We start from the raw sequence: 144,179 nt of genomic DNA, 5'->3' as shown, positions 1-144,179 counted from the left end.
AAACTTCAGTGTGGTTCAATTCTTATAGAACCTACCTGCATTTTCATCTTCTATATTCGTCTAGCTAGATAAGTAAGAAGTTTATTCCCTGTTATGAAAAAAAATAATTTCCCATTATTTGCTTTAAAACTACCTATTTGAGACATCAAGTTCTGCCCTCCTGATCTAGTTTAACTTAGAATGAGAACAGTTCCTGAGTGCTCCCCTACCTGCAAGATCTTGTGCTCAGAATTGGACAGGTGATGGGGGAAGGACGAAAAGATGGGAGCTTGCCTCCATGTAACCTCTGAATCACAGGGGATACAGACACAACTTTTTGTAGTAGAAATCTATGACCATCATACAATTAAAAGGCTGTAAGACCTCAAGTGATGATCATTACATTATAGGAATGTGGGGAGGCTTCCTAGCAGAGACAACTCTCAACCTTGAGGATGGAGTAAGATTTCTACAGGAAGTGAAAATTAATCCTCCAAGATTCCTTTTGAAATGGGGTGTGATGTGAATGCAAAAGAAAATAAACATCCAAATTGTCGTATTTGCAGGTGTCTACATAAAGACACCTAGGAGGCAGTTAGCAATTCAGGATTGTAAGTATAGATGTTAAGCCAGGATTGTGCAGTACAGGATTGTAAGCCAAACACCTGTAGAGGCAGGTGTGACCAAGGCAAGTCAGAAAAGAAACCTGAGATCGGGATACCTGAGTCTGAGGCCGAGACCAAAGGGGAGCCGGCAACATGGGCAGAGGAGCAGTGGTCAGAGGAAGAGAAAATTATCAGAATATTGCCAGACAAGGGCTTCTGAAAAAAACAAGACTGAGAAGGCATAAGATTTGACATTTCAAAGCCATTGTTGAGTTCCTAAGGGTAGTTTCAGTAGGGCAATGAGAGGGGAAGTCTGATTGAAATGCACCAAGAAATGAAAGGGAGGTGAGGGAGTGTCGAGTTTGTTTGGTTTCGTTCTGTTTTTGGTAAGTGGGGTGAAGGGGAGATGACATCTCGAATAAAAAACTGGGTCAAGAAAAGGATTTTGCCGATAGCAGTGGTTAGGCACTATGTAAGTTAGTCGAACCAAGGGACTAGGGTTTACAGTCCAAGAGAGAGTGACCACAGAGAGTGTCGGGATGGGCAAGTTATAAAGTCTGTAAGTTACTTATGGACATTGTGTGTGTTGCAGCTTTATCATTTTAGGAGGTATTGCTTTTAGATTCTTTAAAAAGATCTCTTTAATTTCTTGAAGAATTCAACAGTTTTTCCATTTTACAACTCATTAGTGCTATTTTCAACTTTTAAACTTTCTACAATTTGAATACATCTTCAACGGATGTCAAAGACATTTGACAGTTGTCAAGTACAGGAGTAAGTTGAGGCACAGTGTTGTCGGTACATGTGTGTGATCTTAGCCATGCATGGAAGGTGTGTTCATCCAGTTGTCGCAATGGGTGACTTACTTGCCTTGATAGCTCAACAAAGGGTTAAATTTTAGCTTAAAAATGACTTCTGCATTTCACTTAAAATGTAATCTAAAATATCATGCTATGTAGCAGCATTGAAATTAAAATTTCGTGTGTGCAGATGATTTTCTATCTCATACAAGGCAACACATTTAAAGGTAGTAGAAAATGACAAATTTCTCAGACAGATACTAGAACTCCCAAAGCTGGGAACGGGAGTGTGACCAACGCTGAATGACTTTCTAAAGATGCTCATTGTCATCCAGCTATATGCACACCAATTAAGAAAAAAAATCATTTCGACCCCATTAGAAATAGTTTAACCTAGTAGAAAAAGCAAGTGAACCCCTTTCAGTATGCTTTAAGATTAAACGGTCAGCTCAAAGGTGGGGAGCGGTCACATTCAGAAGAACAGAAATGAAAAGCAGTGCGTCACCAGGATGTCAGACTAAACTGACGACTGCAAAAAGCAATGCAGTCGCTCCAGATTTTGAGTGTGAAGAAGGCTCGAACTAAAAATCTGATTGTATGTTGAAAAAGAAGTAAGTAGTATATAAGTGTATTAGTGAGTATATACTATACTGTATTTATTTAGAGATGATATGGTTATACATTAGAAAATTCTAAGAAATCTATCCAAAAACTACTGATACCAATAAGTGAACTTAGCAAGGTCACAGTATACTACATAAATATACAGATTGATTGCACTCCCATATGATGGCAATTGAGAAATTATATTTCATAAAAACAAGATACAAGGTAAACATGCAAAATGGATTATATTTCTATATACTAGCAATTGAAAATGAAGTTAAAGTAGTATCTTCTACAATGGTATCAAAAACATATAATATACATAAGAGCTAAGAGTATGGTAAGATAAATCATGTTTATGGTTTGGAAGGTTCAATATTGTCAAGATGCCAATTCTCTGTGAACTGATAGTTAGGTTTAATGCAATTCCCATCGAAACCCAGCAGGCATTTTATTTCTTTGTTTGTTTTTTTAAAAGAAATTGACAAGCCAATTCTAAAGTTTATATGAAATTGCAATAAACCTAGGAGAGTGAAAATTATTGTGAAAAAGTAAAATAAAGGAAGAGAAATAATAATATCTGATATCAAGATTTACTATAAAACTACCATAAGACTGTGTGTGGCATTGGTACAAAGACAGGCAGAAAGATCAGTGACGGAAAAAAGAAAACCCATTAACAGACCCATGTACATGGAGCCAGTTGATTTCCAGCAAAGGAGCTGAGGCAAGTTACTGGGGAAAGGAAAATCTTTTCAATGAGTGCCAGAACAACTGGGTATCTGTGATGGAAAAAAAAAACAAAACTTCTACCCCTACCTCACACCAACTATTAAAAAAATTATATAAAATAGATAATACACCTAAATGTGAAAGGCAAAATAATAAACTTTCCAGAAGAAAATGTAGAAGAGCATCTTTACCATTTTGACATAGATGAACAGACGGGACACAAAAGCACTAACCATGGATTAATAAGTTGGACTTTATCAAAACAAAATTTCTGCTTATCAAAATATGCCATTAAGTGACATTTTAAGCTATAGACCAGGAGAAAATATTTACAACACATATAGCTGGAAAAGGATTTATATTCAAAATATGATATATAAATATATTTTTAAACTCCTATAACAAACTCCAGTAACAAAATATATAAATAAAAATTGTGACTTAAAGATATATGGATAGCTAATCTGCACATGGAAAGGTGCTCAATATCATTAGTCATCTGGAAAATGCAAATTAAAACCATAATGTGATACCAGGCCACACCCACTAGAATTAACAATGTTTTAAGTAAATAGCAAATGTTGGCAAGGATGGAGGAGCTGAAACTCTCATTTACTGCTGGTGCAATTTAATAACTACTTTTGAAGACTCTGTCCATTTTTTCATAAAGTGAAATGTACACCACAGGTACATGAATTGTCAATATACATCAAATTATACTTAATCCCTGTTTACGTTATTGCATGGGTAGTAAAACTCAATTAAAAAATCAATAAAGTTTGGCTAAATCCTTATAGCTGAATAGGCCTAAGTTTGTAAACCTCAGAAGCTTGTTCTAAACAGTTTGCTATCTGAAGTTACACTCTTAATTTCTTTTTTTTGCCACAAGTATTATTTAGGAGACTATAGTTTTTAATTGTTCTCAAATGGTTGAATTTTTGTTATTTAACTGGAATTGTTCATTTCTATGTTTAGTATATTGTGGTAAAGAATGTAACTTTATAATTTCTACTATTGATATTTCTAAAGGGTTTTCCTTCAGCAAGAACTTATGATAAATTTCTGTAAAAATTGTATTAACAGTTTTAAAAAGGAAGCCTAAAATATCCAAATATGTAGAAGGTCATAAAAGAATAAAAGTTAAAATAGGAAGATTCTCTTTTTCCCAGCTTTAAACATAATCTGTCAACTAATTTTTCTTTATATTTGAACAAATTTTGTACTACATATTTCAAGAACATTATTTGGTCTGCCTAAATATATTTTTATTTGAAATTATACCCTTTACTAAAACACTTTATTTATTTTAAACTTCTTATACCACATAGCTTTAGATATATTTCCTACAAACAGAATTTTTGTTGAATTTCATAGAATTTTTAAAGCAATCTGAGAATTCAAATCTTCTAATAAGTAAATTACCTCAGTTCCTTACAGCTTTGACTGATCTATCCAATTTTTCTTCTTTCATCTTGTTTTCTGGTTTCATTTTTCCTTACTGTTTTATGGGAGTTTCCTTTAAATAGACTACGTTCTGTTTCAAATTATTCTAGTAAATGCTTTATTTTTTCAAAGCCTCTATTTTCTAACTGTTGGAGTCAAAGATAAGATAGTATCTTTTATTTTTCCCTACTCGATACACACAGTCCCAAGTACTCTCAATATACCTGTCAGTTTATAAACTCCTTTACTATTAACTGGATTATTAACAAATTAATTTATCCATTGTAAATCTCTTTTGATAATCATTTATGATATCTGAACTCAGCTATAAAGAGATTTACAGTAACTATTTCTGAGCAGCGTTTTTCAGGCTCTGTTCCATGGAGCCCTCAGGTTCGGCAGCGGTACCGCCCAGGTTCCGTGGGGGTGGGTCCTTCATTCGTCACACCCTCTTCAACCAGAGAATGACAATTGTGCCAGTTTTATATTTTTAGTTTTCAAAAAAGATTTTTTTCTAGATACAGAATTTAGTGACCAAAAGACATTTGATAAACACTGATTTGGACATACCCCTGTTTTAGTTGGTTTTAGACCTAAGACAAAGTTCTCCAATCTTTCAGTATAAATTTTAAGACCTCGCCTATATCTGAGATATCTTTTTGTTATTGCACAAGTTAAAGATGACAAGGCTGAGGATAAAAGTACAATAGCAAGTAACAAACTTCAGGTCTTGAAACTCCATTGTCTTCTAAACTTAAGCTTCCAGAGTCGAAGCCAGAGTTTTGTCATTTTTTAAGGGTAGTCTGTTTCTTCTGCCCACATCCTTATAAATCACCATGGCTGCCGAATGCAGCCCTGGGCGTTGCATTCTCTGTGCATTCACTCGTCCGGAACACGCTGATTTTTTTTCAATATGGGTCTTCTGCTCATGAACTTTTTTCTAGTTCATGAACCTAAGAGGCTTTACCTGTGAGAGATTTTCTACTGAAAACGCGACGTACCTCCCCTAGTCCTCCGACTCAATGAAAGCCGACCTGTTTTCCAAGAATCCAAGTTATTTTCTAAGCATTTACATTTCTCTGGCTATAGAATAATGTGACAATACTCTCAACCTCACCTATCAGTGCACAGGGGTGAAAACCTACCTGCCCACGCTCCCTGATACAGGAGAGACCGTGGAGAGGACACGGGGCCTTCCCTCCTCGTTTTAAAGGGCTCTGTGTCCTGCAGTCAAGCTGACTCGTATGCCATAGAAAAAGACTTCAGTAGGTGTATCTCAGTCTTACTTCATAGTCAGTATAGATTCTTCCCCAATGTCAACCTTATGCTGTCCATTGCTTTTTGGTTTTGTGTTTAAACTATTATATTTTTTTCTTTGTCTTTATAGGAATTTTAGTAGGAACGTTGGGAAAGGCTTCCCCAGGGGTTTCTAGCCAGGTTCCCCTTTTAGCTGGAATTCCTGTAGCTGCTTAGTGAATAATTCAAACATGTCTGGGGAAGGCATGGAGCAGCTAAATCAATGCTAGAGATTATTCACTAAAGATGCAAAATCTGGCTATGGCAATGTGAAAAGAGAGAAAACATTATTTTTCAGGAGCAAAATAACATTCCTCACAACTGACTAAGATTCCTTATAGAAATGATGACAATGAATGGCACTCCCAAAATAAAAGGCTCCTGCTGACAGCGCGAGCGGCCTCCACCCGAGCAGAATTAAGAGTATCATTCTGCAGATTGGGGATTAATGTCACCACATCGAGTCCTAGCTGTAATGCAGGCAATGGTGTGTGGCAAAAAGAACACCATGTGGCGGCCTTGTTAATCTTCTGGACGAGAACCAGGTGGGAGCTGGCAACACATATGGACATGCCTTGGACTACAGGGAGCTCTTCACATGACACTGCAGTTTTTAGGGCTGTTCAGAATTAATAAGAGACGTGTGGTCAAATATAGCGTGGAATGTGCGCAGGTATAAAGCAGGGGAGTACTAAGCACCTAAGTCACGTGAAATTTTTTAAACTTGGGCCAGTTCAAACAAAACCTTAGAGGTGGTTGGAGACCACAGTTAGTAGCCAATATCTGAGTGGGAGGAAAAGGGGGAGGGGTTTTCAGGAACATCTATAAAGGACACGGGGGTGGGGTCAGGGGAGGACATGGCTGGGGTGGGGGGGGGAAATGGAGACAACTGTACTTGAACAACAATAACAAAAATTTATTAAGCAAAAAAAAGCTGCTGCTAGATGGGAATCCACTTAAGGTTGAACCTTGCCATAATTTTTAGAATGAATGAGGTTAAGCTCTTTAGTGAAAAGTTAAAAAAAAAAAACCTTAAATAAAGGAATGGGTAGATGGCTCACTCTGAGAGTTGCAACTGCTTCCACCAAGAATAAAATGTTCCCCCATGAGAAATATGAGCTCCCCCTGTCTAGTGCCCTAAATAAAGGAGGCCCAGTCACTTTTCGGAGGTCTATGTTAATATCTCCAACCTTCCAAGAGTTGAACAGCTCCAAGTTCTTCATCAGCCAAAGGAGCAGAATTTAACCAGGAGGAGCCTGCCTTCGCCATGCTAAAGAGAGGCTAAAACTGCAGCCTGTTTACAGGTGATTCCCCAAGTAAGTCAGAAGTGCTAGAAAGCGAGATGGGAACAGGGATACAGAAAGGGGATGGGAACTGAGCAGCCGAGACTGGGACAGAATCAGAAAGTGGGCAAAACATTTTTAAAAGCAGAACCTCGATATTCTGGCAACACGTGAGAGGGCGGCATCTTGTTTGAACTCGCCTGTCCTGTCCTTTCAGTAGGAGGGGCCCTGCTAATCTGCGGGTAAAATTATTTTAGAGCTGAAAGAGAATTTAGAGATTACCTGGTCCATTCCCCTCCCTGGAGGACACTTAGGCCCCGAGAGATTAAAAGACTTGCTGGGCTCATGTGGTAAATGAGTTACGGGAGCAGAGCTATAACCTAAAACCTCCTGAGCTCATTGTGATGTTCTTTCCACTACAGCACCAGTCTCCTTGTGGCTCTTCTTGTGCAAAGTGATACAGTAGAAAGAGAACTAGGGCAACTGTAAATTCTGAGTTATAGTCTCCACTCTCCTAGTTTGACAGGCTCCTAAAGTCAAGACTTCATTTAGTCCAACTTGCCACCCAGGGGGAGAAACCCACGAGCACCCAGGCTGCTGTGGCCCCTCTCGTGGGTAGATCTCCGGTTATTTTGGAGGAAGCTGATACTACTCCACAACCTGAAAACTGCTTCTCTGAAACTTCTGCTCCCATTGCCAAGAAGGGGCATTCATCTCTTCTACGTGATAACACTGCTCATTTAGCTCAGCAAGCATTCACTCGCAGCCCCACATGCGCTAGATTCTGGAGCTGTAAATTCGAGATTATAAACTTGACATTGAGGAATACATAATCTAGTCAGGGAAGTGATCCTTAATCGCTATTAAATATGATAATGCTTGCCTACAAGTGCCAAGCACAGGTAAACACTCGATAAATATTAGACACTGTTCTTATTAACTATTACATAACTCTTTTATCATCTTCTGTTCAGATGAAGTTTCCACCTGTTCAAGCATGCAGCATAGAATGTGGCCTGGGGATCAGAGGTCAGCAAAGTTTTTCTTTAAAGGGCCAGACATCAAATATTTTAGGTTTCGCAAGCCATACCTCTCTGTCACAACCACTCAACTCTGCGCTTCTCACATGAAAGCAGCCTTAGAGAATGTGTAAGTAAATGGGCGTGGCTGTGTTCCAACAAAACTTGACTTAGCAAAAACAGAGATTTGGCTAGATGTGACTCAGAGGCCACAGTGTGCCAACTTCTGCACTAGATGCTCCACTATTCTTACCACCTCCGTCAGTTTGTCAACGTCCCTTTTCAAATGTGTCACTGAAAGCCAAACATGGCTCTAATGATGGCAGAACCAGTATAAAGTACAATCGGGTCATCAAATGCCATGAATAGGACGCTGTAAGTCCATTGCTGGGGCTCAAGGTGGTCGCTTTTTTAAATAAGCAGAGTACGCACATTCATTTATTTTACAATGTGCTTTCAGACATACTCTCGTTTAATTGTACTTGCTTTATCCCATTGTTGGCTTCTATTAGTTTTGAGATCAACTAGAAATCCTGAGGGTAAGGCTGGCGTGCCTGATGAAAGGAGGAAGTAAGTGAAAGTCATTCCGAATGTTGAGGAACCTCCAGACCCCTCCCCTCCCCAATCAGCTCTCAGACCTCTAAGAGGGAGACTTCAATCTCCTACCCACTCCCCACCAGGGCATGAGATTAAAGGGTTCTGCTCTAGGGGAAAAGGCCTAAAAAAAAAAAAGACACTGGCATTTGAGCATCTCTAACTAATGCCCTGGCTTTTCTCTGAGTGGATATTGAAGTTCACTCCAGCCATTACTGAGATCATCCCATGAATATATAGTCTTCAGTCAGCTTTTCAGTGCTTCACTGTTAAATACGAACAGAAAACAAAGATCACCAGTCATTTCAGAAAAATACCCTATTTGTTTTTAAGACAGAGACTAATATAAACATGTAGAAAGGGTCCAAATAACTATAAATAATACATGGAATTTTAAAAAATCCTCCCCCCTAATTTGTAATTAATATCTTCAGAGAGATTTTTAAAATGCCTATTAGATTCACATGAATAGGATGCCATGAAAAAGAAAAGTATTCAGATATTCAGAGAACAAGAAAAAAAGCTCGTAATATTTAAAAATGTGACAAAAGAAAAAGGTAAATATAAATATTAAAAGATAAAATTGAGCAAACCATCCAGAAACAGAACAAAAAGAAAAAGAGTATCAATAGAGAAGATCTAACATGTAACTAATAGAAATTCCAACAAGAACAAATAGAGATAACAGAGGAGAGGACACTAGGTAAGAAATAACACAGGCAAATTTCCTAGAACTGAAGGAAATTAGGTTCCCAGTGGAAAGGGTCCCTAAGAACTCAGCACAAGGTGCTCAGCACCTTAGCAAGTTACAACCCAAGGGCTAGAAGTTACTCAGACAACTAATCTTTATTGACCTGGGCTGGGCACGGTTGGTTCAGCAGCAAACAGAAAAGACACAGTCCTTGACTTTGGAAGCTTATAGGCTAATACAGGGTTTGTCCCTTTTGTGTATCCCCCAAAATATTCCACTAAAGGAAACATTTTCTCCCGGACTAGAAAGTGTTTGGCTCTTAGTAGGTCATAACCCTGGGCATCAGCCTGCCCAGGTGATCAGCCTGCCCCATCCTGACTAACAGACCCACTCCTTGCCCCAGGTGGCGGGTAAAAACTTAACTTTCCTATCCAAGGGGCTTCCCCCTTCCTGCGGTTCTCTGAAACGGGTTATATGTGAATATTTACACTTTCTTGCTGCAGTCCCTCCTGACAATGGACTTTTCCAGAATTGGCCTAATAGCAGAAACCATGTCAACAACAACAGTGATAGACATAGGCCTTCTCAAATTCTTCTGAAAAAAAAAAGGGGGGGAGGGGTGTTGGAGGGATTTAAATGAGCAAATGAGGATAAATAGATACATAACATTCAGTTGAGCATGTTACTTCGTTGCTTGTCTTTTTCATACCTTAATTCTCTTTACAACCCTATTTGATCCTCTTTACAATTTTGCAAAATAGATATCTTTGACCATTTATATGCAAAGTTCAGAAGGGTTTAAGAAACTGACGCAGGGGCCCACAGCTGGGGAATGGTACTTCTGGGGTCATGTCTGGGTCCTCTGACCCAGGTAGTTCTTTCTAGTGTACAGACTTATTTGTACACTGAATGTCCCTCTTAAACTCTTCTCAAATATATATATGGCAATATCATAAAATCACCTACAAAATTAATCATTTCTAATTATGAGTCACAAATCAATCTGTAAACTGATACAATAGAGCACTTGATATTGCCAGGAAGCGTATATGAGGTGCCAAGACCCCAACGTTGGAGACAGCAAACAAAGCTCAGTGGCCTGGGTGGAGGGCCGGGGCGGGGGAGGTCAGCTACCAGCCATAATTTAACTCTGTTTTACATTTGGTCAATCAAACAAGCTCCCTGGATTTACTGGGTATTGTTATAAAATGAGAAAGCAAGACTAAAAGGGGCTGAATTCCCTTTCAAATGTAAGATATTACTTTTGAAAGAGGAGGGCTTGAATTTAGTCTCTATTAAGCTACACTTTATTAAGGAATTAATAAACATGATATTTTGTTTAAACTTGCTAGTAATCAAAAACATAAATTAAATCAAGAGGCCAATTTGCCTGTCAAAGTAGCAAATATTTTTTAACTTTTAATATTTCTTTAAAATCTAAGTAATACTTATTTATTCGGGGAAACTAGAAATGGAGATATGGTAAAGATCATCACCATAATCTTTCCCGTCAAAAATAACTACTGTTAACATTAATGTATATCTTTCAAAAACAACATCATGCTATTATTTTGGTTTCATAACCAATGTACCTCCTAAAAAACCTATTGTGACTATATTCCCATTTCAACATAAGGATAAAGCTCCATCATCTTTATATGTGGTTGCATCACCATTTATTTAAACAATTCCCTGGCACTAGACATTATTTGTTGCTATTTTGTTATTATAACAAGGAGAAGAACATCCTTGCATCACAGCCTGTCTGATTGTTTTCTCAGGCTAAATTCCGGTAAGTAGAATTTCTAGCATGCACAGAGTTAAAGCCTGTGGCAATTTTGCCAGACTGTCTTCAACAATACACTTTACTGCCCAGCAGTCCCATATGAGGCTGCCTGTTTCCCACAGATTCACCAACACTGGGTGTAATAATCTTAACTTCACCAAACTGATAAATAACCAGTTTAACTGGAGTTCTCTGTTTACCAGTGAGTTAAAACTTTTTATACATGGCTATCCCATATTTTTAATTATTTATTTTTTAGGATGGTTACATCCTTTGCCCAATTTTCTGTGGAAAAGGTCATGGCTGGTGAGGTGGAAAGTATCATGTTCCCTTGGAATTCTTCCCATGGGAAATAATTGAGGGAAAAGAAGTGTGTTTACCCTGAGGAAAGGATGACTCGGGTGAGATATGACTATAGACTACTGGCATTTGAAGAACTGCCCTTGATGCAAGAGTCTGTTTAGGGTAAAGAATGTAGTCTGCCATATATTATGTTTTAAAATAGTACAATTAGAAGTTGTACAAACCAAATAGCTTAAGACAGGTCTTGAGCAAGTCTGGGTGTCATTTGAAGGTGGTCTCCCATCCATCCCCCTTGTGTATGGATAGACATGGAATTCACGCCACCTTAACCCATAGCAGGGGTCCAGGGGTCCAGTGTCCAGGTCATTAATATTCAGCCCTTCACAACTAGTCCCTGAAATCAGGGTTGAGTGGAAGGGAATTCTAGTCTTGAAGGATTACTGCATTCAGGAGATGTTAGTCATGGAAAAATTATGCCCATCCCACTTCTTATCACATAATTCCTGATATAGGACAAAGAAACCTTAACCACAAATTTTTGTCAATGTGTTTTCAGAGGCCTCAGGCTCTAGTTTTAAAAGGAAGTATACCCCCTTAGGTTATAATTCAATTTTAAGTACAAGGGTAATTTCAGACTCTCTGATAATGGTGGGCAACTCCATGCCTGTCTTCTTGTTCTGAGAACTCCCAAAAGTCCACCTCCTTGGAAGGCGGGCTATGTGGTGGCCTTCAACAGCTACTATTAGTTCTGAAGGCAGTATAACCACCCCTAGGCAAGGGTCCTCAAGGTAGCTTGGACACACTCCCCAAGGTAACATGTGAAGTTGGGAATTCAAATATGAACAGCTCCACGTGACCTTCTGCCTGGACATCCAGGAGGAAGGTCGTCTACGTGTCAAACTCCCCCAGCAGTAGCTCCCTAATGATGAATCACTACCTACCGTGGTGGGACTTCAGCCGTGTTAGGAGTTACATTGGTAAAAAGAGAGCATAATCTTTTAAATCTGTCCAGTATCCTACAGTCCATTATAACCATGGCCAGCAGGCCAGCAACAGAGTCTCATCATTCCAAAGCCAACAGAAACACTCTAGAGTAGGTTGACAACCATAAAAGAACAGAGGGCACGAAGCTGGATCTGGTCAGTGCCTCCTTTAGAAGACAGTTAAAAATCACCCCGCATCTGTAGGTAGGTCATCAAGGAGTTTAGGGTTACTGCAGCATAGACAGAGCATCACTCTAGTTGCCCGTCATTAAGCATGCAAGTAGGAGAGGCCCTCACATTGCCTGGATTCTTACTCATACAAGGGCAGAGACTGTGCCAGGGCCCCAGCAGGTCTCAGGAGCTGGTATGGGTAGTGGTCATTCTATCTCTTCACTAATAACCATATACAAGGCGTCAAGCTTGGACATATGAGGTCTGTCCAGAAGGTACCCATCCATGAAAAATAGAGACATTTATTGAAGAAGACACAAGATACAAGAAACATTGTACACAGAACAATGACGCCTCAGTCTCCTTCAAAGTAGGCACGCTGGAACCTCACACAGTTCTCCAAATTGCCATCAGCTGCCTCATCGTATTTTCCTGAATCTCATCAGCAGTCTGATACCTCTTCCCTTTCAAAGGTGATTTTACTTTTGGGAAAAGGTTGAAGTTGCAGGATGCCAAATCTGGGCTGTAGTGGGGCTAAGTCACCTGGGTAATTCGATGTTTCACCAAAAACCTCTGCACAAGAGGTGATGCCTGGGCGGGCACATTGTCGTGATGAAGCTGCCAATCACCAGTTGCCCAGAGCTGCAGCCTTCTGAATCATCCAAGTACTTTCTGCAGAGGAATATTCAAGCTTAACACAAAATTTGACGCAGATTAGATGCTGTATTCACTCAGTTGTTTTGAATGCAACAGTCACGCAGTACACATGCTCACTCAACAGTGTCTACCACCCCCACTGACTAGTACAGTGAAGTCATCATTGTTCACACACGCACATTCCAGTCCGTTCGCCTCGGCTACCAGGTTACACTGATGTCATGCAAACTGTTCTGCTTTATTAACAATGGCTTGCCTTTTTCCAGACAGACCTTGTACATCCATGCCAGCTTATTTAAGAAGGATCTAGCAAAGCCCTTAGAGAACTGGACATCTAAAGTAATTGCATGCAATCCTTTCTGATCCCTTTACTCCTCTCTCCCCAACCAGAGATGGCAGATCACCCATGCCGGGATGCGGTACATTCACTACAGCACACCCCAAACATAAAAAATACCCCTACACAGGAAGTGTCTCTAGCCTGCAGGTCAGCACGACATTCTTCACCTTCTCATTTAAGAAACACTAACAGATCTGACCTCTTGATATTTTTGAATTCTATAAATAAAACCATAGCCAAAATAAAAATGCAAACAACAAACTGGGAAAAATATTTACAGCAAAAATGAAAGATAAACAGTTCATATCTTTGTTGAATGAGAAACTAATTGATAAAAAATAAGTCATAAAAAGACAATTAACTAAAGAGAAATACAACCATTATACACTCTATACACACTGGCCATCAAAAATGTTTATTCATACAAGGCCTAATATTTTATTTACCACTTAAGTCTTTCAAAAAAATGTTTTTAATGTCTCAGAGCTTCAGAACTATAATTTTAATGGTCCCAAACATTACCATGGGAGCTTCTAAAGACGCCCAGAACACCTAGGATTTATTTATATTTTATTAATTTTTTATTAATATTTTATCGTTCTTCAATTACAGTTGTCTCCATTTTTCTCCCATTACTCTCCCCTGCCCTACTCACCCCCCACCTTCCTCTTTCAATAACACCCCCCCATTGTCTTTGTCCATGGGCCCTTTACACATGTCCTTGACTTGATCCTTCCTCTTCTTCCCCTGTTACCCTCCTCTCCCCTCCCCTCTGGTCACTGTCAGTTTATTCTTTATTTCCGTGTCTCTGGTGTATTCCTTTAGAACAGATTGGTGACTGAATGGCAACTGGAGACCCCTGGAAACTCCCTACCACATGCACTACTCTAGACCACAATCTCTTTGGCTTTGTCCTGTTGGGCCACCAGCCCTCCCCACTCTCTAGAAGTGGGCTGACAAGAGCTCCTCAGAGCCCAAAGGTCCCAATGTGGCACATCAGACTTATCAGCTTCATTTCATCACTGAACAGCTCCCATCTCTTTCTCTGGAATTCTTTCCTGATGAGCAGAGCAAGGGAGAAACAAGTCATGAGATCAGGAGCCTCATACCTGAAAACATATCAGCCTTTTTGTAAGGGAAAGTCATTCTAACTCTGTAGCAGAAAGCAAGTGTATAATAGATGGGGGCTGTGTGAACTGGTTTGCTAAGCATACAGCTTGACTTAAATTACTGACCCACACAGAGCGAGGGGCATCACTGAGGAGTGCAGAAAGCACTCCTCGGTGTAGAGAACCAATCTCAGCACAGTGATCAGTGCTGTGACATGGGCGTTTGCAGTCTTTTTCTTTCCTAATCTTTTCTCTTGCGATGACTCTGTTGCCTTCTCCATCTTTCTTGGAACATCTTCCTCAATCAGCTTCTTTGATACCACTCTCCTATAGCTCCTGTCCAACTTCTCTTTCTTCTGCTCCAGAGTTTTCCGTTTCTCTGGCTGAATCAACCTCACGAAAGTGAGAGCAGTGCAGCTGCATGAGACCCAACGTACAGAAGGGCCCCTTCTTGGGGGTTAATCTACTGTAACCACTGTCTTGAATTCTTAATTTTCTCTTTAAATTTTTGTGGGTGGAGTCCAGTGGGACAATAAAATATGCACGAGGCTTGGAGTCTCAGCTTGTGTTTGTCCTCCTTCTGCTGCCGCCCAGAAATGGGCTGTCACTGCCCACTGCCGTGCTTCTTCCTTGGATCCCAGGTTCTGCTTGGCCTCCCTACTCTATCTCCACCCCATGATTGTTGCCACTGTCTGTCCCTGGAAAGGGCCTTGGCCCGGTACTGGAAGGACTGGGGTTGGAGACACACTCCATTCCTGTGCCACACTAGTAGCAGCATGGCCCACCAACCTCTTGTCCACCCCTATCCAGGGACTCAGTGTGTATTGTGGCACAGAGGCTCAAAGATCCTTGGGAGCAAGCCGTCTGTCATGAATTGGCGGCAGTCTGTGGATAGAGAAAATAACTGGCTCAACCCCCCCTTTGACCAGGGCTTGCTGTGGAAATTCCACTTTGATAGAAGGGAAAGCCGTGGGGCTGGGCTTGCACTTGCCCAGAAAGCATCCCTTTGCCAGGAAGTTGGGAAGGCAAGAAAGGGAAGGAGAATCTTCTCTCTTCCTTCTTTTATAAAGATTTTATTTATTTATTTTTAGAGAGATGGGAAGGGAGGGAGAGAAAAAGGGAGGGAGACATTGATGTGCAAGAGATACATCAATCGGTTGCCTCTCACATGCCCCCAGCTGGGGACCTGGCCTGCAACCCAGGCATGTGCCCTGACCAGGAATCAAATGAGCAACCTTTCAATTCCCAGGCCAGCACTCAATCCACTGGGCCAAACCAGCCAAGGCGCCCACTGCTCCTTCTTTCAACCTTCCTGAGTTTGACTTAAACTTGTCTCTTCCATCCAGCTCAAGGCACCATCCACAAAGGAAATGTGTTATTTCAGTAATTCCACGTACAAGTTAGGTGCTCTGATATTTGCATTTAAAATTGGTATTGCTGAAAGAAGCCAGTCCCAAAGAATACCTATTTTATTATCCCATTTATATTAACTTACCAGAATAGATAATACTATAGAGACAGAAAGTAGATTAGTAGGTTACCTAGGGCTAGAGAAGGGGTTAATTGAAACTGACAATGAGTAGGGGGGGTTTCTTTCTGGGATGGTAAAAATGATCTAAAATTAGATTGTGGTGATGGTTGCATAACTCTGTAATGTACTAAAAAACCACTGAACTACGCACTTTAAACGGGTGAATTTATTGTATGCAAACTATACCTCAAAGCAGTTTACAACACTGGCATTGCACAATATAAAGATGAATGATAAAATTCATGTTAATAATTTAAAGTTTTAATTATTCTCTATTGGAATGACCTTAAATAGTATATAAAAGCCACCATAATGTCAAGAGAGAGACGATAGAAAAATGGAAAAAACTTTATAATATAACTTTAATAGCACTTCTTTCCTCATTTTGAACAATAGGCCCTGTATTTTCACTTACATTGGCTCTGTTTCTAAGCTCTTAAATATTAGTGTTTCCCATGGTTTTACCCTAAACCTTTTTTCTCACAACCTCCCCTGGCAGCCTCATTCAAGATCCAAATTTCAGCTACTGCGCATTCCTTCATAACTCCCAAGTCTTTATCTCCAGGCAAGACCACTCCAGTTACAAATATCCAAAGGCCCAGTGGATATCTCCACGGGCACTTAAAACTCAACATACATACACATGTACCCATAATCTGCCCCTTCTTTGTATTTCCCCTGTTGGTGAAGGACATTACTATCCACTAAACTGCTCAGACCAGAACCACTGAAGTCTTCTTGTCATATCTCCCCTGATTCTGGACTCACCTACACTATGCAAACAGCTTTCTTATGAATCTCTTTGTCTTTTAACTCAACCACCTGAAATTCATCCTTTCATTCTTTCTAAAATGAAAATCTGACCATGACATTCAACACAGGCATGTGTGTCATCATAACCTACAGGATAAAATAAAATTCATCATGGCATATAAAACCCATAGATACAAAAGTATTTTAACATTCATCTTAACACTTTATAGTGGAAAAACACTGGAGAGAGGAAAGTGCCCAATGAAAGGGGAGGGGTTCAGTACGTTGTGATACACCGACTTGATGAATGAGTGTATTTGAAATGTTAAAATATTAATTATAAGATAAATGGTGAGATATTTTCATGGGGCTTTATTACATTATGCAGTCATTTAAAATCAGGTTTTTAAAAATCATTTCCAGTAGGATGGTGGACTAAGTACCAAAACTACCTACCAGTTTAAGAAGGAAACTAAAACTGAAAGGTACAAATTTTTATGTCTTCTTACATTAATTTATGATAAGAAAATAAGGTACCCAATCCAAAAACTAAATAAAGACAAAAACTCAGAGAACAAAAGAGACCACTGAAGCTGGCTTTCACCACGAGTGTATTTACCAGACCAATTCAATTCAAGTTCAAATTTTCACAACTTCTTGAGAACTGCTCAGGATGGGAAATCCAATGGACAACTCTTTCCATAAACTTGAGATCTCAAAGGGATATGCCCGCAGAGTTAATGAACCAGAAATAAATGGACTTTGGCCTTTAAAAAGCTAAAGAGAAATTTTCCTGTGTGGGCTCTTCATTATGAGTAGAACAAAATTTAAATCTCCCCTGAGGACAATGAACAACAACTAGCACTTATTTGGGTTTGTATCCAAAACTTACATTAGGTTACATAGGTTTCAAAGAAATACATTTTTAAAACCTCAACCTGAGAATTTAGCTTAAAATGTCCCCGTCACACACTGATGTTACCCAGACAGCACCTGAGAGAAACAAATGAAAATTCTCTCTGAAAGAAACCACTTTCATCTAGTCTCATAGAATTTACCCAAAGTTCCAAGACATAAATCACAATTGAAATTCACAAAATGCCCAATAACATAAGATGAAAAACAGACAGCAGAATTAGACATACAAATAACTTAACTATCAGAATTAACAGGCCCAAATCAAGAACTAGGAACACCTATTATTTTCAGGAAATAAATAAATTTGAAAACATGATCCAAGATCAGTCAGATTTGAAAAACAGTAAAAATAACATCTAGTGATTAAAAATATAATCTTTGATATTAAAATCTCACTGGAGGGGTTGAACAACAGACTAGACACAGTGGAAAAGAGAATCAATTCATTAAAAGACAGATCTGAAGAAAGGATCCAAAATACATGCAGTGCAGAGGAACAAGCAGAGGAAAACTGGGGAAAAACAGGTTAAAAAACACAGAGTGTATGTAAAAGTCTAGCACATATCTATTTGGAGTTCTAGAATAATTTTATAACCTTTTAAAATAGGAATAGTCTTACAACGATTAGAGCGGTTGAATCAGAGATGTAAATTTCCATAGCTAGAGAAAGCTTCAGATACAGGTGGCTTCACTAGAAAGTTCTACCAAACATTCAAGAAAAATATAATTTTAAATGTATGAAAACTCTTCCAGAGAATAAAAAAATAAGGAAATACATTATAATTCTTTTTTTTTCCACTTTAGAAGTCTAGCATAGCATTGATTCGAAAACCTGGCAAGGACCTATGACAAAGGAAAAGCACAAGCCCACTGCGGTCAAGAACATAGCTGCAATAATCCCATATAACACACAAACACAATTGACAATGGACAGCAACTATCACTATACACAAGAATAAACTGTCCAGTCAGATTTATGCCAGAAATATTAGTTCAACACGAGAAAATCAATGTATTTCTTCATATTAATAAAAGAGAAAACAATGTGATCCCTTTATAAAGAAAAAATTTAATTTAATATCCATTCATAATTTTTTTAAAGCTCATAGCAACATAAAAATAGAAGTGAGCTTTTTTTAACCTAATAAAAGCTATTGACAATAACAATTAAACCTACAGAAGTCATCACAATTAATAGAGAAACTGAAAGCTTTCCGTTTGCCATAGGGAAGAAGATGCATTATCTCCACTTTTATAAAATATTTTACTGGAAATTCAAACCAGTATACCCAGGGAAGAAAAGAAGGAAGTGCTATAACGACTAGACAAGAAGAAATGGAATTGTCACTTTTTGCCCATGACAGAATCCAAAACAATTTACAGATAAATGATTAGAATTAAAAAGGAAATGTAGTATTTTTCTGAATATTAAGTCAATTTTTAAAAATAAAGTATATTTTAATTACAGAAGAAAGAGAACTAGAATATGAATTTTTTAATGTTAAATGTAATACACCTTTTCAATGTATTTAAAAGATGCCATTTCAGTAGCATTAAAAAATTTAACAAAAGCTACACAAGTCCTCCATGGAAAAAATATTTTTAAAAATTATAAAAGCATGCAAGAAGATCTAAATAAATAAAAGTGCTGCACACTCACCGGACTAGTAGACTCAGTATCGCAGAGACGTGCACTCCCCTAATTCAATCTATACATTCAATAACATTCTAAATAAAATCTCAGCGGGTTTTCTTCATTGACTTTGCCAAGCTGTTTCTAAAATTTGTATGAAAAAATAAAGGACCAGGATTAGCCAATACACTCCTGGAGAAAAACAAGGAGTTTTGTTTTATCAGATATGAAAACTTCACATAAAGGTGACACAATTAAGACAATGTGATATTGACATAATGACAAATTAACCAAGGAAACAAATTATAGAGCCCGGGAACTGGCCCACAGATATACGGCAACTTGGTTTAAGATAGGGCTAGGATGATAGGCACATCAGTGGAGGAAGAATGGATTTTTAACAAATCATGCTGAGACACTTAGTTCTCCTTATTTAAAAGACAAAAGGAAGAAATAAAACATACTTTGACCTCACATCATGCACACAGTCACTTCCAGGTGGGTTAAAAACATAGCTGTAGAACTTCTGGGGATTTATTGAAAGAAACCCCAAACACTAATTGGAAAGAATATATGCACCCCTATGTTCACTGCAGCGTTATTTACAAAAGCCGAGATAGGGAAGCAGCCGGAATGTACATCAGTGGACAAGTGGATCAAAAAGCTATGGTACACATATACGATGGAATATTGCTCAGCCATAAAAAGAATAAAGTCTTACATTTGTGACGGCATAAAGGGCCCTAGAGGGTATTATGGAAGAGGTAAAGGGATGAAGATATACAAACCGGTAGTTACAAAACAGTCAACAGGGATGTGAAGTCCAGCACAGGGGATACAGTCAATAATACTGTATATGCTGCCAGGTGGGTACTGGCAAAACCTAGGGAGGGGACACTTTGTAAAGTATATGATTGTCTAACACTATGCTGTACACCTGCAACTGATGTAAAATAACACGGAATGTAAACGGTAATAGAAAAATAAAACTTGAATTAAAAAAAGAAGCTCTTGAACAATTGTAATAGGGAGTATACATTTACACTCCATCTTATAATGGAGGAAAAATATTTGTCAAACTATATGTTGTTTAGGGATACAGCCACATATCTGATAAAACTATAAAGAAAAACAAGGGTATAATAAACATAAGATTTAGGATGGTGATCATGTGACCTCTAGGAGATTAGAAAAAGAGGATGAGCTAGAAAAGAGGTAGACAGGTAAGTTCAAAGTCATTGGCAATGTTCTTTATCATAAACTGAATGATAGGCTCATGGGTGTTGATTACGTGATAATTTTTATAACATATGTAATTTATAAATTTTTTGTATATCAACATTGAATGAATACCTACTAATGTAAGATGTGTATTTATTGAGATGATTATTACAAATTATACTATGTAGCAACATAGAAACATGCTTTTGATGTTATTTAAAAATTAGAATAGAAATTGTATATCAAAATCTATTATTACAACTACATACAAATTGCAGTTGCAAATGGATGCAAACTAAATATAAGCAAGGGAAAAGGAAAGACACTTGATTTTTTAGTTTACTTTTTCTTCTTTATTTTTATTTCCATCAGTGTGGTCCCAATTCTGTGCCAATAATAAAACGATAGTATTAAAACAGAAAACTGATGCTCTGAGCAGGTCTTTCTCTCAAGTTGTCTAGACCGTATGCCAGATAACCAGGAGACCACCGCTCACCTGGCAGCAGCTTATCTCAATTGCAAAGTATCCAAAGGGAAAAAATCAACCGCATGATTGCTGCACTTGTGAATTTTGCTTTATGTAACAACCAAAACACGCCTCATCAGCCTTATTTATCCATGTTACCTTTGACCATCCTCCTGGCAGCCACCGAAACGTGGTGCCCAGACGGCTGAGAAAAGACACAGCCGCAGAATCTTTCCTAAGGGAAACTCTGCAACTCATTTTGTCAAAGACAGAAGAGAAAGATTATGACCAACTTGCTGCTTGTTACTAGGGGACTAAGAAAATGGGATATGATTTAAGGAAACTGCAGCAGTTTCTGTTTGATCTGCAATGAAAACTGTTCTTATTATTCTGCATTTAAACATCATGAGTAATCCAAGGTCATCAGAAATACTTCACCTCAACCATATTAAGAAATAATCTAAATGTTTCTCATGAGGCATAGAAAGAAAACTTGAGGAGGATTAATATTCAGTTGTACCTGTCCAAATACCTGAAGTTTGAAAAAGACTAGAAAATAAAGTACGAATTAGTGATGGTGTTAAAATGACTTTAAATCACAACTAAAGTGTTCATACCATCACTCAGAAGAAAAAAACCCAATAGTGCTATACTGAAGTTAAGAATAAATTAGAGGCATGTAAAAGTCTGGAATAACAATATGCTATAAAAATTACTGATATAAAAATATGCCATTTAGCAAATTTGATACTACGGAGACATAAAATTCTACATAGAGTCTGGAAGCGACCATGTGAACATAAGGAGATCGCTGGGGTGATGCCAACGTGGTTAATTCAGAATGAAACTCAAATTTATAACTGGTTAGGTTTCGTTTCTGTTTTGAAGATAAAGTACAATGCCAGACATTTATATGCTTCAGAAATGTTTCTACTGGTATTTCAAGGTAAAAACTGGACAATGTAAAAATATATTTTCAGTAAATGTCTTCCCTCTGTTCTCTCCCACAGCTCACAGACACCTCAGTTTACACATATGTGTGCACACACTCACACACATATTCATATGCACACTTCCTAAACTGGATTTTCAGTCATGAACAATTCTAGGTTACCAACTATACTGTAATCTATAGATATAAAACATTGCAATTGTTTAAAAACTAGATGTATCATTTTGGTGTACAAAGATTTTTTTTCAAAGCAATTGATTTAGAAGAAGTTGGAAATGAAGCCCAAGTTGATTGACAGCTCAGAGTTTGTGTTTCCACCATCTGATCGTAGCCAAAATGCAAATGTGATGAAGTTCTGAGAGACAGGAATCTGTGAAGTGTCTGCAGCTTACTAGAATCCTTCCTCTAGGTACCATCCAGCCAGGGCATCGAGGGTGCCTCGCTTGTTGCCTCCGGAATCCCTTGGATTGGGAAAGGGAAAATAATCTTTATTCCCCATACCAAATCTGATACGTTGGTGGAGTTGTTGTTGGAAGGTAGGGTGTCAAGTTTGTGTCTGGGATCATAGGAAAAAGAAATGAAATGGATTGCTTGCCATGAGCACACAAGGAGAAAATGGTGGCAGAGGTACCATGAGGTTGCCATCTTGGCCCTAAGCAAATTCCACAATTTCTGCAATTACCTACGTCATTCGGAGGTAACACATACACACATACGCACACCCTGCAAGTGAATTTCTTTATTAATTGTTTAAATAAAAGTTGCGTAAATCTAAACCCATTTTGAATAATTATGCAACAAAGTCATTCAGCAGTTCATTTAGAAAACCCATTTTTTATGTATCCACTCATAAACTGAGTCATAATTATATGTACTACACATTGTTCTAGAGACTTGAACTATGGAATAAGAAGACCGGGTTCACGCTCCTGACAAACTCGTAAGCTAGACTAACAGATGTAAAAGTCATTATCATCCATGGTGCTAGCGGAGGAACAAAGTATTTAGGGAACACAGAAAAGGAGCGGCTAACTCTTCCTAAAGGAACTCACCAAATTCTCTCAGAGGAGCGGACATTGCTTTTGGTCTTGAAAGGCAGATAGGCATTTGTCACGTGAGATTGGCCAAGGCATTCCTTTCATCAGTTAATCAACAATGGTGTTTTAGTTGCTCCAGGACCTGTGCAAGTTACTGGGACTAGAAATAAATGCCAAGTCATACCCTCCGGGAGCTGTGGTCTAGAGGTTCAGAGGCAGACGAGCAAGATGCAATAAAGGCACTGACTTGAGTGGTAACACGAGTTGGAATGGTAATAGGGATTGCAATTCAAAGAAATAGTATAAAAAGTTATTTTACAAAGTAAAGAATACCTTCATAAATCACCCTCTTGGGAGTTCTGTTTCCACCTAGGATATAAAAAGCTAATAAGAGCTCAGTCCAACCCTAACAACAATAAAAGGCGGGATAAATTACAAATTACAACTTCTTCCAAACCATTAGAAAGTTGCAGTTGCAAGACAACCAAGTCACATAAATTCTAAGGAAAGACGGGCCCTTCTCAGGAGAGGCAGAACAATGGATAGAACAACACTGGGTGCCATACCAGTAGCTAAGAAGAATTCAGCTAAAATTTTTAACTAATTGCAAAGGGTCAGTCACGGACTAGCTTTTACCTTTCTCAATTCATGGCAGCTACACCATAACTATTTCAAAGAACAAGTTTGAATAGAAAGTCAAGTTTATTTGGGTTCAGGAATAGTTGGTTGTTTCAAATTTGACAAGCCCTACATTTCTAGACTCTTTCTATTCCCTCTGTTTCTGCTCTCAAACCAGCTAATTCTTGCCTGAGCTCATCTCATTCTTGAAAGATGTTGCTATGAGCAGCAAGTAAAAGCCAATACACGTCAACGCTCTGGCTCTTTATAACAACCTCCCCTGGAGTACCCACATGAGAATCAGACAAGTGATCTCATGTTCACAGAACACACAAAAATAGTCTTCAAGGACCGAAAGTCGCTTACTATGGAACTCCTACACTAATTCAGGAGCCTCTGTATACCTAAGAGTCTTAATCCATTTCTACTTCAAAATCATTACAAGACTTAGAAAAAAGACTAGAAACAGAATAGAATCCAGAAATAGACCCATGTACATACAGTCAAATGACTTTTGACAAGGCACCAAAGCAATAACCATAAAAGAATAGCACCGATAAATTGTACTGTATTGAATTATAAAGTGTCTGCTCATCTAAAGACACCATCAAGAAAGAATACAGGCAAGTTACAGGCTGGGAAAAATAGTCACCATACACATCTCTGACAAATATGGCAGGACCATGCCAAGAAAACATGTAAATCAATAATAAAAAGACAAAGAACTCAAAGTTTTAAATGAGCATAGGACTTGAACAGACAGCTCACAAAGAAGATATACCAATGGCCAGTAAGCACATGCACAAGTATTCAGCATCATTAGTCATCAGGTTAATGCAAAGTAGAACATAGGACACAGCACACACACAAGCACACACAGGAATAAATAAAATACTAACAACACCCACTGTGGGAAAGGATGTGGAACAACTCAAATTTCCATTTGTTCTGCTGGGAGTGTAAAATGGTACAACTACTTTGGAAACATGTTCTGCAGATTCTTACAAAGTTAAACAGACACCTACCCTATGACCCAGAAATTCTATTCACAGATATTTTCCCAAGAGAAGGAGAAATGAATGTTTATATAAACGTATGTTTATATAAAGCTTTATATAAGAATGTAGCCATTTTACTCATAATAGCCAAAGACTGGAAACAATCCAAATGTGCACCACAGGGAAGGGAGTTTTCAGAAACTGTGGTCCATTCAAAGAGGGGAATACCAACTCCTCAGCAATCAGACAAATGAGTTACTGATACACGTAACATAAATGAATCTCGAAAATATAATGTTCAATGAAAGAAAGCATAAAAGAGCACATACTATATAATTCCATTTATAAAAAATTCTAGAAGGGACAAAGCTAATGAACGATGATACAAAGCCCATCAGTAGTAGAGGGTAAGTATGGGAATTGACCGGGGACATGTGGGACCATAATGGGCCTATGAAAATATTTCGTCTTGATATGCAGCAGTCAAAACTGACTGACTTAAAGATCTGAGCACTTCACTGCACTGCAGTCCCTGCTCATCCACAGTATCACTTTCTGGGGTTTCGGTTTCCCGCAGCCAACTAAGGTCTGAAAATATTAAATGGAAATTTTTAGAAATAACCAGCTCGTAAGTTTTTAATTGTGTGCCGTTCTGAGTAGCATGATAAAAATCTCTATCCATTCCGATCAATCCCACATGACACATGGTTTATTTATCAATTTGTCCAGCATGTCCACACCATATAGGCAACCTGCCCGTTGGTCACTTAGTAGCCATCTGGGTGGGTTATCAAATCGACTGCCACAGTATCACAGTGCTTGTGTTCAAGTCACCCTTATTTTACTTAATAATGGTCCCAGAGCACAAGAGTAGTGATGCTGGCAATTCAGATACACCAAAGACAGCTGTAAAGTACTTCCTTCAACTAAAAAGGTGTGTCTACAACTCCACTCCAGGAAGACAAACAATCCAATTAAAAAATGGGCAAAGGACTTGAACAGACACTTCTCCAAGGAAGACATACAGAGGGCCCAGAGACATATGAAAAGATGCTCAGCATCACCAGCCATCAGAGAGATGCAAATTAAAACCACAATGAGGTACCATCTCACATCGGTCAGAGTGGCCAACATAAACAAATCCACAAACAAATGCTGGAGAGGATGTGGAGAAAAGGGAACCCTAGTACATTGTTGATGGGAATGCAGACTGGTGCAGCCACTGTGGAAAACAGTATGGAATTTCCTCAGAAAACTAAAAATGGAAATGCCTTTTGACCCTGCAATTCTGCTGCTGGGATTATACCCCATGAACCCTGAATCACCAATCCAAAAGAACTTATGCACCCCAATGTTCATAGCAGCACCATTTACAATAGCCAAGTAGTGGAAGCAACCTAAGTGCCCATCAGCGAATAAGTGGATCAAAAAACTATGGTACATTTACACAATGGAATTCTATGCAGCGGAGAGAAAGAAGGAGCTTATACCCTTTGCAACAGCATGGATGGAACTGGAGAGCATTATGCTAAGTGAAATAAGCCAGGCAGTGAGGGACAAATACCACATGATATCACCTTTAACAGGAACATAATCAACAGAAGAAAAAAGCAAACAAAATATAACCAGAGTCATTGAAATTAAGAGCAATCTAACAATAGCCAGAGGGGAGTGGGGAGGGGATAGTGGGGAGAGGGCTTTTCAGGAACTACTATAAAGGACATATGGGCAAAACCAAGGGGGAGGGTGGAGGCAGGGGAGGGAGGTGGGTTTGGCTGGGGTGGGGTGGAGGGGTGGGGAGAAAATGCGGACAACTGTAATTGAAAAACAATTTTTAAAAATGTTAAGAAAAACAATAAGAAGAAGTTATTATCAGGGCCCACTTTACTTGTTATTGTAATAATTACATACACACACTTCCTTTTGGTCAAAAAAATAAATAAAAAGTAAATAAAAATAAATGAAAGCACCACAAAAAAAAGGTGTGTCTGTATAGGAAAAAAACATAGTGTATACATAGGGTTTGGTACTACCCGCAGCTTCAGGCATCCACTGGGGGTCTTGGAAAGTATTCCTGTGACTATAAATATAAATCATATAGAAATTATATACTGTGTAGAAATTACACCTCAGTCTTTTACAAAGGTTAATAAATGTTGTTAAAGACTTGAATTTCTGGTAGCATCTCTCTGGATGTAATTTATAAAGATATAGACTCTTCCTAAAGCCCTGGCTCGGCACTGACTTCTGACATACATAGCTCGGTTCTCCATGTTCTTCCGTGAACCTCCTGTACTCACGCGGGGGTGTGGTCCCCCCTACCCAGTTGAAACGTTGGCCTCAGATCCTTGACAGGAGGGGGGAAGTAGCATTTCAGAACAAACTCTGAGAACAGAGTGGGGCAAATGCAAGGGACACCACCAGAAGGACAGGAGCTTTCCCACCTGGCTATGGGACAGCAATCAGAGCTGATTCACCAGGTACAAAACCACACGCAGAGGTTATCGGGAAGTAATTCTTCTCAGCCACCCCCTCTGTGCAGAGGTGCAGAGAGGCGAGGAGGATGTCTTGCTTTATGTTTTCCACTAACCATAAACTGAACAAATTACCCAATTCACTGACTGGAACTTTTCCATTGTGCCTTTAAAGTGCTCAACTTTGAATATTATCTTGGCTGGATGAAGCCACCTGAGATTTGCTCTCACAAAAGACTTTCCAAAGAAGAGAACACAATTGACTTTCACTGAAATGCTTTGTCTTTCAAGTGCATTAAGTCACTGGTGCCCATCTTGGGTTGGTTTCACGTCCAAAAATAAGCAGTTTGGCCCACGACTCCTGACAACAGCTGGCACAATGGACCGTGCTGCCAGCCTTCAGAACGGAAGCCTTCGGGCATACCTGTAAGTGGATGAGAACCTTTCAGCAGAGGAAGTGGATCACTTCATTTTTAATGTGCTTATTCAATGCTGAGACAAGTGTTAATGGATTCTAGAGACAGTTGGAATAAGAATGACAGTGTGGTGTACTTTGGAAAGTTTGGTCACAGGAATGCACTTTGACTTCTCAAATGGAGAAGCAGATTACTTATTAATATTTTAGGGGAAAAAAGCATCTTGATGATTTTACATCCTCGATTTATTTCTTTACAAATGGATGAGTCTTACAGAATCAGATTCTGGACCACAATATTCACTAGCAAAAGCTATAACCTAAATGTAGCTTCTCTGCCTGTGAGCAGTAAACACAGGGATAGGGAGGCCTCGGCCTGAAGTTTGATTTGTAGCCATCCCTGAACCAGTACACTCCAAAAGCAACCACACTGTGGTGGCAACAGCATTGGGGGCCTCAGAGCAATTTCTCCCTGGTAGAAGTCTGTCAGTATTTCATTCAGAGAAGTATTGCATATATGAGGTTGTAATAACAACTCTGTTTAGTGGTTCCATTTCTGATTTTTCCTGTAATAATACCTTCCCGCCTCTGTGATCACTTCTTTGCAGGTTCACCCCACTTCGTCAGCTCACGTTACCCAGTGGCACTGTTCTGCACAATTCAGCTTCTAAATCCTCCATGACTTTTCTTCATTATCCCCCACTCACATCTTAACTATCACGACTTTATCAACAGTTCCCAGTCTTACCACTATAATCTTTTTGTCTTTTTAAAATTTTTTTATTTTAAGACATTTTTATAAAAAGACATTTTAAATGTATTTTTTAACTGCTAACTTTTCACTTGGATAACCCCTCATGCCCCCTAACTCTGCATATCACCCCCAACCCCCTGCCCTGGACTTTCCACAATATCCCTTAATAGTACCAACTGGGTCACAAGACTTTCACATTCAAAACTTTGACTACTGATTAGTTTTTCTCTTTCTTCATTCACATCCTATTGGTCAAGTCCTGGTAAGTTCTCTTTCATAAGGTTCCTTCTCTGCTGCCATCTCCATTATCCATCAAGGATTGCCAGTCCACCAGGATATCTCTCTCTCTCTCTCTCTCTCTCTCTCTCTCTCTCTCTCTCGGATTGCTGCAGTAGACTCTTACCAGTTTTCCTGAGCATCCACCTCCCACTTATTTTCCACACAGCAGGAAGAATATCCACTCAAAAAGGCAAGATTGAACACATCACTTCCAGGTTAAAATATCTAAATGCCTTTTTATTGTCTTTGATATAGTAACAAAGAACCCTTTACTCTTTACTACAGTCAAATATATGGTGAGAGAAGAAGATTTGACTTTGGGTGGTGGACACACAGTAAAATGTACGGATGATGGATCATAGAATTGTACACTTGAAACCTATATAATTTTATTAACTGTCACCCCAATAAAATTAATTAAAAAATGAAGCCACTATCATTTAAAAAAAAAAAAAAGAACCCAGCGTAATCTAGCCTCTGCCTTTCTTTTCAGTCTCATGTCAGCGCTCTCTACTTTGCTTGCCAGAGACTAACCCTACTAGTCACCTTCACTTTTTTTTCCCCATGCATGCTCCCTGATACCACAGGGCCTTTGCACATGCTGCTCCCACTGTATAGAATGGTTTTCTCCCTTTCCTCATGTCCCTTTGCATAGTTCACTCCTATATACCCTCAGTTCAAACATGGTTTTCTTGATTTTCAGAGAAAACATCCCTGATTTCTATATACCCAAACTAGATCAGATCCCATCCTGTTGTACATTCTCACAGCACCTTGTACTTTTCCTTTACAGCATTATCATAGTTTGTAATTAATCTTTATGTGAGTATTTGATAAATGTCTGATTCCCTTCCTGGTATGTAAACTCTAGAGTGGCAAGACTCATGCTTCTTTGTATCACTAGTAAATCATCGGCATGCAGTGCATTGCCTCACACTTACTAAAAACTCAAAGAACATTTGTGGAATTAATGAAAGAAGGTCATCCTTGTTTGTCCTTTTCCTTGACTTCCCACTATTCAGGTGCTTCTTAACCTCACGTGTGGGTGACCAAAATATTATCTGATCTATCCCCAACCTCTCCCCTTTCAAATTTAATCTGCACATCTTCAGATCAATCACCCCAAAACATTGCTTTTGTTGTGATTCTTTCTGGTTAAAAATCATTAAATGCTCATAGGTTAAAATGGGAAATCCTTACCCTTACCTTCCCATGTCTTCATGATCAGTCCCTCGCCCATCTTTCCAGATTTCTACGTCATTTCTCTACTAAACTCTTCAAGTCCCATTGATGTACACATTCAGGGCTGCCCCTGGACTACTGTGCAGGTTGCACACTCAGTAAGGCCTGGGGTGCCACTTCTATCAGAGTCCATGTGAACGGTATCTCTGGAGTTAGTCAGGCACAGATGATGCAGCCAAACACGGCATCCCTGCGACCATCTCTTAAAGTTCTGCTTTCTTACTTCCCATCTTTAATAAAACATTTGCTTTGTCTAGAATGCCCTTCCTTGGATTCCACCTATCAGATCGTAACCCATCTCTGTAGTCCTACCTGCCTTCTGTGCCCAGCCACAAGGATCTGCATTCCTAAATTACTATAACACACCTTATCTGTGTGATTCCCTTGCTATACGCTATAGGCCAGGGGTACCCAACCTCCGGGCCTTGGACTGGTACTGGTCCAGACCTGTTAGGAACTGGGCCACACAGCAGGAGGTGAGCTTGAATGTAATGCACTTGAATCATCCTGAAAATATGCCCCCCATTCCAGGTCCATGGAAAAACTGTCTTCCACAAAACCAGTCCCTGGTGCAAAAAAGGCTGGGGACTGCTGCTATAGGCTGTGTATTGGTCTTAACTTTTCTTATTAGTGTGGTGTTGTGGAAAGAGCACTGGAGTTGGAGTTAGAGATATGCCTAGGCCTACATCAACAATAGTGAGGGCATTTCAGACAATATAAGTGGGTGATCTCAGATTAAGTTGCTTAACTTTCAAAGCCACAGTTTCCTGTCTAAAAAGTAAGAATAACAGTACCTCACAGGGTATCACAAGGGTACTGGAAGGCTCTCAACCCAGAGGCTGTTGAAGGCAGAATGACTTGCCTGAAGGTGCTTTGCAAACAACGAAGTACTATACAAAGTGTTTGCTGCTAGCTGGTACCTATCTTCCAACCTGACTAGAAACTTCTTGCCAGAAAGGGACAGTATGTTACACTCCTGTGTGTCCCTCAGAGCACCCTGTAGAGTGTCCTCCACATGATAAGTGGTCAATAAATATTTGCCATATAAAGAATGAAGTCAGCCTGGCAGCTGCAGGCAACAGATGACAGTGTCCCACAGCTCTGCTGCTTGTGGCTGCCATCCAGTCTGCCATTGCTGCGTTCAGCCCCTCCCACTCCTGCTGCACCCACTGCCCAGCCTGCATATCCCAGCCTCTCCAACACCAAATTTTCAGTGCTCAGCCATGAATGTAGGGCCATGAGTCATGGATTCAGTGGCTTAGGGGTCCTTTTCACTTTTTCTACTTTCAGGACAAAGAATGAAAGCAATGATACTATACTAGCACTAGAAATTCTGCTGTGATACTTTAGGCACCAAGGGAATTAGTACAAGAGAGCTCTTTCAGGAGGGCATACAATTCTCTGTGAGTCTGATGCCCCAGGGAATGTGAATGGAGTGGAAATCACACCTCAGTCTCCTTAATAGAGAATGTAATTATTTAAGAGTCTATATCTCCATGAGAAAGCAGAGCAAAGGGGGCAGGGTTGGGGGAAGGGCAGAGGGATGGGCCGGTCATCTAAATAAGGATGTTATAGCTCAAGGGTCGTTGCTGTCAGTTGTCTCATAATTTCTAGATCAAATGAGGAAACCCAGTGCCCAGCAAGCTATCGTTTTGTGCTCACCATGTTTGACCTTAAACTGCGAGCTCCCCATTGTACTTGTAGTTGGAAAATGAAACTAGGTGGGCATTCCTTGCATGACGCCAGATTACAGCAGCACCCCCAGTACCCTGTATTTCACTAGTTTTTGTAATTTCTGAGAATGTAACATTTTCCATTTCTAAAAAAAAATAAATAATAAACAAACAAAATTTTTTCCCTACAATCTTAGAATTAAAAGAGATCTTTGAGGCTTCCAGTCAAGATGGCGTCATAGGCAGACATGGCTCACCTCTTCACACAACCACATCAAAATTACATGTAAAATATGGAACAACCATTACTCAGAACCATTAGAAATGGAGCTAAGTGGAAGCCTGACAACTGAGGAATTAAAGAAACCACATCCACCCAGACTGGTGGGAGGGGCACAGACAAGGACCAAACTGGTACCACACCCACACGGATAAAAATTTGGGAGGGATATTTCTGGAGTGAGGAGTCCCAGACCTACACCAGGACTCCAGCCCAGGGTTCCAGTGCCGGAAGATAAACCCCCACAACTTCTGGCTGCAAAAAACAGCAAGGATTGAGTCAGTGGAAGACACTTCTGAAGCCCCCAAGCAGTTCCTCTTAAAGAACCCACGTATAGACTCACCTACTCAGACTTACTCCCTCTGAGCTCCAACACCAGGGTGGTAGCTTGAAAGGCACCAGTGGTGATAGGGAGAAACTGAAGTGTCTGCTATCAAGGTGAGCAGAGGCCATTGTCTTTTCTAAACCCTCCCCCTACAGAGCCAGAAAGCTGGTGCCATATCTGAGACTCCATCAACCTAGCTAACACTGTTTGACCTGCCTTAGAGATCTCCAGAGACTCTGTCCCACCCAATTTATGGGTCCACCCAAGCTGCTTTTCCATATGAATGGCTGGTCTTGGCTCCTAAATCCCATCAAACAAGCAACTGCTGGCCTCAGTGAGCCCTAGCAGCAGCCAGATTAGATTCAGTTTGGCTTCACCTGGGAATCTCCAAGCCCAGCACAAGTATCATCCATCTCAGATTGCTTTATAACTCAGGCAGGGTAGCCCAGAGCAAAACACAGGTGGGTGGTGCTAATCTTGGCCTGTACCACCTGGGAAACTCCAGGGCCAGTGCACCCAGTGGATAACCACAGACCACATCGGAGCACCACCACCTTACTCTGCACAGCTGATCCTCCATGGAGGGCAGAGGTTGGAGGTCAGTGGTCACAGCCAGTCCTTGCAGCTGACTGGCCTGGGGAAATCCCTCCCATTGACCTGCCAACAGAAACCAAGGCTCAACTACAAGAGGAGAGTGTACTCAGCCCACACAAAGGACACACCTCAAGTACCAGCTTGGGTGATAGGGGAGGCTGTGCCACTGGACCCTACAGGACACCTATTACATTAGGCCACACTACCAAGACACAGAGTCAAAGCAGCTCTACCTAATACATAGAAATAAACAGAGGGTGGCTGCCAAAACGAGGAGACAAAGAAACATGGGCCAAATGAAAGAACAGATCCAAACTCCATAAAAGAGCTAAATGAAATGGAGATAAGCAATCTATCAGATGCAGAGTTCAAAACACTGGTATAAGGATGCTCAAGGAACTTGGTGAGGAACTCAGCAGCATAAAAAAGACCCAGTCAGAAATGAAGGATACAGTAATTGAAATTAAAAAATAATAATTTACAGAAAAACAACAGTAGAGTGGATGAAGCCGAGAATGAAATCAATGATTTGGAACATAAGGAAGCAAAAAACAACCATGCAGAACAACAAGAAGAAAAAAGAATCCAAAAAAATGAGGATAGTGTAAACAGCCTCCGGGACAACTTCAAGCATTCATATCATGCTTCCAACATTCACATCATAGGGGTGCCAGAAGGAGAAGAGAAAGAACAAGAAAGTGGAAGTCTATCTGAAAAATAGTGAAAGAAAACTTCCTTAATTTAGTGAAGGAAGTAGACATGCAAGTCCAGTAAGCACAGACAATCCCAATCATGATGGATGCAAAGGGGTCCAATCCAAGGCACATCATGATTAAAAGGCCAAAGCTTGAAGATAAAGAGAGACTCTTAAATGTAGCAAGAGAAAAGAAGTTAGTTACCAGATGGTTGCCAGATGGGAGGGAAGAGGGGGAGAATAGGTGAAGGGGTGAGGGGATTAAGAAGTATGAAAAGGTAGTTAGAGAATAACCATGGGGATGTAAAGTACAGTACAAGAAATGGAGTAGCCAAAGAACTTATACACATGACCCATGGTCATGAACAATGGTGGGGGGATTGCCTGAAGGAGTAGGGGACACTGGGTGGAGGGGGGCAAAGGAAGAAAAATCAGGACAACTGTAATAGCATAACCAATAAAATACAATTAAAAAAAGAGATCTTTGATGTCATTTAGATCAAATAAATTCTAATCAAATACAATAATGTCTGCTATAATATGTCTCGACTTAAACATTTTCAGTGATAGGAAGCCCACTGTCTAGGAAGACAGCCCACTGATAGACCAACTATAATTTCCACTTTAGATACATAATAATCCAAACCCTGACTTCACAGATTATGGAAGTGGGGCCTGTAGAGTGGGGAGACCTGGCATCCTATACAGTAATTTAGAGGCAGAGCTACACCAAGCTTCTGTCCTCCTCTGCACATAACAGAAAGTTAGAACACTTCACCCCTCTAGATCCCCCTTTATTCCTACTCTTTTCTCCCAGTTCTGTCTCCAGAGCAACAGGGACTCTGCCTAATTCGTTTTCCACATGACAACCCTTCAAAATTTTCAAGAAAGCTTTATCTCATCTCCCAAGTCTTTTTGGAAAAGAAGAAGTCGTTCTCTCCATCCCAGCCCTTTCAATTTTTCTTCATTTCGCATGAGTCTCAGTCCCCTTCCCCACCTTCAGCACTCAATTCCCCACAGGTTGAAGACACTTCTTTAATTAGGGCCACCCAGAATGGAATAAAGTCCCAGCAGCAAAGAGCACAGTGGGCCATGAGCTTCCCTTGATCTTGACACCTCGCGTCTACAATGTACTCAGTGATTGTTTTACCTTTCTAGCAACAAGATCACACAGTTGAACCTGTTATAATTATTTTCTATTGAGCACTTACTATGTCCCAGCCTTGTCCTAAATACTTTACATAAGTTTCATTCTTACAAGTGCAACAATATTAGTTGGAACTATTATCAACCTCATCTTCCAGGTAACAAAAATAAAACACAGATTTGAAGAAATATTCCCTGGACTCATACAGCTAGTGAGTGGCAGAGCCAGGATTCTAACCCAAGCAGATGGCTCCAAAGCCTGCACTCTTAACTTCCTGCCACAAATGACAATGAAAAATTTAAAAAGTGTTTATACTGTTCACTGCTGGGAAGGGACATCTCTCACAACCTGTGAAATGTGGTATTTTGCTATATTTTGCATCTGTCCCTATTAAATTTAAAATTGTGGGGTTTTGGTTTCTCCTTCTTTTAAACTTGCATTTTATAATTCAATATATGTATTAGCTATTTTTCCCCAGGTTGTGGCATCTTTAAATTTGATAATAGGTTTTCCAGCTTTTCATTTATGCTGTTGATTAAAAATTATAACTAGCAAAGGGCCTAGAGATGTAAAAACTTGTCTGGCAGCAAAAAATAACCTAAAGGTTGACCCTTCTTTGCTCTTCTTGTTTAGCCAACTGGAAAGCTACATGACTATTCTATATTCTGGCCCACATTTCTTCATTTTGTCAGAAGGATATGATAACAACATTTAGCAAATACTGTATAAAAATCAAGATATACTAAGGCAGAATTTCCCAAACCTCTGTGCCTAACATACTTTCAAAAATAGAGATGAAGTTAGTATGGTCCAATTTGTTCTTTGGATATCCATGTTACCTCTAAATCATTACAACGTTTGGTAAATTACTGAAAACTTACCTGTTTAATGGTCTGTTTTAGAGATGGTGCCTGATGCTGTCATCAAGCTTACTGACCTATGGTCTCCAGTGTTCACCTTTGCCCTTTTTGAGGTTTATTAGAACTAATTATGGCTTTCTCACTCCACATCCACTCTCAGAACCCCAATAAAAGTTTCCAAAACTGCTACCTCAAGGACACATGCACGTTCTTTTAGTATCAAGAGCAGTTGGTCATCGGAACCTAGGGACTGAACGGTGTTTTCACGACTGCAGACTCTTACATCCAATGCCTCCTTCACATCTTCGTTTAGACATCTGTGAGGCATTTCCAATTCAATATGTTTCCAGTGGACTTTCTACTTTTCACCTCATCCTAAAACCTGCTCCTTCCACAGCATCTCCCATCTGGAAAAATGGCGAGGTCACAAATCTTGAAGTCACTCTGGATTCTTCTCCTTCTCTCATATTCTATAAGCAACCCGTTAGCTAATCTTATGGGCCTTGCCTTCTAAATTTTTCCAGAATCTTACCACTTCTCAACCCCTCTACTACTACATTCTAGTCCAAGCCACCTTCATCTTCCTTCTGAAATATTGCACTTGCCTCCTAACTGGTGTCTCCACTTCCACCCTTAGTCCATGTAGAAGATGCTATCAGCTCACTCAGACCCTCTGGAATCCCCCTTTTTTTCTTTAAGATTTATTTATTTTTAGAGAGAGAGGAAGGGAAGGAGAAAGAGGGGGAGAAACATCAATGTGTGGTTGCCTCTTGCATACCCCCTACTAAGGACCTGGTCCACAACCCAGGCATGTGCCCTGACTGGGAACCGAACCAGCGACCCTTTGGTTCACAAGCCCATGTTCAATCCACTGAGCTACACCAGCCAGGGCTGGCATCCCTTTTATCAGTGGGTTGGTGAGCCCTTCCCTGGCTGCTGTAAGTGCATAGGTGAGAATTGCACTTGGGCAACAGAAGCCACTACACCTGGGATTTGCACTGTCCATCTGTTTCCCCAGAGTCTTTTTCCAATAACCAGGGTCAAAGTAAAGCCCATCTCCCTCCTCTAAAGTGAGAAAACCCTACAGTTTTATTTGTGCTTCAGAGCTCCCTGGGAGATCAGGCTGAAGCATACCCAAAACCACATTTTGTTACTCTACTTCTCCTCTGCTACCCTGCTTTTCTTGTGCCCCCCACCAGTGTGTCCATAAATCACACACACGCCCCCATCTCAGGCTCTACTTCTGGAAACTCAGCCTAACACTCCGCCCTTACGGCAGCCACGGTGCTCCTATTAAAATGTTCACGTCATTCCTTTCCTCAAATCCCCCCAGTGGCTTCCCATTCCACCAAGAAAAAACATATTCAGAGTCTTTACCATGGCCAAAAAGACCACCCAACAAGATCTTTCCTAGCTCACTCTCTGACTTCATCTCCTTTCCCTCTCACCCTCTTCCATTCCACTCCCCTCTCTCCAGCCTCTCTGATACTCCTCCAAATCCTATGCAATCTCCTCTTTCAAGGCCTTCGTACCCAAGATTCCTCCCCCAGATATCCACTAATCTTGCTCACTTCCTTCCAGCCTCTGTTCAAACGTCACTCTTTCAGGAGGCCTTCTCTCACTACCCTGCCATAAAACAACACACTTCCTGTCATTCCCTTCATTGTCCACCTCCTACCGCAAGCATGTAAGTTCCCTGAGAATAGGAGCAGTACTTTGTACAGTCTTAAGCCCCCAGCACCCAAATCGTGTCTGGCATATATTAGGCATTAAAAGAATTATTGAATCATTTAAGTAGACTATATGTCGACTTCCTGCACAAACCACACAGATGCACACACATCCACCAACTGTCGTTGACTTCAAAGCCCCATTAACACTGTTTGTTCTGTTTTTTATAGACTGGGAACAATTACCTGCGATGGTCACAACAGAAGCAAAATAGAGGTTGAGTTGTTAGGACTTTTTTGCTCTAATATATTAATGTTGTTCCACTAAAAAAAAAAAGGATAATATGTGGAAGTTGAGAAACAATAGAGCTTTGCCATCCAGAAAGCCTGAGAACTGAACTGTTAGCATAAGCGGCTCTTAGTCAAGTTGCTAAGCAGTTAACTCCAACAAACGGAGCACAGTTGCTACCATTAGTAAAACTTGAAGAAGTGAAATTTAACGTTAATAAAATGCTACTGACCCAACCTGGGCAGAGAAAACTGCCAGATCAGTGTGCACTTGTCACTCCCTACGACAGGCGCAGCTCTGTCCTTCCCATTCGCTTCCTCACCCCAGCCCTGTAGTCAAGCCCTGATTGGACCTCCCGGCCGGGTCTCCACTGGGCTGCAGGAAATTAATGAAAGATGTGATGGATGCCCGGCTGGGCCAGGGTGACCCTACTGGGGGCCGTGGTAACCACGGAGAGATTCCCAAAGAGGAGGTGAACGGCAAGGTCACATGACCCCTCACAAGGCCCAGGGGCACCTGGAGGGCTGGGGTTTGGTTTCAGGAAGGGAGCTGGTGGGGTTTATTCTAGTTACATAAGTTAAAATTTTTCTCCATGCTCACCTTGTTTTCAACAAGAAAATCTGAATCTTTACAATCACTGACACTCGCTGGAGAAAAAGGAGCTGTATGAGGAAGAGGGTTTAACCTCTTCTTTGGGCCTCATCTCCACTTCACCCTGAAAATCCAGGAGTGAAATTTACAATACCCGGCAGACAGTTGTAGGTAGGGTTGTTCTGTTCATTTTCTCCCCAGGGAAAAATAAAAGTACTTTCCACACCTGAAGGCTTTCTGCTTTCCTACGATTGCACCCAAGTAAAGCAGTATCTCCTTGGCAACTTGTGGCCAGTGTAAGAACAGAGTAAACTTGAGACAAATGCACCCAGACGCCTGTCTGGGAGGAGAGGGGTCTCCAAAGTCACTTTTTCCTCTACCCGCACAGATGTTCCGATGCTACATTCTATCATAACTGTGTGGGTTTATTTAGCTACAATGTTATCGTCCCCATTAAGCCACAAATAAGAGACAATTCTCTGCCTTTATTTATAACCTGAAGGGATTATTTTTGAGTTAAGGCTTTAAGAATTCAGATCTATCAGGAAAGAACAGCTTGTGTAATGAACTTCCTGTTTTCATCATATTTGGACACCGAGCCTCCTTGTTGCCCGTTATTATTACCCAGTTAATATGAACCGCCTGAGGGTTATTTTTAGCTGCTCTGACTCTATTGTAAGGACTACATAACTGCTTTCAAAAATGGGAGAATGTAATTACGGGATCTAACACTAAGTTGGGGATATTCTTAGGTCCTTTCACAAGGCAATGACTTTAAAAAAATGAAAATAGACCATTTTAGGTGGCTAAAGAAAACACAGCTATTTGATCCAAAATAGCCCATTGATCCTTTTACAAACTAAACACTTATTTCACAGAATAAAGTCTCATTTTTGTGTAAGTGACCTAAACCCATGAATTTATTTCCAAGTTCAGAGTAGGGGGAGGAGAGGAATTGGTAGAGAATAGAGGCAGGACAGGTATAAGCACCATTTACCAAAAGTGCAAAAGGGCAGACCTGAGCTGGAAGTACCGAAACACCGGACGGGTTTAGCAGCTCAGCGCTGGGCATGTGGGTCTCAGTGCAGCATGAGTCCCTCGGCGGGCACCAAACCCCCTTCATGGGTGTGAAGGGAGTCGGGGTTCAGCAGGCCACAAGGGATCACCCCTTCACATTTGGTGGCCTTGAGGTGGTCACTGCCACAGGCCACTGCCTCGAGGCCCACATCCTCCATGGCCCCTGATCCTTGCCCACGCCATTGTTCATGCATTCAACAGAACGGTATTGAGCACTGAAAGTATGCTAGACTCCGGGAACACACTGGACAGAAAACACCGTCTTTGCTCTAAGTGTGACAAGTGCATTGGTAAAGACAAGGTCAGGGGATTCTAGAAGCACCAAAAATGTGGATATCTAACCCAGCCTGGACGAAAGGGGGAAAGCTTCCTGGAGGTGACATCTTGAATGGAATCCTAAGGAACGAGCTGAGATTATCTTAAAAAAAAAAAAAAAAAAAAAAGGTGTTGTACGCCCAGGAAGAAGCTGGGACAGAGACTCAGATGCAGAAAAGACCAGGGCAAGATGAAGCAGCCTGACTGAAGTGGAGGGTGTAAGGGCCCATCAACAGAATGAAGGCGGCAGTGTTAGCTTTTAGTTTTATCCCAAGGATGATGGAAGCAAGGGACTGTATGTTTCTAAGAGTGATAATATTTAACAAATATCACTGTGGTTCCATCAATGTATAAATGGATAAGCAGAATACAGTCAGCCTGATAAAGGACACCAATTCACAAGATGGGTGAATCTTGAGAACGTTATGCTTACGTGAAATAAGCCAGTCACATCCATTATGTAACTCCATTCTTTGTATTCCTCGAAGTACTGGCTCTGACCAAACACTTGTCTTTCTTACTTATCTTTTATACTATCCTGACAGTCAGCAATCCTAGGGGCTCTGCCTTCAAAATCCAGCATCTGACCACTTCTTCCCGCTTGCACCACAACAGTCCAAGTCCAACGGCCATCACCCCACGGCTGGGTTCCCTGCACCCACTCCCCCTCGTCTCCTCACTGCTGTGTATTCTTCACAGAGCAACCAGATGATGCTTTTAAAACACCTCAGACCACATTACCGCTCTGCTTGAAACCCTCCAGGTTTCCCCATCTCATTTTTAAAGCCCCTTCAAATGGCCCAAATGACCTGGCTCCCTACTCCCTCTCTGGCCTCCCACCACTCTGCTCCCACAATGCATTCCTCACACACACCAAGCACACACCTACTTTGGGGCTTTTGCACAAAATGTTCTCTCTGCGTGGAATCTCTTCCCAGAGAGACTCACATAGCTCTCTCCTTCCGATCTCTGCTCACATGCCACCTGGTCACACTGTTTAAAATAGCAAATTCCACCCCCACACCCAGTGTACCTATCGCTCCCTTACCCACTTGACTTTTCTCCACAGCACTTAGCACTGACTGCCACACCATGCATTTTTATTTGTTTATTATTGACTGTCACCCCCACACACATTAGAATATAAATTCTGTAAAGTCAAGGAGTTCTGTCTGTTCTGTTTACTGATAAATCCTCGGCACCTAAAATGGTCCCTGGAATATATTAGGCTCATGTGATGAATGATGGAAAGAATGAATGAGCAACTGAATGCATATGTTCCCAACTAGATAAACTGGCATGAAATATACAACAGCAATGTCACTCCATTTCCTGTACGTTTCCTAATAAGACACCATCATTTTACCCACCAATTTTAACTGAATTCTTCTTAGGATTTAGGCAAAGGTATTGACTTAATTCAATTATGAACCTTATGTCATAATTTCCTTAAATAGTAGAGCTGTAAACGCTGTAATAAAATGGATCTCTTTGAGGCTTAAAACAAATCTATGAAGAATATGCTCATCTCATTTTGAATTTTTATGAATAGTTATAATGATCAGTAATTAATTTTGATATTTATAGAAAATGAAACGCATTCCTCCCTTTATGAAAATCTAGCACTTCAGGAACAACCAATTCTTGGAGAAAAACAATGCTAATGGGATCATTAAATGGGGCGCATTGAACTTCCCTAAGCCATGGCAGGCACAGCAGCTGGAGGAGCACCAGACGGTACCCTCCTGGCTGAGCCCAGCTCTGCTCTCTGAGCTCATCACTTCCTCTGATCTGTACGAACGGCCAGTGGGTGAGTACTAGAGACAAACCGTGAGTATCCCGGTACCTGAGGCACAAAGAGAAACACCCAGTTTCTACCCTGTGTTACAAGCAAAGAAAAGCTAGTATCCTAAATCCAGAAGGAATTTATCATGTATTTTTAATAACAGATTTTAGATAACATAAGGCACAACATCCTCAGCAAAGATCTTTGCAAAAAAATGCAAAGAAAAAAAAGAGAGAAAGTGTTCCAATGGTCTATTCTGATATTGAGCCTCATAAAGGCTCAAAGCATAACATTAAATATTTAACTCAGTGAGAGCATTTCTATCAGGAACAGAGGTGATCCAGCCCAGCTATTTGCCCCCTGATACTATGACAAATCGCAGGACCAGAGATTAGAGCTCCTGGAAGAGGAACGGAGAGGTCGCCATCTATCAAACTTGTCTCCCTCCAATATCTTGTGTCTTAGGTGAGCCTTTGGCAAGAGCACAGTTACAAGTCACTTCAGGACTGAATTCACTGACAAGTGCCTGAAGTGCCAATAGTCTGTGATGTTGATTATCCATATGCTTTAAACACCAGATGTGCAGGAAGTGAAGCTTACATTCTGTTGTCAACTTTTTAAGAACCTGACTTGTATTCTTGCCATTCCACTTCTGCACAAAGATAAGCTGCAGGCGTCCCTGCAGGTGACGGCAGTATTTTCCTCAGAGTGGAGTTGGAATCCACTTAGACCAACCCTTTTTAAGGACCCTGTTTCATAAAAGATGACTTGGTCCAAGAACTTTCTTAGGGCAGGTGTAACCAATCAACCGTTTCACTTATTTTTTAAAAATAAAACAAAAACCACAAAGCAAAACACTCTCCTTAGGGCCCGAATTGAACTAATAGAACTAATACCTGGTATGCCCTACAAAATGACTTAGCTGAGGGGGGAAAATCGCTCCTGTGGAGCAGAAAGAGGTGACTCCTTGGTTAAGGTTATCTGATGTTATCACCTTACATGTGGGAGACCATCTGCCCAAAGCAGCGATTTGCGCTCTGACGGAGTTGATGCTAAGCTGCTCTCTCTGCCAACAATTAGTCAGCAGGTTCAGCTGCTTTTTTTGTGGCATTGTTTATTATAAAACATTACAGAAACGTTGACAAAACTCAAAATAAAAGAAAGAAAATGCTACCCAGAATTCTGCCACCCTACAAACCAAACTGTTTATATTTTTTCCTTGCTCCCTTCCAGTCCCTGTCCATATGCAGACAGAATTTTTACAGTTGTAATCACAGCACAGACACAGTTTTGTAGTCAGGTTTGTCTCCATTAGGGCTGTTAACGCATTCTTCCAGCTCACGCTATCAGGCTCATCTCTACCTCTCTGAACATTTCACCCCGACCCACCCACCGTGCTTACTGACCTCCCAGGGGACCCTAAGTGGTGGGAAAGGATTAAGAAGAATAATAATCAACAGAATTGGGGGGAAGTATTTTAAATACCCCATTTAAAGGATGAGTTCTCTGGAATTAAACTTATATGGAAAGGATTTTTTTTTCCACTCTTTGTTCCCATAGCTGGAAACCTTTATGAAAATAGCTTCATTTCCCTCCCATCAGGCATATTATTACTATCTTCAGAAAGAGCCCTTGCAGGTATTTCCTCTTTACCTAGCTTGTTTTTAAGGCCTGCTTAGTATTTAGGACCCAGGCACACAGATACGTCTTCCCTTCCATCTGCTATAAGGATTTATGTAACTGGGAAGTTTTTAAGTGTGGGTACTGCTTGCTGAATCCACATGAATATGAAGTGGCAAACTCAGCTGTCAAAATGTTGGGTACCTGGATGCATATTTTCACATTTTTATTTGTAGCTCTTTAGTCACTGGCACTCACACCAGACTGCGCGTCAGATTCATCTTGGGAGAGGAGAAGGGAACTGATAAAAAAAACACGTATATGGATCCCAGGACTCACTCTTGATCCTGTGAAGCAGAATCTCCGAGGCTGGTGGATCGACGGATGGTTGTAGCATCGTACATCACAAAACGTCAAGAGCCTCTCTTTCTTGATAACAGCTCTGACTATTATTATGGTCCGTGGGTTTTCACGCAAACAGAAGGGAGAAGAAATGTAAGGATTTGGGGAAGGTGTGGAACACATGGCCTCTAGAAGCATTGCTGAAATGTCTCTCTTCCCGTAAAGTGAATGCCTGCTTCAAAAACCCCAGCAAGCATCCTGAAGGGAATTGTTTCCTGCCGTTTGGTGGCCAGCTGAGCTTCAATCTATACAGGATCCTGGGTCCCCAAGGGGCTGTGGCCACGAAGGGGAAGGATGTCTAGTGGTGATAATGTTGGAGCAGTGTTTATCAAAACAAATGTTTTTAATTAGAATGATTTGACCCTGGAACGCTTTTCACTTTTAATTCTACCTTCTATTTTATTTAAATTTTTATAGGCACAGATTCATGTATTATTAATTGTTTCATTTTTTTTAACTTTGAAGAGTGGGTTATACCCATATGTGATTCTTTCAAAGAAATGATCTCACCCATGGTCCAATCAGTGTCCTGGCACCTAACCAATCAGATCGATAGTCCCTCCTCTTCATAGGGGAAAAAGAATGGCGAGGACAGAGGACAGACTCCTTTCCTCTCTTCCTATATTAGGAAAAAAACAAGAGAGGCTTCCCTGGAACAACAATAACAACAACAAAAAAAAAACAGAAGCAAAGGAGTAGAGGTGCTACATACCTGGTATGTGTGAAGAGTTTGTGATTCACCCCCCAACTCCTATTTACCAACCAGGGACAATTCTGCCTGCGAAGGGACATTTGTCAATGTCTGGAGTTAGGGTTGGTTGTTATAAATGGCATCTAGTGGGTAGAAACGAGGGATGCTGCTACACACCTTATAGCCTCCCCACCCCCTACAAGGAATCATCCAGCCCAGAATGTCTGTAGCGCCGGAGAGGAAGGAACTGTTGCGGCATGAAGTGTTAGGCAGTGAGCGGCAGGAAGAAAATACACCTGAGAGTTTCATTTCAGCCAAGTCATGGGAAGCCTTAGATTTTATGCCAAGGAGCTTAGTTTGTTTTTATTTTTGTTTTATGGTGGGTGGTGAAGGGCCACTAAAAGGAAATTAGCTGATCAAATTTGGACTTTAAATATATCACTGTGAAGGAGAAATCAGAGGCGGTCAATCCTGGTGGCAGAGTAAGCCCTAAGGATGCTATTGTAAAAACCCAGGGGGAAGTGTGAGGGCTGGGGCCAGCGTCACACCAGAAGGGATGGAAGGAGAAAACAGGGTCAGCCCACATTTAGGATGTGAAAGTCAGCCTGTGCTGGAAATGGAATGGATATGGGGAGGGCAGAGAGGGTTTCAGGATAACTTCCAGGTTTCTCTTTCAGATTATTAGATGGATGATAGATAGAGGAAGAGAAGATTGGGGGGGAGGGGGCGGGGAATAATGTATCTAAAGTTTCACCAAGGTCTCAGTGATTCTTTGGAGAAGATAAAGTAAATAACAGAATCTGCTCATTTGACAAATATTTTAATAGACGTTATCTGTAGAAAATAGTTTATTCCTAGAATTGGCTCAGTCCTATGCAAGCAAGCAATTAGATTGAAACTTAGTCTTTCAATTTAAGGAGAAATGTGATGTTATTTTGAGGAAGACTCTGACAGCCTTAGTGGCTAAGCAATTTCAGGAGACAGAGGGTCTCCCTTTTCGAATCTAGATGAACACTTCTAGAACCCTTCGTGTTCATCTTGAGGGAACCATATCTGTGGAGTTAAGGTGACTAGGTCGCAAGGACTTCAGTCAACTACTCAAGCAAGATCAGAATAATTCTGGCTGCAGAGATTTGCTTCTGGAGTTCTTTTCAGCCTTAAAGGACTGGATTTGTTTTTTAGAGTTGACGAAAATAATGGACTCCGGCAACAGTGAACACTGGAGACAACACAATAGCGACAGAGTGGAAACGGAGGTGATTTGTGTAGTTATCAGTCCATGCGGCGATTTGAATTTCCTCTGCTGAAGTGATGAGACTAAAGAAGATAGAAGTCCCCAAATCTGTACTGTTGTTGTCCCTGCTGTTGAGCCCAAAATATTCCTGCATATTTTCTGTAATTTAATTTTTGGAAAGGAGAAGTTGTTTTTAAAAGAATTGTAACTTAATGAGTCTCTGGATGACTTGTTCTCAGTTATATTTAAGATACTATCTTGATAATATGGTCTGGAATGTCTTGCTGATCTCTTTTATGAAACAAGAGATAAAAGTGCTCGGTCTTGCATAGTCCAGCAACATAGTAGTACAACACAATTTGTTAATATTGTAAATAATTATTTATGAAGACTTCCAGAATGAGGTATGTGCCATAGATCATTTGTTATCATAAATGTATTTGTTCATTTCAGTTTAACCTTATTCCTAAAATCTCTCTGGTCATGTGTAGGAACAGAGGCAAGGACAGTTTTGAAAGTTCACATGAAGTTTAAGAGGAAAATATTTACTTTCGACCCATCTAAAATATCCAGTTCAAGGCTCCAGATAAGCTCTAAGGAGCTAATTCTTCAATCATCAATAATGCTGCCTCTGGTTGGAAATGGACGCGAAAGTCCACAGCTTTCTCCCACAGCCTGCCATCTACCATTATTGGACTATGAGTATAAATGAGTTTGACCAGATATTTTCCTCTTCGATTCAGACAGTTATTCCTGGAGAAGTGCCTTAAAAGGAAGAATCTGACAACGGCAGGTTTCTGATGGATGTAGCTCTGGTGGAACCGCTGCCAATCCTGGCATTCAAGTCCCCTGAAATTATGTCAGCTAATGAATACTTAGAAAACATAAAGTTCAGAAGGCTGTCAAATTACTGTACAATTTGAAGTATTAGTACGTGCACTGTCGGAAAAAAAAACATATATGTTAAAATCTAGATCGGGAGCTGGATTAGTTCATAAATTCCATAAAGCCCACATTAGTTGATTTTTATTCAGTACGTGCCACCACGTGCTGGCCACCACTGGCGTCCTCATGGCGTTTCTCCATTCATCTACAAACAGCCCTTTGAAGTGGCCTTGTCCTCTCCCATCTGGGGATGAAGAAGAGCTACAGACCAAAGTCATCTTTCTAATAATTGCTGTGGCCAGGATGTAGTCCAGGTCTTCTAATAAATCCATCTTTTTGGCGTTACCCTGTTCAACCGCCTAAAACTCCAAATTCAGGAAATTGAGCTCAGCATGTCAATTTGAGTTCAGTGTTTTCCATTCCATTCTACCTGCTTCTACTGGAAACCCACCAGCCCTCCCTCTCCTCCTCACCCCCACGAACAATCAATTGTCAACTCTTCCCATTTCGAGGGCTCCTATCCTGCCCTCAAAACCCCACTACTCTCAGGGTAGTTGTAAACCAGCGTCATTTGCACCACCTGGGATGGTGTTATAAACCCAGCATCCCAGGCCCCACCCAGACCTACTGAACGAGAACCTGCATTTTTACAAGATCCCTCACAGATTCATGCGCGCATCTAAGTCTAAAAAGCACATCCCCAGTCTAAGTGATAGACTCCCTCCGTTCCCGCTGCCATCGTTATCCATCGGGCTCTCCGTCTCTGATCCAGAGGATCTGCCGGTCTCCGAATAAGTCTCCCAGGCTCCCAGCCTCACCCCAGTCCCTCATAAACCACCAACACCTTGACTTTTCCGAAGAAAAGACTGAGGCACTCTCCCCTACACCCTGACTCAAAAAACTTCCAGCTGCCCCTCAGGGCCTAGGAACGATAATAAGTATATTCTGTGTGCCACATATTGTATAAGCCCTTCACTGAACTAGCTTGTTTACTCCTTACACCAACCCTATGAAACTGGCACTATTATCATCTCCATTTTAGAGAGGAGAGTCCTGAGACGAGCAAGTTCATGCAGGTGGTCGGTGGCAGAGCCAGGATTAAGGCACCAGCGACCTCCGTGCCTGGCCTCCTACTTTCTCCACATTTACATGAAAAAAGGAAGGGAGGGCCTTTGTCCCAGCACCCACTTTTTGCAGGAACTGTGCAAGGAATTGCCAGTCCATTACCTCGCTTAAACCTCACAACAACCCGGCAGCAAAGTTTTGATGCCATTATTCCAATGTTTACAAAGAAGACTAGGAATGAGAGGAAATTGATCCAAAGTTCAGTTAACTCCAAGCCAATATACTTTCCTACTATTCCTGTCCAGAGCTACTATTCTTTTCACCTGGAGAGTGTTCTCTACATCTCTGAGTGGCCTAATTTTACTGTCTTTTAAAGCCAGTATAAATCCTAAGCACAGATGTTTCCCTTTTCTTCCCATTCGGAAGTGCTCTTCCCTCCTTAGAAATCTTAATAGCTCTTTACCTCCAATTTTCTTTTGGCACTACTCTGTTTTCTTTTATAGTTACTTTTGTGTAAGTATGTGTGTGCACGAACACTTTCAGAATACTGGACTCTACTTCCTTTCTGTAACTGGGATTGTTTTTCCTGAAATTTTAGAAGATTAATCTAAGGAGACAAGATATTAAGAAAATGTAATATGAATTAATAAAGAGGGAAAAATGCAAGTGTGCTCGTTGAGGGTAGAAATAAAAATTATTATCCTAAATAAAGACAGAATTTGAGAAACAGATAAAAAGTTACCATTTGCTCTTTCATTTCTTCCCATAAAATCAAGCAAAACCTTGTCATGCATTGACTTTCATGCCAGGTGTTTCCTGGGTTGTCCACCGGTTCGTCCTCTACTTTCTGTTGCGTTGCTTACTTCTGTCACTCTGTTCTATTTTTCCTGTCAGGCACTATTTGTTATGAACAGTTCTTTCAGAGGGCTCCATTCGGATGATAGTTCCAAAATCTCCTCAATATACCCCAACCCTTTCTTACCACCTGGCATATATCATCCCCACAAATAGCCCACTTGAAATTAAGTGGAACGTGAAGGGAAAGGAGGAGATGTGGCTTAAACATCCTGCTAAGGACTCCCATTTGATAGTTCCTAGGACACCAATAACCCACTGACAAGTGAGTTGAAAAGTTTACCAGCCCATTATGTTTCCAAGGCGTGCCACTTGCTGTATCATCAGCCAAATGATAAGATTTACACTTTTACCATTATTATTCATTATTACTTTACTAATCACCAGTGAAGAGCGCTATCATCGACAAATAAAGACAATTTTATAACTCAGTAAGTCCTGGCGTATGGCCAGCAACAAGAAAACTTTGATATCCTCTTTCACTGGTGCTGACTCCTACATCTAAATGACGGTCAGTGGGAATTATTCCAGGAATTCTTTTTTAAATGTGCTTCTAAAAGCAGAGATTTGAAGTGTATTTCCAAAAAATCCTGTAAGGTTCCATCTAAGAGGGGGATGGATATAGTATGCAGCTTTTGACCTAAACCCTTTCGATCATAGAACAGCTCACACTGCTCTCCACAGAACACCCTGTAGGACAAACTGTAAGGTATTTATTTTAAGTTGAAGGAATCCCCAAAAGCCAAAAGAAATCTCATACATATTACATTTTTTTTCTATCCTGTTCAAAAGAGTTTTGGAACTATGTGGAAGTACCATTTATTAATGGAGTGGGATAAAAGTAGGTTTACAGTTGTTCATATAAAAATGACACAATAATTAATAAATTGTGATACAAGAACACACTGTGTTTTGTGTACTCACAACTGTAAACCTACTTCTGCCGCGCCCTGTACGTACAGGCTATCAAGTCAAGACGGCCTTGGAATTTGCGCAGTTTCAGACCAGAATACACATCCCATGAAGAGAGGTGCCATGACTTTTGTTCGCTACAGATTTTTTAACTCCCGGTAGGGTGCCTACCAGGTACTTTGTGCCTAATAAATACTCACTGAATAAGTGAATAAAATCCCGACTCCACAGATGAGGAAATCGGAGGCCAAGCAGATGAGTAACCTGACCAGAGTCACATTGAACTTCAGTCTACAATTCCTCATTCGGTGCCCTTCTCACGGGCTTCAACACAAGCTCATGCAGGTGTCGGGGTGAGGAGAGAAGTGAATGAGAAGCAACGATAAGCCTGGAGACTATTTTCAAACACCTTATCAGGAGTCCAGGATAGAGTTGTATATAGACTGGGAAGGGAGTACCACAAAAAAATGTTTAAATTAAGAACTTTTCCAAGAACGAATGAGCAAGCAAACAAAAACCCCACCTGTCTAACTGATGGCCAGAAAAAACAACTACGGGGACTTAAAAAAATTGGTTTTTAATAATGGAAAATTAGCCCATATAAGGAAAACAAAGAAGCCCACAAAACATAGCAGGTTAGCTATAAACTGAAAACTAGACCAAATATAACTTGAGAAATACTTTGAGAAGGATTCCAAAGGCAGTAAAACACTTTTTATAACACATATTTTTAAAAGTGGGCCAAAGAATCTGAATAACAATTTAATGACCAGGGTCTAAAAGAGGTGCACTCAGGGAAAAGATCAGATAGCAAATTGGGTAAATGAATCATTTTTCTTTGGTCTTCATGGGGGGAAAATGCTAGAGGGGAGATTCACGCATCATAAAGATCTTGAAGCATATAAGTCAGGCCTTCTGCATCAAACACTGGCCAATGTCCGCAGGTGAGCAGGGGAGGGGTAAAGAGGTTTCACTGTGTGTAAAGGACTCATGTATGCAAATGAGGAGGAAAAAAATACTCCCGTTCCTGTGTCAGGACATCACTCCAACCCAGAGACAAGACAGAAGCTCCCCGAAGGACTCTGCCCCAACTTGAGGCTGCAGCGAAAGTTCCATTAAAAATGCTGCCAAACAGCATCATGCAGAGAAAAGCAAGCAAAAAGCATTGACTGTGTCTCTTTAAAACTGGTTTATCCAAGCTGGAAGAAGACATACATTTATGACCAGTGGCGTTAAACATAACACAATAGAACTGGACTAGGGAAAAAAGCAAAAGAAAAAAGAAAAAAAACAAAGAGGGACTAATGGTCAAGGAGATTATGGAACTAAAATAAACTATCAGGGTCAAGTTTATGCCCTGGAGAGTTGCACTTAACCTAGAGATTACACAATCCCTCTGGGCAGTCTGTTCCCCTGGATGCACTACCATTTTGCTGAGTGCTTACTCATGTACCAAGCATTGTGCTAATTATTTTATATCCATTATCTCATGTTAAGTTTCAAAATAATATGAAGATGTAGGCATTATTGTCGTCATTTTACAAATAAAAGGGCTGAGGTTTGGAGAGGTTAAGAAATGTGTCCTATTTCACACACCAGATGAGAGCCCGCATAGGAGTCAAGGCTGGTCAGACTTCTAGATCAAGACTTTTAGCCACTTGACACCGCCTTCCCCACCCTCGCTGCCACCCACTCGGTGGGCTGTTTTTCTCCCTTTGTGTGTCCAGAGCCTACCCATCACCTAGAACAAGGTAAAATGTCCCACAGGTGTTTGGCAAACTGAAATGCATTGAACAAATACAATGCACATGGTAGTAACACAGCAAATTTCTGACAGGAGACATGGTTGATTATGTCTGGGTACACAACCCTGTCCTTTAAAATTTGAAATTTAAATGAGTGCAACAGACAAAGGTTAGACATTTCTACATCAATGTATTTGCTGGGACGCGAAGGCTTGGCCAGTGCGGCGGTAGGTGTGGAACAGGAGCAGCGGGTCACAGGAAATCCAGGCCCTAGGCACAGTCTCAGGTTGGAGACAGTAAGACCAGTCCTTGGCTAACCACTGAGAAAAGGGACTTTGTTGAAAGCTACCGGCTAATCCATAGAATCGACACAAAGACTGTAGAGCTGGGCTTTAAAAATAAGCAGAAACCACGAAAAGGTAGGGAACCAGAACCCCTGCCAAGGCCACACAACAGGAAGAGCCAGGCTGATGCTGAGTCATCACCATGGAACTTCGGATGCTGCAGCCGGACGGCCACCCCCTGCCCCTAAGAAAAGTCTGCTGCAGCTGCTGACATGACAACCCCTGGATGCTGGGTGTCACCGCCGCCGCCACCAGAAATCCTATACTGTCCCCGCTTCTTCAGGTAACTCACGGCAGATTCAGATTCATGAGCGGACGACTCTAGAGCCGAAGAAGGCAAGTCTACATTCAGGCTGCAAGGGAGAGAAGACGTCTGGTTCTTTGGGCCTCCACCCCGGAGTGGGCCCTGCTGTTCCCTGAGTCTCACACTAGATTCCACAACAGAGGAGGTGAGTGTGAACATCAGGTGACCACAGTACATGCATGCACACACACACACACACAAATACATACATAAATTTTACACAGGTAACATATATAACATATATATGTGTGTGTATATATGTGTTCACTATAAAATTACAGTCTGAGGTAAAGGTCCGGAACTGCATTAGGACTGATCTTCCAACGAGGTCTCCGAAGTCTAGAAAGGTTTAGCACGTGGACTGCATCTTGGGAAATGGAGCATGAGCTGGATCCGCACTGCACAGGGACACAACCACAGGCTCCCAGTGAAGACACGTCTCCACGTCATGGCGTGGCAATTGTGGCTTCCTCCTTCTCAAAGCCCCTGAAGTCACGACATCCCTGTGGCCATAACTTCTTACCACCCCTGCTCAGACATTTGCGGCCTGCTCCCTCCTAGGCTGCAGCGACGCCTCTGAGGCCTGCGTAGTCACAACGACAAGGTTTACGCGTCCTCAGTCCTCACCAAGTGCCCAGAGCCCTGCAAAGGGCTTCCCACATGCTGAGTCATTTTATTCTCACAGCAACCTTAGGAAGCAGGGACTAGGGTTACCCTCATTTTATGGATGAGGAAATAAGGCAGAGAGGTTACTTAACTTGCCCAAGGACACACAGCAGGTAAGCAGTGGCATGGAGGCTGGAACCAGGCCGTCCGGCTGCAGAACCCGTCCTCTGGACCGCCTCCCTTTCGGGAGGATTTCTAGCCAGGATTTCCGTATGGACTGGACTGCTGGGTTGGACCGTTTACTTCCTTAATGAGATCACCCGCTACAGAAAATGATCATTGTGCCCATCCAGCATAATAGTTTTGTAGCACCTCCAATACTTCCACTTGCACAACACCTTTATCAGCCATTATATATCAAACCCACTCACCAGAATGAAACAATGGAAACAATGTTGGAAAGAGAAACCACAGTAGAAAGAGCAAGCAAATTCGGTGGTGAGTCCCACTCCCCAGTTCTGGCTGACTGAGCTTTAAACGGATCTCAATCTGTTACACTTGCTCAGAGCTGGAATGAATGTATATACATATGTATTTCTAATAAATATTTCTGAGACAATCATCACTATTTCAAATCAGCATTGTTTGGGGTGTGCTTACATATTATTTGTAGTGTATTATGTGGCAGCAATATATTTAAGTTTAAGCTGTCTGTTTAATGAACTGTATGTAATCCCTTTTTCAATATATAATCAGTTCTCATTAACTAATATATTTGATGTATTTTTTCCATTTTGCCATTTATTTTTTCCATTATCTTATAATGAAATATTTCAGAGAAAAGTTGAAAGAACTCTCCAGCAAAACCCATACACCTACCCAGTGAATTTCATAATTAGCATCTTGCCGTGTCTTCATCACATAAAAATCCATGAGTCCTTCCACTCGATCAGCAATCCTCCTTATTTTTAAGGCTTTTCAAAATAATTTACAATATCAGGACACTTTCTCCAACACACTTTGGCAAGTTTAATATTTATTTACAGTTTTTAAGACTATGCTTTCAGGGATCATTTCTATAGTTTGTTAATATTTATTTACAGTTCTTTTTAGATAAAATATATGTACAGAGAAATGCAAAAATCTTAAGGCAATAGCTGATGAGTTTGACAAATGCATACCAAAGTAACCCAACCCCTATGAAGTTATAGAACGTCAGCCTTAACCCAGAAAGTTCCCTCCTGTTCTTCTCCATTGCACCCCACCCACATCCCCCAGAAGCAGCCACTGTTTTGATTCTTTTCATCATAGATTAGTTTTGTTTATTCCAGAACTTCATATATATGGAACTATAAAATATTTACTTTTTTATACGTCTTTCACTCAATACAGTTTTGAGGGGGTTTTAAAAAAATTTTATTCATGCTGTTATATATACAAGTAGTGTGTTATTTTTTATTGCTAAGCAGTATTCATTGTAAATACCATAGTATCTCTATCCATTCTCTTATAGATGGATACCTCAGTGTTTTCCAGTCTTTATTTATTATGAAAAATAATGTGCTGGAACATTTAAGCACAACTGTTTTTGTGGACACATTTTCAGTTTGGGGGGAGGGGTAAACACCTAGGAGTAGAAGTGCTGGGTCATGAAGAAGTTGTATGCTTAACTATTTAAGAAACGTCCAGACTGCGTTCCAAAGTGGTTAAACCGTTTTAACCACCCACCAACAATGAATAAGTGTTCCGCTTGCTCCACCTCCTCTCCAGCATTTTGTGATGCCAGACCTTTTGATTGTATCCATTCTACTGGCTGTTCGATGTTAGCTTATTGTGATTTTAAATCACATTTCCCTGATGACTAATAATGCTGAGCACGTTTTCATGTCCTTAGCATTGGCCATGTGTATGTCTTCCTTTGTGAAGTATCTGCTCAAATCTTTTGCTCATTTTTATTAGGTTGTGTTTCTTTTTATTATGATAATGTTTTTATAAGGCCCAAGTTAAAAGAACTCTTTTAAGTCCGTAAAGCAAGAATATGAACTAAGCTGCCCTGGGTCACATTTTTAGTCATTATATTAGTGTCTGTATTAATAAAAACTTTAATTTCTTATTTAAAAAACTAAACCCCAATTTTTCACCAAATTCTTTTTAAAACAAATTAAAACCCCCTCCTCCTCATATTGAACCTGTATATACAGGTAAATATACAGTGGGTATATGCATATGTTGAACTAAGCAAACATCCAACTCGCTGGCCTATGTATGCATTTCGGTGAAACAATATATACTTCCTCCCATTCTGAATCAGTGTTTAATGTAAGTCGAGTCATTATGCTGTACACCGTAAACTTATACAATGCTGCATGTCAATTCTATCTCAATAAAAGTGGGAAAATAAACCGGTGCTTATAATCTTCTGACCATCTTTTCGTTCTAGGTTCTCTGGCCTTCAGAGTTCAAACCTCAGATCTTCCTGTCCTTTTCTAGATAAGATTTTGGTGTCTAGAATGCTGATCTCCTAGAGAACAATCCTGACTAACCTTAGATGTGGATCAGCCCTCCTAACTAATCTTCTAGGTGTCCTTAAGTCATCTCGGTTCTTTCTACCTGATTTCCTAATGACGTTGCTTACTTTAAACACTCTCTATGTGCTCAGCAAAGTGTTATTAATGCAAGTCACCTAATATCATAAGGATGCTAATAAAATAATATTAACAAAATGGGTGGAACAGATTATACAGAGGAAGAGATGAGAGACTAGGACTGCTTGAACCTGTAGGTTGCAGGGTAACGGCAATTCAGCTTGAATTAATTAGGCAAAAGGGAGAAATGTATTGGTTTGAGTGCTGCAGGAAGGGCAGGGCTACAGCTGGACCCCAAAGACAGACACTTCAACATCAGAAACATTGGAGCCAGAAACCGGAATTCCTCCACAATTTTCCGTCTCGTTGTTGCCTTTCTCTGCAAGTTTATTTTATTCTTTGAAACTAGCTGCAAGCATCTGATGAAGAAAACAGTTGCCAGCAGCTACCACACTTCATCTCAGCTCTACCACCACAGAAGTGCAGACCACGCTTTCACTGGTCCCCAGGTCAAAAATCCAAGTGATGAGCTCTGACTACCCATCAGCCATCAGCTGTAGCCATAACAAATTTCCTGTGGTAGGTCCAGGAGAACCTGCCTGGGAGGCAATTGAAATTGTGTGTCAGTCATCTGAGGTCTGAGCTACAGAAAGACATTTGAACCCACGCGCAGGAAGGTGGTGATCAAGCCATGGAACTGGGTGAAATGGCCCAGGGGAGTGGGCAGAACAAGAAGAGACCCAAGAATAGAAACCTGGACTGTGTCATTGTAGCCTGCTGTACTTTAGCCTGTTTCCCAATCATAAAATGTACCTGTTTATAAAAATTAAAAATACAAGAAAAATTGCACGTCAGTTGAAAACCTGGCACATAAAGGAAGACACATAAAGGGAGAATTTTTCACATGAAAAACACACACAGAGAATATGAAGGTGTGTGGGGGTGATTCACTGGGAGGGGTGTAACAACATTGGACAGAGCAACCCCCTCAGAGCACCTTGAGTGCAAACATTCTGCTTTTACCTCAAGTGGGAAGTAGGTATAGGAAAAGACAGATGGCATAACCCACACAGATATTTCCTCTGAAAGCCAAGAGCTGACGCAAGGACTTCTCATACTAGTGTTTGGTAGAGAGCGTCCCGAAAGCCCTTTTGAATGGCCTGTGTTTTTCCCAGGTCATGAAAGATCCCGATGTGAGAGATGCAGTGAGTGGAAGGGAGGTAGCAGGGCTGCAGACAATAGCAGCTACGGGACCGAATGCTGTAGGAGAGTAGGAAACGTAGGTCCCCAGACTTGCTGTGGACTGCTATCAATGGTTTGAATGACAGAGAATCATCTACATTACACAGTTACAACACTTGGGTATGGACATGAAGCCAACCACCTTTCACTGACAGAACACGCTTCTCGGACTTGGCAAATCTATGAAGGGAAAGTGAATCTTAGGTTCACAGATACACATTTTCAGAGTTGACCTAGAGATACTGCAGGGAGCTTGTAAAAACGATCCAAAGCAGGGACTTATGTGACAGTAAGTCATAGAAGTATATCATGTCACCCAAGATGTTATTTCACAGGTGCTGGAAGACGGCCAAGAAGTACAGATGCCAAACAGCCTCACATTATATAGGATGGGGCAAAAGCAGGTCTGCAGTTGTGAGTACGTGAAGCACAGAGCGTATTCTTCTACTATTATTTATTAACTATTATAATATTTTCCATATGAAAATACTACTATTATTCGGACTCATCAAAATATGCCTGGAAGGATGTGGCTTAGTTCCCAGCTTTCCAAGAGCAAAGTTATAACTGTCCTGAGGTCAAATTTCATAAAGACTTATGCCCATGTTCAGGAAGATGGGTGAGAATGATGGTAATCACTGCCGTTCGTTGAGCTCGCTCAGGTGCCAGGCCCTATGCTAAGAACTGTACAGGTATTAATTTAAGTCTCACACGGGTCTCAGGGTGGATAAACAACGCTTATAGCAACTTCTACCAGGTCACGTAATTAGAAAGTAGTAGAGTGAGAAGTCAAACCCAGATCTTATTGGTTCCCATGCTTATGTCTTTGCTTTATGCCACATTGCATCTTCTGCTGAAAGCTGGTACAGGTTGTGTATGATGAGCATGCTGAGGTCACAGATGTCTGGTTAGAAAAGGCAAACACCGTTCTTTTTCTGACTAAAGAGAACAAAGATAGCCCTGCAGGAGAGGCAGAAAACTGATAAACCCTTGACCATAGATGCTGTCGTACTCCAAAAGGACTTCAGCCTTGGGTCGAGGAGAAAGAACAGCTTTGGTTCTGGGGCAGTAGAAACACCAGTTTCCAGCAGCATCATGTGCCATTCTGGTGGTGGGCACAGGACGTGAGGGCAAGGGAAGCTCGTCTGCTTTCCCATCTGAGAATTCGTACCTGTACATGGTAGAGGTTTTCAGAATACCTGGCACAGAGGGAGCAAAAAGGATGGCCCGTAGCCAGGGGCGGAGGAAATAGTGGTGGCAGAAACTGAAGGGAACTAAAGGGTGTCTGGAGCAGACTTGACTGTTCGCTTGAGCATGGAGTGAGAAGTAGACTCAGGTGCTTTTGACGTGCTCCTCAGACACAGTTTAAGGGGGCCGTTGTTTTTACAAGGTGGCCTCACAAATAGGGATATCCACAGCGTCCAGGCTTCTGAGTCAGGGAGTCTGGTTTGCCATTCCAAGGCTTCATCTACAAAGCCGCCAGACACTTTCTCATGGAAGCTGGATTCTTTGCTCAGGACTGACTACCTCTGAAATGCTAAACACCCCTTCCTAAAGTGAGACCTGAGAGACAGTGAGGGTCAGAAAGCAGCTGTTCCCTGGTGGGATCATGAGTGTGGTGGACTGCCAGCAGCAGTGAACACACACGTACACACTCACAGACACACAACGAGTAGAGAGAGGAGTATCACTAGCATTGCCTCCACCCTGAGGACAAGTTCTACCAATTAAAAAAGTGTTAAAGGTTTCAGTATCAGTTCAGTGTGAAGGGCTCTCCCGCGGCCTCCTTGGAATTCAACCAAGAAAACTGAATCACTCCATTCCATCTCCTGGGCAAGAGGCCAGAACGATCACTAACCCCCACCTACCGCTGAAGCGCACGGGCATCGCTGATGCCGTCCCCATCTGCTGTCGCAGCGGGATAAAAGATAACCAACAATCACAACTTGAAAACACAAAATGTCTAATAAAACTTTCATCGTTTTCTGAAGTCATTTTCTATTTAGTTTCAACAGCCGAACAAATAATGTCTAGGGAGTTTGCTGGCCAGGAGTAATAATAATATTCTGCCTGTTGCTGGGACAGTTCTGTCTCCTCTGTCTGCGGCTTCTAAAATTCCATGGGGAAGTGACGCAGAAGAGCTGTGATCATTTTATTTGGCCCCTAATGGTCACCCCTGAAATTCAATATAAAGTTTTTATTTGATCCTGTCCACAAATACAAATAAGAATATTACTTCCCTACTACCTCTAAGGAAATTCAACTTTTCTTGGAGCTCCACTGAAAAATGAGTTCTCAGAAATTCAGTCTAATCTTTAAAATGATTTATAGAAACTTAAGGGACTAAGTCTTGAGATCTTGGGATAAATTAAATAATGTTAAAGACATTTTAAAATAATTTTCTCGTTCCATTGCTAAAAATGACTGATTACTTCTGAATGTGTAATAATTTTCCAGACTGTGTTCCACAGCTCTAACTTTCATGCTGAAAACTGGCCTTTCACGAGAGACAAGTCACTGTGACAACTAAGTTTCTTTTAGATAATAAGTTAACTGGCCATCATCTTGTATAAATTAGACATTTAAATATTTATATGCAGAATAAGAATTGTTCAAAAACTTGAAAAAAATATGCTTACCCAGAACACATACACTGTAGTTTAGAGAATATTCCTGAAGCATTTACTGTGACTCTCTGACCGGCTATCACATTTGCTCAACTTACACGGGCACAGATCTTTTGGTTGGGTCAGTTTTTTATTTTCCAGATTTAGTCACATTTCAGATGAACTGATTCCCTAAATTAACCTTATAATCAATCGCCACATCTCTGTTCACACAGAAAGAGGGTAGGGGGTTGGAACTCCAACAGATCCGTGAGTAAGGAGCTTGGAATTAAACTCTTTATGTGTAAAATAGTGTGGCTGAAATTCTTTGAGGAGCACTACTTTAAATAGTTTTCGTTTTCTTGATTCATCCCTCAGCTTCTCATCTTTATTTGTCACTTTATTATGGCTCAAAACCCTTCTCACTCACCTCTTATTAATTCCCTATTCCATTCCCTTTAGTTAGTGGCCTTTCAAAACTTTCTCTTCCTCTATGTTCCTAAAATCCCCAATCACAAGACTCCTACTTCTAGCTTGCTACTATTCTGAGAAAATAGAAGCTGTGTGAGGTGTTTTTCTTTTTACTTCCTTTCTCCTCCCCTCTGAATTCCTCTGTGCTGCAAACTGCGTCCCCTTTCTCAGTTGCTGGCTCCAGGGTGCAGTGGCTGCCCTTCTGGTCGTGTTCTCCCCCCCCCATCCTGACACTTCCCATAAACCCTCTCGTCTCCTTACATCCCGCTCTTCCAGCTCCCTTCCTTAGTTTCTGTCTTATCTCTCCTGACCTATCAGCTCTTCTTCTGCCTACCGAGCTAGCCCCAGTTTTTAAAAAGGCACAGACAAAAATTTGTTGACCTTGCCCCTTCCCACAAGTCTCTTCCTCTTACCGCCCCCTCAGCAGCCCACATTATTAGAAGAGTGGTCTACATTTGTTTCCTCCATTTCCTCACTAGGCCTTTACTCAAAAATTCCTTCTAAGGTCACAGTTGACCTCCGCCATGTGAAATCCAACTTGATCCTCTCAAGCTTTCACTGTATTTAACACGGTGGATGATCTGGTGTCTCCTGAAACCCTCCTTTCCCTTGGTCTGTGACCCTGTACTATCCTGTTTTAATAGAAAATGTCCTGGCCAGGAGTCCCCTTGTTCTTCCTCCTCTAGCCCTATGGCACCAGGCATCCCCCGTGGTTTTACCCTTGGTCCTCTTTACACCACCTCACCGCATCCTTTGGAAGTCCGGTGCTCGGGGGCTCTATTGAGATCTCACCTGGATCAGTTCAAAAGTTCTCTCTAAGCTGCTCCACACGTATGTCTCTACCCGACAGACGACTTCACCCACGACACTCCAGACTCCTCAGAGGAATAGTGTTTTATTCACCGTTGTACTTCAGTCCCCGACCTCCATCATCCAGGGCCAGGAACAGGGTAGTAGGACTTCAGTAAAAGTTATAGAGGCTAACTAAACATTATTTCCCACAACACCTGAAACTGAACAGAAACAAAACTAAACAGCTGTCTAGCCTCCACCACCCCAAACAACCCAGCCTCCTAACTTCCCTATTTCTCTTAATATATTTCTAACTTCTAACTCCCAAGCCTTAAAAACCTCAGCCCCAACTCCGATGTGTTCTTTTTCCTTATCCTCTGTATTTAATAAATTAACATGTGTTATTGATTCTTCCTTTGTTACGCTTTTACATTTGCTACTCATTTAATTTCTGTCATACCCTCAACTCAAGGCTTTAATTACCTCCTGTGTATCTCATTTAATAGCTTCCCAAATCAGTTTCTCCATCTCTCCTACATACTACTTCTAATTTACTCTTCACTTTGTATACTTCTAATCATATTACTTTGCATCTCAAGTATAGTTCATATTTATCCCTTGCCTAGCAAATTATCAACATCTTGCCCTACCATACAAAGTTCTTCCTTATATGGCCCCCGAAAATACCTCTATGGTAGAAAGGACTCCAGTGACTTCAAGAAAAGAAAACATTTGAACGGCTACTTACTGATAGCTGTCAGAGAACAGGAAAGCCCTGAAACTCAACCACTGTCTCTTTCCATCAGTGTGTCTGCTTCTCTTTTCAGTTTCCCTTCTCTCTGTCGCCCTGCTTCCTCTGGTGGTTGTTTCCATTCCCTCGTAGTTTCAGCGAGTGTGCAGCACACACTATGATCACTCCCAATCACTGCTTTGCAGTGTCTGCCCCCACTGCCAGTTAGTTGCTTTCCCAGTTCCAAGTTCTAAAGAGTTCAAATGCCCGAGTCTGTCTTTTCACGCTAGACCACAGCAATGCCAAGCCACAGCCTATGGATTGCCTGCACTTGGATGGAATGCCCGATGAACCGTGATCCAATCACACGGGGAGCAGGCAGGATCGCAGTTTCAGAGAATTAGACCCTTGGGAAACAGGGCTGTGGGCAGAAGAAAAATTCCCTTAGGAGGAATCCTTTAGAAGAATATGCAATGGTCGACATCTCTAAGGCGTTACCTTTTCCTGCCTTATTCTCCCACGTGTACATGGCAATCTTGTCCAACAGGAATTGCTACCTCAGAAACGCAACAATTTTATAATTCTGTGCCTTTGCTCCTGCTGTTCTCTCTGCCTAGAATAATCTCTTCCACCATTTTACTATCTAGAAATCTACCATCCACAGGACGTGAATAGACATAGAATGAATTCCAAAGCAGTCAATGCGCGACGAGAAAAGAAAGCCATGAAAAATCATTTGAGTGCCATCAAAGAAACAAAACTCAAATTAAGGTGTACTTTTTGTCAGTTAAATAGCAAAAATAAATTTAGAATGATTGATCTCCCTGATGATGACAGTTTCTTGCCTTCCTATAAAATATAGCTAAAAGGAAATTCATTTAATTCCTGTCAAAATTCCACAAATATGTCCAAATATATCATTTTTCAGTACTATAACTAGAGAACACTACTTTTAACATTTTGGTACATAGTTTTCCATACCCTCTTATTATGGACATTTTTCCTTTTCTTTTTTCTTTAAAAAAATATTGGCTCAAACTAGGTACACTGTCAACTGGTTTATTGGCGTCCTTTTATTCATTATGTCATCAACCTTTGTCTATTCTAGTAACAGTGCTCCAAAATATTGTTTTTAATGATTCAAAAACATTACTTTTAATAGTCTATCATATAAATAAGTAATAATATATTCTTAGCCAAAAAACTCCTGGTGCTAGACTTCAGATTTTGTCAATTTTTTCATAATTACTGAAGGACTGTAATGAACATCCTAGTATATAAACCTTTTGTGCCCACCTCTGATATTCTCTGAAAATAAATGCCCAAAAGTATACGTGATAAGGCAATGAGTGCAACCATTAAAAAGAATTGTTAATAAAAATAGGGGAAGGGTTGTCAAGGAACATGTATAAAGGACACATGGACAAAGCCAAAGGGGGTAGGATCAAGGATGGGAGGTGGGGATGGCTGGTGTGGGGGGGGGGAGTTGGGGAGGGAATGGAGACAACTGTACTTGAACAACAATAAAAAGAAAGAACTTCTAAATATTGATTTAACCAAAACTCTTATGTGACTATACTAGGAGAATACGGAGGGCGAAAGGAGGAGAGAAAGAATGGATGACGTAAGAGAGCTCCATCATTTATAGCAGATATTCATTAGTACATAAAATAAAATTTTTTAAGTTAGTGTAAGGGCATTATTTAGAAAAAAAAGGAGGTGAAACAGCTCATAATGAATAGTAGACAGAAATCAGGTGTAAAAAAATATGTCACAGTATATTGCTGTTTTTCATTGTAAATCTTATTCTGTTTGACTTTTTAGCCATGCATTTATATCAGTTTGATAAAAATGTTATATTAAAAAGATAACACCAGCAGTGTAATTCAGATATAAAATGTAACAGATGCACAAGTTGGCTTAAGAGCCCACAGTTCTCATTAATTCTTTAGGTAGAAAAAATTCTTATATATATATAAGGTCTTTATATATCATTGCCTATAAAGACCTTTACATTTATAATGTTGTGAATTCTTATTGAGAACCCTCTGTAAATAAAGCACAGGACTAGGTGCTGTGGGAGATGCTAAGAAATACTCTATCTTTCTATTCTCTCCAGAGAGAAGACAGTTACTGTGAACACTAGAAATATGCTCATCACATGACTCAGCTATGAAATGTTAGAAAAATGCCTATGCAGAAAATCTTCAACTTTTCTCTCAAAAAGTTTTTTTTAATAGAGAAAAATTAAGGCACCAACCAATTCCTCTAAGTAAAGTTAAGAAAGAGCAGTAAATGTTTCCTGAGAAAAACCCTTCCATTTTTCCACATACCAGAGAAAGTGTTCACCCAACAGCTCAGAAGATTGGAAAAATAAAAGGGAAATTAGGATAGTGGGAATAAATGAAGTGTTAGGACCTTAATTCTCAGGCAAATTCCTCAAAGATCTTGCTATGTGTCCTTGATAAATGCTTACTTCTTCCTTAGTTTACTTCATAGTAGACACAAGCATTTTCTCAAAATTCCGATTAGTCCCTTCAGAAGGAATCACCATAGCGGCACGAGGTCTGAATTATTTCCCCTCTTTATGCAACTTATTTACAGGACACTTGTATAGTAAATATCAAGTCTCCATTGGCAACACTTGTTAAGTTTGTCTGCATCATATTATCGCCAGCTCACGCACACAATAAAGCAATGAGACCCATGCTCCTATCTTTCTGTCCTCTTCCTCCTCTCCACTCCACATTTCTCCTTTAATCTCTTCCTCTTTCTCCTTCTCCTCTTCTTCAAATACTGTTTCTGAGTTTTTCCTTTCGCTCCTACCACTCTCGCACCCTTACCCTATCCACATCAAAGAACTGAGGTGAGGAAGGAGAACCTTTCTTGTTCTTTCTCTATTTCCCCACATGATGAAGAACCGTAATTTCTAACTTGTAGGTAACAGAAGTCTGGTAACAAAGACAAAATCCCAGCTAACATTTTAAGTATAATTCAGACAAAACTATTTGTAAATTTATCAGAGTTTCATGAATAATTTTCTCTTTGCATTTGAATGACTACCATTTGGGCATATTTATTTTGATTTTCAAGGGTAAACTAAATGTATAATTGTGTCCTCCATTCCTACATTTAGTGCACTCCCTTTAAAATGTTTTGTCTAATGGCTATTACATAACTTCAGCATCCACTTAGAGAGTGCTTCCTTCCCCGGCCTTCACCAAAATCCATCTCTCTCTCCCAAATAGTGGGTATTGGGAACAGAAAGGTGCACATTCCCTATCCTCATCCAAGCCTCTGTACTGATCAATACGATGTTCATTCCTTGGGAGCACATGCATGCAAATGTCCTATTGAATAAAGTTCAAGTGTACATAGTACATGAACCTCTGAACTCTGAAAAATGCAGCTGAGAATCCCCCAAAATCTGGCTTTTGGAAATGGACTTTCCATCTTTCAGTCAGAATGGAGATATTACAAGAAAAGCCTGGAAGGAGAGGCTGAGGTTGGTTTATTTGATGAATATATCAACTAAGAAATGGGCCAGGGCTCCAGAAATAGCTGGCTAAAAAGTAGTATGTTGAGCATTTAGATATTATGAGCAAGTCTTTACAGGCCATCTAAATTTTTTTTAAAAAGGATGTTCAAAATTATTCCTAAAGTATAATAAACCCCCAAGATACCACCTTAAAACAGCCATAAAAATTAGGATGGCGCCCACAAGTCTAGGACTAAGGCAGAACCCATTGTCAATATTTGTTGGTGCACCAACTACAGAATAGTTTTTTATGTATTCATGTCTTGCCATAGTAATTCTACAAATTGTAGACAAGTACAAAAGTACCAGAACAGCTAGGTCAAATTGCTCTCACACGGTTTTCCTAATTCTTCTGCAGTATCATGGGCTAATGAATTCATAATCAATGAAAAAACGTATTATAAGCCCAATATAGCTAAGCTTTGTGCTAGGGAATTCAGGGCACTTCTCTGCCCTACCTGATGAACAAAATACCAAAATTCTAAACAAAGACAGGATTAGCGTGGCCTCGGGCTCCAGTGTGGGTGGCAGGGTGCTACTACTGAGTTTCCCTTTGTTGAAAATTTTGTTACTTTTGTTCATTATGGATTCTTCACATTAATATTTATTTTTAAATATTACATAAAATGTCACTTAATCTTGAGATTTTCAGTGCCCCTTTTAAATTCTGCACCTTAGGCAAGTGTCTCACTCTCCTCATCCGAGTCCTGGCCCGGCTCAGAGATACAACCCACTTTCCGCAAAGGGCCAGATAGCAAACATTTTGGGTGTTAGGGGCCAGGTGGTCTCTGTTGCAACAATTCATCTCGGCCTTTGTGGAGCTAAAACACCATACATAATATTTAAACAAATGAATGTGGCTGTGTTCCAATAAAATTTTATTTACCAAAACAGGCTGCAAGCCACATGTCAACTCCTAACCTACACTAAATCCTCATTTGGTTGGCAGTGCTAGAGAGCAAAATAACTCACATTAATTATCTCTAAATAGCTAAAGCGTATCCTTTAAAAGTCAATGATTCTAACTTAACCAGTTTTGATCAAAAAAGTTTTTTAAATGAACTAAACACATCACTACCTCCCTTAAAAAAAATTTTTTATACAGAAAAAAATCTAAAGAAAATTTGTTGGGAACCACCCTGCCTGGTTTCAGAAACTGTAACCCCTCGTGGCTAAGGCTGAGTAAAAAGACCTTGGGACCATAAGCCACTAAGGAGACAAAGCTTATCGTCCTTATAGGGGCACCACCTCTGACCCCTTTCACCTCACCCTGCTTGGCCCCAGATGGATGACTAGCTAGCCAATGATGGGTAAGATTCCTCAAAGGAGGGACGACCTAAGACAGGCAGAATCACGAAGGGGCCATCAGGGAAAGACTTGGGGAGCTACAGAAAAAGGGGGTGATGGACTCTTGCCCCTCAGCTTTGACATAGTCTGAGTCCTCATTCTGTCTGCAAGAAGTCTCCTAATCTCTTGGCTGCCTTACTTCTCCTACCCGACTTAAGCCTGAAACAATGCCAGAGGTGAGTGCAGCCCTGTGCTGGAAAGGGCAGGTTCCCTGGGGCAATCAGGCCTAAGAGAGAATGCATAAAATCCTGTGAAACCTGCTTTGCTAATACCCTCAACTTAAATGATAAGGGTCCTGGCACAAAATGAGTTTGCTCCCCAAAGTTTTATGGTCCTTTAGTTAAATGACCCTGACTCAGAATAAGCCCTCATAGTTCTTTGAAAGTTATCTATTATTTGATCATTTCTGCCTGACAATGATTGATGAGCTTTACATATACACCCTGTATTCCTATGCAAATTGAACCCAATAAAAGCTCATTGAGGAAAAGGCTCTTGGCCCTTCTCCTTTGAGAGATTGGCCACCTTTCCTCCCCAAGCAGATCATGTCTTGGTAAACTTATTCTTATCCATGGTGGCCGGGGGGCCCTGCGGGTGGAGACCCTCACAAAAATTAAAAACACCCATAATCACACTACCTAATAATAACCACTTACAACTTTGGTGAGTTGTCTTGAAGCCTTTTTGTACATATTTTAATAAAGATTAGACTCTTGTGCAGGGTGGGCCTGATTATGCTGTGGTAGCAAATTAATCCCTAAATCTCAGTGGCCTAACTCAAGGCTTATTCTCACTCATGCTACCTGTCCATCATGTGTCAGCAGGGGCTTTAGTCCATCAAGAAGCCAGGCTGACTTGAAAACCCCACCATCCTGCAGCTACAGCTGGAATTCATGACCCCTTCAGTCATCTTAGGAGATGATGCAGCAGCTGGAGGGTCTTGCACCAGCTCTTTTATGCTTACAGCCTATAGTCTGTAACTGGTTACATAATTGCAGGTGGGAAGAATGGAAATGTCAAGGAGATAAAATGGAATGTTTGGTGACCATTAGCCTCCTTGTCATGTTAAAAAGCATGTTTTACATATATAATTTTATTCCTCTGCTCTTAAAATTATATCGCAAGTATTTTCTGACATCACTAAATCTCTTCATAAAAATGTAGATATAACCCTTGGTTACTGAGTCACTGTGTCACCATTATAAATGTTGCCATGTGCCAGGCATTTTCCTAAGTATTTATAGTCAAGATGCATCTCTCATTTGATCCTTACAACTAGTCTATGAGGAAGATAACAAGAGAATACCAACTTTACAGTTCTGAAAATAGAGGCCTAGTGAGCTTAAGATCATTTTCCAAGGCCACTTACAGCTAGCAAGCGCAGATCTGGAACTCAAACACAGGACTGTCAGACTTGAAAGCCAGTGCTCTTAACTGGCACGTATGAACTAAAGAACTACGGTCCAAGCGTGAAACACAACGCTGCTGACCTGGGTTATTGACCAGAAAGTGCATCGTCGCAGGGATGGAAAAGGACACATCAGACCTTGAGGGGCTGTGGTTACCACTGACTTGTGGACAAAGGACACAACAGATGCGAAATGGAACCCAACAGGAGACTGATAAAATTTTCCAATTCGTTCTTTCTTTCTCTGTGAGGTATTTAGAAAGATGACTGGTCTTCATGAACTCATTAAGGTCCTTAGATTCTTAGTCCATTTTGGAGGGAGGGGGAACCCTAAAGCTACAATGGACTCCTGCTGCTTTGGAAATTAATAGTTTAGCAACGTTCCAGTTGAAAAAATGTAATAGTAGTAAACACAAGGATCTTCTTTTAAAAACTTAACTATATCCAATCTTTATGTAGTATGTGTTCTTTCTCTACTGAAGACAAGGTTTCACATGTACAGGTCTTCAGTATTTTTCATATATTTATGTCTTGTCACAGTAATTTTACAAATTGTAGGACTACAATCTTCACATATCTTAAATTCATAATGAACTAAAGGATTTACAGTTTAAAAGCACTAACAATATAGTCATCTAAATATTATCACCACGGCCTGGCTGGTGTGAGTCGGATGGGCATCATCCCGCAAAGTGAAAGGTCGCCAGTACAATCCCCAGGCAGGGCACATGCCTGGGTGGCAGGACTGCTCCCTAGTTGGGGTGCATGCAAGAGACAACCAATCAATGTCTCTTTTTCACATCGATGTTTCTCTCCCTCTCTCTTCTCCTTCCCTTCCTCCAAAAAAAAATCCTTTTTAAAATATTATCACCACAATTGTGTTTTAAGGTGGCAAACTAAACCACATGTAAAATTTAAGCAACCTGCCTTCGTCTGTTTGGGCTGCTATAACAAAAATATCAGACACTGGATGGCTAGCACAACAAACATTTATTTCTCGCAGTTCTGGAGGCTGTCCAACATACAGGTGAGCTAGCAGACTCAATGGCTGGTGGGGCTGGCTTCCTGGTTCATAGATTGCCATCTTCTCCTGTACCTTCACATGGAAGAAAGAGGGCAAGAGAGCTCTCTGGGGGCCCTAGATAAGGGCATTAATCCCATGCATAAGGGCTCCATCCTCATAACCTGTCTCCTGAAGGCCCCCCCTCCTAATACCATTACATTGGAGGTTATAATTTCAACATGAGCTTTATGGAAACACAAGCATTCAGTCCATAACACAAATCAAGTTTGGTTTTTGCAATAAACTCTTTCTCAGAGTAATTGTGGAGCATATAGACATATGAGGAATTCCTAATAGTCAAATTTTGTTTATGTAGAAGGTGTTATTTACCTAGGGCTACCATACCAAACCACCACAAACCTGCACAGCTTAAAACAGAAATTTCTTGCTTCATGGGTCTGGAGAACAGAAGTCCGAATCAGGGTGTCAGCAGGGTTGTGCTTCCTCTGAAGGCTCCGGGGAAGACAATTTGCTTGCCTCCTCTTAGTGTTTGGTGGCTGCTGGCACTCCTTGGCATTGCAAGGCTCACAGGCGCTCCACCCCCACCTCTGCCTCCATCGTCACATGGTTGACTCTGTATCCAAATTTCCTTCTTCTTGTAAGGACACCAGTCACTGGACCAGTCGCCCATCCTAATCCAATACGACTTCATCTTAAATTGATTACACCTGCAAAGACCTCATTTTCAAATAAGGTCATATTCACAGGTAACTGGGATAAAGATTTTTTAAAATTTATTCAGGTGACATTAATAAGATTACATATGTTTCAAGTGCACATGTCTATGATATGAGATCTGTATATTGCATTGTGTGCCTACCACCCAAAGTCAGATTTCAACATATCTTTTGGGGGTGAGGGAACACATCAGTAAATAAATATATCTTCAGGTTTTCCTTGGTATAGGTGGAAACAACAGAAAAAGAATTACTCTCTGCCAACTCTGGTGGAATGCTCTGTGTTGAGACCTGATACATTTTTACCAATAGACTCACATTCAAATACTCTGTTCACAGGGTTAAACAGTTTCAACCCTTGAATGGGTTTGCGGGAGCAAAACTGGGTCCATACACCCCATACATAACAGTGTTTACCAATCCACCAATAAAACAGGTTTAAATTCAAACACACTACCTACAAACAAAACTTGGCAGCCATCCCATTTAAAAATAAGCAACTGCTTATAATTTTGACCATTATTCATTTTTCTCTTTTTTCTAAGGACTCTGGTTTTTCACATAAACTATTTGTAAATGCTCTTGGAACTTACAATAATCTTCCAACTAAATGGTTAGTAACTGATATTGACAGATGATGATAATAATTATGTTGCTGATAATAATAAATCTAAATGGACATTTAAGATACACTAGCCTTTTGTTTTTATAAGAAGTAAATTTTCAAAAGTAGATCACTACATTCAAGTACTTATTATTTCTTACATAATAAGTACAGATAAAGATCTGGAGTGTATGTTAAAAATAAAAAATTAACCAAAGCTCAAAATAAATATATTCAGTAGGGAACAATGGTCTTATAACAATGTGGCCTTTTGCAGAGCACCTTGGAATGGTGAATCACTGCACTTGATGATCTTAAACAAGTCTACATATAATTAGAGAAGCATGGAAGTTAGGGGCTGGCATTGTTATTTTACACAGAAACGTAGCACCAGACAGCTAACAAACACTCAGAGGTTTGTATTCATATTATGTAAGAGTTACAACCACCCCAACAGAAAAAATTCTCTAGTCAAACTGTAAAATGATTTTTCACTTCCGTTTCTGAGTCACTCCCTGCGAATAGCAAGCCAAAAATAAAAAGGACACAATCAGGAAGGGAATCAAGCTAATTTTGTATTACAGATATAGATAGATGATAGATATTCAGATAGATACATCTTGTATCTTAACTGTATAATCCATATGTACTTACAATCTGAGAAATTTTTGCAAGAATATTCACAAATATATTGTGATACTGTAATTTTAGCTTTTAAACTATACTTTTGAAACTTAAGACATCTAGAGACCAAATTTTATTTCTAATGATCTAGTAGAGGAATCTTTGGAATTATGTTATTTACTACATAACTACTCTGTTCTTCTAAAAATTAAAATCTTGAACAAGAGTCCTATCTCCCAAAGTTCTGCCTCTTATTGCTATTACCCTGTGCCTGCCCATTCACCCTGACCTGGCTTATTATGCTATTTGGCTGTCCTTCTTCAAATACTGGAATGCTTACTACTTTGAACTCTTAATTCTCCAGTCTCGAACCCTGGGTTCCCATCTCTACTGCTTCTCCTTTGGCATTTGACACTATTAAGGCCTGGTCCTTTCAGCTTCAACTGATCACTCTTCCAGTGCTGAGCACCAAGCCCTTAAAGAAGGGGGAGAAAAACATCTCCTTTACTAAATCATGTAAAACTGAAGATTTGAACTTAAGGAGTGATGCTTCAGCTGCCTCCAACCCTCTTATTACTTGCTTGCCCTCCCTTCTGGCCATTTCTTTACCAGGGCTTAGGAGCCCAATCACGATCACATCTCAAGGGCTAGGAACCATTCTTCCTGGGTTGCTTGGACACTCCTGCTCATCCCAAGCCATTAGGCTGTACAACAGGCTGTTTCCTCCATCCTGTCCTGAGCCTACAAAAGACAACTCTGATATATAAGGTATAGATAGGCTAAAAGCCTGTTTTCTCCATCAATTCAAAAAAAAAAAAATAGCCACAGCTCCAGAAAGATGTGATTTCTCCTTAACCCCTGAACATTCAAACTGCTCTATCTCAATTACCAATTGATTCCTGAACTCCCTAAAAATCTGCCTGCTTTTCACAGAAACCTTTGGTTGTTTTTCCTATAATCTCACCAAATCTGCAGGCACTGACTCCGACAAAATATCTTTCCTCCACAGAATGCATGAATCAATTCTTAGCCGGATTTCCAACACACTGGGAATGGTATTCCCGCTTCTGTCTGGTACTCCGCTTCTTTCAGTAGAATGAAAGAGGAGGTAGAATGATTTGATCAATTGGTCAAGTCCAAAAAATTTACTGTACACCATACCAGAAACCTAAGGAGGCTCAAAAACTTAAGGAGCAATCACCTAACTTTTGATGCTCTACTCAGGAGCAAGAGAGTTAACTAGTACCTCTGGATCCCTTACATACAAGAGAACAAGAATCCAAATGGGGGAAGAAAGGGCTAGACATCACCGTCCTAGAGTCCTCCTCTATGAGCCTGAACACCACCACCTCCCCCTCGCACATGACCTAACAGTTACACAACTCAGATACAGAACCATGGGACAAGCAGAACCTTTGCCCAGAGACCAGCATACTCAAACAGACGAGGTCACTTCATAAATAATATCCAGAGAAAATTTCTAATTAAAGAATTCTAAAAAAGATCTGAAGCAGCTTCATATTGAAAATATATACCCTCCAGGCCTGACCAGCATGGCTCAGTTGGTTGGGCGTCACCCTGCAAAGTGAAAGGTTGCCAGTTTGATTCCCAGTCAGGTTATATATGCCTGAGTGCAGGTCTGGTCCCTGGTTAGGGCGTGTGTGCGAGAGGCAACAGATGGATGTTTCCCTCACACACTGATGTGTCTCTCCCTCTCTTTCTCCCTTCCTTCCCTCCCTCTAAAAATAAATAAAATCTAAAAAAAAAAGAGAGAATATATACCCTTTAAATAGAGTCCTATATGTAGACAGACATACCATTATTAAAGTGAAAAAATAAAACCCGTTCGTGAAACTAAGCAAGCAGACTCTTTACCAGTCTTTGCCACGTTCAGTCGCACAGTTCTGGCCCCTTGCCTTGGTGTGTGATGAATGAGGCCGATAATGGAAGAATTATACCTGCCACCAGGCATTATATTCATGAGTTTGAGGCAAGGACAAGTTTTCTCACTTGGAAAATTGAATTTGCTGAATTAACAGCCACCAGCTCAGTTGGAAGGATAAGTGTTACTACTTATAAGGATAAATATGATATAGTAACAACCAGCAGCTCCACAAATAGTACAGAAGCAGGGTTCCTTCAATTCACCTCTCCTGGCTAATGCAACTGAACGGGACATGCATTGTTTCTTGTCCACACCAGCGGTGTTGAGATTTGGCCGTTATTTGGAAAGACTAGTATTTGTAAGTGCTATGAACGATGCTATGAATGAGCTACAGCATCACTTGAAAATTACATTCTAAAAACATTGAGTTTATATTAACATGGGACAGATATGATACCCAAAAGAGGGACCTTAGGTAATAAGTATACATCCAGAAGTTCAGGGTCCACATTCCCATACCCCAAAGCACTATGAGGCAAACAATAAAAATAAAATAAAATCCCTTTGATAGACTTTAAATCAATAATAGAATTTATACATAATCTGGGAGTATTACACATAAATTTAATATGTGATAAAGAAAGATCACTAAGCCCTGGTTGTTGTGGCTCAGTGGATTGAGCGCCGACCTGCAAACCAAAGGGTCGCCGGTTCGATTCCCCATCAGGGCACATGCCTGGATTGCAGGCCAGGTCCCCAGCTGGGGGCACGCCAGAAGCAACCACACATTCAAGTTTCTCTCTCTTTCTCCCACCCTTTCCCTGTCTAAAAATAGATAAATAAAATCTTTAAAAAAAAAAGATCACTATCAGTAGAGAAGAGAATATACAACAAATGATCCCATGATAAATGTGTATCAATATTTCATAAATAAATTTTAATTGGATAACAGTTACATACAAAAATTGACTTTTATAATGCCTAGAAGAAAATATAAAGAATTATATGTAAAAAGTTACATTGGAAAAAAGTCATGTAAGTCATCTTAAAAGTCAAGTAAATACTCTTTTAAAAAAATTTATTGTGGCAAAATATACATAACTTAAAACTGACAATTTTAAGCATTTTTAAGTGTACAATTCAGTAGAATTAAGTATATTCACAATGCTGTATGTTCATCTCTATTTCCAGAACTTTTTCATCATACCAAACAGAAACTCTACCCAATAAACAGCAGTAACTTCCCTTTCTCCTCTCCCCTGACACTGGTAACCTCTATTCTACTTTTTGTTTCTGTGAATTTACCTCACATTTATGGAATCATTATTTGTCCTTTTGTGTCTGGCTCATTTCACTTAGCATGTTTTCCAGGGTCACCCGTGTTGTCGCAGCATGTGTCAGAATTGCATTTTGTGGCTGAGTAGCACTGCCCACTCTATGTGCATGTCACCTTTCGTTCATCGATTCATCTGCGGATGGACACCCGGGTTGGCTACACTGCTAGTTACTGTGAGGAATGCTGCTGTGAACACTGTGTACACATGCCCTTTTAAGTCCCTGTTTTTAATTATTTCTAGTATTTATCTAGGAGTGGAACTCCTGGATCATATGGTAAGTCCATGTTTAACTTTTGAGGAACCACCAAACTGCTGTCCACCATACTATCTTACTGTTATCTGTTTAATCTCTGCAATTTCTAGCTCTTATTTTATTTTTTATTTTCTTATGTTTCAACATATTTTTTCCTATTACTTTCTTTTTTCAATTTTTTATTGTGGTAAAATATACATAATATAAAATGCATCTTAACCATTTTTAAGTGTACAGTTCAGTGGTATTAAGTTCATTCACACCGTCGCACAATCGTTACCATCATCCATCCCCAGAACTCTTCATTCTGAAAAACTCTGCACTCACAAAACAGTAGCCTCCCCAGCCCCCTCTCCCCATCCCCTGGCAACCACCATTCTGCTTTCTTTGCTTTGCTTTTTTATCTCCCCTTACTCCCCACACCTCAGCCTCTGGTAACCACCACCCTACTCTCTGTATGAAATCAGCTTTTTGTGTTTGTTGCTTTAGATTCACATATAATTGAAATCATGAAATATTTGTCTTTCTGTGTCTGGCTTATTTCACTTAGCATAATACCTCCGGGTTCATCCATATTGTTGCAATTGACAGGATTCCCCTCTTTCTTAAAGCTGAAAAAGATTCCATTCCATTGACATCTCCTTTATGCACTCAGTAGTAGGCAACATTCAGGCTGCCTCCCCGCGCCAGCTGCCGTGGAGTGCTGCAGTGCACACGCCAGTGCAGAGACCCTTCCAGCTTCCGACTCTGTTTCCCTTGGTTACACGGCCAGAGGTGGAACTGTCGGATCGTGTGGCAGTTCTGTTTTCAATTTTTTTTGAGCAAACTCCATACTGTTTTCCATAGTGGCTGCACCAATTTACAATCCCACCAGCAGTGGACAAGCGTTCCCCCTACTCCACATCCTTGCCAATACTCGTAAGTTTTGGCTTTTTGAAAACAACCAACCCTAGCAGATCTGAAGTGATAGCTCATTGTAACTTTGACTCGTGTTTCCCGGATGAGCATGTTTTCAGATACCCATTGGCCGTTGTTATGTCTTCTTTGGAAAAGTGTCTACTCAAGACCTTAACACGTTTTTGAATCAGGTTATTTGTTTCCTTTTGATGCTGAGTTGCAAGAGTTCCTTGTATCTTTTAGATATCAACCTCTTATTAGACATTTGGCTTGCAAATATTTTCTCCCATTCCATAGGTTGCCTTTTCATTTTGTTGATTCCATATACCCTAAAAATGTAAAATCAAAAATTAAAAGGTAAATACAAGTGGAAAAAAACTTAACAGCAAACATGACTGACAAAAATTTAATATATCAAGCGCATGCACAGTTTGATAAGAAAAACACCAAAGTTTCAATGAACAAATTGCAAATAGTATGAGTAGATAATTCACAAAAAGAGAAGTGCAGACAGCTAACATATATGGGGTTTCAATCCCACTTAGGATCAAAAAGTAAAAATTTGCATAGCATTTTTTTTTTTGTCTATCCAATTAGCAATAATTTTTTTAAAAGTGCTCAGTTCTACTTAATCCCGCGTTAACAGAAAAGAAAGTAACAGAGGAAGTGACACCTGCTGATCACAAGGGAAAAATATTTAAGGATCCCTCTGGCAAAAGGACAAAGGTCTTAGGGAATTACCTCCTCTCACGCGCCAAGCAGCACTGCTGTCAGGGGTCCTGGTTTGTTCCAATCTACAGTCAAAGGTAGCCCACCCACTGAGATGACTTCAGTTTTCAAATCTGCTAGCTTTATCCTTGTTGTGCTAGGCCTAATTTTAGTTACCCACACTCACTGACCTTAATATCTGATCTCATACCTCCCAGTCTTTTAGATGGAGACCCTAATCTCTGCTGTCTGTTCTCCTGAACTTGATTCCCTTTCCCACTAACATCATATATACTAAACCTCCTTATTGCTAGAATTCCCAGTCTTGGCCTCCCCTGCCCAATATGATGTGGTTTTATTCAAATCGTAATGAAATCATATAATCCTATAGATAATAGGGCATTACTATACCATAAAGATAGTAACAGTAGCTAAACTTATTATGTACTTCCTATGATCCAAGCATCACGTTAAATATTTTACATGCATTATTCCATTGTGTCCTCAGAACCCTTATAATCCTTAGTAGTGTGTTTATTCTGCCTACGAGGAAAACATTAACTTGCTCAGTCAGTCGCACACAGCAGCTGACTCTAGCCAAGCTGATTTGATTCCAACATGCACTCTATTGCCTTCCCTGGCTTTCGACATGGGGGCACATCTTGAAGATCATGACTTAACAGAATGAACCCCTATTATGATAAACAATGTAGGTATAAAGCATCTAGCAGAGAAACATTTTCTGGGAAACCACAAGTCAGTACTGAAGTAAAGAGAGCCTTACTATTTTTTGTAATTGTTTTTTCTTTTTTACTGTTGTTCCATTACAGTTGTCACCATATTTCCCCCATCACGCTCCCCAGCCCTACCCACCCCCCACCTCCCACACTCAATCCTCCTCCCCCGTTGTCTCTGTCCATGGCTCCTTTATACTTGTTCCTTGACTTGACCCTGCCCCTTCTTTCCCCCATTATCCTCCTCCCCCCACCCCTCTGGTCACTGTCAGTTTGTTCTATTTTTTTATAGACCATTACTTATTTTCTATGAACTTTCTAGAAACATAAATTGGCAGACACAAAACCAAAATACACCCGCACACAAACTGCCTCACCATCCCGTAATGCTGAGAGGCCACTGACAGAACACAGTCACGTATAAAACCCAGAGAGTAGTAAGCCAGGACGTTGAGCTGAACTTTTCCTGTGGCTCCAGAACTGGCACTGGGGTCTTTAAATGAAAGCTACCGGAACTGTCTCCATATCTCAAAGGACAGACACCTCCCCTCAAGGCTTACTAGTAGATAGAACCAACCCTATGATTGAGAGCCATCAACCCAACCCTCACACCTCTCCCCAGTCCACGTAAGAGGCTGGGCAGGAGAGTCATCGAAGTCCCCAGCCTTGTGGAGAGAAGTGTTTATAGTGATGACATTTTCTTTGCCCCACCCTACAAAGCCAAGTTTGTTTGAGGCGGGGGGGGGGGGGGTGCACTGCTCCCCAGAGAACTCCTCGAAGAGCTGAGAGTAGCCACAAGAGAGAGAGACAAGTGGCATCTCACTGTGCCATGAGTGAAGCAGAGTGGAGCCTGGTGAGAGAGTGGGAGGAGAGCTTGGTCTGAAGATGGGTGTGTGCACTTGAACACAGAGACTTACGCCTACTTCTCCCCGGGGACTTACTGGAGTTGCCCAGCCACAGCACACAAAGGAAGTAAATGGTAGTGATCCCGGGGAAAAAAGGGTGTGAGACCCTCCACCTCCGTGTTATGACAGAAGGTATAGAAGAAAACCTAGTAGTTCCCAACCGTCCCCAGAGCAGACTGTACAACAGAGGAGGGACAAAGAGACAAGAAGGGCTATCCAGACAGCCAGGACAAACGAGGTAACACTCCACTCGAAAGGAGGTTGGAGCCATGGACCACCTAGGGCTGCCTCTCTCTAAGAAAAGTCCTCACTGACAGTGGGTCAGGTTGGCTGAAGAAGAAACCCTCAGAGAGAGAGCATTTTATCAGCAGACGCTGCTAAAAGCAGATAGAACCAGAGGGACCTGGGGGAGACCACCTGCCCACAACCAGCAGGTGGTCAAAGGTGTAAGACTATCCCAGATGATCCACAGGCAGAGAGAAGGGGAGAAGATATCTCAGTCAGTGTCTCTTTCTCTCCACCCCTTCCCGCCCTCTTTCAAATCCTCCCCCTTCCAACTCACTTTTTAGGTCCCTTAAAGTAACAGATTAGAGGAAGAGTTAAATTGTACATGATACTGAAGTTTTAAACAGCACTGAACTGAGCTTTACTCATCAAAAATGACCAGGATGTTTTGATATTTACTTAAGATGCAATTAAAGAGAAAAGTAGATTCTGCAGTTTAGTTAAAAGAAGTGACCAGAAAAAAAGTTAGAGTGTTTATCCCAACTGTCAAAAGATAGATTACATTATACTGCACTATATTGGAAGAACTCTTACCAGAATCTTCCCCAAAGTAACCCATTTTAGAGGACGACATGCAGCGATGACTGAGGTATACTCAGGTATTCTGATCTTGTTTTAAAAAAATCTTTCAACACAACTTCCCTTCCATGCCATTCTACCACTAGACATCAGGGCCCTAGAAAGTTAAAAAATAAAATTAACTTTCACAGACATAAGCCACATTTATGCACAGCAGATAAACCTGCCGGGGGACCTACGGCTCCTTCTCTCTGAGTCATCTTGGTGCCACAGAAAGCCGTGACCCTGTGTTTCCAGGAGAGCCAGTCATGGGGCTTTGCTGAGGAGATGAGTCATCAGAAACCTGGCCAACCATACTTGACATCCTCAAACCACCTCCCGGGGAGCTAGCCATTTGCCTTCCATGCACCCGTATTCTTCTATTTCTCTCAAATTTCTTCCCAGAAGCCACCCTTAATGGAATTAGTATAACAAGAATACCCTACCTGCTGCCCTATGGAAAGGACAAGAAGACTTTCAAAAAGCACTGCACTACAAAGCAATTCTACTCTATGATTCCTACTTAACAAAAGTAAAATAGTTTTTTTTTTTCCTCCACCACAAAACAGTCCAGATTCTCAACAGTCTCCAGTTTCAGTTTGGTACCATAATTGCCATAAATAAATTTCTTACGCACTAAAACCAGTTTTGCCCTTTTCCCAGGAGGCTTTTGTAAAGCTCCACATAAATTCAGCTATCTCATATGATGCAATTGTGATTTAGGAAAAGCCAAGACCATCATCAATACACAGCTCCATCCTCCCACACCAACAGCCCAATCTAACTACCGCCAAGTCCCCAAACCCTGAAACTCCCACCCACAAGCTGCCAAACCCTCTGGTTGCCCTATCACTGGCAGATGCTACAATGCTCTGTCAGTGAAAGGTTTGTGAGAAGCTAAAAAGTGTACAAAATCAAACAGAATGCAAAGACATTTTTGCTAAATTCAGTATTTCAGGATTCTGGAATACTTAACGTTTAAGAATTAAGAGAGATTAGGGGAATCACAGTCCGATGCTTCTCTGTCTGGCCAACTTCAAAATGGCGATTCCCTGTCCACCCCCAAACCGAAGCAGGGATGGCAGTTTGTGAAGACTTTGAGCTTGTCCCGTGAAAGGCATCGTGTACATTCAAGTCTGTAAATGCAAAATATTTCGATCGCAGGGAGACTTGTGTGTGTTACGGTCATAGTTTCTATGCTGAGGCAATCGGTGACACTCACAAGTGCTACTAAGGGGGAAGCCGCATTCTACTGTCATTTATAGGCACTGCACTGAGCGGTGTCCAGGGACACTGTCTCGGTGACACAGTGAACTAAATGTTACAATCACAGTTAGGTTACCTAAACGGCTTACTGAGGTCCTTCACCACATCCTGTAATACTTCCTCCAGGCTGGAAAGCAGTCTCCGTGCTGGGAGACCTTCATCACATACAGGGTCAGGGGAAAGCAGATCCAAGTTCAGTAGGTGAAATACAGTGTTTATTCTTGTATTATTGTTTATTAATTATTGCATTGTTTTCCATATGAACAACTGTAAATCAACTTTCCCCCACCCTGTACATGGAAAAACTGAGGCCCAGGAAGCTTAAAGACTTCCAGAAAAATGACTAAAATCCAGACTTCTTGATTCCTAGCCCTGTGCTCTTTCTGCTCCCTTTTTCTGTTCCCCATCTTAATACAAACCCACCATTCCGACACACACTTTCCCTATCCAAACCCCACCTCTCTATGCTGCTACCTCTGGACTCCAAATCCCCAAAACTGCTTCTCGGACTGCATGAGCTGAACCTCTCTTTTATCCAGTGCCTCCTGGCATAGCACCGCTCTTCTCCCTGAGGCCATGCCCCCTTAACCTTGGGCTTCTTATCCTGCCCAATCACTGCCTCTTGCCTCGGATTCCACTGTACCCAGCCCCAGGACTCTCTTCTCTAATTCCCCAGGCCAGGCCTCCTCCTTACCCTGAGACCTTACGTACTGGAAGAGAATAGTAGTTTTCTGTATGTCAGTAGTCTACTGTGCTGTAACAAGTCTTCGAAGACAGCAGCAGAGCGTCTCTCTGATCCTGCTTCCACCACCATCACATCTCTTTCTCTGACTCTCCTTCCTGTCTCCCGCTTCTACTTTTAAGGACCGCCGTGATTGCACTGGGCCTACCAGAACAAACCAGGACAACTTCCCTCTTTAGGGTCAGCTGATTAGCAACCTGAATCCCATCTGCAACCTTAAATCCCCCTTGCCATGTAACCTCCTGTATTCACAGGTCCTGGGGATGAAGACACGGACAACTCTGGGGGCTGTTAATCCTTCCTCGTCCCTTCATCCCTTGACCCCTTCCACTCGGATCTAGAGAAGAAGGGATTCTAGACTGACTGAATCCCTAAATGACCATGGGGCACATGTTATCCGTGTGCCCCAGTGGTCCCTTGGGGATTTTCTCCTCAGAGGTTAGGGGCCAGGCCATTCCACATCCCTCAGTCTGCAGAGAGCAGGGGAGGACTGAGCCCAGAATTGGAGAAGAGAACGGGGTGCCCGGTGTGGACCCAAGGGTCCAGAAAGACCAGCACACACGGTGCTATTGCTGAGGCTGGCCTCGGTGCTGCCCGAACACAGCATGAACAATAGGTCACCGAACGTGTGGGTTGAGACTCCAACGGAAAATTCCATGAGAACAGACTTCATAGTTAAATTATGAAAAGTCTCTGCATTGTCAGGCTGTCTACATTTTGTTTTACAGAGAAAAAAAAGCCCCAACCCAGACAATTGTGGGAGACATTATGGAATCAACCCTACAGAATCCTACTGACCACCATGTAAAGACTTGAATTTAAAGTTTTTGAAATAACTAAAGATTCACAGTAAGTTACAAAGATACAACAGAGAGTTCCCAGGTACCCTTCACCCAGTTTCCCCTGTGCCTGTACCTTGTATGACTATAGTGTAATAACAAAACCAAGAAACGGACATCTGCCCAACATGTGGGTACAGTTCTGTGTCTTGAGAACTATATGGCACAGAACCAGGAGAACTTACATTCTAAAAAAATAACTGGACAAACGTGTATGTCTACATCCACCACTCAGAATCCTACAAGACGGCAGCAGCATTCCGCTGAATATGTAAACGCACTTTCTACCAACAGGCCCGGACTGGGTGGCTTCTGAGAATCCACACAATCCTAAGATAAAGCACACAGTAAGCAAAGAACTTGATGGGCCCACACCAGCAATGTGAAACCACAGGGAACCCTCAGTCCTCAAAGCACACCCACTGAAATGAGGAAATTTTCCACGCAGCTCTCCTCAGTGATGGGTACTGTCTTAAAACTTCGGAGATGCCAGACGTCTTGGAGCAGACAGACAGGAGCTGCCTGAAATACCACCTCAGGGTCTCACTTCTCTCCCTCCCGGGCAAGAGCTCCAGAAAAGCCTCTGACTCAGCCCCACAAGGTATCACAGAACGCTAGACCTAGAATGGCCCTCAGAGACCTCCTGGTTTGGTCTGATCCTTTTATTCCCAGGTGAGGATGCTGAGACCTGGGAGGGTGGGGGTGGGGGACTTTGCAGTCATACAGTTAGTGGTTGTGCCAGGACTGGAACCTGACTCTTAGGACTCCTACACTGGCCGATTTGCTAGCATCCACATCATCGACCTTCAAATATATGTTCCTGAATTTTCAACATGATTTTAAGAAATAACATGACCATATGAGTAATGCTTTGTAGAATGATTTTGAGTGGGGCGTAAGTTGATAGAAGGAGACCAAAAGCGGCTATTAGAATATACTGAAGAATACACCTGTATATCATGGCGGCCTCAGCTAAAGTGATGGCAATAAAATTAGAATGAAGCAAAAAGATTCATGATGTATTCTGGAAGTAGAGTCAGATAAGCTGAACTCTCATCGGAGTCCTCAGTAACAACTCTCCGCATCATTCAGGAAGATCTAAGGATCCAGACTATGACCAGACTAAAGGTGAGTAACCTTATGGTGGGGGTGGTTATACCTACAAACCAGGCCTCACTGTCACCGTCAGCATTAGGATCCACTAACAACCCCTTAGTTCACAGTTCCACTTACCTCAGCAAGCAGCACTTACCTGGTTCACACATTCACAGATCCAGCTTCCCGCATACACTCAGATAGCCTCTTGCCTAGAACACTGACTCACAAACTATGCCAAAGATTAGGTTCAGCTGTACACTGGGCTTAGGGTAGTGATGTCCCTGTCTGCATCAGCTCTGCCTTATCTGCCTTTAAGTTCATCTATGTGCAGGTTCAAGTCAGCCCAGATTATTGGCACACTGCGAGCTTCCTATCTCATGTGTCCAGAAAGACGAGGTAACAACCCTGATGCTGGTATAAACATCAAATGAAACCTGAACCATCTGAACTGCCTTTCAATCCAGTGATCCCACTGCTGGGACCATACCCTAAGAATCCTGAATCACCCATTCAAAAGAACCTGTGCACCCCAATGTTCACAGCAGTGTTATTTACAATAGCCAAGCGCTGGAAACAGCCCAAGTGCCCACCAGTACATGAGTGGATCAAAAAACTATGGTACATTTACACAATGGAATACTACACACAGCAGAAAGAACGAACTCCTACCCTTCATGACAGCATAGATGGAACTGGCGAGCATTATGCTAAGTGAAATAAGCCAGGCAGCAAAAGACAAATACCATATGACCTCACCTATAAGTGAAACCTAATCAACAAAACAAAATGAGCAAAACAGAACCAGAGACTTGGAAACAAAGAACAAACTGACAGTGACCAGAGGGGAGGGGGAGGGAGGAGAGGAAGGGGCAAGCAAAGGAACACAAACAGAGGATTCACGGGCACGGGCAATAGGGGGTGATTGTGCGAGTGGGGGGGACGGGCACAGGGTAGGGGTGAGCAATGGGGGAAAAGGCAGGACAACTATAACTGAACAATTAAAAAAATAAAAACCTGAACCATCTAAGCATTCAGTACATGGCTGGTTCATGAATATGTCCCCTCTATCCAAGATCCTCTGGTTCCCTGAAGGAGCTGAAATACTAACCAGTTAGCCAGGGGAACTTGACCTCTTGTCTAATGTCTGTAGCCCTTTCCTGAGACTGGCTTTCCATACCCCTTACTCCGTCTCCTACACTCCTGGGCTTGCCACCCAGAAACTCATGGACACTAACAACAACTGCTCAGCCAGAGACCTGTTGTTGGCATGCTTCTCTTGGAGTGGACCCTGGACGGGTAAGAGTTGGTTCTGCCACACTGCCCCAGGCTTAGTTTTGGTCTTCCCACAGTGGGAAGTTGGCCTTGTTTGTTTACTCCATAGTGGTAGGAAAAAGGGGAATGGGCAACTCTCAAGCACTGTTAAGTAAAATGTAAATTCATGCAACCACTTCGAAGAGAAATTTGGCAAAATTTTGAAAAATCAGAGATGCATGTATGCTGTAACCCTCCTAAGTATGTGCCGAAGAGAAATGGATATGGTCACCAAGATTGTTCAGAACCTCTTTATTCCTAATAACAAAAACTGCAAATAACCCAAATGTCTGACAAAGAGATAAACAAATTGTAATACTGTCATAAAATGAAATATTACCTAGCAACATAAAGGAAACTTACTAATAATATACACAAAGTGAACGAATCTCAGAAATACTATGCTGAACAAAATAATCCAGGCCCAAAGGTACATGCTGTATGATTTCATTTACTAGAAGTTTAAGAACAGGCAAAAACAAATCTAAACTAGGTCAAAATAGTGGTTATCTCTGGTGGGACATGGGACGACTTGAAAAGGGTCATGGGAGAACTTACTGGGGTGACAGAAATATTCTATAATTTGATCAAATTGTACACTTAACAGATGTGCAATTTACTGATCTAAATTATACCTCAAAAGAATAAAATAGGAACAGCAATTTATTAACACTATAAAGTATTCTAAAGATAAGCAAAAGGAGTAAATAAAGTTGTTCACTTCCCACCACTCAGATGTAACTATTAACTGTTTTTTTGTAGCTATTTATTTTAATTTATAAATTATGCTACTTTTTAAATCAGTTATTTTCTACTGGACATATTTATCATGTAATTGTTTTTATATGAAGTGACCTTCAAATTTTTCAGTAGCAGTAACCTTCCCTGAAACAAAATTTTTTGTGAACCCTCGATATATCGTACCAATATTGCTTTAGTTAAAGCAATATTGAGGAAGCCATTCCCTTCCTGCTAGCCCTACTCTTTGTCCAACTCGGGAAGCCTCTGAGCCATCTTAATAGTAGCCCTGCAGTCTGACAATCCGTTTGATTTTATTCATAATGACTGCACTCCACTTCATTACTGACCAACCGTTTAACTCTGATGGAGACAAAAATAACACCTGTGTATCCACAGCCTCTTCTCTTTTAAACCCACAAAGGAAATTCTCCAGTTATCTAATGAGAATTGACCCCATTCACTCACCCCACAAAAAAAGACTGTCTTGCCCAATCCAGTAACAAGGCCTTTTCAAGGTAGGTAGGTACATGAAGCCAAAAAGACTTGTGAGGTCTTACACTGGAAAGGTAGAGAATCAACAGCTGGAAAGCAGATACAGGAAGGGGAGAGGTAGGGAGGAAGGAGATAAACCTGGATCCAAAAGAGAGTATGAGAGAAATTTTGGACAAAGAAGCAATGAAGTGAATTGAAAGCAGCTGCAGAGGATGGGGAAAATATTGGAAGTTAGAAGAATTTGACATTGTGAAGAGCAATCGGAGCAGGAAAGTTCCAAAGGATTTTTCTAAATGGACTAGCACCCCATTCAATGCTTTTTTAATAACACTTTCCCTGCTGATTTAAAATGAATTTATCTTAATTATATGTAATGCAATACACACTTACGACTGCTCTGCATTTTTTATTCTGTTCCTGTGATCTGCCTATTTCTGAACCAGTTCATAGCTTCATTATTATCTTAGCAACTTATGGGGAAAGTCACCTCCTCCATTATATTTAAAAATATTTTTCTTACATACCTTGAAATGTTTGTGATGTCACCTCAACTTTGGAGTCATTTTGGAAAATTCCCAAAACCTGTCATTGGATTTTGTTAGAATTTAGAGAGTAATTTGGAGGAAATTCACACTTTTATAATTTTGAGATTTTTCATCCAGAAATATGGTCTGTCTCTCCACTTATTCTTCTCTTGTCCCTCAGGGAATTTTGTACCTTTCTTCATCTAGTCCTGCAAATCTCTTGCTAAATTAATTCCAAGGTCTCTATATTTTTTTACTCCACTTGTGAAAGGGATTTTGTTTTTTATTATATTTTCTGGCTGATTGGTGTTGGTTCATAAATGTATGTGAAACCGAAAGGCAGGTACCTACATGTGTATAGACATATGTAAAGTATGTGTATGAGGGGATCACATGATATGGTATGTAATATCATGTGATACGATATGTGTGTGTTTATGGGCACACACACATGCTAACCAAACAGCCTACCAAAAATTCAAATTAGCTCTAAAAGTTTGTCACTTGATTAGCTTATATTTTGTAAGTATTTTCTAGGTAATGATTTTGTCTCTACCTTTCAAATATTTATTATCCTTATTTTTCCTGTTTAAAACAATGGCTAGAAACCCCCATAATCGTGTGAAATATTTTTAGTAGCATTTTTATTTTAATTATTTGATAATTTATACTTCTTTTGATGGATATTTGGGTTCTTTTATGTTTGTGGACATTCTGAATAAAGTTGCTGTGAACATTCTTATGCATGTCCTTTCATGGGTATGTTTTTGTTTCTTCGGAATAAATACCCAGAAGTACAATTTCTGGGCCACAGCACTGATATATGATTAATTTTATAAGAAACTGTAAAAACTTTTCCAAATGACTGTACAATTTTATATTACCGCCAGAAGCTTCTCCACAGCCTGTGTTGTCGATCTTCTCATTTTACGCATTCTAGTGGGTATGAAATGGATCTCATTGTCATTTTAATTTGCATTTTCCTTGAATACTAATGGTGCTGAGCAATGTCATGTGTTTCCTGGCTATTTGCACATCTTCCCTCATGACATACTCAGGTCTTTTGCCCACTTTGTTCACCTATTATTGATTGTAGGAAATGTATTACATTTTCTCCCAGTCTGTCTTCCCTTTTCATTTTTGATATAGTAACTTTTGATGAGCAAAAGCTCTTAATTCCAATTTGTCATTTTCCTTTCTGGTTAGTGTTATTTGTGCACTGTCTAGGAAATCTTCACGTAACTCATGTATTTTCTTCTAGAAGCTTTATAGTTTTGCTTTTGTTTGGGTCTATGATCCACCTCTTATGCATTCTAATTTTCCTGTGGTTATAGAATATACATAATATTGTAGAGTTATATTCTTAATTGTGTTTCCCAATTGTTTGCTGCTGATCTATAAAAATACAATTGACCTTGTGGTGTCTGGTCTTTCTAACGTCACTTACTAAAATCACGATGGCCTTCCTAAATTCCTATGGACTTTCTAAATTCACTTCCAATCTCTAGTAGTTGTTTCCTTGCTTCCTTAAAATTTTCCATGTAAAGAATCATGTCTAGGTGAGAGAAGGGATTTTACTTCTTCCTTTCCAAGCATTATAGCTTTTACTTCTTATTCTTGCCTCATTGCTATGGCTAGGAGCTCCAGGGCAATATCAAATAGAAGAGTAAGAGAGGTCATCCATACTTTGTTCTCAATCATGGGAAATGCTTTCTATATTTCAATATTAAATATGATGCTACTATAGGTGTTTTATAGATGCTCTTCATCAGGTTAAAGAAATTTCTTTCTATTCCTCATTTACTGAGTCAAGAATTACTGAATTTTGTGAAATGCTTCTTCTGTATTTATTGAGAGGGTTGTTTTTTTTCTCCTTTATCATGTTAATATGTGAAATATATCAATATTTGGATTAAAAAAATTGTATTCCTGGAATAAACCCACTTGTCCATGATGTATTAACCTTTTTACATATTGCTGGATTTAACATGCTAACATTTTAAGGATTTTTATTTGTCTTGGTCAGTTTGTGTTGCTATGACAGCAACATAACAAGGGGTAACTTTAGACTTCCAGTCAAGATGGACGCATTGGTAAAGATGCTTTTGCTTCCTCACACAACTACAGAAAAAGTTACAACTAGACCTCAAAACAAGTATTACCCAGAACCATCAGAAAAATGAGCTGTATGGAAGTCTGACAACCAAGGATTTAAAGATGCCACATTCACCCAGATGGGTAAGAGGGGCAGAAACATGGAGACAGGCAGAGAGGCATGGAGATGCAGTGTGGCGTGGAGAGGCTGCGGAATGGGCAGTCCCACATTCACATGTGGTGGATAAAAATTGAGAGGGAGACCTCAGGAGCGAGGGATCCCAGCCACAGGCCAAATCACACAACCCAGGATTCCAGCAGCAGGAAGATAAATTCCCATAACCTCTGGCTATAAAAACCAGAGGCGGTTGGGGCTGCAGAAGAAAGTGTTGGGTTTTCAGGAGACTCCTCTTAAAGGGCCTGCATGGTCTTAGAACTTACGCAGACCCACCCTCTCTGGGATTAAGCACCAGGTCAACAGCTGGAAAGTCACCAGTCGCATATAGGGAGAAAGTAAAGTGACTGGAAACAGTGCAAGTGCCAGGCAAACCTCCAGAAGTCAGGCAGTGGCACTGTCTACTCTCCGAGCCCCCCACACAGAGCCACAAAGTGGTGAAGTGGATTGCCCTACCCTAGCAATTACCTAAGGCTCTGCCCTACACAATTTACAGGTACTTTTTCTACAATAGGCCACACTATGAAGAAAGGGAGTCAAAGCAGTTCTACCTAATACACAGAAACAAACACAGGGAGGCTAAATTGAGGAGACAAAGAAATATGGTCCAAATGAAAGAACAGAAACAAAACTCCAGAGAAAGAACTAAAGTAAATGGAGATAACCAATCTATCAGATGCAGAGTTCAAAACACTGGTGATCAGGATGCTCAAAGAACTCATGAGGACGGCAACTGCATGAAAAAGACCCAGGCAAACATGAAGGCTACACTAAGTGAAATAAAGAAAAATCTACAGGGAATCAACAGTTGAGGGGATGAAGCTGAGATTCAAATCAAAAATTTGGAACATAAGGAAGAAAAAAGCATTCAAGTGGAACAGCAAGAAAAAATAATTCAAAAAAATGAGGATAATATAAGGAGACTCTGGGATATCTCCAAACATAGCAACATCTGAATTACAAGGATGCCAGAAGAGGAAGAATAAGAAATTGAAAACTTATTTGAAAAAATAATACAGAAAACTTCCTTAATTTGGTGAAGGAAATAGACATACAACTCCAGGAAGCACAGAGACTCCCAAACAAGTTGGAAACAAAGTGGACCACACGAAGACACATTATAATTAAAATGCCAAAGATTAAAGGTAAAGAATCTTAAAAGCAGAGTTACTTACCAAGGAACTCCCATAAGACTGTCAGCTGACTTCTCAAAAGAAACTTTGCAGGCTAAAAGGGACTGGCAAGAAATATTCAAAGTGATGAAAAGCAAGGACCTACAACCTAGATTATTCTATGCAGCCAAGCTATCATTTAGAATGGAAGGGCAGATAAAGTGCTTCCCAAACAAGGTAAAGCTAAAGGAGTTCATCATCACCAAGCCATTATTACATGAAATGTTAAAGGGACTTATTTAAGAAAAAGAAGATCAAAATTATGAGCATTAAAAATAGCAACAAATTTACAACTATTAACAACTGAATCTAAAATAAAAACTACGTAAACAACCAGAACAGGAACAGAATCATAGATACGGAGATCATTTGGAGGGCTATCAGTTGGGAGGGGGAAGGGGGAGAATGGGGAAAAGGCGCAGGGATTAGGAAGCATAATTGGTAGGTACAAAACAGACAGGGGGAGGTCAAGAATAGTGTAGGAAATGCAGAAGCCAAATAACTCATATGTATGACCCATGGACATGAACTAAGTGGGGGACTGCTGGAGGGAATGTGGGTACCAGGCAGAGGGGGGCAAAGGAGGAGAAATTGGGACAACTGTAATAGCATAATCAATAAAATATATTTAAAAATAAGGGACAAATACCATATGATCTCACCTTTAACTGGAACATAATCAACAAAAGAAAAAAGCAAACAAAATATAACCAGAGACATTGAAATTAAGAACATTTTAACAATAGCCACAGGGGAGGGGGGAGGGGATAGTGGGGAGAGGAGTCTATAGGAGCTACTATAAAGGACACAAGGACAAAATCAAGGGGGAGGGTAGAGGTGGGGGAGGAAGGTGGGACTGGCTGGGGTGAGGTGGAGGGAAGGGGAGAAAATGCAGACAACTGTAACTGAATAAAAATAAATAAATAAAATTTTTTAAATAAAAAAATAAAATTTAAAAAGTGAGAAAAAAACAAGACTGGGTAACTTTAAACAACAAACATTTATTTCTCACAGTTCTGGTGGCTCATAAGTCCAAGATCAAGGCACCAGCAAACTCAGTGTCCTGTGAGGGCTGTCTTCAAGATGTAAACTGCTAACGTCTCCATCACATTTGGGTTTTAAGATTTCGATGTATGAATTTTGGAGGAACACAAATATTTACTCTATTGCAGTATCTATCATTACACAAAATATTGATCAGCAATTTTCTTTTTTTGAAATGTTTTTCTCAGGTTTTGGTATCTGGAAATGCTTGCCCCATAAAATGAATTAGGAAATGTTCCTCCTTCTCTATTTTTTTAATTTGTTAAACATTCACCTTATTCCTTCTTTAAATGGTTCATAGTATTGACCAGAGACCATCTGGATCTACAGTTTTCCTCACAGGAAGGTTTTTTTCTTTTATCACAAATTCAAAATGTTAAATAGACAATAGGGCTGTTCGGATTTTCTATTCCATCTTGTTTTAGCTTTAGTAAGTTGTTTTAAAAGAATTTGAAAATATCTAATTTGTTTAACTTATTGGCATAAAATTTCCATTAATATCCCTTTATTATTCTTTTAATGTCTGTATGATCTACAGTGATACTCCTTTCATTCCTAATGTTGTAATTCCCACTTTTTCTCTTTATCAATCATGATAGAAGTCCATCAATTTTATTATACTTTCAAAGGACAAATTAGGCTTTGATAATTTTCTCTATTGTCTCTTCTGTTTGGCTGATTTCTGCTCCAATGTTTACCTATTTGCTTTGTGTTTAATTTGGTCTTCTTTTTCTAATTTCTCAAGGAGGTTTAGATATGGAGTAGGCAGTGAACAAGATTCATGTGTGAAACACAGCAAATTCAAGCCTGGGTTATCACTTTCACTTGAAGTCTTGGAGGCTACCTCCAGGTTGTAGACACACACACACACATACACACAATGGTTGGGCTTCAGGAGATGTTCGTCTTTGGACACACAGTGTTTCTACACATTGCAGCACGCTGCATGGGATCCAGGGCCAAAGTCCTGAAGGACCAGGGTCACTGCTCTGAACATGTCTGGACAGTCTAGTGGTACGCTGTCATTGCCCAGACTAAACATGAGTCTGGACTTCAAGGCAAAGATAAGGTCCTCAAGTTTAAGCTTCTTTTTCCCATTTCTAGAGGTTTTCCTAGGAAACCAGTGAGAGGGGGCTGTCTAAGCATCACCATCATTGTAAGTCTGAGTTCCTACAGATACCAGAATTATGAACAACTACTACATGGGCCCGGATATCCATAATTTTGCAGGTTTCAACACACTGATCAATAAGTAATGTCCAACAATTTGAACTAAAAGTTTTAAAAAGTTAATAGAGTTCATGGAAGAAAGGGTGGATGGTAGGGCTGAGGTATCAAGACAATTATAAGGAACATTTACTACAGTTTCAAATGTAACATAAGCAATGGGTTTGAAAACTGGAAACTAATAGAATTACTGTATTTTGCCATGTATAATGCACACCCATGTTTTTGGCCCAAACTTTCAGGGAAAAAATCTTTCATTTTAATTTTTTATTTCAATTTTTTATTTATTTATATTTAGATATTTGCTTTTTGTATTATAAAGGAATTTTAGCATTTATTTTTGAACATGTTATGGTATAAGAAATTTTATGTAACAAATAATTACAAAACACAAGAACAGATAGAAAGTATTTCAGGTACTACCCATGCATAATGCACATCCTTATTTTTCTCAGAAATTTCGGCAAAAAAGTGCGTATTACACACGGCAAAATACGGTAAGTCTGCTGCCTAGCCCCATCCCTCCAACGCTGAAATCTATAGAAGCCAGTGAATTCCAAGGAGGTTTTAAACCTAGAAAGTGAGTTGAAACAATGAACTTGAGTTTTCTGGGTATCTTCTACTTTCCACAGATTTTCTCCCGCCACTTTCTCACAGTAAGTAGTAAGTCTCCAATGATTTATTAAGAAAACCCACCGCCTGCCCCCGTGCTATTGATTTCCTTTATGGACTTAAGTCTGTGGAAACATTTTCACTGTGAAGTCATGAAACTGCAAAGGAACTTGGAGAAAAAACAGACACCGTGAGACAGACCTGCCTCCAGCCTGGAGACTCCCTCCCACATTTGTGGAGGTATCCATTCAATCCCTTTACCACCAGAACTATACTTGGCGTAACCAAATAAACCTGGAAGCTGTGTGAGCTCTAATGTGGCAGTGGAGGTGCAGGTGGGGCGCACTCGCTAAGAACAATCTGCTCTTATAAAAAATTTAAATCAAGGCAATATTTTCACCCTGGATCTCATGCAATTTTTCTGTAATTGAATATCATTAAGGTATTCAATATATAATCCATCTAGCCTTTTATTCTTTCCACGACTATTTATTGAATGCCTACTATATACTAGAAATTGTGCAAAGAATAAAATAGTGAGAAAAGAAAGCTAAAAGATGGTCATGAGTGGGAAGAGTGGAAATGGAGAAGAAAAAGTGAACTGCTGGTAAGCTCCTTTATTACCAAAGACTGTATGTTCTTGGGTCCTTGAATCAGAATAAATAAAGTAGTTATTCTGGATTCCTCTAACAGCCATGGCAAAATGTGTGTGCATGTGTGTGTGTGTGTGTTGGTGGGTTTTGGAGAAGATGAGGGAGCATAAGGAGAATACCTCAATTTCTGCCCAATAGAAGTGGGAGGATGGAATCACTGATGTTCCAGAAGCTAAGAAAGGAAAAATGTAAATTATTTTCTTCACGCATGTGGTTTGCACAACATCCTCCAACATAAGACTCCCACTTGGGTCCTAAAGTTGGAAAAATCTAGGGAGTATGAAGAAGGGAAACAGAGCCACAAGACTTGACACAGTATACCAGGTGTCAGCACTAGCAGACCAACTCGTAAAGGGAGACCTTTCTGGGGTATTCTCCAGGTTCATCAGCTATGTGCGCTGTGAATCTGGATTAATGTCATTTACCTAAAATGTAGAGATGTATTTCTCACATAGTTCCCTGATGTGTAGGGAGGGTAGCATGGAATGATTTCTTCAGGTGGAGGTCATTTGAAGAGCTCCTAAGAATTCCCTACCCCAAGTGGCATTTCCCACGTTGACTGAAATTCTGTTTCACTGCTTCAGAACCCATCTTATCTGTACATCTCACTAAAACCACAGAGACAGTTATAACACAGTAGGTATAGTGATTAAAGATTCTGAAATGAGATTGTTCTGTTCACCTTGGGCTTCATCATTAATTGCTCTGTGACTCTGGGGTATGTTTCTTAATGATAGTTAAAAATTACACTTATTGAGCATGTAATCATATAGCAACTACACAGCCAAGCACTTTACATATATTTACAAGTATCATTAATTCTCGATAAGAGGTGCCATTATTACCATTATAATTTCATGGATGAGGAAACTGAGGCACATATGTAACTTATAGGCCCAAAACTAGTAAGTGGAAGAGCTAAAATTCACACATAAGCAAACAATTACCACACTACAACCCCCTCTCAAACCCTCTAAGGCACTATACCTACCCCCAGAGAGTAGGTATAAGGACTAGGTTAAGGTAATGCTTGCAGACTTTTGTTACTGTTATTATTTCATATAAATCAATTCTTTAAAAAAAGGAGTGGTACCCAGCAAATAACAATTCAATTTTACTGAGCTATTAGGTATTAAGCTATGTATTACATGCTAAGTGTAAGACTTGATTCCTACCCTCAAGAAACTTGCAGAATTCAAGGCTTACTTACACTGCTCCCCTATATAAAAACTGCAAAGGTACTACAATGCTTTCGGAAAGCTCACATCCCTAACTTAGCACAAGGGTCCATCAAATTTGACCCTTTCTTGCCTTTCTGGCCTCTGCTTCTGCCACTGATGCCCTCCACACTCCAGCCTGAGCTACTTACTCGTCACACGCACAAGGCATTTCACATCTCCCTGACCTAAAACATGCTGCTCCATCAGCTTGGGAAATTCCCTTCCCTATCTCCGTTTCTCCAACTTCAATATTTAACTCAGATCTTTCTAGAATTACCCTCCCCTGCTAGATCAGATGTTCCTTCTCCGCACTCCCATGAAATTGCCCATTCATTGCACTTATTACATTGTACGGAAACTGTTCTGCTTACCTGCCTCCTCTACTATTCTTTAAGCTCCTTGAGGACATACTGTCATAGTAGTCTCTATCTTAGCTCCCAGAACATATGAACAGCAGACACTTAATGAATGTGTACAGAATGAATGAAAAAGCTAATGAACAAATTTTAATTACTGTTCTTACAGAATTATAATAATTCAATGGAAGAATGAAGCAAGCATGAAACTGAGTGAGAGGGTCTGTAATGACTTCTTTGAGGAGGTGGCATCTGAATTGACTCTCTCTGAGAGGGTAGTACTTGATCAATGGTTACATGCAGAGGACCTCCCAGTAAGAAAAGGTCTGAGGAAAGGCCATAGAAGGAACTTCTAGGGTATAATAAGTAAACCTCTGTGACTAGAACATAAGGAAGAAACAGAGGATAGGAGCATATTGGCAATAACTGGGAATTAGAGAGAATTCAGACCTATGCTCAGGAAATTTTCAATTTAAAAAAATCTTACTGCTACAAGTAATATTATCATCTTCTAATTCTTCTACTTGTATTTCTTTTCATTCATTCCTAACTGACCCCTGATGAGCACATCAGAAATAGAGCTCTAACCGTGGCTCAGCTGATTGGAGCATCCTCCCATACACCAAAAGGTTGCAGGTTTGATCCCTGGGGCACATACAGGGTGCAACCAATCATTGTTTCTCTCTCACATCAATGTTTTTTTTTCCTCTCTTTCTCCCTTCCTCTCTAACACCTATAAAAAACAAGTCCTTGGATGAGGATTAAAAAAAATACAGCTATATTCACAAGGAGAAGTTATAGCAGAAGGCAGAAATGGGGAAGGGAAAATAGTATGGAGGGAAAAGTAGGAGGAAACTGCTCTAAATTAAAACACTAAGCAGATAGTGTCTCATCCGTAACAGAGCAGGAACCATGTCATCCGCAGCTTGATCATTCTTGTCCTTTTTCACTACACACATTTCTGCAACAGAACCACACTAACTAATTTAGGATGTAGAGGCAAGAGATCCCTGGAGGCAACCAATATCATTTTAGAAAGGAAAGCCTTGGCCCACATACTTTGCCCTGTACCTAATTAGCCACTGGCATTACTAAAGAGTTAGTGAATCTGGTACAGTATTGAACACATGTTACATTACACAAGAGCAAAATGCACAACCACTTTACTCACTGTGCTCCCTGCTTTAAGCACCAACTCAATATTTACTGCACACCTGTTACAGGAAAGACTGTTCTTGGCTCAGACAGAAATACCTGGATAAATCTGGCGTGATCCAGACCTTGAAAGAATGTACACCGTAGGTAGGCCAAAGGCATACATGATAATGCAGTTCAGACTGTGAGGGATGTATGAAAAATGTCGCACGGAAGTAAAAAAAGAGTCCTTTGTTGATCTTAGCAGGTGAAATGGAGGAAGATTTCATGGTAGGGTTAACTGGAATTCCTAGAAAAGTTTTCATTATGTTTCTTTTTTATTCTTACAATGTTTTAAATTATAAAGGTGATATATGTTCATTATCAAAATAATAAAAATGCAGATAAGCAAATAATCATATACTACTATGTTTTGTATATGCTATTTTAAAGTTTTATTTATAAAAATTAGACATTGTACATTCTTTTCAGTTAGCAGCTTTTTTTAGGCAGCATCTTTTTATGTTATTTACTATACTTCCACAACTGATTTTTATATTTACTTAAATAGGTGCATACATCCTTAAGATCGGATGTCCTTCAAGAATGCATTAGATGTTCCTATCAAGCCACTGTATAGTGGGTAATATTGTAATGTACTCAGCTTCACACTTTCCACAAGTAGCAATTAAATCACTTCTAAGACGCAAATTAAACATTTGGTTTTCAGGATTGTCACTTAAAATTTCGTATCAAAAATCATCCTTAGGAAATCCACAACCATTATTTTACATGAATATAGACAAGTATATGGCATTACCCATAACTTTAAACAGACTTTATTCCCCTACAAATGGGTTTATAAAAGTACCTACTGTATCATCTCAGAAACAATAACAAGTTTAGCAACAGCAGTCTCCTAATTTTGATGATCTCTACATGGCTGGCAAAAAAGTAAACTGTGAACCTTTTCCAACCCTAACCCTCTACATTTTCCAGACAGTTGATTCCATGTGAGGGTGCCAAATTACTACTTGTTCTGTGAAATATGGTAACTATCCTGATAAACAAAGCTAGAGCTAAAGATCTTCCCTAATTATTCTAACTCTAGACTTTCAGGATTCTTCCTAAGAAGTAATCCACACCCCAGTCACCCCATCTTAGCAATCAAGTAAAGAATCTGGCCCCTTGCCACTAGAGGGGGTATTTCTTCTATTGGTTTCTTTTTCCCCTAACTTGGCTCACTGGAATTTCTGGTTGAACTAGAAATAAGCCTCAAGATCAACATCCTGACCTTTATTTCCCCTTCATATTGTGTGGCCCTTTCTTTTTTTCAGGCTGGAAGTTGCCACAAAAATATCAGCTTCAATCCTAATAACTGTTATTATTATGCCCCACATCCTACTCCATTGCTTTTTTATTTTGACATCAGTTTACTGGAAAACAATCAGAAAATCCAACCAAGCTTGAGTATTCTTTTTTTTAAGTTTTTTTATTTCCATGTACACCTTATTTTATTTAAATCATAATAATGCTATAAAAAATTAGACAAGAATTAGTAACAAATTTCAAACAAACTCAATGTCTTTAAGTGATCTGCCCAAGATTTTTCAGGTAGCAAATTGTGAAGCCATAATGAACATTCAAGTGTCCTGACCCCCAGATCACTTCTGTTGCTACTTATTCTGTGCCATGAATACAAGGCTCTAGGTAAGAAAATGGACCAAATACTTACTGCCATACCAGTTCAGACCAAATATCTTATGATTACTTACTTAACTTAACTCACTATTAATTCTGGCAAAGATTATATACATCTTCTTAGAATGGTTGCCACTAGCCACAAAGTAGTGAGGAAGGAGTGGGTAAGAGAGATTTGGAGAAAAAGGGGCAGAGGGGTGAAGGAAGAGAAAAAATAAATTTATTAAACAATCGTGAGGCCAGACATAAGATGCAAAATATGCAAGAGCAGGAACTGAAATCAAAGCAGGAAATCAGAATGAGAATCAGGAAACGGAATAAACAACAAACAGGAGCAGTCACACCACCAGGTATCTGAACAATCCAAGGCTCCAGGAAAGGTGGATGCCGACTGGTTCCTTGGTGTTTTCTTTAAAAAACTGGTCTAAGGAAGAGCCCCTGACAAAAGATAAACAAAGATCAGCCAGTTAGAATCTGCATTCACTTTATGAAGCCAGAAGGCAGGGGAGGGAAGAACTTCTGATTTTATCAGAATAAAATCAAAGCCATCTGACGTGAATCTGCTTAGGACAAAGTAGGTATATAACTCAGAATGCTTTTGGCTGCAAGTGACAAAATCCCAGACCACACTGGCTTACACAATAAGGAACTGTATTATCTCACAGAACTAGAAGTTCAGAGGAAGGCAGACCAAGTACAATGCAATCAGCAGTTCAGTAAGGTCATCAAGGGCTCGGGTTTCTTCTCTCTGTGTTCTGGCATCTTCTAGATCAGATTCATCCAAAACTAGTTTCTCCTAACATGGCTTGGACAGTTCTAACCATCATTTTCAGAGGAGAAGAGGCACCATCTCTTTCTCTGTCTCTTTTTAGGGATAAGAAACCCCTTCCCAAAAGCCCCCTGGCTCTCCTCCAGGCTCCCTTTCACATCTCATTGGGCAGGATAGGTTACAAGCCATTCATTCCTAACCCTTCATTGGAAAAGGTGATGGAATTAACCAAGATTGCTTAGACTAATCATCTGGGGTGGAATGAATGCTAGAGAGTCAATCACCATGTCCAAATCACAGGCAATTTATAATGAGGAGTATTACTGTGACACTGTTTTCACTCCGTAACAAACCTGTAACTTAATTATGCTGCTTCCGTAATCTTAACTCTGAGGCATGTGCTCTGCCTGAGATTCAGATAATTACTCTTTACTCACATCCTATATTTATCACCATAAACTTTATACTTATCAAATATAAAACATCTTATAACTTTCTTGTTCAATCCACTAATTTAAAAAAACTTGAATGCGACATTTCAGAGCAAAAATAGTAAATATGTTTGCCTCCCATAGCAATTCCAATAGATAGTGCTACCTAGAATCCCAATTCAAGAAAGACCCAAAGCTCAGTTTGGATCCTATAATAAATAAGTGTTATGACTGATTAGTGGTATGAGCCATGGACTTGAGTTTGGGCACAACACAGGGCATATATTTGCCAATTCTGATTTAGAGAAATCTCTTTAAATAATTTTCCTCCAATGATAATGAATTTCTCCTTATTTATTTACATACATATACACAAAATATACATCAAGCATGAACCTAAAAAATTATTTTATATATAATGCAAGAGTTCCACAGGCATTTTAGAACCAAGCCCCTTTTGTAAGTCCATAGAAAGACTTGGCAGAATGGCTTCATTGACAAACTGTCTTCCTTACAGGAAGCGGGGTAGGTCTTTGGGGCCCAGGCTGAATGTGGGCCTAGGCAGGACTAAGGAACAAAAGGAAAAATAGAATGGCAGTCCACTTTCAATTAAGGTGGACAGGCCCAGGCTTGCAAGCAAAAGGCAGAAAGGAAGCAAAACCTAATCCTGGACAAAGCTGACTAATCAATATAGCTGGAGAACGCTTAAATCATGGCAGATTACCAAAAGTATGCAGTTGCTTTGCATAAAATATACTTGAAAAGACACTACTAAAGAACAACCATGGTTATTCCTGGGTGAGTTAATTCATAGCTTTTTTTTCCTTTTGTCCTTCTATTCCTTATCTCCATTTTTCTGTGTGTCCTGTACTGCACATGCACTGCCTTTTTAATGAAGAGGAAAAAATAAAGGAAACATGTTTTTATCTTATCGCTCAATGGTTTGGTTGTTCCAATTAACCTCTCAGTGTTTTGCAGTGATGATCAAGCTTGTTCAAATATTCTCCTATTGTTAGGCAGATAGGTTATTTTAACTTTTGGTATCACAAGCAAAAACGTGTTCTTGTAACTGAAAATTAATTTGAAATGTAAAAGAAGAAAAATTAGAAAAATCCCTAGGAAATGAATCAAAAGTGTTTAATCACCCTATAATACACCAAAATTACCACCACTCAAAAAACTAGTAACTTAGGACATTCGGGTTTTTTACCAAATCATTGTCTGAACCAATTTGTCCAGTTGACTCGTTTGCTTTCAACTAAACTGTATTCGGCCAAACTTGGTTTCAGCCAAGATAAACTCAGATTGGTGTTGGACAAACAACATACTACCAACATTGGGGAAAGTCTGAAGGCAGAGATAAGAAATATGATCCCCAAAAAAGGATTAATAAAAAAGAACAGGCAAGATGCCCTAGACTCCAGACAAATCTGACAGAGAAAGATTACCTGGGGCAATGGTTCAAGGTGGAAGAAAATGTTTTATCAAAGAGCTGTAAAACTAGCCCAATTAGTTTTAAAAGTGCTAGTAAGGGTATCAAGTAAATTCCCTTTCATCTGCCTGCTTGGACACTTTCCCCGAGGTAGAACAATGGTGGGGTTTCCCCTAAGTTCCCTAGATGAAAAAACTTAATCTTCTTGGGGTTCAAATTAAGGAACATGTTCCCCTCATCATTCATCCATAATCATTTTCCCAAATGAATAAGGTTCTGGAGTACATGATGGAGAATCCAAACCACTTTTCTGGCATATGATGGTTCCCATTCCAAATTACAAAAGGTAATACCTCATACCGTCAGACAGAGCAGAGGTGGCAAATGATATGAATTTGTACAGAGGAAAGCAACATGAATTGAAGTGCCTTGGGAGTAAAGGACCCAGGCAGTGGCAAAGCCGATTAACATGGCTATAGAGAGCTAGAAGACACCTCTGCTTTGAACAGTCTTCTAAGGAACCTGGTTACAGTTAGGATTTCTTTTTAGCCAGTTATTGCTCACTAAGAAATCCTGGACAACTTTTTAAGCAGCCTCTATTCACTCAAATAGGAAGTTTCTGCCAGGCTGCTGGTGTTGCTGAGGAAAGCAAGGAGGCAGCACAGTGTAAGACATCTTTGCCATTAGAGGAGCCGTTCTATAGGAAGGGAAACAAGAGAACTGTCTACTCCTATTGGGTCTCAACAAGGTATATGGGGGGGGGGTTAAGTTTTGTTGGTTTTGGTAAGAAGCAAAACAACATAGAGACGGACTATTCACTAATGCTGTTGGAACTGAGCAGCCATTAGGAAAACATTTAATTGGACCTATTCCTCAGCCATACACCAAGAAAAATGGGTCACAAATTTAAATGTAAAATAGAAACCACAAAAGTAGTAGAGGACAACATGGGAAAATTCTTTTAGAACCTTGTAGTAGAAGAAGCTTTTCTAACTATGACACAAAATCCAGAAGTCATAAAAGACTGACAAATTCAACTACGTTTTAGAAAAATATCTACAGAGCAAAAACATCCTAAGCAAAGATGAAAATCACAGGACAAATGGGTAAACAGGCAATATAGCAACTTACATTATTACAAAGAGTCAATCTCCATAACGATAAAGTAGGCTCAAGGTTATTTTTAAATGGCCTCATCCCTCCCAAAACAGGCAAAGAATATTAACAGACACTTCACAAAAAGGTAATACAAATGGCTCTTAAACATATGAAAAGATACTCAAACTCACTCATAAGAAAAATAGAAATTAAAACTACACTAAGATAACACTTTTCACCTATCAGATTGCAAAAATCCAAAAGTTCAGTAACACATTTTGCTGGCAAGAATATGGGTAATCACACATTCTCAAACACTTCTGGTGGGGGTGTAAACTGTACTACCTCTATGGAGGGCAATTCGGTTGTACCCATAGAGCTACCGTGAGATATACTCTTTGGTCAGCAATTATACTTTTAGGAATGTACCCTACAAACATATGTCACAAGTGTGAAATAACCTATGTAACAAAGTATTTATCGTAGCATTGTTTGTAATAGCAAGAAATTGAAAATGTCCCAAAAGTCCATCAATATGGGGCCAGTTAAATAAATGATGCGACAGCCACACAGTGAGTGGAAGAGATCTTCAATTTGACTGTTAAAGTGAAATATATCTTGGACATTTCTCCACTGTTACGGGAAGAACTCCACACTGTAAGTGAAAAAGGCATAATAATACATATAAGCTTCCATTTGAACAAGAAAGGAAAGGAAAACAGAATTTATATTTGTATTGGCTTCAATATGCATTTTAAAACTCTGTAAGGATGGGAATTGAGTAGATTGGGGACAGGAGTGGAAGGGAAACTTTTCAGTGCTAAACATTTTATTGTCTGTTTGAATCACATGAATGCATTGCCTTTACAAAAATTGCATCTTAGAATGTTTAATAAAGTAAATGTTTAGAAGGTATAATTTAAGTTCCCAAATAATATTCTACATTTGGGCCCCTCAGTCTATGGATAACAAATAGTAGACAAGCGACTGCACCTGCAGGCCTTGAATAGTAGCATCTAGAATGGGAAACTAAGTCAGGTTACAGCTGGAAATCCAATGCAAATGAAGAACTCCTGATTGACAGGTCATCTATGCCCAGAGAAGGGACAGTGAAGAAAAGAGGGAAGAACACAATCTCATGAAAGTGTCAAAATATTTGAGAGATAAGCCAGAGATTAATTCTTGGGGTACTGGGGTCAAAAGGTGGTACAACTCCTTAGGATACCTGTATTGGTTCTTGGTTCAAACAGAAGTGTCACAGAGAGGTGTATGTAACTCAGGGGTGAGACCCCCCACATGGGCAACTAGAAGACCAGTTGTAAACGGTGGATGGGAGGTATCACTGACAGCAGCACAACAGTGCACAGCAGGCCTTCTCTGCTCCTGTCTTATGCCTAGTCCCTCGGAATCAAACTCTCTCAGAAGAGTCAGTAAGGCCACAAGACTGGTTAGGATAGAGAAAATGGAGTATTTTGAATAAAGCTTCTTAAAAACTGCTTTCATTCATTCATCAAATATTTACAGAGCACCTACCGTGCCAAGAACTGCTCTAAGTGCTCGATAAATTCATCCCCCACAATAAATATGGCCAAGGTAGTTTAAACACAAAAGACATTTTAAAAGATTCTGAAATAAATAGAAGCTTCTCTCAAAAAATTCTGAAATATAATAAGTCTCTAAAAAGTCAATTGACAACTATAAAGTGCTACAAAACTATGGTAAACTGATTTCAAATTTTATTGTTTATTCTATCGTTTTTTAAAAAAGTGAAGATAGTAATTTAATATATAGGTTTAAAGTAAGACATCATTTTCAGAAGTTAAAAATAATAAGGTAGTTTATTTCAATTTCACTAAATTAAAATAGCATAAATCTTTAAAATATGGCTTCCTATTCTCATCACTACAATTGATAAAACAGGAAAACATAACTGGAAAAGGGAATTAATTCAGAACAGATGTTAGGGAGGAATTTTTCCAGTAGTGAACTATAAACATGCGGAATAAATACTGGAAAATGTATTATGGTTTAAAAAAATATCAGAATCAGTTACTAATTACATGATCTAAGCAGGAAACCAAATACCTAAATATGTGGAACAGGCATTTTAAAAATAGCCCTAAATTAATGGACAAAATGTTTTTACTATCCAAACTGAGATAATACATTAACATGTAATGTGTTAAAAACTCAGGTATCTCCCAATGTCAATGCAGTCAGCTCTTATTTATCCACAAAGAGGTACCCAACTGCAAACCTAGCAAGTTTGCAAACAAAATTTATTCTTTCTTCTTGCTTTGCTGAACATTTTTTCAACTTAATAGCTACTTGGTACTTTTCTTTAGACCTGCCTTCTTAATATTGCACTTTGTCCATTTACTCACCCTCTAAAAGGAGATACAAAGACTTGCCATCCCACCATCACCAGTCCTTCTCTAGGAGAAACGCAGAAAGGACAGTTCTGCCTTGGCTGCAACATTTAAGAAGAAATGGCTTATTCCCAGCACACAGTGAAGATCAGAAAACTGAAAAGGAACGAACAACAGAATCCATTCCAATGAAAGTTTATTAATTTGCATGAAGTCAATTTATGACTCATTCATATTCAAATGATTGTACAAAAACAAATTTCAAAGCTAAAAATACAAAATGACTTTTGGACTATCCAGGTTTCTACTTGTTTCCAGTTCACGGAGAGGCAAAGGCTGTGATACTGGCAGTGCATTAACTCTCTGAGGCCGCCAAGATCCCACTCAATGGCAACAGTTAATTATCATGCAGGTCAGAGCAGCTTAATACAATATTACTACCAATAGGACTACTATAAGCACGCATATTAAATACAAAAAAATTAAGGAGCCTCCTGACTAGAGCAATCAGGCAGTGACAGAGCAGACGAGAATTGATTCATGATTCACAATACTTCACGAATCTAAAAAAGCATTCAACTTTACAAACTGAAAGATCCTTAAAAATCATATAGTTAGCCCAACCCTATAATTTTACAGATGATGATATCAACGCCCCCCCCCAAAAGGTAAATTAATTTATGCTTGGCTAGGCAACTTCATAGCAGCAAAGGCAAATCCAGGCCTCTGAGAAGCAATCTTAATGGTCTCCGTGAAATACTGCATCCCTCTCTTGGATGATACACTTACTATACATGTGAGGCAATCATTTTTTGTTTTTCAGTTTTCAGAGTTAGGTGATGGGAAAGAGGTGAGCAGTTATATGTGGGAAGAAATATTTACTTCATCCATCAAATCTAGCCAAAATGTAAATCTTATTTCTCAGACATAAATAATATCCTGAAGTGATCTATCACGCATGAGTAATAACTTTTCTCCCCAAACCACTGTGGTCTTCCAGCATGTACAGGAGACAGGGGAAAGCATGACTAAGAAGTAAATTACCCTTTTCAACTGGAATGCAAGCTTGTCCTTTTATTTACTAATGAACGGAAAAATATTATTTAATGAGATTTTAAAATATTATCATCACTTATACTAGGTAATCTTTCCATCTTGGGTTTTCACTCTTTCCCCCAATTTTCTATAACATAAAAACGCTTTCCTGATCTTCTCCTTTTCCTTTATTAAAGTAAATTTTAATATTCTAAGTCACATGGGCCTGTTTCTAACACTTCTAACAAATCAAAATTTCGAAATCTCTTTGCCTAGATTACTTCTGCATATATAGCGTCATACAAATCTATTTAAATATATTTTGGAAAGGTTAAGAGATTCAAGAATTTTTACATTTAACTGGCTATACATAGATGTCATGGTTCTCAATTTTCTAAACCTCAAGAAATTTTTCCAAAGAAAAGTTATTAACATTTCCTAGCCTACAGCATCCAGTCTATCACTGAAGCAGCAGCCTAAGAGAAAATGCAAATAAAGGGGGAAGAGTAGAATGAGAGTCAAACCAAAAGCCTACCGGGAAAAGAAAAATCAAAGGAAATCTTCCTACGCAGATATTACAGGTACAAGCCAAACTGCAATTTCCTTGTATCACCATGGAGCTGTCTGGACTTGCATGGGCACCTTAAGAAGGTATGTTCAGTCACAAGTATCGAAAGTTCAGGTAAGGAAAACAACGAATGTATGATCTCATATACATCCATTCCTACCAAGGCAATCCATTCATACAATTTGTTACTTCTATTATTAATTCCAGTTTAAGTGGGGGGAATATTTTACGGGTATTTAGTATCTATATTAAACTTAGGGGCCAGAGAAATTTCAAAGAAATGTGAGGCATGCTTCTGAAGCTTATAGTTCAACAGGGGAATAAGCACTGGACACAAAGACCAAAAACTAGGCAGTAAATTAAGAAATTTATGAAAGACTAAAGCATAACCTGAGTTCATTTCTTGAGCTAACTTTAGAGGAAGGGTAAAATTTCAATAAGCAGAGAAGGGGAAAAGGAAATGCCATAAAAAGGAACACTATGAACAAATGTGGGAGGGTAAAAGAATGTTTGAAGAACAAGTGAAGAGACCAGTTTGACTAGGACAGAGAAATACTGTGGAAATTCAGAGGCCACCATGTAGAGGTTTTGGGGTTTATATTGTAGAGACAATGTCCAACTGCTGAAGAGTTTTGAGGCTGAGAGCGATGTAACAAAAGCCATATTTTAGGAAGATTAATCTGGAGACGATAGAATTGGTAAAGAAGGCATGGTTTGCAAGTAGGTCAGACAGACAACTACTACAATCGTCCCATGTTCCTGAGCCCCATACACTTAAGTATATGTCGATGTAGCTCAAGTTACTAAATTTTATATACATATCTTAAATACAGTGTAGAACTTCTATACCGATTCTAGAAAACTTGAACTTACACACAATTTTTTTGGTTACTTTTCCTTCCTATATTTACCTTAAACAACTTCTGACTTGGAATCTTTTACCTTTCTTCACCCAATCTCTGCATTAGTAAGACTTTATCATCATTCTTTACAAATTAGCAAAATCAACAAAATTACATGTAATTGCTTAACAAGAAGAGTATTTAAAGTAATTGTTTAAGTTCCACGTTGTTAAAGCAATTGCTTTATAACACACACATTTCCAAAAAAAAAAAAAAAAGTCCTATTTCCAAAAGAAACAGCACTTTTGTTCTTGCAGATTATACCTAGGAAACCAAAACGACATGAAAGTTAATATACAGTGAGCCTGGAAGTTACTTCATAGAAAGTGTTTTTAACAGATTGGCTGCCATAAGTATCACAAGAGCAGGAACTAACTGCTTTCTTTGCTTTGTTTATATAAACTAGGCCACACATGAATGTCCCTCTACTAGAAAAAGGGCCAAACCACCTAAGTTTTCAACATTTCATAGATTAAGGTAGTCTTATGCTACTTGATTTCCTAAAGAGAGAGATTTATAAAGTATGAACTTTCACTTAATAAAAAATAGTCATCCAAAAGGTAATTCAGATTACTGCAATAGCCATACTTATTCCTTACAGAATATTATGCCTGATTTCTAGTAAATCACTTTTGAAAAGTTATAGAACAGATATTAATTTGAAAAAGAAGAGAATGATTCATTCCGTTTGAGGTTACCTAAAGAACGACATATGTTTAGGGACTTAGGATTAAGAAGAGGATGGTGTCCCAGTTTGTAAGACAGCCTTGTCTCTGCTTCCATGACTTCCCATTTGAGTGCAAAAATGCTGCCAACTTATCAGTGACCACTGGAACCTCGCCAACAGTCAGTCCAGTTTCCTAGTCAGAAGCGCTGCCAGCTGATTGGTTCAGGGCAATCAGACAACAGCGCTGAGCCTCACAGTCAGAAAGGAACAAAGATTGGTGATCACACTCAGGAAGGGGAAGAGGTAAGGGGGTGGGGGGCAGGGAAGCACAAAATTAACCAACACAGATGTCCAGAAAGATACACCTACCCAAAGAGAGAAACGCTTAACCTGGAGATACACAGCAAAAAAAACCCGGAATTATTTTTAATTCACAGTAAACAAAGAAGCAGGTTTAAAACTGAGAGAGCCCAATTCAGAAGAACAAACTTGGTTAGCAGCTTTATAACTACCTTGAGTGGGCAAGGGCCTTTTACATATTAACATTTAAACAACGTAGCTTACTAAATAAATCCGTTGAAAGATGTCCTGTTTCCTAAAAATTACCTAATTTTAGGGTTTCTGCTTTAGTGTGATTCCAATTCGGCATTAAGATTTCAAATGCAAGAGGGAATGGGTGGGATGCAGAACACATGCAATTTTTACAGCATGGAAATAAAAGTATTTTTAAACCTTCTAGGGGGTAAAGAGTTAGGCAAGAATACGTGGAAATTGTCAAGTGCTTCTCTACACACCCACCCACCAGATACCATCGCAGCCGACTAAGGGAGTCTCCCTCTTCTTGCCTGACAGCTTCACTTTCTTTGAGGTCTAAAGCTGGTGATCACACTGGCCCGTCATGGTATTTTCAGTTAACAAAGCAGTTACTCAACAGGGGAAAAAGCCACAAAGGAGCAGAGCAGCTGCTGCTGCACCCGTGATGCAAGTGCAGGATGAGCCCCGCCACCGCTGCCTCGGCTCCTCCGTGACGTCTGGGAGGGGTATCCCCGGCTCTCAGGAAGTGGTGGCCGCGGGCGGCTCCGCCCCCACGCGACTCCGGGCTGGCCAGGCCGCCCGGTGGCGGCGAGACGGACGGGCCTGTCGGCAGGCGGGAATCACCGCCCGTCACACGCGACCGCCAAGCGGGCCGCGCGCCCCGATCCCTCTCCCGCGCCACACCCCTCGTGGCGGACCCCCGTCCTCTCCCGTCACAGCCCGCGCCGTCCTCTCCCCCGCAGCTCAAACCACTCACCCCGACCCCCAGCGCCGAGCCCGGACCAGCGTCGCCGGTCACCAGACGGGTTCGAGCGGAGTCCAAGATGGCTACCCCCCGCCCCCTCCGCACTCCTGGCGGGGTCAGGGCGCCCCCTCACGCGGCGCGCTCGCGCCCGAGCCCTGGCTAAAAATAGCCAGGCCCGACTATATTTGGTGCGGCCGGATCCCGGCGCGGCCACGCGCACCACGCCCCGCCGGGCCCCGCCCGGCGCGCCCCGCCGCGCCCCGCCCCGCCCCGCGCGGCGCTGAATGGAGAAGGGGCGGGGGTGACGGAGGGGGAACCTACTCCGCTATCTGCCGCGCGCGCCCGCGACTGGGCCGGGCCAACGGCCGAATTTAGTAACACGGCCTGCGTCAATCACGCGCCTCGCGTGCGTCAGCGCCGCGCGGCTCCAGGTCCTGCTCCCCCCACCTCCCAGCCTTTGAATGGATACAATGCAGCAGCGCCCTCCTTCCTTCCGAGGCTGGATTGGAACCCGTGGCAAAGCAGAGGCTCTGCTCTGTTCCCCTCCACCGGGTCAACTTTCGAAGCACCCTCGCAAGGTCCCCTCCACACCACCCTGTCTCAGGTGGAAGTGGAAGCGAAGAAATATACCTGTGTCATATATATAATATTAGTTTTGTTTTTAAGTTTCTGGTGCTAGCTAGTTAGAGCCTTCCTTCATTCTGAAACGTGTGCTGCGGACAACAGGATCCTCTCCTCCCTCTCCTCCTCGCTCACACGATTGTGACAGGTCAAAGAAATAAAATGTCACATCTGATCCAAGCGGACACATGGGGACAATGTCTGTCTGCACTGTTTCACTCAAATATTTTCTTCTCAAAAATTCAGTTCTTTAAAAGGGGTTGCTTCCATACTCTTCGAATCGCATAGTTCTTTCGCCTTTTCGAAAAGGATGCTTTCCACTCAAATGCAACCTTTGGGACTAGGAGTCTTTAACTCATAAATTTGTGTTTTTGTTTTCGTCAAGAAATTTACACTGAAATTCACTTCCAGTAAGAAATTGCTCTCCCTCACACAGTCGCCCGGGCTTTTGGCACACCATTTAATGACAAATGTGCCCCAGGAGGCCAGAGCAAATCCCTTAGGGGAGGCACTGACTAATAAATCATGCTGATTGATTTCGAAATGTTTAATTTGGGAGATGGGAAAGGAGGCCCGTGTAAAACCATCAAAAAGTGAAAGTGCGAACGGAGAGTTCAATTTCTGAGGAGGGAGGAGCGGGGCGGGGGGGGGACACTTGTAACAGACCCGCTCAGCTGTTCAACACGTGTGTGTTTTACACACATTCAAATAGTTTGTGCTTTAGGAAGCGCGTGGATGGTGGACGTTCATTTTGCTGGGTTACAATGGGTCCAGTTATGAAACACACACCTGAAGTATAAAGAAATAGAACCTTATCGTCCCAGAGCCACCTGCATCCCCGTGTGAAACGCGCACCCAGCAAACGTGGGAGCGCAGGGGTCGGCCCGGCGCAGAGGGCCGAGCAGACGTAAACAGTTCCGAACTGTTGCTGGAGGAAAGCGCAGCTGCCCCCTAGGGAGTCTGGTCTGGTGCCTGACTCCTGCTGCACCCGCTGCCAGGTCACTCGGAGAAGCTCGCTGGCGGAGCCTTCTCTTTCGGAAGAGCTGTCCTCTCCCTTACCCCCTGGCCCTGGCTCCTCGCCTCGGGGCAGCCTCGGAGGCGCGCCAGCAGCGCTCCTCCAACTCTACTCCACCCGAGCCTGACAGCTGGGCGGGCCCGCCTGACCCGCGGGCGGCCCTCTGCTCTCGCCCGCAGACTCGTGCCCGGGCGAGCCGCGCCGCTGCAAAGGGGGTGCCAGCGCGGGTCGGACAGACCTCGGGGCTCGGGCTGGCCGCGCCGCATAGTTTCCACAGCGTCGCCCGGCGAGCGGCCGGGGAACGCGCGCGCGCGCACATGCACACACTCACACACACACCCTCGCACACGCGGAACCGGCTGGGCCAGGGGAGGGAGGAGGAGGGTGACGTAGCGTCCCATGGCGTCACATTGACGTCTTGCATTCCAGTCACTCTATGGAGAGGCCGCTAGGGCTCCTGTGGCATAAATGACGTGCCGAGAGATCGAGCGAACGCGCAGCCGGGAGAGCAGAGTCTCCTGCCTCCCGCCCCCCACCCCTCCAGCTCCTGCTCCTCCTCCGCTCCCCACACACAGACGAGCTCACACCCGCTCCCGCACTCACACACACAGACACGCGCGCTCACACGCTCCGCACACACACTCCACTCTCTCCCGCGCGCTCACACCCCTCTCGCCCCGCGCCCTCGCGGGTGCAGCGCCGCGCGGCAGCCGGACGCCCCTCCCGGGCTCACTTTGCAACGCTGACAGCGGCGGCCGCGGAGCTGGGAGCAGCGGCGGCATCCTTCCCCGGGTGGCGGCCGGAGCCTGGACGCCCGCGGGAGCCCTCGGCGGCGCCCTCCCATGAGCCGGGATCGCAGCATCCCCCGCCAGCCGCGCGCCGCCTGCGGGAGCCTCTGGACTCGGATCGCGCAGCCTTCCGGGACGGCAGCCGCGACTGCCCCCCGAGTGCAGATTTCGGGGCGGCTCTCTAGAAACTCGCTCTAAAGACGGAACCGCCACAGCACTCCAGTACGTATGTGAGATTCGCGCAGTTCCCTGGGGGACTCGCTGCAAAGTTGGCGCGCGGAGCAGCGCCGCTGCCGAAACTGACAACTTCGCGCGGGGGGCCCCCCGCCCCCGGCGCGCACACACCTCCTGGCGGCGGCTCTGCCCGCGCCGCGGCGGGTGGGCTCCGGGCGGAAACTTTTCCCTCGGGGCGGGCCCGCGGGGAGCTCGGCATTGCTGCCCCCACCCGAGGGGGCGAAAAGCCTCTAACAAAGAGGAGGACGGGGATTCGTGCGGCGGCCGCTCCGGCCGCCGAACTCCGGGTATTTCGGCTCCAGTTGTCATGGTAATGATGCTCCCGGCGGCCGCGGCCGCGGGGACTGACAGCGACCGGGCTGAGCGGCGGGTAATTTTCCTGCCTTTTAACCGGGACTGCGAACAGGGGCTCCGGCGGGGCCGACTGGATCCAGCTAAGCGTGGCTTCGAGCCGGGCGGCCGAGAGGTCGCTCGGGAGCGGAGGGGCGCGCGCGGCGGCGGCCGGAGTTGGCCGGGGCGCCCGCAGGGTCTTAGGAGCGCGGGCCCAGCGGTAGGAGGGCGGCTGGGGGTGTGGGACTGAGCCGGGAGCCCCCCGGGCACGTCTGCCCCGCGCCGCCGCTCGCCCGCGTGCGCTCTCCCTTCAGAGGCAATCGCGTGTAGTCGCGGGCTCCCGCGCCCCGACACGCGTGGGGACGGCGCCCCTCTCCTCCGGGCTTGGCTCGGTGTGGGCAACGCACGTTTTCCTCGTAACTGACAGCACTCGCGCTTTGGAGAAGTTGCTCCGAGGGTCTGACTCCCGCTAGAAAGGAAAGTTCTCGGTGGGAGCCGAGCGCGGCCGCGCCCACGCCGTCCGCGGGGACCGGCCTCCGGAGGCGCCGCCGGAGCCCTCGGGGGGCTCGGGGCGGTCGGCCGCGAGGGGCGCGCCCTGCCCCGGACTTGGGAGGACGCTCTTGAAGGCCGCCTCGTGTCTGGGCCCGGGACACCCCCACGCGAGGAGCCGGCTGCAGGGAGGGGGCCCGCAGCGATCCCGGCTGTTTGCGGCCCCAGAGTCTCGGGCGCCGGGACGGGGGCGCGGGGCTGCCGTTTCGTCCCGTCACCGCGACTTCCCCCCGGGCTCCCCTCTTCCCGCGGCGAAAACGTGTTTCGAGAACTAAGCCGGGGAAAGAGCACGCTGCCCGGCCGGGCCGCCGGCACAATGAATGAAGTTCGCGGGCGTTCGCGTTACCCGACCGGCATCGGACGCTCCCGCGCGCGCGCCGCACCCGCTCCCTGCCCCCGCACCGCCCCCTCCCGCCGCGGCGACCCCGCGCTCTCCGGGCTTCTCCCCGCGGCTGGTCTCGGCTCCCTCGGTCTTTCTGAGAATCTCTGTCTTTCCCGCCCGGCGGGTCCCCGCTCCCCGCCTCCTGCCCCCGCCCCGCCTCCGCCCCCGCTCCGCAGGGCTGGAAACTCCGCGGAGGAGCCGGGGTCACAATGGTGCGTTTCACGGTTTCCTCCACACGCTTCACCACCGGGAGGGGAACACGGGGGTGTTCCTTTCGTCTGCCCACGAGAAAGAAAGGGGCTTTGACAGAGGGAGTTATTTCTTCCTAATTTACAGCCCCGAGGCCCCGTGCTCCCGGCCCGGCGGCCGCGAGCAGGAGCCACGGAACGGGTTTCCAGGCGCGGAGGCTTTGCCTAGGTAACCCGACGTCGGGGCGGGGTGGGGCCGCCGCGGGGCTCGGCGCAGCCCCGGGAAAGGTCGTGCGGCTCTTCGCCGCGACGGCTGGTCCTCGGAGAGTCGCGACCCTCGCCCACCGGAGTCGGAGGCCGATCCTCGGAGAAAGGCTCCGATTGCGAGGCCCGTGGGAAGGGCGGGAATGCGGGCACCTCCCGGAGGCCCCCACTGGGGATGCGGGGGGCGGGGGACTGGAAGCGCGAGCCACCGCCGTGGGAAGGTCCGTCGGTGCCTGCGCCAGAGCTCGCCCGAGCTTTCCGTAGGGTCATCCGGGGCTGGGAAGGGGCTGGGGCTGCGGGTGTCAAGGGAACCCCCACTCCCTGGCCTTCGGGGGCTTCCCGGACCTGAAGGCTCCGAGTACCTCTCTGTGCCTTCAGGGAAGCCCTAGGCTCGGGGGCTGCGGGAGACGACCCTTACACGACCCTCGCAGACCGCGCACCCGCGAGGACTTGCGGATTCTGTCGATTTGGGCTCCGCGTTCCCTCCCCCAGGAGCTGTGAGTGGGGCCCGACAAAGGGGGCGCTATAGGTCGCAGTTTGGGGCAGTGGGATCCTCCCTCGAGGCCCGCGGAGCCAGGCTTTCAGCTACAAAGTTTCGCTGAAGCAATGGGCAGAGACGCTCGCCCTGGAGCCGCGCGGGCGCCCTCCGGAATGTGCCCCCTCGGGGCCGCCCGATGGCCTCGAGCCTCGAACTCGCCCACCCTCGAGGATGCCGCCCGCTGGGCGCAGGGGGCCTCCCTCCGACCTCCCCACCAGCTGCGAACGCCATCCGCCTGGTCACCTTGCTTCCAGCGTGGGCCTGTTTCCACCGTGCCCTTTTGTTTGCTTGACCCCTGGCCCCCCGCAACTCGCAGCTAATAGAAGAGAAGCTCCATTAGCATTTAGAATGAAAAGCTCAGACTTTCTTAATTCTTCGGGGCATTCATGCATTCGTTCCGGACTTCGTGCATTTCCTATGCAACGTGTAAAATTTGTATTTGAGGGGTGGGGGCGGGGGGATTGGAAAATGCCTATTTTCCGCTCGTGCACACTTACTGACCGCACACCCCCCCCCCCCGCCCCCAATTCGGGCGGAACTCTTTCCTCAAGTGCTTTTCCTCTCTTCTGTTTTCTTGAGTTCTTGGGCTGGAACCAATTGTGGGGGTAGATAGATCAATTTCTGGGCGACGGCAGGCTTTGCGTTTTCAGCCTCCTTCGAGTGCCACAAAACGGCGGTAAGCGCGGCTGGCACGGACAACTATTCCTTGGTTACCCCAAGGTGGTGTGATGTGTCTTGTTTCGGGACTCCATCGCCTTAAGCACTGCTTTCTTACCCTTAAAATTGTTTGTAATTAACGTAGCATTTCTAAAGGCCCCCACCAACTTCCAACGCGCCCAGGCCCTGGTGACTCAGCCTGGACTTACTGTGACCTTCGTTCTCTCTCTCGGTGTCCGCAGAGTCCACTGCGGAAGAGCGCAGCCCGGCAAGCACCGGTCCTGAGACTGGACCCTCAGCTGAGCCGGGAAGCATCGCCGCCGCCTCGCCTAGCCGGACGTCTCCGCCTCCTCCACTCTCAGCCTCCGCTGGAGAGTCCCACAGCCCCACCATTCAGCGCGCAAGATACCCTCCAGGTAGGTCTGGAGGCACGACCCCCTTCTTCCTCCGCAGCTGAGAGAGGTGAGTGGGGAAGCCACGCATCCAGTGGGCAAACTGGTCAGTGTGCCCAGTGCCGGGACAGTGACTGCTGCACAAGTATTTCACAGCACAGGTGGCTTCCTTGCAGAAAGCTCCTCTGGATACCACACCCTGTTGCTACCGAGTGGAGCAGCCAGATTAAATTAAGCACTGCATGTCTCAAAAATATTTCTCCTAAGAAAAAATGCAAATACACCATAGATTAGGATCTTTCAATACATTTTAATGTCTTCATTTTTGTTCTCCTTTTACATGCAGTTTATGCATTTGAGAGTTATGAGGTCACTTAGAGCAATACAGAGCATGTTTTGTTTGTATAAAACCCCAATCACTTGGGCACAGAAGTGTGGGTTATTGAAGCTCAAAGGGAAGGCGAAAAGGCATTTGACCTAAAAACCAAGGAGTACATTTGAGTTGGCAAAAGGAAGGATTGCAGGCTTGGCTTGCAACACCTCTTTATGCATTTGCCAAAGGGATATCAGGTGCCAGGCCTGTGTAGGCACCAAAGATAGGCAGGTAAATAGAACTCAGTCCCAACCAGCTCACTGTCTAGCTGTAAAGCACAGAAAGACACAAGAGCAATAGGTAGGGATTGGCAAGGAAGGATGACAGAAAAGACTCATTAGAGAAATCCTAGAGGTCTAAAGGGAGAGAAGGAGAACAGATGAAACATCAGGCAGTGTTCTTTCTTTTAAATGGTTAGTCTTTCATTTCACCCCAGCAACTGGTCAGGAGGATGTGTAAGCCTTGGACTTCAAACTAGTGACTGTTTTTAAGGCCTTGCTTGAAAATAAAGGCTTGAACTGGCCTCTCCTTATCACTGCTTCTTCCAACAGGCCCTCATCACCTTTTTTCAAGTCAAGATTTCATCCCATACACGCATGACTCAATCAGATTTGGAAATGTGGGTAAGAGAAAGATGTCAAAGGAAATGTGAAGTACTCACTTTTCTATTAGTCACACCTTTACACTGTAGTCACCAAACAGACGTGAGGCACCTGGTTTTCCTTTGGTTCAGAAAAACCAACCACCAGAAATTGCCCATTTTACCATTTGTAGCCATACAGAAAGGGAAATAATTAGGTAAGTCATTCTCTAGATCCAATCATTCTCAGGGCCTTCTGATCCAGCTCAGCCTCTCTGAACAACAGTAAGCACCCTGGATACCAGTCGCTTTGGGGGTTCAACATAGTCAAACTGGCAGAGAAATTAAACCTATTAAGAAACTGCTTTCATTTTTAGGGGGACTGATTCTTCTGTCATGAGAAAATATGTAAATTAACTCACCTATTATGATAGCTGTACGCTGTTGTTATAAAACAGCCACTGATATATTTTATTAGTCAGAATTGGGGAAAATATATATATACTGTATATGGCAGAGAGCAGGTTTGGTGGGTGTTTTGTTGCAGCTGCTGGTTTTCTTTGCAGATGGTGCAAACTCCCCCGAGTCCATTTCCTGGGCCTACATTTCCACCCCATCACCTAACTGGCTGAAGTCATCAGCAGGGGTCCAGTTTGTGCAGGCTGCCTGTTGGAGCCCTGCCTGGAGGCGTGGGGAGGGGGTGGGAGAAAGCGACCGCAACATGTGTAGGTAGCCTTGGTTGGCACTTATAAAATGTTAGAATGTCACTGTTTCCCTTGGCCAGTAAGTCCCACGTAGGACACCTTTTATTGACTAATTCATAGGTTTATAAATCAATTTGTGTGACTTGGGGGACCACTGGCCTTTTCCCCCAAAATAAACCAATAGAGCATTCAGTGGCTTTCTTTTTGTCCTCGGAACTAATGGCTGAAGTCTCTCCAGTTAATTTATAGGGCCCAAAACCACTCTTAAAAACATCGCCGGACCTAGGAGAGAAGACAGCAAATTTCCCAGATCTGGTGGAGGACAGGGCAAGGGAAGAAAGGTGGGCACAGAGGCCCCCACGAGGCCCGGTTTTGGCATCCTGAGGCCCCTTTGACAGTCTCTCAGGGATTCAGCTTACTTTCCTGGGAAGAAAGGAAGTAAGGAAGCATGGGGCTTTAGATGTATGCTACCAGAAAGAGGAAAGGATGTCAGTCACTGCCTCTCTATTTCCTAGACCCAAATTAAAGAGCAATGAAGTTGGTGCTACCTGTTAGCCAGGAAAGAGTGCTGACTTGCTTCTGAGAGACCCTTTTCCCTGTCCCTGCAGATATGCCCTGCGTGCAAGCCCAGTATAGTCCATCGCCTCCAGGTTCCAGTTATGCAGTGCAGACTTACAGCTCGGAGTACACCGCGGAGATCATGAACCCCGACTACGCCAAGCTGACCATGGACCTCGGCAGCACGGAGATCACGGCCACGGCCACCACATCCCTGCCCAGCTTCAGTACCTTCGTGGAGGGCTACTCGAGCAACTACGAATTCAAGTCCTGCCAGTACCAAATGCAGCCCCCTGGGCCGAGACCTTTGATCAAGGTGGAAGAGGGCCACGCACATGGCTACCACCATCACCCCCATCCCCACCACCCCCACCACCACCATCAGCAGCAGCCGCAGCAGCAGTCATCCATTCCACCCCCCTCGGGACCGGAGGACGAGGTGCTGCCCAGCACTTCCATGTACTTCAAGCAATCCCCGCCGTCCACCCCCACCACGCCGGGCTTCCCCCCGCAGGCGGGGGCGCTGTGGGACGACGCGTTGCCCTCGGCGCAGGGCTGCATCGCACCAGGCCCCCTGCTCGACCCGCCGATGAAGGCGGTGCCCACGGTGGCAGGCGCGCGCTTCCCACTCTTCCACTTCAAGCCCTCGCCGCCTCATCCGCCCGCGCCCAGCCCGGCTGGCGGCCACCACCTCGGCTACGACCCGACCGCCGCGGCGCTCAGCCTGCCTCTGGGAGCCGCTGCAGCAGGCAGCCAGGCCGCCGCGCTCGAGGGCCACCCATACGGGCTGCCGCTACCCAAGAGGGCTGCCACGCTGGCCTTCTCACCGCTCGGCCTCACAGCCTCCCCCACCGCGTCCAGCTTGCTGGGCGAGAGCCCCAGCCTGCCGTCGCCACCTATCAGGACCTCGTCCTCCGGCGAGGGCACGTGCGCTGTGTGCGGGGACAACGCTGCCTGCCAGCACTATGGCGTTCGCACCTGCGAAGGCTGCAAGGGCTTCTTCAAGGTGAGTGCACACCTCCTCTTGGTGCCAGCCTTCTCAGCCACCTGCTGAAGTGAGCAGCTAAGTGGGTCCTTCCCCGGGTTGGGAGGGCCAAATTGTTACCTCTCTGCGTTCCTGCAGCACAGCACCTTCACATCCATTTTCTCAGGGTGATTTAACTTGAAGTCCATTGTAGGAGGCTTCCCCAGATGGACTTGAGGGGCTTTGAACTTCCTGGCTTGGCATTATCGTATGATCATTTTTCTAGAGGGAGCTTTCAGCAGCTTCTCAAAGAGATCTCAAAAGTGCAAAAACCTCACTACATGTCTCCTCTGTCCATTCTGAGGGGTAGGGTCGGCGTGCCAGGCCATGGACATTTGCATCTCATTTAATCTTCATAATAAGAGCTAGAACTCTTGAATCAGACAGACCTAAGATCGCGTTCTGGCCACTCACTAGCTGTTTGTAAGTGTCTCGAAGGTAGATGTTAAGTATCCCTGTTTCATGGATGAGGAGATGGAGACTCGGAGAGGTTATTCAACTGCCCAGGACACACACTCAGAGAGTGAGGGAGACACAGGGTGCCAGCTCATGTTTGCATGACCCCAAAGTGCACAGGTCTTCGCACCTCTGCAGCTGCAGAATGGGCAACCAGCTGGACAGCTCGCGCCATAGAAAATAGAAGCTGGGGTCTTACCAATCCGCCCTACCTCTGTGCCACACACAGTGCCAGGTGTAGAAGGTGTTCATGATCTCATAGACCAAAAGAGAATGTTACAGTGGGAGGGTTTAGCCTCACCTATGTTTTACCCACGAGGAAGCTGAAGCCCAGAGAGTTGAAGCGTCATGTAACCTGTTGCCAGTGATTTATCAGCACAAGGGACGTTCCAGCTGGGTTCTCCCGACTCTAGGGTTGGGTGCTCCTACATACCACTCAGGGGAAAGGGGCCTTGTTCTCTTGCTGCTCTGCTTTTCTTATTGGCCCCTAGACTTCCTCAGACACTTCATTCTCCACACTCCCCTGACCAGTATCTCAGGCATTTGCAAACCCACAAATGCTCTCCCACAACAATCAGTCTGTAGCCTATGGTGCTGGGCAGGGTGGAGGGAGAGGGGAAGCTGGATGCTGATTGGATAACTAGGACTTGGGAGGCCAATAGGATGTATCTGGGAGCAGGCTGATAGGAGGAGACTTGGAGAACACTCAGATAGGAGACCCTGATCTGTCACCTAACAACTCTATGACATTGGGTGTGACACTTCTTTCTAGGCCTCAGTTTCCCTATCAGGTGAATAAAATTCAGAGAAGGGCTGTGAGTATTAAATGAAATAAAAACAATTATGAAAGCACTTTATAATCATTAAAGGGCCATAAAACAATACCTCATTATAAGTGCAAACTATGAAATATTTGTAAAAATTCACATGTTTCTGGATGGGTATACATATCAACAAGCGACCGTTATTTTTGATGTGGGGGTACAAATCATGTGATGAGTTAAATTCTGCAGGAAAATGAGGAAATGCTGTGGAAAGACTTTGCAATGTAAGTGCCATATAGAAGGTATGCACAGGATTATGATGTTTTCAATGTAGAACCCTGAGGTTAGCCATTTTTTTCATTCTTAACTACTCAAGCTTCACCAGGGTTACTTTCAAGGAAGTGCATTCCTTTCACAGATTGATTTTTACATAATTTCAGTGGAAATGCTGAAGGGCAGTGAAACAGACAGCCAAAAGGGGGGGAAATTTTACAAACAATTAAGAGATGGGCAAGTAACTTCAAACATAACCATCCCTGAATAATTGAGAATTGACAAAAACACAGGAAAGGTAATACATTCCTGATGTAGCCATGTCAATTAAGTGTTCCCCAACAGCGTTCCTTTTCTGCAGCAATGCCTTGAAAACAAATCCATACCTGCAAGGGCGGGCAGTGGGATGGGAGAACCACCCCACAGATCTGTTAATTAAGGGAATGGTAGCAGGTTTTACCCAGTGGCTTTCTACCATTAAATTGGATTTTTTTTAAATGTGACATGAAATGCAGTTAATGATGGAATTCAGTGATTGAACTGTAACGATCTCTCCCTGTCCTTAAACTGTGCGGCCACACACAGGCGTGGGAAAGCTTCCAGGTTATTGGGGAAATGTATACCTGATGCAAAATGCCACCAGCACTCAAATTGGCATGTGGCCTTGAGGACAACAAATATAGTTTTAGAAATTACTGCATGTTCGGTGAAAGAGAGCTTCATTCAGGGAACACAAGTCTCCTACTCGTAAAGACTGCTGATAATTTGAATGCTGGAAACTCAGAAGCATGTTTGTGTTTTGGAATTCTGCATTTTAAACTACAATGACCTACTAATGCAGGGAAAATGTGTCTGGTTTTGTGAAATTTTAGTTTTATTTAAGCAGTTTAGAAATGGTCTCCTAAAGTGAAATGAAAAGGTGATAGGATGAAAACTGATTAATGGGAGCTGAGGACAGCTGAAAGTAAAGCTTGAAAATTAGTCTAGAATTTGGGGCAAGAAATAGATTACCAACCCCAAATTATCTGGATTTTTTTTTTTAGGCTTATCAAATAAATTCCAACTTTCTGCTATATTTGGAGTTGTATAGATTCAGGTAATTTCTGAACGATTCCATCCTGAGTGGTAAATACATACATTTATTTGCACAAATGCTTTTTAGTTAAAAAAATCAAACCTCCTTTATATTTGGGGCATTAAATTTTGCTCAGTTATCTCTCCATGAGTCATTTTGAAAATATAAGTGATTCTGAAGAATACAACATTATTTTATATCCAAGTCCAAGTTTTATGAGGTGTCTTTTACAATATGGCTATTTTGATGTCTGTGCCTACAGTCATTTATGAAATAACCTGTATTAATGGGAATTTTCATTGAAAATGTATGGCTCTCACAATCCTTTCTTTCTCTCATTTTTTTTTTGTTTCAGATGTGATAGTGATTTTTAGTGTCCAGTTTTAAGATTTTTATTTTAAATATCAAAAATACCCATTTACCATCTATATTCTTTTAAAGATAAAATAAACTACATGGGCTGATTATGTGATTTTTTGCATTAAAACATTATTTCCTATATGTTTTAACTAGACAAATTCTGATGTGTGCTTTTTCTGATTTCATCTCTATTGGGGAACAAAGCCTGTTACTGTGATACTTGACTTACAAAAGTGACAGTCAACAAAGTACATCCCAGATAATTTTTATTTTATTTTAATAAGGTCAGCAATAATCAGAGGAGTAGAACAAGTAGAAAATTGTTCCCAAAGGGATATTAAAAGTGGAGATAATCTAACCCTCCAAGGTATGATGTGTTGACCTGGTAATTTCAGATATGATTTTATCATTCAGACTTGGATGTCTCCTGAGACTTGCTTCAGAACAATCCGAGATGATTTTCATTGTCAGCAGCTAACACTAATAAAATTGTTTTTCCTGCAGGCTAGCGTGTTAGGAAATTAAATTTATCTAATTATACGAATTGCACTGTCGCTTTTCACATTGTAATTAAAATACATCTTGTCAGGTTCTACCTCTTTCCAGAAACTATTAGTTGACTATCTCTGTATTGTGTTTTCTCAGAGAACGGTGCAGAAAAATGCAAAATATGTTTGCCTGGCAAATAAAAACTGCCCCGTAGACAAGAGACGTCGAAACCGATGTCAGTACTGTCGATTTCAGAAGTGTCTCAGTGTCGGAATGGTTAAAGAAGGTATGGATATAAAGCTTTTTATCCAACTTGCTTATATGTATTCTCAGATATCACTGAAAAAAAAAATGTTAACATTTACGTTGGGATGGTGAATTTTCCTTGTTTCCCTTGCCTTCCAATGTTTTGTTTTTACAGTGTATATTTACATTTAAAAATAGCTGAGGACTACTTATTCTAATTTCTCAAAATCAATAGACAGCTTGTGTACATACATCTTTGTTCTATTTAAGAAGGAGACTTTCAGGGCTAATTCATTACCAGATGCGAGTATAGGTGGCTTTTATGCTGCTTGTTTCAACTCTCATTAAGTCATTATGTGAATATTATTCCAAACTTACTGCCACTTTTAAATGGTTGGTCTGTTAATGATTGCTCAACAGTGAAGTGTTTTTTATGTCTTTTTGCAATTTATGGCTATTCATGAATATCTTTGAAGACATCTTTTCTCTCTTTCTCTGGGCACCAGTTGTCCGTACAGATAGTCTGAAGGGGAGGAGAGGTCGGCTGCCTTCAAAACCAAAGAGCCCATTACAGCAGGAACCTTCTCAGCCCTCTCCACCTTCTCCACCACTCTGTATGATGAATGCCCTTGTCCGAGCTTTAACAGACTCAACGCCCAGAGATCTTGATTATTCCAGAGTAAGTTTTCTGATGTCCTGCTTTTGAATGAATGATCCGGGTCTCTACTCTTGATACTAGTAATAAGAGTCAACTGAATGACTTTGTGCACACCACTGTGCTAAACAGTTGGCATACCTTTTGTATATTTCTCACGTCATTTAGCAATTCCGTTGCACCAAATAATTTTGCCGTATTGGATCCCTGAATGCCTTAACAAATGGCCCTGACAGTGCTGCACCTGTCATACCTATTGTTGCAGGGTTCCTGGTGGTTGTGCCAATGAAAACCTGCACAGGTGAAATACGATTTGTAGATTTCTTTCATGGTTTAGACAAAGTGACTCCTGTTTTTTTTCATACTATGATCAAACCATCTGGGTGAGCTTTAAGTTATCCTTCAGGAGTTTACCCAATTTCATCAGCATTGATTGACCTGCTGCTTATTCAGAGGGATTAGACCATTGATGGAGAGGAGCAAGCTCCTCGACATCAGGAGGGCTGGGATGGAATGCTGCATGTGCTGCTTCCTACCGGTGTCACCTGGCTCCTGCTCTTGGCTTTCTCATCCCTACAGTGGAGATGATTACAATATTTAACCTCAGAGGGATGTTCCGATCGTCAGTCACACAGGAAGGATGGTTGAGAAAACATTTGAAAGCCATAAAAGATTACCAATGTTGTTATTTAAGTCAACCAAAATGTATCAACATTTTTATTTCATATGAGCTATAGTAAAATGTCATCAGCCTGAATTCTGCAAATTGCCAGAAATTTAGGTAACAAAGAGAAGAACCACGGAAAAGGATTTTCTAAGCAAATGTGTAAACATTACCCTAAGGCAGGTTTTAAAAAGACTCAGGAAAGCAAACTTCTAGTAAGACAGGGTCTCCCCAGAGAGGGAAAGGAATAGAAAAGATTACAATTATTGGGCAATTTCTACATGCTAGACATTGTGGTACATTGTCTCATTTAACCAGTTAAAGAACCATGAACTGTAGGGATAGCTACCTTCACTCTAAGACAAGAAAACTTAGAAACACAATTTGCACACAGATCAGAGAGCTGTCAGTCTAGGGATCCCCAGCTGGTTGGTCTGGCGGCAGCTACTACCAGATTTTCCTCCCCACGTCTAATCAGTATTTCAAACTTGTGGTTCAACAGCTGGAAAAGAGTGTGAGTGTGCCTGGAATGTGTCCTCCTTTTAGGTTACAGTGTTGTGCGTGGTACATCCACTTCGATTCTCCTTCCCCCATCCCCACACTTCTTATGGGCTGTGAAGCCTCTTCTCATCACTTGATCACAAGACTTTGTAGGAGAAGCATGACAGATCTTTAACGCTGAAGGTGGAGGACTCTTATTCTGATCACAAGTAGTGTCTCTTGACTAAAGTCAAATCTCAAATAATAGTCTAGCATAATCATGCAGTGGTTAAGGCCTTGGGCTTTGGAACCATGCAGGCCCCTAGATTACAATCCCAGAAGCATCATTGAGTAGCTGGATAACCTTGAGCATCTGCTTCAACCTTTTAATGCCTCAGTTTCCTCATCTGTGTTATGGTATAATAGGTATAATATCTACTTCCTGGGGTTTGTGAAGGTGAAGTAAGAAGACACTCATCAAAGCTTTAGCTCAGTGCCCTCCCTGTAGGTCATCTCTGTGACCAAACCTCATTCACCATCTGTTGAAGGTTCTAATGAGTATGAACACTTCCCATGTAGCAATACCTCTACGGTACGTGTTATGATCTCTGTTTCAAAGATGTGGAGATTAAAACTGAGGAAGGCTAAAGGACTGAATGAATGCCCAAGATCATAAAGCTAATGTGCATCAGAGATAGAATTAGAAGCCAAGTGTGTTTGACCCCAAAGCCTGTGCTCCTAAATACCAAACTTGACTACATCTCCGGTGTCAGTGGGAGAGGGTGCTGAGAATAAAGACCTTCTCCCTGAAGGGACTTTGGCCTCCCCTCAGGCAATTTTTCTGACTTAATGACGCTTTCTGGCGCTGCCCGTGCAGAGGCTACACAACACGGTCTGTCATTCTTCCAGGATATTTGAAATCACTTTTGGTGGCCTGGCCAGAGAATTGAGGCTCCAAAAGTGATTTTTGGGGCCCCAAATTATTCGATTATTGGTCCACATGGACTACTCAGTTATTTGGTGGCAAATCCTCCCCAACACTTTGAGGTGTCCCAGCTGGGAACTGTCTCCACGCTGAGAAATCAATCCGGCATGTTTGCTTGCCTCTGCACCATTCAGCGTGTTAGACTAGAGGAGTCATCCCCATCAACAAACATTTATCCAATTTCAGTGTTAGCTTTGTCCCAAATAGCAGATTGACCATGACAGAGTCTGGGTCCCATTGATCTACCTTTGGGGCCTGGCTCAATTTTGTAAAGCGTATTTATTTTAATTGCATTGTTTTGGAATCAGGTTGAACCTCATAGCTTGGATGCTCTTGCTTTTAGATGGCTTTACAAAATTATCAAAAATTGGACCCAAATCAATTAACTTTGAGTTTTTATCAAAAACTTGGATGAAGGCAGAGAAGGCATGCTGATCACATTTGCAGATGACAGAAAGCTGGGAGGGATCGCTAATATGATGGATGTCAGTATCAACATTCAGAGTGATTTCGACAGGTTGGAACAGGATGGGCTGAAGCCATCGTGAAGGAAGTTAACAAAAATAAATGTGAAGCTAAGCATTTAGAATTTAAAAACATGGGAGGGCCTTGATCTGCCGGTAGGCCGTGTTAAGAAGATCTTGGGAGTCTATTCCATACACACTTGCAATGAAGCAAGAGAGGATACATGTGGGAGAAGAGAGAGATGCTAAATTACCGTGGGCAGCAGAAGTATGGTACCAGTACCAAGTTGGGGATGGTCCCATGGACGCTGTCCTATCTATTAGACCACACGTCAGGGTTGAGTCCAATTCTAAGCTGGGTTTAAGAGGGATGTGGACATACTGTTTCTGGAAACTTGTAAGGGATGATTGGAGGAAATGACCACATGTAAACAGGAAGGGAAAAGGTTTGGCAGGATTAGGTCACTCTTTTGCCCTGTGGCAAAGAGGACTGTGGCTCTGAAGGACAGATCTGGAGAAAGAAGGAGGGGGCCCGTTTCAGCTCACTCTGAAGACGAGGATGAGCTCTCTTAGCCACAAGAGCTACCGTGGAAGCTGTGATCATCAATAAAAGGAATTAAAGAGAACATGTAACAGGATTTCTCACTAGCAGAGAGGCTATTTTGGATGATATTAAATTCCTTCCAGCTCTAAGATTTTATGATTCTGGGGTTTAGCTTATTATCCCTAAATGCAAGTGATTGTATACTTTTTATATATTTTTTAGTAACTTGTTATTTAATAAGATTGAACTTGCTTTGTTCTCTAAAAAAACAGCACAAAATGAATGAAGCAAGGTGAATTTATTGAGTGCCTAGTACTTAAGCCCCAGCTTTCTGTGACATAATGTATGGCTTTGGTAACTTTTTTAAGAATGTCATTCACTGAAACTCAATGTTCATAATACCTTCTCCTTAAAGTTTTACATTTATAAATGTATACAACTGGAGGGAACTTTGAGATCATCTAATCCAAACCCCATATTTTCAGAGGAATAAATAAAGGCTTCCAGGGGTGAAGTGACTTATGCCAGGTCAGTGACAGAGCTCAGCCTAGATCTCAATCTCATCATTCAGGGCATTTGAATATGTTTCTATTTCACCATGCTGCCACTTCTACTTTATGACAACTTAACTAGATTTTTCTTTAATTACGATAATATTAACAAGTATCCATTGGTTTTTGAAAAGGCAAACCATTTAGAAGTAGATAAAGTAAAAAATGACAGTGTCTTCATTTGTTCCTGCCTATTAACAGCAGTGGTGTGTAGCCATAATTTATTACATTTTAAAGAAGAATTTGCCCTGTCAGGTTTGAGTCAGACAGTTGATTTGATGGAAACAATTTATAAAAGGTACTAGCTTCCCTCAGTGAATCAGGCAAATAGAGAAATGAAGACATGTTTGCCAGACATGTATGTACGTTCCAATCTTCTTGTATCAGCATATGTGCCTTTAAGGTAGTGAGCTGTTTTCCTCGTTGGTGGGAAAAGAAGGTGGAAGAGTTGTGTTCCAAGTCACAGAGGGAATGAACGTTTTCGAGGCCAGAAAGAGAGTGCTTGCTTTGTGAAGTGTTCCTGGCTCTGGGACCTTCACATTTCCTTCGGGCCAAACTCCTCTCCTTCAAAACTGAGCTCAGATCATTGTATATCAGTGCAGTCAAAACATGTCACATTTGATTTGTTTCTTCTTAAAATGTTGCTATTCCCTGCCCCACAGTTGCTTTTAATTTAGCAATATGAGTATATATAGATACTGGGCTTGGTTTCAGAGCCTGCATAATTACTAATGAGAAAATAAACTTAACCTCCTCATTAGTTGGTCATTTCAAGTATTTTTCAGCAAACTGGGATGTCTTCTGGTAATTGGTGTCACTTAGTGTAGTAACAGACGCCAAATACAAGAGATACGGCTAAGATAAAACCAGGCACCAGCAAATGGCATCTAAGTATGTTAACAAGATAGCTTGAGAAATAACATGGCCAACACGTGTTAGACCCACAAAGTAAACAGCATGAAAACTCTGCAGACAGTGGTTTCACGAGGCTCCTTGGAAATGGCCACCAGTTCATTAGCGGATTTCAGGCCAGTTCCTGCCCCCCTGAGAGCCTGTTTCCTCTTCTGAATGGTGAGGAGATTGGACCACGGGCACTCCAGTGACTCTCCCAGCCTTCTCATTCCTGACTCTCTGATCCTTATGCCTGCTCTGATTCCACTCTGGGCACAGGGCAACACTTCCCAAAGTGCAGCACCCAGAGTGCCTCTATCAGAGAGAGCCAGGATGTTTGCCTAAAACGCAGATTCCCTGGCCATACCCAGGCCTACTGGATCAGAACTGGGGGAAGGGAGGAGGCAGGCAGGAATCACTATTGTTACAGGCACCTCAGATGATCGGCACACTAAAATTTAAGAACCATCAATATAATTTAATAAGAACAATTCCATTTTACTTTGAATCTCCTATTTCCCAGCTTTTCTTGGGCTGACAAGGAATGAGCAGTAGGGATATAGATTTTCAAGACAGCAATTAGTTCATTTAATAAGTGTATATGGAATGGCTCCTGGGTGTCAGGCACTGTTCTAGAGCAAGGGGCACATTGTTGAATAAGAAAAGCACCTACCTTCTGGAGTCTACCTGCCACGAAGGAAAGAGAAGGTGAACCAATAATCGCAGTGATGCCTTTGGTGAGAGGAGGGGCTTTTTGTTTGTTTGTTTCTGGTTTTGTTTTTAAGGGGAGTTAATTAGGTAAGAAAGGAATACATATAGGGAAAAATATATTTCCTGCCAATTTTTAAAGTGTCACTTTTTAAAGTATAGGAACCTAAGAATATGTATGTATAGTTTGGCTTACAGAATGATCACAACTAAAATACATAAAGATGCAGGGAAAAGTAGCATTGTAAGGGGAGATAAAATGTTCTGAGTGTATTTGACACGTTTGGCCTGGACTGACAAGTGAGATAGAGAAAATACCAGATTCCGTGCTGCTATGAAAGTATCACATTGCTAAATTTTTTTAGGGCTGGTGTTCCCATTCTAATAACTTATTTTAGGCCTGGGCTCTGCCTGAAATCTGACCTGTATAGTCATCTTATTGCCTTATGAAATGTGTAGGCTCATTTCAGTTTGAATAACTTTCATTGTTGTTTGTAGCTCCAGATTCTCATTCCAGGTGCTTTGGTGAAATCACCATTAGATGTTAGGTGTCAGTAAATGTAACACTGTATCTTTCACTGAAAGCCGGATTTTTGAGGGATCAATTGTCCATGAAGGCTAGAATAAAAAGTTAGCATAAACAGGAAAAAAAGATTCATTTCTAAAATCCTTCTCTATTTGGCCTAAGTTTGATTGGAATGATCAATAAACAAGTATTTCCAGATTCTCTTTGGTGAACCCCAAACCTGCCTAGCCTTGAGAGAATAACACAGGGGAGCACCCAAGCAAAGATGGGGGGCTGGTTCTTCCAACTCCAGGTCCAGTATTCCTTGGTGAGGTTTTTATAAAGTGCTAGGCCATGCAGAGAAAGGATCTAAAATGTTTTGTTATACTTATTTTTTGCAACATTTAATATAGTTTTTATTTGTTTAATTGTTGTGTTTCTTTAAATCTTCAAGTAGAGGGGCTACTTGATTTGTCTTTTCCCTCAGCATTGGATGCTGACCCTCGATTCACCCCCAAGTGACTGGTGGCTGAGGATGTGTCTAATCTGGATCCAGAATACTGGACCATGGACTAGAATCACTGCAGGTGAAGCCCTGAGGGGCTGGCTGGAGCCTGGCAGGCCAGGCCTGCTGGCTTTCCTCCTTGCTGGGCTTCATCAGTGAAAACTGCACATGCAGGGCAGGCAGGGACGACATTTCCCTGTGTGCAGGATGCATGAAATGTGAGCCCAGCAGGGGTGGAGGCCTACAGAGGACCCTGGGTGAAAGCTAAGTGCTCTGGAGTATGGTGAGCAAATATTGGAAGCAGACAGATTATTGAGTAGTCAGCTACGATTGCAGGGAAGTCAGTGCAGTGCAGAAGGGAGCCATTAGGTCCCATTCCCAGGAAAAAGTTTACATCCTTTAGTCTTTTTCTCTCCATGTAACACACTATTTTAAAACAAAATAATGCTGAATCAAGGTCAAATTCTAGGCAATAACATCCTATCTGGTGTGATTAGCCACGTTTAGAATCATCACATGCAAGAGCCATCACATGGAGCATTCCCAGGATTGCTGATACTCTGGGCCATACTACACACCCTAGCAAATTTTTTAAAATGGAAATCATACAGTGTCTGCTGTCAAACCACAATGGACTTAAACTAGAAATCAATTACAGAAAGATAGCTGAATGCACGAGCCAGAAGGAATCTTAGGGATCAGCTCCTGCAGTTGCTTCCTACTTCAGAGGCAGAAACAGACCCAGAGAACTAAGTGACTTGTCCAGGGCTGCACAGCAAGTCAGTGCCGGACCCTGGAGGAGGGCCTCGTGACCTGCTGCCTCTACTCCTTGTCACTACTCATTGGAAGCTTCACATGAAGTGCTGGCAGCTTTCGAAAGTGGTTCTGCCCTGACTTTCAGCCTGCCCTTTGACAGTATATGGAATTAGATTCATATCAGAGGAGAAAGTGAAAAAAGTAAAATAAAATCCCATTTTTCTACTCTCCAGTTAAAAGAGGTGGTGAGAAGATCTGACCCCAGGATCAGACTGCCTGCCATCCTTAACTAAGCATGGAACTTTGCTCCATTATATCACAGAATAATCCAGGGCTTCTTAGAATCTGCACCCTGGGTGGGATTTTTGGGAACGGAGGATCCAGGGTTTTGAACTGGACTTGATCTTATAGGATCCTAGAAAGTCAGGGCTGAAAGGTAGAAACCTTCCCCCTTCTCATAAATATAGAAGCAGAGGGACAGTGAGAGTTTCAAGCATCACAACTGTTATCAGTATCATCACTGTCATCACTTGGGAAACACGTTCTCTGTGTCAGGCCCTTCGCATATATTATCACATTTACTCATCGCAAGAAAATACTGGGGAAGGTATGGTCCCGGTTTTACAGAGGAGGGAACTGCAGCTCAGAAAAGTGAAGTCATTCACCCAGATAACTAAAGCAGCAGAGCTACGTTATTTCACAAATTAGGGGACTGGACAAATCTAGAATTAAAGTAGCTCGGCTCCTTGTCTGATGTTTCTTTTGTTTTTTTATGATTCCTCTTGGGAAAGCTCAAAGAAAAAAAAAAAAGACCCAATTAAGATGAGTGCCTCATTTCCTCCTACCTAAGTAGGTCTCCAGTAAGGATCTGGCTGCTCTTTGGCTGTCTCCTCTCCAGCCAGGTTAGGGCATTGTGGCAAAGGTAGGCACTCCCTCGCCTCTCCTTTCATGGAACAATGTTCGACAACTGACTGAGGGTTAATCACGTGCCAGTCACTGTGTTGCTGACAAAACAGGGAGCCAAATGAACACATATCTGGAGACCTCCAATTAGAGCGAAGTAAAATGCTTTTGTAAAACTATACCACAGGCTACCGGCTAATGACATCAGACGTTATTAATAGCCAGGAGGGGCAGGACTGGAAACCACAGGCCACGTTTAAGTCTTGGCTGTACCGCTGTTGGTTATGTAACTCGGGGAAGTCTCTTAGCCCTCAGAGCTGCGCCAAGCCTCAGTTACCTTGTTTGTAAAGTAGGAATTAAAATTCATACCCCAGGAGATCAGGGATGTGACAGCAGGTGCAGCTCTTCGTGTGAGAGAAACGATGTGCGTACTTGCAGGAGGGTTTCTGCAGCTCTGTCCGTGCTGTTGGCTGTCTCTTCATTACTACCTTGCTGTGTCCATCTTTCTGCCTGAAGCAGGAAAGATTTTCTTCCTGTGATTCAGGCAAAACCCTGACTCTACCAGAATATTCAAAAGCTGGGGAGAGACTTTATTCCCATTCGTATCTTCCTTCTCCGGGGAACCCTCTAGATCAATTCTGTCCAGGAGAACGTTCCGCAGTGATAGAAATGCTCTACACCACATGTGGCTGTTAAGCTTGAAATATAGCTAGTGTGACTGAGGAACTGAATTTTTAATTTAATTTTCATTAATTTAAGTAGCCACAAGTCCTGAGTCTGATGGTGCGCAGCTCCCTGGGCCCTACCAAGGGGGCACCCTCCCCCACCCTTCCTGGTTTGTTTTGTCTCACGGAAATCCATCTACAACAAGCACGAATCATTCTCTTCTCTTATTCATTCATCCTGTCATCCCAAACTTCAGTGTGCATGAGAATCACCTGGAGATCTTGATAATACAGTTTCTTGGGCCTACTCTCAGAGTTTCCAGTTCTGTAGGTCTGGGGCAGGGCTTGAGATGTTCCTTTCTAGTACATTCCCTGGTGTTGCTGATGCTGCTGGTGCAGGGACCACCCTTGGAAACCATGCATTGATTAAGCATCCTGTGTGGAGGCAGCTGTGCTTTAGTGGAATCAGTAGATCCTGGAGGCTCACTCAGACACGAATCCCTGAGGTGTTGGTTCTCAACACCGGCTGCCCTTTGGAGGTGCCTGGGGAGTTTTTAAAAGTCCCCATAACCAGTCCTCAACCCAGACCAGTTAAATTGGAATCTCTGTGGTAATGACGCAGACATGAGTATTTTTTAAAGCTCCCCAGGCGATTGCAGTCAAGATTGAAAACCACTGCACTGATGGGACTTCCGCAGATTTCTTTGTCTATCAAGTGGTAACAAAATTCACTCTACATCGTGGGCCATTGTGAGAATCAGAGACTATGAATGCAAAAGGGTTGTGTAAACTGTGGGACCTAAAAGTAAAGATTCAGGCACAGACAGTCTTGGAAGAGCCCATTAGCAAATGATGCTGTCATCCCCGCCGAATTGCGATAACGCTGCTGTCTGCGGTTTGCTTCCTAGTACTGTCCCACTGACCAGGCCGCTGTGGGTACAGATGCGGAGCACGTACAACAGTTCTACGACCTTCTGACAGCCTCCATTGACGTATCCAGAAGCTGGGCAGAAAAGATCCCCGGATTTACTGATCTCCCCAAAGAAGATCAGACATTACTTATAGAATCAGCCTTTTTGGAGCTGTTTGTTCTCAGACTTTCCATCAGGTAATTACTATTATTATTTTATCTTCCTTCAGTCCCCTCCTTCCTTTGAAGAAGTTTGAAACCTGCTGTGTTTGCAAATGAGTCATCAGAGAGAAGTTTACCCAAGAAGGAAATATAAAATATGATCGGCATTTTAAAAACTGAGTAATGGGGGCCCTGGCAGGTAGCTCAGTTGTGCAGATCACCTTCCTGACACGCCAAGGCTGCGAGTTCGGTCTCTGATCAGAGCACAGTCAACTGTGGAATGGCAGGCCGATGCTCTCTCTCTTTCTCTAAAATCAAAAAATAAATAGTTAGAAAAAAACACTGCGTAGTGGGTAGTGCATTGGACTGGAAGCCAGGACTCCTGGGTTCTACCCGCAGTTCTACTACAGACTTGCTGTAAGACCCTCAGCAGGTCGCTTGCTTCATTGGAAGTTCGATTTCTTTCCCTGTAAAATGAGGAGGTTGGATCTGGTGACCTCTGAAGCTCCTTGTAACTCTAGCATTCTATGGTACTAGAAAGAGTCGCATGGTGCATAAGGTATTTCCTGGGAGCAAGTGTTTATTTTGAACAGTGCATTTACCTCATGGGTTTCTATGTACAAGTCACTGTTCTAGTGCACCAGATGTGGCTGTAAAGAGTTCCCACAGCTTCTCAACCCCCACCCAGTGTTTACTCCAAGAGAATAGCTCCTGGATCAAAAGATTTGGTTCAGCCTGTCAGACTCAATGATGCCAAAGACAAAGTGGAAGTTCTTTTTCCAAAAGCTGGAACCTGGGATGTCAGCCCATCTCATCAAGGCCACCTGTAGCATTTTAAATTCAATCTTCCTTGCTTCCTTACAGTTATGTGTTTTTAGGAGATGGTACCAACATTTCACCAAATATTATAGGAAAAAAGTCCCCTTTCCCCTTATTTTCTTCCTTGAGCGCCCCCTCCCCACAATTTCCTGCTGCGTTACCAGAAACCCTCATGTGAAGTGTTGATTCCCATGTGTCACTGCCCAGCTACTTTAGTGTGGAGCTCTCTTAGAGGAAGTCCAGAAACCTGCATTTCACCTTCTGCTCCAGCGATTCTGATGCCAGGGGTCTGAGGTCCAGGTTTTAAACTCTGAGATTGAGCCATTCTGTCCTTGAGCACATCTGTCGAGGAGACAGAGGTAGAGTTACAACTAGAGGGCCGGTAACTGGCATCCTTACAGCTAATCCGGTGTACGCAAGAGCCAAACCAGCGATGTGACTATCATCTATTAGGCAGGCAACTAAGGATGAAGTAAATGATTAGCTCCCTGTGGGCAGGCACTGAATACGCTGTATTCACCAAGCTGTCCCCAGTGCCTGGCTCTAGGAATGGCACGTACATGGTACTCAGGAAACACTTGACGAGTGAATGAATTGAATAAGCCATCTATCCAAGAGGCACAGTTAGAGAGATATTAAGTTGTTAGTGCAGTAGACTGAAAGAGATAACTATGTGGAAAGAGATTCGAAACTTCAAGGAAGGCTAAGATTCAAGTTGGGATCCCATAGGATTCAGGATTGATTACACCTAATACTCCTCTTGTGACCCGGGCACTGTGCACGGGCCTTCAGATCCTGTGTTGTATTGAATGCCCGCAACAATCTTAGGAAGTAGCCGTTAGAACTCCTTCCTGATTTATACATAAGGAAAAGGAAACTTAGAGAAAGTGAAGGAGCACCCAAGGCCCCCCTGGCTGAGAGGTGATGTCCACCTAGAAGTTCCAGGGTGCCTTTCATGAGAGAAGTATGGGATGTTTACGGACATAATATACATTATCGGCACAGATTTAGAAATAGCCCTCCGCAGCCCCACTGTTAAATCAGAGAAGGTAATATAAAATTAAAATTTGAGCCACTTTTTAGTTTGTGATCGACTTCCAGCACTTGCAGGGTCCTGGTGGTTTCAGAGTCTGTGCAATGGAATCACAGTATCTTGCCTCGGGCCTTATCAGTTTTTGACATTTAAGAAAACAAGGGAACCGCCTTGGTTCACTGCAGAGAGAGGCAGTGCGCTGAGCTTCACCTCCATAGTTCAGGAGCGCCTGCTCCTCAGTGTCCTGTCCCAGGGTGAGTCTGTGACAGAGTCTGGTGCTCACCAAGGAAGTTAGCATAGACAAGTGGCTGTGGTTGCGTATCCCAGGAACACAGTCTGGTCATCAAGGGTGTTCCGGCGGGTGTGACGGCACTGCGCCGGGTTCTGAACACCGCCCCACGGCTCTCTGGGTCCCTGTGCATTATGATATTGTCCCATTGGACAGACCGAATAGATCTATTTAATGTGTCTCTACCCCCGCGACTTTTCTCCTATAGGTCAAACACTGCTGAAGATAAGTTTGTGTTCTGCAATGGACTTGTCCTGCACCGACTTCAGTGCCTTCGTGGATTTGGGGAGTGGCTCGACTCCATTAAAGACTTTTCCTTAAGTTTGAAGAGCCTGAACCTTGATATCCAAGCCTTAGCATGCCTGTCAGCACTGAGCATGATCACAGGTAAGCACCGCCCTGCGGTCACCCGAAGTGACTGCACGCCCTTCCTCTCCCTTCCTGGGTTAAGGTGGACTGTGGCTTTGGCTGTCACACACACCAGAAGGTCAGGAAACCGATTGCCACTGTTCCGAAATCTGCTATGTTTAACCAGCTCAAACAAGCGACATATATCTGCAACTTGTTGTCATGAACCTCGAGGAAAGAGGACTCCTGTCGGGTTCCCGTTGTCAGCAAGCCCGGTATATGGAAATTGAATCTGCACGGGCACTCTGTTGGCAGTCAGACCTGCTGCTTCAGGGGGGTTTTCGCGTGGGGTTTCAAAGGAAGATTACTTTACCCAGCCCGTTCCTGTGGGGCAGAGGGGCAAGTCTCCCCTCTCCCCAGTCCTTGGCTATTGGCCCCCAGTAAAACCAAAGAATTAGACACACATAAAACACACATTTATTTATTTATTTATTTACAATGTATTTGACAGCTTTGGCAGAGGACCGAGGAAAATTTATAAACAGCAGAAATGGCTCAACTCAATAATTTTAAAAAGTTTAGAAACAAGCATAAAACATATTCAATTTTTATATGATACCGTTCTCTCCTTACGCGTCTCCCCCTTTCTATCTTTTGGGAGATAAAGGGTCCCAAGATGGAATGAGAGAGAACAAGAGAGAGTAAGGGGGAGAGCAGGAAAGAGGGTGAGAACTAGGGTAAGAGAGGAGGTGCCATCTCCCTGTGGCTGCTCCCGAGGCCCAAGGCCTGAGCGCCTTTTGTGCCTCGATACTTTCAGAGTTTCCAGTTTGATCGCATCTTTCTCGGCCAGCCTGGGGCCTGGGGAGGCAGTCCCGGCTGGTGGAGGCTCCAGAGGGGGCTGGCCAGAAGCACGACCTTGTGAGATCTATCTGAGGACCTTAAGCGGCTAGGCTGGTTCACCATTAAATGATTTACATGGAGGCGAAGGAAATTAAACGGCATGTGCTGGAGTAGGTATCACACACCCACTTGTTCCCTCAGTATTCCGAGTGGAACCTCGCTTCCTCGGGGTATTTGGTCCTGGCTGAGTAATTCCATTCCTCTTCCTATTTTTTTTTTAAATCCTCACCCAAAGATATATATTTATTGATTTAAGAGAAAGAGAGGGAGAGAAAAATATTGATGTGAGAGGGAAACATCGATGGGTCACCTCCTGTACGCGTCCTGACTGGGAATCGAACTTGCAACCTTTTGGTGTAAGGGATGATGCTCCAACTAACTGAACCACTTGGCCAGGGTGAAACTTCCTTCTTTTTGATGAGAGCTGCCAGGGACTTCCAAGGGAGTCATTAATGAAACAAAAATAAAGGCAGTCTCTAAGGGTATGGATTCTATTTAAAAGACTTGCAAACTGGGAGCACCTGAAGAAAAGAAGCACTTTCAAGGCACAAGCATACTACTCCGGCAGGACTGTAAGGCAATGCGTTCAAAGGCTGCCTTTCAACTAAAGTGCTTCAGCTCAACTTCAAAACCATTCAGCTCCTTCTAGGACAGTTAAACATTCAAAACTAGGGAGTATGGCATTTCGTTCATTTTTAAAAACAGAAACAAAACGTAGAGCCAGCCTTGGCTTCGGTAAATAAACCCAGTACGTTGCCACATCTCTATGGCAATCACATCTGTATAGTTAATCAACAAGCGTTCACTGATCTAGGCCCTCTGGCATTTCAGTGGGTGTTCAGAGGTGATAACACGCATCCCCGGAGGGTACACATGACACAAGGTGTTGAGGGCCATGATAGGAATGTGGGAGCGGGTACACAGTGCTGAGAGGCCAAAGGTGGGGGTAGTCTTCTCCACAGAGGTTCCAGGACCTGGTCTTTGATCAAAGGACACGATGTCGCCAAGCTGAAATGGAAGGAGCGAGATTTCTAGGCATAAGTAAAAGTTTGCTAAAGCCATTGACGATATGTTTCAGGAAGGCTATGTCTGAACAGAGCAGAGTGATGGGAAACGAGACTGCTTTGTCATGATAAGTAAGGGTGGGGTAGGACCCAAAGAACCTTTCACACCCAGGTGAGATGGTTGGAGTTTATCTTGAGGGGATCTGCGGGGACCCACACAAAGTTTTGACCAGAGGAGCATCGTGGCGAAGCTTGCGTTTTAGAAAGATCTACCCTGACAGCTGGTGTTGAGCACAAATTGTAGCAGAAAAGAGACTAAGAGGGAAAAGGCCCATACAGGTGTGAGAGCTGTAGTTTAGGAGGAGGGCCCGAGGTCTGTGTCTTGTTGTTGTTGTTGTTTTACTCTTCAAGTAAATATTAATAGACAACTGTGAGGTCAGGCAGTCCCAACCTGGAGCGACTGGACAGAGCAGGGATGCGGAGAAGGCGGTGCCAGTCCTGTCTGCACCGGCATTTGCCGTGTGTCCTGTGGTGACGGCCGCTCAGCCCACCGCCAGTCACGTGGAGACTTGCTCAGGGAGGAGGCCATTTGGCATGGTGGAAATAGCGTGGACTGGGGAACCCAGCTTCTCCCCCAGGTTTTCACCTGGGGTCCCATATTTAATAAGTTAAGTGCCATTGGGTAATGTGTTTTATTTCTCCGAACTTTGGTTCTCCCATTTTTGAAAGGGGGTAACAGCATCCATCCATCCCATGAGGTGGCAGTAAAGATTACATCAAATTAGGTTTGTGATGCAGCCAACCGGGTTTCAGAAGAGGCATTCAATTCACCTGTGTTCTGTCCTGGAGGGATGGTGACGGGACTCCCTCACATTAGGCACATGCCCACCCCTTGCCCTTGGGAACCCGTGCAGTCCATAATCAGTCTCAGTGACATGAGGAAACAGGTGGTGGCCTCGGAAGGCAGTATGTTTGGTGAATGTCTTCTTGGGTGTTTGAGGGAGCTCAGAGAAGGACATGATATAAAAGGAATTAAGCTGCACTTAAAATGCACGAAGTCTTTTACGGCGGAGTTCAGTTCCTGCCCTCAGTCCTGCTGGCCTGTGCAGAGCGGGCTGTGTTAGGTGCTGTGGTTATAACATACATAACCCCCTCTTTTCTCATTTCTGGACCTTACAGTACTCTTTTTATGATTTGCTGGTTGGGAGGGGGTTTGAACTGTGTGAAAGCATCAGGAAGTGGCAGAAAAGGCAATGCCTGGGAAACAGCAGTGTGCATTGTTCTGGATATTAATTTTCATTTGAATATGGGCTCCCATGAAATCTTGACTTCTGAATAAGCTCCATTGATCAATCGTAAAGGGTGACTGTGGAGTATCACTTGGGCTATTGGCATCAGAAAACACACAACCCAAAACTGTCTGTTCCAAAACCACACAGAACTCATGAAAAGGAAACGGGGTCTTAGAAGTCTGACCAGTCTTGCTTGCAGGAAAATTAAGCATCTGGACAGCACTGAGAGTTTGCACAAATGTGGCTTTTTTTTCTAATTCTTTTTTTCTTCTTCCTCCACCTCTCTCTTTGTGAAAAGTGGGGTGGTGAGGTGGGGCAGGAAATGGTCTCTTTCGGATTGCTGTCCTTCCCTACAGTAAAAGGGGGTTCCCCACAGCTGTGGTTGTTCAATGCTTTTAGGTCCCCCATTCATCTGCCCTAACCATTCCTTTTTGCCAGTGCCACATCCCTTACAGAGAGGAATAAAAATGCTTTGCTTCTGATAGGGTAGTAATGAGGTGATATCTAGTTGCAGTTAATTAGGATTAACAAATAAGGAGTCCCCCCAAAGTTCATGTGGAATTACCATTTTACCAGTACCCGTTCACTGAACAAATATTGAGGGAGTCAGGTGCAGTGTGGGTCTCCAGCAATGGATGCATCCTGTGTCAGAGAGTAGATGGCCCAGGAGGAAGTCATATCTGATCTTGATGCAAGGAACTCGAGGTATGGGGCTTAGTGCTCAGGACCTTAAAAGGGGCAGACTCGGTGCAGGGGAAGTCCAGACTACTGTTGGCCTTTTAGGGGTGCAGAAAGACCGAGGTGCTGGTCACGAATGGCTTCCCAAGGAGGTGATATCTAGATACGGCAAGATATAGAGGAAGATATAGAGGAAGGACATTGCAAATCAAGGAAACAGCATAGCAAGGTCGTGGCAGTGGAACACTTTAGCACATTTTGGGCAAAAGCAGATACAATAGAATTGCATCAACTATTTGTTAAGTCACGTATATAATCTCAATAGCAAGAAGAGAAAAAATTAAAGAGTGCAGGCTGTTGTCCTCAATGACTATGTGTCCTGGAGTGAGCATGACAGTGAATCCACGTGGGTCCTGGTCTCTCTGCTTCCGGTGTCTCTCCTGTGTAGGAGGCTTGGTGTTGGACAGTGGGCAGACACGGTCTCCGCCTCCACGGAGCTGACGTTTAAAGGAAGAGGCAGGCAATTCACATAAATATCTGATTTCAACCTGTACATCCTTCAGAGAGAAAAAATAGAAAAAAGAATCTAGACCAGGACTAAAAGGGAAAAGCTTCCTTCAAGAAATATTTGATCTGTGATTTAAGAATGAGTAGATTTTAATTAGAGGAGGAATGGAAAAACATGAGCACGGACCTAAGTGGCTCTGTTATTTCACTCGATCTCTCTCCCTTCCGTCTCTCTCTCTCTCCTCCTTCTCTCTCATTCCCTCACTTTCTCTCCTTACTCTCCTTCTTCTCTGCTCCTCTTCCTTGCTCCCCTTCCTCTCTCTCTTAGAGGAGGTATTTATGGCGTGGACAGCTAAAATGCACAGGAATCCAACGGTGTCTGTAGATGCTAATGCCACCCAGGTTAGGAGTGTGATCTGTTGTCTGTTTGCTCACCGCTTTAACCCCGGTGGCTATAACATGGCCTGGCACAGAATAGGTACTCAATAAATATTTGTTAAAGGAAGTCATTAATCAATTAGTTAACTAGGTACACAGAAAGTAGGAGGGAATTACAGGGAGCTGAGTCATCTCAGAACAAGGAGGGACATTCTAACATAATGTTCAAGGCAGCCTGGTGTAATAGAAATATCTCTGAACTTGGAGTGAAAGAAATTAACAACCTGTTAATTTTGACCATGGGCAAGTCACTTAACTCTCTGAGCCTTACCTGATCTATTAAATAAAGATTATCTTTGTCCTGCTTTATTCAAAGGATTGTAAGGTTGTGAGTACACGAAACACAGAGTTTATTCTTGTATTATTTTTTAGTATTTATTGCACTATTTTCCATTTGAATAACTGTAAACCTACTTTTGCCCACCCTTGTATTTTATTATCAAACAAAATAACGAATCCTAGTCCAGCTGGTGCAGGGTATTCTCTGTAATATCTTGTACTGGAGGTTCTTGTCTTAGGCGGGAGTTTCAGATGCTTTCTGATTTATATGTACTTGGTCTGACACGTAAATTCATTACTTAACCAATTCCGTAAGTTGTATTTTAAAGCTTGAATACATAAAGCTGAGTTAAAATACTGAAATACTAGGGAAAAAATAAGGTAGATCAAAATGCAAAAGATACAGAGAAGCTTGTTCTGTTTAATGGCGGACAAAGATCTTAAACTAACATCTGTGTATAATTCTCTAAGAAGGGGAAAAATTCAAATGCCTGATTTCCTCCAGAATTTGTGAACTCTCTGAATATCGGTTCTGCAGCCATGTTTACCAAGCTGCAAGAAGAAAGGGGGTCCCTTAAACTAAAACGTCAGTGATTGGGCTTTTGAGGAATTTCAAATTAGCAGGAAGCCCATAGACACTTAGTGACTCCCTAGTGATTTGAAAACCTTGCTGGCTGCTGGCAGTACTTTGCATGGAGACTGAATTTTATCTCAGCCCTTTGGAAAAAGTAAAGAAGCCACAAATCCAGTAGCTGTTCAAAACAACAAAGAAGGTGCCTTTGGCTTCTAACAGGAGTGTCTCTGAATTCCTCAAGGAATTCCAGGCCCAAGGTTGATCCAGCTGGCAGGAGGTATCGATCTTCACTTGAATTCACTGAATAAATAATGGTTGCCATAGTTATTGAGCAGTCACCACTGGTTGGAGAGCAGGGAAAACTCCCAGGCACCTTTTGTGAGTTTGGCCATGAGAAAGTCTGGTTACGAGGCTCCATAATCAACCCCCTCCCGAAATCCAGCCAATCACATTGCTCAATTTCTTTATTCTGATAATGGATATGGGATCTTGAATATAGTTCAAGACATGAGGCACTGAAAGGAAAGGAAAGCTTAAAACAATGGCTTGGTGTTTTATTCAGGAAGAAGCATCTCTCCCTGGGTTACGAACCTAATCTGACATATCTCAGTATTAATAGGATGTACTAGCAACAAGATAATTGTGTGATCAAGTTATAGCTGCTAGAGGGCTCCACAGAGGACCAAATTCTCATTTGCTCTATTTTAACATGGTTTATTCTACAAACAGCATTAGCCTGGAAATTTTAAAAGAAAGAGTTATCGGACAATCTCATAAATATTTTCACTTTTCTGTTTTCTTTCCTCCTCTGTATGCGGAAATAATTTTTACATAGATGTAATCACAGCTTAGATGCCATTTTATGTTCTATTCTCTATTTAATGTGATGTTATGTATTTCTCCACGTTGTTTCTTAGCCTTAGTATTGGTCCTTTCTGGTGTCTACAGAATCTTCCATTACATGGACATACTATCTTTTGCTTAATAGTTCCTCTGTTCTTCCCCTCTTTATCTTTACTGGTTTTTAAAATAGATAATGCTATCCAAAATGTCACCGTGCATACAGTTTCCTTCTTCTGTTGAGTTTTTCCTTCAGATAAATTCCCATGAGTGGTATTACTTGGTCAGAGGTTATGAACATTTTATAGCTCTTAAAATATACTGCCAAGTTTGCAGTCTGCCTTTTTTTTTTTTTTCTTTTTGCTTTGGGGGGAAAATAAAACTTTAGGCAGAACACCACTGCAGGCTGGATTACTCTTGAAGTTCACTCCTGAGTGCATGTATTGAGTAAAGGTAAGCCAGAGAGGACAGATTTGCATCTGGGTGCTGATGAGCTAATAGTTTCCTGGAGAAAGCATAATTATATACTGCAAAGCTTAGGGGATTTTATTGCCTTTTTTTTTTTTGACCCTGCAGTTGCCAAGCATGGCCACGTGTCAGGCATCGTCTTAGGGGCTGACCGTAGCACAGGTTGAGAGAACACTTTCATGCAGCGTCATCTCAGCTGAGCCTCACAATAACCTATGGCAGTGGGTTTTGTTACAATCGCACTCTTTCTTTTGATTTATTGTGTGATACTTTAGACACACAGAAAGGAAAGAAGAATACCACAAAGACTTATATAGCTATCCATTTTTTCCTAGGACAACATAAAGGCTCAGGGAGATTAGGTCACACCACTAGGAAGTAATAGAACCAAAACTGGAACTTGGGTCTGGCTCCAAACCCCATGCCTTTTCTCTGTGTTTTGTTGCATTGAGACGAGACGTCTGCACGTTACAATCCATTGAGATGCTGCTGGCAATTTTCATAGTTGGACTTGAATATAATTATAACACCTCAAAGCTGGGAGGGACTTTAGAGGTCATTTAATCCACCCTCCTTCTTAAGATGGCTCCTAGAGAGGGAAAAACTCACCGAAATCATACACGGTCAGCCCAGCTGGGGAAGAATGCAGGCCTCCTGGTGTTTGGGCCTCCTTTAACTTCAGATAAGAGAAGAAAAAAGTGTCTGGATGGTTGCTTTGTTTTTCTGATGATTTTTGCTACAGGGAAGTAACTTTTCTCACAAAAATATTCCCAACTGAAAAAATTAATGTGGGGAAACTAGAAACTAAAATATGATTTCCCCCTGGGTGTATGTCTTTCACCTCTCATGAATTATTATTTTACATCTAGGACATACTGAGAGAGGAAAACTTGGACTGAGATAACTGGGGCCAGGGAAAGACATCATGAAAACTTTGAGAGGACGGGGCCAAGGTCTTGTCTCAGGAAAGGCTCTGATATCCACACGCTGAGGGAGCGAAGTAATTGGTACCGGATGGCAGGCTCCTTTCTCACTACAGGGAGGGGTAACTTTGCTCTGGAGCAAGAGGAAAGAGTCTGCCGTAGAAGACAGGGTTCAAATCCCAGCTTTTAGCAGCTGCGTGACTCCGGGAAAGTCACTTAACCTTGTACATAAGAGACCGTGATATTTAACAAGGGGATCATTCTATATATTGTTTTATAGAAAGTAGCGTACTGGTACTCATGTCTAGCTACACTATAAAATGCCTCCTCCTGGGCCTCCTCCCCCTTTGACTCTGCTGTCCACATGGCAGGAGGACATGTATATTTTGTACAGACTGCCCAGTACAGACTGCCTGGTACGGGCCCATAGGTGTTTCAAGGGGTGAAAACAAGGAAAAGGAAAACTGGATTTTTTTCAATGCTGGTCCTCATGAAAGCACAAGAGTTCACTTTGGTTTGGGTCTCGCCAGGCAGCCCTTGCATTAGCCAATGGAACTTGCAGCCTCCCCGACCAAGGGAGTCTGTCAAGATGGGAACATTCGTTCATTGCCCGGATGTGACTCTGGGTCACTCTGAAAATGAGTTGCCCCCTGACAGGGCTTTTGTAAGACCTTGCTAGGATAAGCTGAGTGAAATGATAACCATCCTATCACTCATTCAGTGTGGCCATGTGCAGGAACCCTGTAGCGGAACTGTCCGCTTCATCTGCATCATTCCCCTAAGTTGGGCTGTCCAGAAACCCTGAACTGCATTGTTGGTATCTTTGTTTCATGAGGAAACCAGGGCTGAGAAGTTAAGGGACTTACTCAAGGGTCCACAATGAGTGACAGCCTGGGATTTAAACCCTGGTGCCGTTTGATACCAAAGGGCATGACCTCCCACTAAGAGGGAGGGCACTTGGATTGTGAAATGCCATCCAACTGGCAGAATGGCACACAGGCCTCCATGAGGGATTCAAAGTTTCTTAAGGTGTAACTGCCTCCTAAACTTGACCTTTTCTATGCCTCTGCAGAACGACATGGGTTAAAAGAACCAAAGAGAGTGGAGGAGCTATGCAACAAGATCACAAGCAGCTTAAAAGATCACCAGAGTAAGGGACAGGCTTTGGAGCCCACCGAGCCCAAGGTCCGGGGTGCCCTGGAAGAACTGCGGAAGCTCTGCACCCTGGGCCTCCAGCGCATCTTCTACCTGAAGCTGGAAGACCTGGTGTCTCCACCTTCCATCATCGACAGGCTCTTCCTGGACACCCTGCCTTTCTGAGTGGGGGCAGCCTGAGCAGGGAGCCGCGTCGTCTGCTAGCACCTGCTTGCTAAGCGGCAGAGGGATGGGTCTGCACACCTCCCATGCCTGTCCATCCTTAAGAGAAAAAGCAGCTCCTGACAAAAAGAAAGACTTTTTTTGTTGTTTGTTTCTGGCACTTTTCTTTACAACCTAAAGCCAGAAAACTTGCAGAGTATTGTGTTGGAGTTGTGTTTTATATTTAGGCTTTGGGGTTGGGGTGGGAGGGGGTTATAGTTCATAAGGGTTTTCTAAGAAACTGCTAACAAAGCACTTTTGGACGATGCTATCCCAGCAGGGGGAGAAAAAAAAAAGGGTAATATAACTGTTTTAAAACTGTTTCTGGGGAATACAATTATAGTTGCTTTATATTTAAAAACAAGAACAGCCAAGGGTTGTTTGCCAGGGTAGGACCTGTCCTGAGAGGATCGCTTCCGAACACACTTCCTTCAGCAAGGGTACCCAGGTGGTGCAAACAAGGCCCACATTCCCCGCGCTTCATTTCTTTCTTCCTTTATTGTAACAAACGGTGAAAGACGGAGGGTAGATAACCTATAAATGAGACATAGCAAAATGATAACGGCTGTTTGCTTCCATATACAAGTGCAATTTTTAAAGTGCTGTCTTACTAAGTCTTGTTTATGAACTCTCCTTTATTTTATATGGAAGTAAAAAGGAGGCAGTCAAGTTAGCAAATGACAGATGCTAATTTCCTAGCAGAGGCTTTGTCCACCTGCCCCGTAGAACCCTTCCGAGGTATGGTCCCACCAAGATTTCAGGCCATTCTTAGTGAATCCAGATCCCAACCCTGACTGTCCAGCTGTCCTGAAGGGGGCTCGGTTTATGAGACAGACCACATACAATGGCTTTGGTTGTGTTCTATCCAGAGTTCCCTAAACTTGCTTCAGTTATAGCAACTGACTGACACATTCATTCAGAAGCCCAGGAGCATTTAGTGAGTCTCAAGTGATTGATCCCTAGATAAGAACATGCAAATAAATAAGAACTGGATCATACAGGGTAAACACCAGGGGTAACAAGGTTTTTTAAATATATATAATTTAATTTTTGTTATCGGTTGAAGAGACAATTTTGGTGAGCAAGCAAGTCTTATTTTTTAAAAAATAGTATGAATGTGAGTACTAGAAAGGGTTAGTGGGCTGCGTTTCAACATTCCGTGTTCGTACTCCCTTTTGTATGTTTATACTGTTAATGCCATATTACTATGAGATAATTTGTTGCATAGTGTCCTTATTTGTATAAACATTTGTATGCACGTTATATTGTAATAGCTTTGCCTGTATTTATTGCAAGACCACCAGCTCCTGGAAGCTGAGTTACAGAGTACTGAAATTGGGTGTTCACAGTGGCTTGGATACGCCAATTAGAAATTAAATAAGCAAATATATATAAATATAGCAGGTTACATATATATTTATAATGTGTCTTTTTATTAACCATTTGTACAATAAATGTTACTCCCCATGCAGTTATTTTTGGTTCATTTGCAGTGACTTTTAAGGCAGTACTGTTTAGCACTTTGATATTAAAATTTTGCTTATGTTTTGCTAAATTCAAATAACGTTTGAAGATTTTTAGGTCTAAAAGTCTTTATATTATATATTCTGTATCAAGTCAAAATATCTTTGGCCATTTTTGCTAAGCCACAAACTTTGAATGTCAAACTGATGTCACAGTAGTTTTTGTTAGCTTTAAATCATTTTCGCTTTAGTCTTTTTAAAGGAAAGATAACAAAACTATGCTGTTTATATTGTCATTAACTTATCAATCAAACAAATGCCAAATGAATTGCCTAATCGCTGCAAAAAGTAACCCAGATAGCAAACACTGTTTTTTCCAAGAGTCATTCTGATATTTGATCATATATTATGTTTGTGTGAACTTTTATGAAAGATTATTATTTTTATATCAAGATGATAGGATCTGGCATGTTAGTCTCTAGGAAGTTAGACTTGGAAGAGGGCTGACTTGTCAACTAGTCCACCCCCACCCTGAAATTCATACAGGAGAAAATCCGGGGCCCATCAAAGGGTAGTTACCCAAGGTCAAATGGCTAGTACCAGAATCAAGACTAGGACCTAATTCTCCTTTCATCATCTTCTTACTCGACTTACTGCATCTATAGGAAAACAGGCTTTTAAAAATAACCAGTAAAGCTTACATTTTATCTGATGATAACCATGAGTAAAGTAGTACTTTTGCATTAATTTTTTCAGCTTATATGCAAACATAATAAATGTTTTTAAATATCAGGAAAGCTAACATTTCATGTAAGGTATCAATAGCTTCAGACCAAATTCAAGTTGAATTTGAATACATTAGAAGTGCTGTGCATACATAATCCTTTCGTGCACCATTAGTATTGGAAAGTCCGTCCTTGTTTTTTTGTCATGTCTGAAAACAACAACAACAAAAACAGAGCCCCGGAGGAACGCTGTTACTTTTTATTTTTACACCCATCAGATTTAAGGAAAAGACTTTGTAACTACCGTATTGATTGGTCGGAAGAAATAAAGAAGGTTTTTAGTTATTGGCCCAGACACGAGTGCTGAAAATAAAGATGACAGCCAGTGCTCTTCTGTCTTCCCTATGTGTTACAGCTCCGAGAGCCTCCCGAGTCATCTATCAGTCCACCTCCCTTTCTTTGTCTTAATATTGACACACAAGTTTATACAGTGGATGACCAAACTAGCGCAGAAGAGGACAGCAAGAATTAAAGCAGGTGATGCTTCCCTTGTGGGAGAGCTCTCTCAGTGAGAACTTGCCTTCTGTGGGCGGAAATCAGGAATCCACCAGCTGTTAATGGAGAGTGCCTTGCTTTTATTTCAGACAGCAGAGTTTTCCAGAGTTACTCTGCTCCTCAAATGGCATTGCTCTTTAGTATGTGTTAACCTGTGATTTGAAAGAAATGCTCTTGTATATTAACAATGTACATTTAAATGATTAAATTAAATTACATTTTATCAATGGCTGCTGGTGTGTTGAATAAGCATGCTTCATTTAACAGTGTTTTCTTAATCATTTATTTAATAGTATTTGCTGTGAACTCTTAAGCACATCCCCAAATGGATTTTTTAAAAAGCTTACTAATGCTGAAAAATTAATAGGCATTCCAATTGGAAATATATTAAACCTCACTGATTGGGAAGAAGGACATTCTAAATTCAATAACCATTCATTGACTACTTCCTGCTTGCAAAGCACTGCTGGGTGCTTTTAGGAGATACAAATGCACAGTGGACGAAGCTGCTTTTCTTTCAACTGCATGTAACTTAATGGAGCTAACAATTTGTTGTCCGAGTGTATTCTTTAGGGGTATGAAGGACTGAGTTCTACATCAAGATGATGGGATATCAATTGTTTGTGAA

The 144,179-nt window shown here is 42.0% G+C and overlaps 1 protein-coding gene and 1 long non-coding RNA gene across 2 annotated transcripts; one reads left to right on the top strand and one right to left on the bottom strand.

Annotated features, from left to right (window-relative positions):
- Positions 1 to 72,140: 72,140 nt before the first annotated feature.
- Positions 72,141 to 106,074, bottom strand: LOC123479712 (uncharacterized). Its single transcript, XR_006655423.2, has 2 exons — positions 105,865 to 106,074; positions 72,141 to 74,040 (listed from the first exon to the last, which is right to left on the bottom strand). It is a non-coding gene; the product is annotated as an uncharacterized lncRNA (long non-coding RNA).
- Positions 106,075 to 107,867: 1,793 nt separating this feature from the next.
- NR4A3 (nuclear receptor subfamily 4 group A member 3) lies at positions 107,868 to 143,718 on the top strand. The gene is made up of 8 exons (XM_053922254.1): positions 107,868 to 108,498; positions 111,661 to 111,834; positions 114,076 to 115,031; positions 118,623 to 118,752; positions 119,219 to 119,391; positions 128,897 to 129,096; positions 131,410 to 131,588; positions 140,525 to 143,718. The coding sequence occupies exons 3-8, from the start codon at positions 114,078 to 114,080 to the stop codon at positions 140,770 to 140,772; spliced, it is 1,884 nt and encodes a 627-aa protein (XP_053778229.1). The 5' UTR covers positions 107,868 to 108,498; positions 111,661 to 111,834; positions 114,076 to 114,077; the 3' UTR covers positions 140,773 to 143,718.
- Positions 143,719 to 144,179: the final 461 nt, after the last annotated feature.

The sequence above is a fragment of the Desmodus rotundus genome, chromosome 1, assembly GCF_022682495.2.
Source record: "Desmodus rotundus isolate HL8 chromosome 1, HLdesRot8A.1, whole genome shotgun sequence".
Classification (NCBI taxonomy): Eukaryota; Metazoa; Chordata; class Mammalia; order Chiroptera; family Phyllostomidae; genus Desmodus; species Desmodus rotundus.
Note: the sequence above shows the minus strand (reverse complement) of the source record. Positions and strands in the feature narration are given on the sequence as shown.

Coding starts and splice junctions, on each gene's coding strand:
- NR4A3 (XM_053922254.1), top strand. CDS start 114,078: ATGCCCTGCGTGCAAGCCCAGTATAGTCCATCGCCTCCAGGTTCCAGT. Junction 129,097..131,409: donor GTTCTCAGACTTTCCATCAG/GTAATTACTATT, acceptor TTTCTCCTATAG/GTCAAACACTGCTGAAGATA. Junction 131,589..140,524: donor AGCACTGAGCATGATCACAG/GTAAGCACCGCC, acceptor ATGCCTCTGCAG/AACGACATGGGTTAAAAGAA.